Source organism: Pogona vitticeps, chromosome 1 (genome assembly GCF_051106095.1).
Source record: "Pogona vitticeps strain Pit_001003342236 chromosome 1, PviZW2.1, whole genome shotgun sequence".
Taxonomy (NCBI): Eukaryota; Metazoa; Chordata; class Lepidosauria; order Squamata; family Agamidae; genus Pogona; species Pogona vitticeps.
This window is the reverse complement of record NC_135783.1, coordinates 262426333-262560233: the sequence shown is the minus strand read 5'-3', so window position 1 is coordinate 262560233 and position 133901 is coordinate 262426333. Positions and strand designations below refer to the sequence as shown.

General features: G+C 41.3%; 1 protein-coding gene across 2 annotated transcripts; it reads left to right on the top strand.

The window, feature by feature from the left end:
- The first annotated feature begins 16786 nt into the window (after positions 1-16786).
- Positions 16787-130384, top strand: PDE3B (phosphodiesterase 3B). 2 transcript variants are annotated; one of them, XM_072985724.2, is made up of 16 exons: positions 16787-17964; positions 76462-76512; positions 76934-77182; positions 79058-79197; positions 87561-87667; positions 100238-100442; positions 102492-102568; positions 103651-103727; positions 105626-105760; positions 107719-107830; positions 116034-116147; positions 119314-119513; positions 120187-120390; positions 120541-120702; positions 127664-127910; positions 129259-130384. In XM_072985724.2, the coding sequence occupies exons 1-16, from the start codon at positions 16936-16938 to the stop codon at positions 129480-129482; spliced, it is 3333 nt and encodes a 1110-aa protein (XP_072841825.2). In that variant the 5' UTR covers positions 16787-16935; the 3' UTR covers positions 129483-130384. The 2 variants fall into 2 exon arrangements, with proteins under 2 accessions (XP_072841825.2, XP_020657079.3); XM_020801420.3 differs by having other exon boundaries at positions 103603-103727.
- Positions 130385-133901: the final 3517 nt, after the last annotated feature.

Genomic DNA, 133901 nt, shown 5'->3' with positions numbered 1-133901 from the left:
GGAGGATGAGAATGGTGACCAGCATCCGGTGTCCTACCTGAGTAGGAAACTTCAAAAAGGTGAGAGACATTTGGCAACCGTGGAGAAGGAGTGTTTGGCCATAGTCTTCGCGATCCAGAAGGCCAAGCCTTACATCTGGGGAAGACATTTTATTCTGTGTACTGACCATTCACCATTGCAATGGTTAAAGACAATGAAAACCCACAATAGCAAACTTATGAGGTGGGCTTTAAACCTACAGGACTATGACTTTGAAGTGAAGGTGGTCAGAGGGTCAGTGAACTGTGTTGCTGACGCCTTATCAAGAAGACCTGAAGAATGAAGACGGCGAGAGAACATGGACTATGTGTATATGATGATGACAAAAAGTAAAATGTACCTGTTTTTTGAATTTGGTTTGTATGAATAAAGGTAAATTGATGTAATGTATATGGTAAATGTTTAAATGCCTAAATGGTAAATGTTTAACTTAGAATGTAAGTATGAGTAAGTATAATATGGTATGTATAACTGTTGTTGTATGTTTTATCCAGGTTGTTTTTTGGTGAAAAGCACGTTAGCTTTCCCCCTACAAAACAACTTATAAAGAGGGGAGGTGTTACATACAGCACTGATGTTACCTGTCTGTCATGGGTTTGGAGGGAAAGTTCCATCCTATGGGGAGTGGAAGGCGGGACATCAGGAGGAGGGGCTGTACTGTATAAATATGTGATGCCTGTGTGGTGAGAGAGATGCTAAGAGACACTAGGAGACACTGGGATGTGACGAAGCAGCAGCTGGGAAGAAGAAGCTGTTGTGGGAGTCTGTGTGTCAGACAGGGTACTTCTGTGTGTCAGAGTACCAACCTGATAGGTTCAGGTGTCTGTTGGTTAGCCAGAACTGATAGGTTCAGGGTCTGTGCTTCAAGTTAAGGGTTCTGGGTGAACCAAACTGTATGCTTGTATGAGTGAAACTAAGCCACGTTACTTTATCTTATTCACCTGATTGTTTATTTTTCCCCTGTGTGTATTTAAATAAACCTTATTCTTTTTATTGTTTAAAAATCCATCCCTGGTCTGTGTGACTTCTTAAAGGGAATGGTTGGTGGCAGCTTAGTAACTGTGTGACATATCCCAGTAGGTCTGGGTTTGTCACAGCCGTGATGCAGTGCCTGCCTCCAGGCTGAACGCTCAGATGTCAAGGTTTCCCATCTGTTGAGGTCTATTCCTAAGGCCTTCAGATCTCGCTTGCAGATGTCCTTGTATCGCAGCTGTAGTCTCCCTCTGGGGCGATTTCCCTGCACTAATTCTCCATACAGGAGATCCTTTGGAATCCGACCATCAGCCATTCTGAAGACAAATAGCAGTACAGTAATTATTGAATATTTCTGTTTGTTTGTTGGGGAAAACATGCATAATCAAAACTGTTCTGCTCAGATTTGCAATTCAAGGGAAAGAAGTATCCTACTCACAGGAACATAGAGGTTGGGCAATGCTTTTATTGGATCATTAACAAAGGTCTTATTCTGCATAATCTGCCACCTAGGAGACATTTTGTTGCCATAAGCGGCTTTTCTGAGGGTACACCTTAATGGAGAATCTATTTCCCTCAACCCTTAGGTGTGAGTGCAATAGATGTATTGGGTATTCAGATTTACTCTCTTATTTTGCTGATGTAGACTATGGCTTTTGCTAATCTAGTTTAGACAGATTCCTTTGTAAATCATTTCTAAAATGTAATTTGTATAGTAGGAATTAATTTATCAAAATACATCACCACAGTCCCAGCATCCTTTGAAGAAATAAACTTACGAGCTGTACAATAGTATGTAAATGCAGAAAATGCTTAGGTTGTGTGGAGTCCGTTGGTTCACTGAAGGAACAGAGATCCAAGTCAGCCTGCTGCTAGAAGAGGGGAAATAGGAGAGGTTATTTTTCAGTATTTCTCTTTCTCCTGCAGCCCCTTGCACTAGACTTGTCTTGGAGGGTTTACCAACCCCTGGAGTAGTTTTTCCAGGGCCCAATGGAGGAAAGAAGCAAAGGAGCAAATCACTTTCTCCAACAGGAGTGGAGTTCTCCTGACAACCTCTGGATTCAGTCTTTTATCTAATTCTTGTCAGCTTATCTTTGAGTCAACAATATGTTAGCATATTTATTTGCAAACCTGTAACTGTCTGAAAATTTAGAGGTGTGTATTGTGACCCTCTGTACTCAGAACTAAATGTTGGTGACTTCTCAAGGAACTGCATATATAGAGCACATTTTGACATGAGAAAGGGCTTGAACTGCAGGCAACGCTGTCTCCTCTTTAAAAAAGTATTTGTGGTCCACATATATTTTAGTTCTTTCCCTGAGCAGTGGACAGTACAGTATATGGATCATTTTTGTAGTAGTATAGTACTGGGAAGCATAAATGCATCCTGAATACATTGCAATTATACCTAGAAGTGTTTGTGGAAGTATTGCAAGTGGAAAAATAACTTGGATTATGGAAAAATAATACAGTATTAGTAAGAGCATTATGTGATGTGTTAATATATTCATGCTTCACAAAACGGCCTAGCAGGCTGTAGTATCATAAATAGTTTAACAAACATGAGATACAATGGCAAATATGCAAATAATATATAACTAAAATGATTGAAAGTGAGCAGTTTATGCAATGGAAGTTGTTTCTCAGTGCTTTTCAAATATAGAATATAAGTACCTATTTTAGCTACGTGATTGCTAATCATGTACTTTAGAAGTAAATGTACATAGCCAACTTTGCAAACACAGAACTCATTTGTATGAAACATAGAGATCACAAGCAAGAAGTGTGTGACTTTTCAAGTTCTCTAGAAGAGCTTTTTATCAAACTGGATGGCACCAAAAACAAGGAATGGGAAGTAACAGGAGTTAAAGAACAAGGCCAGGTTTCATTGTTCTGAGGTGTTAAGTTCAGACCCAGTCTCAAAATAGAGATTTGTAGATTGACCATATTGGTCACTATAGGTTAGCTGAGGCAAAAATGTGTTGAATTAATGTTGCCTTGCAACAGCTAAAAATCAACAATACTCTTTTTATATTGTAATGCATAGTTTTGATTGCTCCTTATTTTGATTGGTGGTTCCTAGGACTGATTAGAAATCTTAGTATAAGCATATTAGGATAAGGTGGCAGCCTTATTACAGTGATAAACTACTTGTTTATATGGAGCACTAAAAGACCACATGTGAGTTTTGTTTCACCTCCTGACTGCCCTTTACTGCCTTCTTACTTTTGCTTCCTCTGCATCACCTCCTGAGTTGACTGATCTGATCTAGTCGTATGTACCAGTAAGCCAGTTATCAGAACAAAAATATGCAGATATCAGGATGATCTCTGATTTTCATTGGGTAAACTGCTTGTTTTGGGCTGGACAACTGACTTGAGTGGGGGTTTTCCCTTCTGTTGTTCTGAATCTGTCCCTCCCTCTAGGTGCTTTTTGCTTTATACAAATTCCTTATGATTTTATAGCACAGGTTTGTGGCTAATTATTCAACCATCTCTTTTAATTATCCAGCAGTTGTATTCCTTGTCTTTTCAAAACCACCACAGCTTTGCAATATGCATAGGTGTCATGTTATCACTATTGACCACATTACTTTCTGAGATTTCCAGTGGGTTGGCTGTATCAATCTGTTGCAGCAAAGCCAACAATATATTACTTAAAGACTAAGAAATGTTATTTGGTGCTTTGTAGACTGCATTGCATGTCATTAGATGCCTTTGAGAATTCTTAGCAATATTGATCTCAATAATCTATGCTTCCATTACATTCCATCTCAAAGACTGACCTGGCTTTGTTGTCTTTTTGTTGTATGAATTATATTTCAAGATACAAAGTCAGTGGAAGTAGTTCCTCAACCACACAACCAGGAAGCAAAAATCAAATGACAGCACTAATGCAGTACCAGAGGTTGAATATGGGCTGTTGCACAGCCAGCTAGACTGAATACCTTGTATTTGACACCAGAAGTGTCAGATGAATACTGACAATACAGTTACTAAGTTTGATGAATAATGTTGGGAATTAATTTTTCTTTAAGTTGGAGGATTTAATTTCTGTTTCAGATAAATCTAAAATAATTGCCATAGTTTGTACTCACTTTAGTCACAAACTGAACTGTACTTACGGTATATTTGTCAGGAAATAGTGGCCCAAAATGTGTCCTTTTCAGAATACTTTTTAAAAATGTGGGGTGTTCTCTCTCTTATTACTAATTGTTAAAAAAAAGTTCTAGAAAGTTAAATTACAAACGTAGTTTTAAATTTCAGCATATTTCAAGAACAAGGTTTATAACAGTGGGGAAGGCATCTGGAAGACTAGCTGGTGGTTAAACTCTTATACATTCTATTTGAGAACAAAGGAGCTGCTTGTATGATAGCTGGAGATGTAATGTTACTCAATTGTTATTTTACAGCTGCAGGAAATGTCTTTGGTGTGGGAATCACAGTCAAGTTATTGCACTTCACTTTTTCAGAATTAAGTTTAATTTGGGGAACTCTGCCATAATCATTCACATTTCCTTATGGTTTGCCAAGCCGCTGGATGATGAAGATGTTAAGAACTTTGTATTAGTTCAGTTCAGCATGTATATAGCACACATTTTATTTGGCAGGACCATGTTAGTCACCTCTGCTCCAAACTGCTTTGGAAGCAGAAATATGATCCTGCTGTCTAAATAGTGAGACAGCTTCAGGGAATGTAACATCTTCCCTCTGCAATTGTTTTGGCAGATTCCTAAGTTCAGACAGTACATCATACATGATGTCTACATCAATAAAAATTGCATAAGTACATTTCTAAAGCCGGTGCACTAGATTTTTCTGTCTATGGAACATTTGATAACATGTCTGCAAGAGGCGTGTAGAACTTGTGGCACAACAACTGTTGAACAATTCCCTTTTTTTTGCAGACTAAATATGTAGCTAAATCCAAAAAATTATTAAATGCTGTGGGAAGGATGCTATATTATTAGGATGGACTATGTTATTCCATCATTTGGGTTGATGGATTATTCTCATGTGTAAGGTATTTTGATGTGGTACATGTTGTAAGTAGCATTCCATAAAAGCTGAGGGTACGGACCAAATAAGGTCCTAACATTTTCACTCATACAAGAATTATATATTTATATATACAAAAACCTTTATTGGCATTACATACAAGAATTATATAGGAGGTGGATGATGCTTCCTTTTTTTCTGAATGACACTTTCTGACCTGTGAGATTAAGGGTAGATATAGTTATGCAAGTCAACGATAGCCTTTGGCAATAAATTGCCTAAGAACAAAATGTTCTGCACCTTCTTTACAAATGGAACAGGATTATAGTGCTGTCTCTCTGGAATAGGCATTTGTAGGAGAGGGTCCAAAAAGAGGGTTTTGTATAATAGAGCTTCTCCTTCTATCGGTTATATTCTGTGTTTCATTGGGATCACATTGACTGCCTGGGAACTAGGTGTTCCAGACAGTTTGCATAAAGTGTTTGGAACAGTGCCCTTCCTGGAAAAGAAACTTGTTGGATGTCAGCTCTGGGGACATTTTCAGCTGAATATCATGAGTGCTAGACAGATGTGTATCTTGGGTGACTGGTACCGAGAGATCAGGTTTGTTTTCATAAATAGGATAATGGCACTATGCCCAAACTCAAATTGGCAAGAGCAGACAAGTTCAGGAGAGGATTTCTGTACTATATTGTGGACACTAGATAGAAGGGTTGTGTGTATGCATTGGCAGACCTTGACTACTAAAAAGGCAGGAATTCTGGGTTGCTTGTCTAAATGAGGTGTGTGTGTCAACATGCTGTGGACAAAATCAACATTTAAGAATGAATTCTTTGGGGGAAGCTTTTTATTTCAGCATATTTCAATTAGCAGCTGGTAGCATGCTGTGGATTATTTCTGACTGCTGAGTTGTTTTAATAATCCTATGTTCATAGACCATTTTCGACAAAATGATGGACTGGTAATGTGACGATTGCCCACGTCACTCATGCCATTCATATTCATATTCATGAACTGATTTGCATGATCCTATGAGAGGACTGGAGAGTCAGTTGGAGTCAGCAGCTACATGAGGCTTGACGGGAGAAGGAGGAGTCAGATAGGGCTAGTTAGTCAGAGAAGGAACAGATACTGAGATATTGAGCTGGTTAGGAAAATAGGCAGAAAAGGTGGTAATGATATAGTAAGAGAAAAGAAGTATTTACTGAGAGAACTGTTGATTATTTGTTTGTGTATAATGTTTATCTCAGAAGCTTTTGTTATTATTCAATCTGCTTCACTTCAATAAATAAGTTGTTTCTGTTCACAAGTCAGGTCTTCAGACAAACATCATTTATTTTGTGGATTGAGGTAGTCCACTGGTGGCAGCGAGAGGAAAACGCGAGGTAGGCCTTTGTGAGGGAAAAGACAAGCAGGGGCCACAAGGGCGTACACCACAGGTATCATGATGGATTTGCAACAAAAAAGGTTTGGTGTGAAGATATCCTGCCAGTCATAATAGCTTCTAGTTGGATGGACAGTGCAATGTGCTTCTGTGTACACACACACACACACACACACACACATGTGAAACTGCTGTTCTATGGCACTGGAGCAAGTTTGTCAATAGGCCTAGTGTTTGAAAGGGCAAGGGGACAAGTTTTCAGCAATACATTTTGAAATGTGTGTAGTTTTAATCAGCTAGATTAGACCTATGGCTTTTAAGACAGAATCTCCTAGACAATGTTCCCTTACATCTTCCTTTCCCCAACAAATAACATTTTTCTTTCCTGTGCCAGCTATGTGCATCTCCATGTCAACTCAGCAGTATACCTGGAGGGTATTGCCGAAAAGTGGAGTGCTAGGATCTGGAGCTAGAGACCTGCCTCTTTAAGTCCTGCTGATCAAGAATAGATGGAGTCTAGAAGGATTGCTCTAGCAATGAGGCATAAAAGCCTTGAGACCACTTTTAGAAATTGGTTAAACTAAGCTGTTTTTAACAAGTTGCACAGCTCTAGAGTACTCCTAGAAGAGAATGGTAAACCACTTCTGGGTACTCTGTAGAAAACTAGGAAAGGTCACATAATTGTTATTATGGTGCTGACTTAGAGGTTGTCTTATTCCTTGCGGTGAGCTTGTAGTGGGCATGGCCCAGCTAGGCATAGGGTTATATCGAGATGATGTTAAAGATAGGTCAAAAAATTCTTGAGACTACAGGTATACAAGTTATACATACAAGCAGTAGGAGCAACAGCATAGATACTAGGGAGCTGTTACACAAATGGTGTATGACCACCCGTTCCCCCAATCCTCTTGTGGACATAAAAGCTCTGCTAGGTCAAAACAAAGGTTTCCCTTATTCCAGTTTTTTCTGTCAAACATTGGCCAGCCATTTGTGCCAAGGAAACTTGCAAGCTGGGTACCTACATTAGATAATCAGAATCATGCCAACTCTGCCAAGTTCCAGGTACTGTAGTAGTTTTACCCAATGGCTAATGATATACAGTGGTGCCTCGCTTAACGATGTTAATTGGTTCCCAAAAAAACATCGCTATGGGAAAACATTGCTAAGTGAAACACCATTTCCCATAGGAATGCATTGAAAACCGTTCCAATGGGAATGGATTACCGTCCTTAAGTGAAAATCGCCATAGGAAACATCACTAAGCGAAACGCGCTTCCCCCATTGGAATGCATTGAATAGGTTTCAATGCATTTCAGTGGTTTTGACAAGTCCGTTTTCACTATTTTTAAAGTGTCTTAAAATGTTCAAAAACTGTTTAAAATGCTTGGAATCATTAGTGCACCTTGTAAAACCTTTGCAAACGTAATTTGGCTTTGTTCTGAGTCTTCGTTAATTTTTGGTGAATTTTCCCCCCCATTGGAATGCATTGAACTGTAGGTTTGACAGTTCAATGCATTCCAATGGGAGGGAAAAATTCACCAATTAAGGAAGACTCAGAACAAAGCCAAATTAAGTTTGCAAAGGTTTTACAAGGTGCACTAACGATTCCAAGCATTTTAAACAGTTTTTGAACATTTTAAGACACACTTAAAATAGCGAAAACGGACATCGCTAAGCGAAACAGGGGGACCTAAATTGTCATCGCTAAGCGAAGCAAGGTCCCGAACATCGCTATGCGAAATTTCCCCATAGGAAACATTGCTAAACGGAGTGCAAGATCGCTCCAAAAACCTCGTCGCTATGCGAATACATAGTTAAATGAGGCAATCGCTAAGTGAGGCACCACTGTATCTATTTTATACAGTGGGGTCTTGACTTGAGAACTTAATCCATATTGGAAGGCGGTTCTCAAGTCAAAAAGTTCTCAAGTCAAATCTGCATTTCCCATAGGAATGCATTGAAAACCATTTGATCCGTATCTGCTCTTTTCCGTCCATAGAAACTAATGGCAAGCTGCTATTCCGCCTTCGACCACTAGAGGGGGATATTTTGTTTCTTTTTTTCTTAGGTCAAGAAAGGTTCAGGGAAGGCAGGGAAAATACAGCCCAGGCAGTACCAGGCAGTCTGAAGACTCCCAATCCACTATCTAAACGCTGGGAGGAGTGAGGAAGCAGACAGGCAACCTTTTCACTGGCCAACAGTTAACCGAAAGTTCAAATTTTGCACTTTCCCTGCCTCCCACGTGGGTTTTTTTCAGTTCTTAACTCAAATCTAAGTACTTAAGTCAAGTCAATATTTTCCTATGAGAGCGGTTCTTAAGTCAAAATGTTCTTAACTCAAGTCGTTCTTAAGTCAAGACCCCACTGTAGTTGTTAGCTGCTTTGAAGTTACTTCTGATTTGTGGCAACTCAATAAATTTATGACTTCCCAAAGAGCCTATCACTAACAACCCTCTTCTCGTCTTGCATGCTAAAAGACATGGTTTCCTTTATTAAGCCAATCCATCTCATGTTATGTCGTCCTCTTTTTCTACTGCCTTCAATTCTTCCTGGTATTATTCTTTTTCAGTAAATCTTGTCATTTCTTGATACACCCAAAATGTGACAGCTTAGATTTGCTTTGACGTAGAATTCACTTATTTGTCTTTCTGACAGTCCATGGTATCCATAAAGCTCTCCTCCAACACTATTTTCAATGAATGGATTCTGGTCTTCTCAACTTTCTTCATTGTACAGTGTTCACATCCATAAATACACAACAATATGTAGATTACTTCAGTCTAGGTTTTCAGTGACACATTCTTACAGTTGACAATCTTTACAGATTTATAGTTCCTTTACTGATGTCCTTCCATGTCTCAGTCTTCTGAAGTCTCTGGCTGAAGTCTCTGTCTGGATTAATGACGGAAATGGTGTGAATTTCAGTTTCTTCACTGTCAACATTAAACATCTCTAATTCTCCTGTGGTCCTGATTTTTGTCTTCTCAATATTGAACTGTAATCCTGCGTTTGCATTTTCATCTTTCATTTTCATCAGTAATTCTTTCAAGGCATTGCTGTTTTCTGTCAGTAATATTGCATATCTTAAATTATTAATGCTACTTTCATCAATTTTAATTCCACCTTCATCTAAATCTTATCCAGATTTACATATGATATATTCTCCACATAGACTAAATAGGGTGATACAATGCAAGATAATTCTTTTAGCGTGTTCTATAGTTAAGATCCACACAGTCAAATGCTTTGCTGTCTTAAAAAACATAAACTGATTTTCTTCTGCAATATTTTGGTATGTCCCAGTTATAAAATGTCTTTGCAATGTGATCTCCAGTGCCTCTGCCCTTTCTGAATCTGTCTTAAAGAACTGGCATTTCCCATTCTATATATGACCAAAGTCTTTGTTATAAAGTTTTGAGCACCAATTTGCATGATGTCCTATGCAAAGTGATGCTCAATACTTTTGAAATTTTGGCATTATAGTAATGGGACCAAATGGTCCTATAGTTACTATACTTGCTAGCATTGTTGGGACTGGAATGTGTATTCTCCGTTTCCAGTCTGTAGATGTCTTGTTTCTGTATTTGCTGGAATATGCATGTTAGAATTTTGATAGATTCAGTTTCTGCAGTTGGAAATAGTTCTACTACTATCTCATCTAATCTTAGTGATTTATTTTATTCCAGCTGTGTAGACAACAGCTTTCACTTTGCTTAACAGCTAGTTCTTTTTCAAGGGGTTATTCTTTCAAGGAATTTATTTTCCTTGTGTTTCTTCTTCTTGGGTATATTGTTCCCATGTTTTCTTTATTTCATCTTGATGAGGTATTATACTGTTGATCTTTCAGTATTCTAAATAATTTAAATTTTATTTCCTGGAATTTATGGAAGGGATTGTTAGTTTTTCCTCTTAAGATGTTCATTTCTGTTTCTTTGCAATGGTTTTTATAATAAATCTGCTCCTGCATGAAACTGTTGAAGTTGTTGAAAAGCTGTGTGACCTTATTTCTGTCACTGTTTACTTTTGTTTCTCACCTGTTATCAATCATTTTAAGAGCTTCATAAGTTACCCATCTATATTGTTCTTTTCTATTCACTACAGCAATAGTATTTTTTTGCATTCTTCTCTCTTAATGTTTGAAATTCTGATGCTTTGCATAATAAGTCACACTCAGACTAGGCTAAGTGAATCAATAAAACTTGTAGAAGAGTTGATTCACCAAATTACCACTGATTCATCGGGCTTACTCTAGTTGCAACTTACTGATCAGTATTCATATAAAAGCTTCACTTTCTCTACTATGGGAAGGGAAGGCAGTTTCTTCAGCTCCTCCAGAACAGCTATGGTGGTGTTGTTCTTTGAAAACATCTTGCTCTTGCCTTCATCCTCACTCATAAACTTGCCCACAGGTACTTTAGTCACAAAGCTCTTCATATGAGGGGGACCACCTTCCCGGGTCACCTGAAAATTCATAGGCAGGTTCCTTTTAAGTGCAATCTCAAACATTTGACTTATTTCAGATTTATTGAGATTTTCATCATTTGGTTCTCTCCCATTAACTTCTGGTTTCTCAGGCAGGGGTTTGTTCTGCAGGATTTTCAGTGCTTTTGCAGCTGCATGTGAGCATTCTTAATACTAGTCCCTTCAGCTTTTCAATGCTGTCATAACAAATCTACAGGTCCTGACCATGCTAACTGCAATGTATTTTTCTTTATGGGCCTCAGCATCAGTACCTCATCCTAGGAACAGAATGTTCTTTCCTGGGCCTTTTTATTATACCAGCTTTTCTTCTTTTCTTGCGCACCTTTTATGTTTTGCTCTATTTCTAAGGACTTTTGCAGACCCACATGTTGGAAAGGGGTTGAGATCACTGGCAATGGGCATAGCTTAGCCCTTGTCTTGTCATTTCCAGTACCTCATTTTGGCAAGTCTCACAGCTTTGACAACATTGTTTAATTTGCTTTCCCATCCCTTGCCAATAAAAGTTCTGTGCCACTCTTTACTTGGTGCGAGATGCCGATGTATGCCCCAAATACATCTATATGCACCTTTTCTATAGTCTTCTCTCTGTATTTAACAGGGACAATTAGCTGTTTGTGGGGTCTTCCCCCCTCATGAGTCATTAAAACCTCTATACAGTCATGCCCTGCTTAACGATTACCCCACTTCACGACGAATCCGCTTCACGACAATGTTTTAAATGTTTTTTTTCGTTTTGCGAAGATCGGTTCCCTGCTTCGGGAACCGATTCTTCGCATTACGACGATCAAAACAACTGATTGTCAGATTTTCTAAATGGCCGCCGGGTGCTCAAAATAGCTCCCCGCTGTGCTTAGGGATGTATTCCTCGGTATATAGGCACTGAAAATGGCCGCTGTATGGAGGATGTTTGCTGGACGGTGAGTTTTTAGTCCACTGGAACCGGGTTTTAATGCATTTCAGTGGGTTTTTTATTTTCACTTTAAAACATTTTCGCTCTACAGCGATTTCGCTGGAATGAATTAACATTGTTAAGCGAGGCACCACTGTATATAATAAATCTTTTTCCACACAATACCTCTCTGGGTGTTCAGGGGTCAGTGGAATGGGATTCTCATTAACTTTTCCAAAGCAATGATTTCATGTATTATCTTCTTTCTGCTCCTTAATAAAGGAGGCACTACTAGGATTTTTCATTAGCACTAAATCAGCTGTCTCTCTCTCTCACTTCAGGCTGTTCACCTCAAGTGGGTCTTTCAATAAGAGTTTCAGTGCTTCCCTCAGAGGCTTCTATTTGCATCCCCTGAGACCAGGTTACTATTAAAACACTATGCACATGCTTGGCTAGATCTAAAACAATCAGACAGGGAGCTGGGATTTGGTCTGACACTACTACTTTCCATATACCAGACCACCCATTATAGTTCACAGATATTTTGGCCCTAGGTAGTGTAAGCGATCAGCTCTCCTAAGAGAATGCTTGACCGTTCGGACAGAGAGTAATTAGAAGCCTGTGCTCCCTCATTAGGCTGAGTCGAGTCCTGGTAACTTCAGCCAAGGGCCGCCCCAACACTTCTGCTTACAAGTCTGCCCTAAAAAGATACTTCAGCAACCTTAGAAAATTCCAAAAAAAAAAGAAAGAAAAAAGACACATGAGCTATGTAGTCAGTAGACTCACTTTGCTCAATATGGATAGGACTCAGTAGCAAAATGTGTCCCAATATTTCCCCCTCAGGGTGATACTAAGACAGCTCCACTGTTCAAGAGACCAATTGATTTTTATAATTATTATTTTATTAAGAAAAATATAGAAATTCACAAAATAAATGCATAAGCAAGCATGTTATCATTTTCAAGGAATGATACAAAATATAAATAAAGCAACAATTGTCTTTAAATACAAAAACACTAAAAATCCTAGAAAAATCTATAAAAACTCTATTAGGGTGGGCAAAAGGCTTAAAGCCCCCCTTTCCACCTAATCACCTACATGTCCATCAGTCTATTACCTGCACTGCACAGCTGGCAACAAGACCTAGCAAACTGTAGAAAAAGAAAGGAAAGGAAAGAATATTGTCCATGGCAAGAGTTCCTTTTTCAAGCTTAACTGGAACCCCCCCCTTCTTCTCCGTCTCTCACGCTGTCATCCAATCATAGCATGAAGTCAGGTAAACAGTCCCTCTTTATCTTCTTTCTTCTCTTCTCATGGGAAACAGGTGTTGTTTTCCTAGATCCGTCTGCACTCTGCCATAACAAATGACTAGTCTTCTTATCTAGGATTGTCCTCCTCAGGCCAACAAGAGAACATTCCCACATCCCTCTGCAAAAATACACTGTCAGATGCAGAAATCATTTATATAGAGAACCAATATGGAATCCATTTTACATTGTTCACTATTACATATCCCATTTAGAAATTACATTCTAGCTTCAATAACCTAAACCATGACAGGTAGGACCACCAAATCAGAACTGATCCCTTTAATGGAGACATTCTTATGTACTATCATGTCTTCCTCAGGGATTGTATCAGGATAGTAAATAGTTATCTGAGAGCACTAAACTTTAAGGCTAAGATATTTCTGGCCATTTATAAAAATAAATTCTCCTGAGCTGTCTAGTAAATTTTGACACGATAAAATAACATTGTACCACTCTGGCTTCAGGAATTTCTGGGCTCTCTGCCAAGTCTGTTTTCTTAGCAATAGTTCAGCTGCCAAAGACTGAAGAATACTTTTTTAGGCTGAATGTAATATCCACCTTTGTTGTTGTTGTTGTTAAGCCATATCCCACTCTTCATAACCCCATGGACCAGAGCACACTAGGCCCTCCTGTCTTCCACTGCCTCCTGGGGTTTGGTCAAATTCATGTTGGTAGCTTCGATGACACTGTCCAACCATCCTGTCCTCTGACATCCCCTTCTCCTGCCTTCACACTTTCCCAACATCAACATCTTTTCCAGTGAGTCTTCTCTTCTCATGAGATGGCCAAAGTATTGAAGCCTCAGCTTCAAGACCTGTACTTCCAGTGAGCACTCAGGGTTGATTTCCTTCAAAATGGATAGGTTTGTTCTCTTTGCAGTCCAGGGGACTCTCAAAGGGTATTTGAGCAAAGAGAAATGCAATTCCAAATTGAGATGAAGAAACTGGAATTACATTTACCTGCTCATCATCATCATCATCATGCATTCCCATTAGTCTATGCAGATAGCATATTAATATTCAGGACCTGGGCAAATGCCACTCTGCTTTCTGCACTGTACTAACAAAAGTTACTTTGAATATTAATAGCATTAATTCTGAAATATCCTCTGCCAGTGTAACCTTTTACTACTGCTGGCCAGTACCAGGTGCTTGAAAACTTCCATGCCTCCATTGGAATGGTCAATTTTCTTCTGCTGATGTCACTTGTAGCTGAGGGCAGTAGATGCATTGCAGTTTGGTCTCAGCTTTGACCATTCTATCTTGGGTGACTCAGCTAGCTGTCTAGGCTTGTAATGGTGTTTAGCCTCCTAAAGACTGTGACACACTGAAATACTCTCACCTTATTAAGGTATGCAACCAAGAGGGGATTGATAAATTATCTTCCATGAATTCTTCTCTATTTATGACTATCTAAACCAGTGGTCCTGCTGTTGAGCATTCTATTAACAACTTATAACGTTCTGCGAAGTATTCTCTCCATCTTGAATCTACAGCCAATGAGTTTCACGGAAAGAGCCAGTGTTAGGAGGAGGAACAGTCTTTGCTCATTCCTTACACAATTAAGGCATCTACAAACCTATACAATACCCCATCCCCCAAATCTAGTTGTCTCTTTCTTTTAAATCCAGAGGCCAGAAATACTAGCTTTTCTGCATGAGGTTGAGTCCTGTTCTGCCAATGACTGGGCACCTTGATCTCTCTCTCTCTCTCTCTCTCTCTCTCTGCTTATTCACTTTTGCAGATGGAAAGTTTATTTGATTTCTTCTTATTACCTGCTTCTCCTGCATATCCTTAGACCAGACACAAAGGATCAAGAATCTTAAACTGAAGTGTAAAGGTATGTCAGGACTTCCTTGTAGTACTGTACGTAGCAGAAGCTACGTACTACAGTAGAATTCCTCCAGGAGGTGCTGCTAACAGAGACTTGAAGTGGTCTTCTACCTCTTCTACCTTCAAACTGTTTTCAGGTCAGCAAAGCTGAATCTTTAGAGTCTAGTAGACTGGCCCCAACAGATACCTTCTCTTGACAAGAATGGCAAGGGCTGTACAACAGGACTGGCCTAGAGCCTATTGTCTGTATAACACTTAAAATAAACTACTGTATGTACTTCACAGCAGATAAAAGACCGATCCATGCTGAAAGGCTTGCTACTTAAGTATAAATGAGACACAAGGCAGAGAAAACTGTGACAGTGGAAGTAACAGCATGACAATGAATACAATTTTCAAGGTGCAACATGATTTTCCACAAAAATGACAGCTCATTATAACTCAGTGGTCTTGGTTTCATGCTCAGAGATCTTATATATGTGTATTTATACTATATTGTTGATTTGCTGTATCAACCTCCTTGGCAAAACAAACAAACAAAAACACAACAGGAATAGGTTTGGGGCATGTCTGGGGGCCAATTTTCTGCCTACAAACCATCCAAATAGATTCCACACCACAAAAGAACAATCCAGTTGTATAGCCAAAATCTGTAAAAGAAATGCTAGAAGTTTCATTTTTTTTAAAAAAATGGCGATAAATTATTTAGAAAGGTCTTCTTGGTTTATTTAAATGGGGAATCACAGCTCATGAAAGCTTCTAGAATTAGCCACATTATTTTTTTCTTTTTTTGTGGATGATTATTTTATTCCTGCGGAGTCTCTGGGAGTCAGAAGGGTGCACTTTGTCCACCACTGCAGCACACACATTCTAGACTGTAGGTCACTTACAGGCCTTAAAATTAGGTTTGAGGACAGACTAGCCTGATGAAATCAAGCTTTTGTCAGTCATGCTGCAATCATTGTTCTAAACGGGTCAGATGCCACCCTTTGTGGATACAGTTTCAGCTGATCTCACACAAAAGAAAAATAAAGGAAAAATAAAATAAAGGAAAACTTTTTTTAAAAAAGAGCGGTAATAGGCAATTCAACAAAACAGAAAAAGCTAGAACACCCAGCTCCAAAATCTGTGAAGGGACTTCTACACACAGAGACGAGGCAGACGAACGAACGAACGGAAACCCAGAACGGTCTCCATCAGTTCTCTCTCCGTGGCAGAGCTCGGGAAGGGAGCAAAGGCGAGCGCGTCTCCGCCAAACCCGTGCTGCGCTCCCCACTTCCCGCCTCTTCCAACCCGCGCGTGGACCGTGAGAGTGACCGGTGGACGGGAAAGCAACTCTAACTCCGTTTCAACTTGGGTGCAAAGCTGCAACTTCATTTCCAGCAGCCGCGCATTGGAGGATCGCGCGACCTCTACCCCTGCCTCCTCCCCCCCATCCCCACCCCCCGCGCGCGGCCGGCGACCGTTAGAATCCAACCGCCTGCTCTCCGCCCTTCTTCGACGGCCTTTCCGTACCAATTACGTCACGTACGGAGCCTGAGGGCAAGGCGGCACGAGTAGGTGGGTGGGTTGGCTACGGAAGAGTGAAATACTACTGCATTGTCTGTCTCTCTCTCTCCCCCCCCCACACCCCCGGTTACCGTTTCTCAACGGACACGGGCGCATGCGTGTCTGTGGGGACTTGGAAAGACGCGCGCATGGACGTTACTGCCGCTGAGCTCTGGGAGGCGACCGCGAGTTCGGCGAAGGAGCGCCGCTTGAAGCGAACAAGGGAGAGAGAAAGAGATACTTTTACCTTTCCCTCTTGCTCCCTCCCTCCCGTCCCTCCCTCCCCTATTTACCCACCATGCTCCGAGTCTGGACTCTCCGCCACCTCCGCTGTTTGTTCTCCCACGACGCAGCCCGTTGCTGCTCCTGCTGCCGGTACCCTCCCGCGTGCGTTTCTTTTGAAAAGATGAAGAAGACACCGTCGGGAGGGCGGAGAAGAAGCTGACGCCTCAGCCCGCCCGGTTTGTTCCCGCGCGACCACCATGAGGAAAGAGACGGGAGCTGCTGGTGCCGTCGCCGCCTCCTTATCTTCTTCTTCTTCTTCTTCTCTCGCTTCTGTCCACAAACTTGCCAGCCAACCTCCGGACAGCGCCGCTTATCCCGAGGCCAGCCTAAGGAACGGTTACGTGAAGGGATGTGCGACCTCTTTGCCCCAGAGCCCCCCGTTGGGCTTCCTTTCGCTACTCCCAGTCGCTTATCGGGGGACTCTCTTCTTCAGTTTGTGCTCGGCGGTGGCCGCCACAGCGTTTCTCTCGTGGTGGCTCTGCTGGGGGGACAGCGAGAGAAAGGAGGCGGCGGCAGCGGTTGCCGCCGCGAGTCCCCGCGAGGCGGCCGGGTGGTTGCTGATGCTCGGGCTGTGCCAGTGCCTGAGCCCTCTCTTCAGCCTCGCTTGCGCCTTTTTCTTCCTCACCTGCTACCTGTCCCGAGACGAGTCCGGCAGCCTATGGTGGTTCCTGGCACTGCCCGTATGTTGCTACTCAGGGGACTTGGTGGCGCTGCAGTGGTTCCTTCTGCCCCACCAGGGCGAAGCGGAGCAGGGCGCCCCCCAACCTCCGCCGGCTGAACTGCAGATGGTGACAGGGCGGCTGCTGGCCACGCTGAGCACCGTGGCCGGGCTGACCCTCTTGCACCGCAGTCTCAGACTCCGCAGGAGCCTTTTGATTTTGGTTTTCTCCAGCCTCGTGTGGCTGGTCTCGCTCACCAGCCTGGGCTCTCTGCCCCCGACCCTTAGGCCTCTGTTATCCGGCTTGGTCGGGGTGGCGGGCTGCCTGTTGGCCCTGCTGAGTGGGGGTCGCTGCATCTTCTCTTCTTGCCATTCTTCAAGCCGAGGAACGCAGCACCATCTCCAGCCTTCTCATCCGAAGCTGACGGGTAGAGCCGAGGAGAAAGTGCCTGTGATCCGAGCCAGGAGGCGATCCAGCTGCGTGTCCTTGGGGGAGACTTCCACCAGTTACTATGGCAGCTGCAAAATGTCCAGGAGACCCTCGTTGCCTTGCATTTCCAAGGAACAGGTAAGCTTTCTTCTTCGATGGAAATGACAAATTCTCCAAGCAGAAAACTTGTCAGCGAGCGTCTTTTAGTATCCCACGAGTCGGAGAAAGGGGAACGCTCCTGGCTGGTTATGCGCTCAGACCACATTGGCTTGCTCTCTGTCCCTGTCCTGCAAACAGTTGTGCCTGTCTAAAACCGAACACGTATATGCATGTAACCTGGTGTGAATTATCGGATCGCAAAAGTGAGTCAGTTTGCCAGCGACTAAAAGTTCCTCCATTTACATTTCCAGAGAATAAGTCCTAGCTGTAATACTCTGTGTTAGCAAAAATGCAGAGAGTTATTTATTGGATTTCCTAATATTGCCTGTTTATAATATAAATGGATTGTCTGTTAATTTCCTGATGTTACTTTAAATAATTCTTTAAATCGTCACACAAGAATACAATGTGTAAGCCTTTTTTGGACTTTGTTAGGATTCTACCACCTTCACGAGATAAAAAACCAAACAAATACCCAAATGGGCAGTTTCTGTCACAACAGATAGACTTCAGAGTTGTAAAGTTGGCAGACTACAAACTGAATTTCCACAAGATGCAAAGTAGATTTACATTAAATGATATAGATTATGGCACTAGCAAAGTAGTTAAAAAAATCAGTTGGTCATTGGCCTTCATAATGTAGGAGAAACATAGTAGGAACTAGTAGTTTGAGAGGGGTGTGTGTGTGTGTGTGTGTTTGTGTGTTTGGACCACAGAAGGCAGTTTGGTTTTTGTTTCAGAATTGCTTTTCATTTGAGTTTTTCAATAAAACACAGCAATCTGGTCAAGCTTCACAGATAGAAAAACACAAAGGAGCATGCTAACAGAGAGTCTGAGAGGTAACCTGTTGTGCTTTGATAACACAAGGATCTAATAAAGGTTTAATATCTGGTGGGATGCCAAGAAGTGCAAACGCCTGAAGAAGGGTTATTGCGAGCACTGTACCAACATTTGAGCAGAGAGTTTAAAGTTGTTAAGCAGGTGGTGTTTGTGCTCTATAAATCTAGATTTTATCTATGAGGGAAAACAGTTAAGGGCTTTATAGCTATAAGAAACTCCATTTTAAATGTGGTAAATATGTGAAGCAATTTTTGACAGTAGCTCTTGCAGTTAGACAAATTAGTAAAGGGCAAAGATTTTCTATTGATTGAGCCACAGTTTAGGTGTAATACATAATATTGTATCAGGGCAAAGTGGATGCCCAAAATTAGCTTGTGCAAATGCTTCATAGTTCATTGGAAGCCAGTACAGTAGTCTTGGAGAAAATTAACCATTGTAAAATAATTGTCCTGTGGCACGCATCTAGGGAACTTATGTTGACATGGCTTCTCATGTCTTTCAAGACAATGTTCTGTTAATCAGAGTCTTAATTCTAAGTAGATATAAATAGAATGCAATGAATGTATATAAATGTGTGAAGTTTGAAACACTTCTGATTGAGGAAAATGCATATTGCATTTCTTAGTAGTTTCTTAAGATTTTGTTTTGTGGTTATAAGTATGATACGTAAGTACATAAGAAGAGCCCTGGTGGATCAGGCCAAGGGCCCATCTAGTCCAGCTTCTTGTATGTCACAATTGCCCCACCGGATGCCTCTGGGAGCGCACAAGACAACTAGATACCTGTCTCCTGATACCACTCCCCTGCATCTAGCATTTTTCTTCAAGGAGCTGATGGGTACTAAATATATCAGTTCACGTCTTCTAATTTGGTCTGTAACCTTGTTGTTCATGGCTATTCCCTGGCTGACTGGCCACCTGAGTGGGTTTTTTAAACGGTTTGTTGCACCTTACTGCACTGAATGTGTTTTGGTATTGCGTATGTTTTTTTAGTACTGTATTCACTTGATCCTTTTAGTATTGTATATTCACTGTTGTTAGCTTAAATATTGTCTTTTAATTGTTGTAAGTTGCCTTGGGTCCTTTTTAAAGAGAAAGGTCGGACAAAAATTATTTTAAATAAATAAAGAAATTTATGCTAAGAACTGATGCCAAACTAATTTTATATAGTTTTTTTTAGTTGTCCTCCATTTCTTTTACAATGGAAATAAGAAACAGCCTGCAAATTCCATGTAATAATATATTAATAGTACCTTCATAAAGGAAGTATTATCTTTTTTATATACTTTTTAAATGAATGCATTGTTTTGCAGAAAATTCATGTAAGTTAATTAAATTATTGGAGCATTTAAACATTTTTTGGCTTAAGACACAAACTTTAGTGTTCCATTTAGGAGAGGAGAAACCGAATGAAATTTTCCCTGTGAAGTAACATGAGGAAAATATTAAAATTTCAGACAATTACTTAACACAACTTTAGTCTGTTGTGAAAATTGGATGACTGGTGCATAACTATAGTGTCTTATAATTCTGCAATGCCAATGTTGCAAATCATGTGAACTAGTTTGGAAGAACATTTGCATGTACTGTACTATACACCAGCATGAGCTACTTGAACACTGTATGCTACTTGAACACTGAGAGAGCACATTAAAGAGTATTTATTTTCCTTATGGAGACCATAAGTGTGATGCACTAAATAAATTAAGGATAGCTATCATTTGAGCCCTGATGTCTGAAAAAAATAAATATTTCAGTTCTCCTTTTCACACAGTCACTGAAACCTTTGGAAAAAAACACACATAGGAGAGATAGAAGTTTCATATGAGGAAATAGCTTATGTGTTATCCCAATACAAATTTATTTTCTAATGTCACACTGGTTTTGCTAAAACAGGAACTAATCATTCACTCATGAATTGTACTTCTTTTATCTTTGCATCCAAAGAACACGTAAAATATATAAATTGCTGTATTTAGGACTTAATGCTTTTTTTCTGTGCATAGAGTGAGATGTTTGCATAGGCATTTGGGGACAAAACAGCAGTGTTGTAGCTGGATACCCTTCCAGATAACCTGAAGTTTCCAAGATGCCTGCTTATTTTTCAGATAGATATGTGCCTTTTGTGGAGTTTAGCTGGGTTGATTTTAAGTTGATGTATATCATGATATGCAGCAAGATCTTTTAATGCATGTGCTAGGGGTTCTGTCATTTGAAAGTTGTCTAATGATCTCATATTTATTTGCTTTTAGTGGAGAAGTCAGCAATTGTATTTCTTATTGCACACTGATCACATGACTTGGCATGTAACAAGAAACCCAAGCATTGGCTTCTTAACTAGTGGTAATTCACTGCTGAAATTTATTTCATTGAACTGAAGCTTGTATAAATATTATGTTCTAGAGCTATTGTAGTATAGTGTATAGTACTGTATTGAACTGGGACTTAGGATATCTGAATTCAAATACTCTCTCTCAGACATGGAAACTCATTGAGGAGTGGCACTGGTAAAACTACTCCTTAAATATTTCACATACCTTGGAAACCCTGCTAGGGTCATGTAAGTCAGACTCTACTTGACAAGATATGTGGTAATATTTAAGTACAATTTTAAAATATTAAGAGGTCTGATTTGAGTAAACAGGTCCATGAAGGGTGAGTTTCTTGTTAATCATTGCTGAATGAAGCCTCCAGATTTAAAGGCAATATGCACCCTTCCATCCCAGAATATCAGTTGCTGGTGGCCAACTAAGAATGGGTTGTTGCTTTCCAGTCTTTGTTGTTATCATGTATGTTTGGTTATATTTTTGTGTGCACTTGCATGTATATACATAAGGAAAAGCAGGCCTTGAAGCCGTATTTCCCAAAGATGTAGTATGAACAGAGTAGATGATGAACTATGCTTCAGTAAAGTTTGATGATAGCTGCTTGACACATAATGTGGAGCACATTAACCCAAGAAAGGGATATGGAAAAATAACTTTCTTGGCTGGTCTTTTGACAGTAATAAAGTTTTATCTATCTTTCTTGGCTTATGTTCTGGAATTCTTCAGCTAGTGTGAACACTGATCATGCTGCCTGGAGAATTCTGGAACCTACAGTCTAAAAAAGGAACTTTTCCAAGTGCTGCCCATGACAAATGTTCCTCTGTTTGTAATACAGTTTGTAATAATTTCTCTAAATTATTACAAACTATATTTTATCACAAATATATTAATAGCAGAAGAAAAATGTAATTACTATCCTAATATTCTAGCACATCATCTAGTAAATACTTCTACGAGTCCTTATACAAAGGTAGAGAAAGGTAAAGGCAGAACATTAATTTGCATCTTAGACAGGGAAAGGAAGCTCGAACTCCTTACCACACTGGGCAGCTGGTGATGGAGGACAATCTGGGTAGCCCGAGGAGACTTGTGAGTGGCGCAACCATCCAGGAGGTGGGTGGAGGGAACATATGGCAGCTATGGTACCGGGTGGAGATCTTCATGCTAATAAAAATGGTGCTGCATTCCTTTCTGGGAGTTATAGTTTTGATGCCCTTTAGGCTCTGTAGAAGGCACTTCCCAAAGAACTATAGTGTAATGAAGCATTGCAACAGTTTCCTTTTTTTGTATATTAATGACAGGATGTAGGTTGGATCTAAGCCATGTAACTTCCGAGGTAAGACCCTCATCCAGATGATGAAATTGAAATGTCTGGTGGTGTAGATTAATGTGGATAAGTCAGCAGTTGGGGTGCAGATCAACATTTGTTACCCTCTTGTCTTCAATGGCACATAATAATGGGAGTTGTGATTTAAAATATCAGGAAAAGAAAGAGTTACAACAGCTAGCAAGAAGGATTGACCGGTTGGGTTCAAAATGTGTCCCTATTTTCTCCTTGTGGGAGGTAGGTGGCTACAGCCTTCTTGAAATATGTAACTGTGAGGCCACAATCTAGTCCAGCTGTAACAGTTGCTAAGACAGTTGTGAATATCCCCTTCTTGAGCAAGATGCTTAGGAAGGTGGTTATAGCATCAAATTCATTGAAAGTGAAACAGATTATTTGGATGTATTTCATTACATTTTCTGGCCTAGTTTTAGTACAGAAACTGCCTTTGTAGATCTGATATATTATCTGTGTGGAAAAAAGCTTGGAAAAATACGTTCCAGTTATTCACCAAGCTCTTGTAATGATTTTTTGATACTGTTGGCAGGGCTGGTATTGCTGATCACATTTTTTGCAAACTACTAGTGGACTTTGTTTTGGCATTTTGGATTTGAGATTGGCAACTGTGCTGGTGATTGAGTTCAATGCCCAAATTGTCACTTGGTAAGTGAAATTGTCATCTGACAAATACAGTATGTTGACGAAAGAAATAAAAATGCTTAGGTAAGCCCATATTGATATGATATCTAGTTCCTTGTTGTAACTTAAAGTATGTGTGATTCAATACATTGTTTCCATTTCCCCTATGCTGCCACTTACCGTACCTCCCTATTTACCTCTCCATTCTTTTTCTCCAAGTAGCTCTCTAAACAAGACTTTCTATATAAAATGTCCAGAAAATAGATGGCAAGGGTGATGGCTGTATCACTAAGCTGAAGTACCATTCCTTCTTCCTATGTTGCTTCTTTTTACATTTTTGTAAAGGGCAGGAACCAGTTATTGTTCTTTGAAAAATCATAATGTATGTGGATAAGATTTCAGAAGAGGAGGAGGAAATCCTGGTGCTGGTGATGAAAAACTAAAACAAATAAATAGACTGAAGTTTTGCAGTAGCATAAGTTAGGGGTGCATTTAGTGCTGAACACTTATCTGGCTTATTTGCACAAATTACAGCATTCAAACACACCTAAATGTTGTAAAATGAAGATGAACAAGGAAAAAAGCATTTCTAGACTCACTATTAACAGATAGATTCCGTAGTGTGTAATATTTGGCCTACAAGGCTCAAGCAATAGCACTACCTCAAGATATCATAATGATTGTTAATGACTACAGTACATGGCTCTCTTTTATTTCAGTAGCATATTTGGTTTATAGTGTAACAGCTTTGATGGCATTGGCTTATGCAGTATTGTTTGATCGTATCTGTTTAGCAGCTAATTGGAGAGCTTCTTCTGGCTTAATTCCTCTGTTTAGTTTCTTTATTTGAGAAAGTTGTACAATTTTAAATTATGGATGTACAGTATATGAAATATAGGTAGAATTAAAACAAATTAAAATGTTAAGATAATTAGACTGTTTCTGACCAGAAACAGGCTACTTCAATAGTGTTATCCCAGTCATTTGCTAGATTTTCTTTTGTAAATGTGATGAGACATAAATTGCATGCATATAAGTGCTGTACTGTTTGAATTTCCCCACAGTCACAGAAAATTTGTCCTGTATACAAGTAGCCCCATTTTACCTGGTTATATCTGACTTCCTACTTTGTTATAAAGTCTATTAAGTGACTTCCTGATGGTCCAGCTAGAGTCTTGTCCTGGTGGGAAACACTCTTCGACATTCATCCGTTTGGCATGTTTTTATTCTGAATAGGTTTAGTCTTGCCTGTTCTGGGTTAACGGGGAAGACAGAGGACGAGATGGATGGACAGTGTCGTTGAAGCTACCAACATGAAATTGACCAAACTCTGGGAGGAAGTGGAAGATAGGAGGGCCTGGTGTGCTCTGGTCCACAAGGTCACGAAGAGTCGGACATGACTTAACAAATAAACAACAACCAATTCTGGGTTAATATTTGGAGCTTGAGATGTGTTAAGATTTTAGTCATCATCTAGGCCAGTGGTTCTCAGCTTTCATTCCCCAGATGTTCTTGGACTGCAACTTCCAGAAGTCTTCACCATTAGCTGTGCTGGGAGTTGTAATCCAAGAACATTTGGGGACACAACTTTAGGGACTACTGATTTAGGTATTTGGTGCCCATGAAGTGGATGGGTTTGGTGTTGTACAACCTTATTTCATTAATTATTTGCTAGCACCTCCTGACATACTTCTAGAGGGGCAGTGCCAGCTCAATAATAGACTTTTAAAAATAGGAATAGGTTTCAGGCAGCCAGTGCATGATTCATTAAGAACTGCATCTACTTGTTTGGCATGTCCTGATTTTTATCATATGACATTTGCATATTCTGCTGTGGAGTAGCACAGGGACAGAGCTGTTCTTACTTATGGTTGTGCACCCTAGTCTAACCCACCAGTTTCCTAAGTATATTATATTCTTTTGGCAACTTTCTGTTTGATGTTTAACAAAACAAAAGGAACTGGTACATCCACAGAAGTCCAGATTATACATGAGAGACAATTTAAACTGTATACTGCACCCTAGTCTAACCCACCAGTTACCTAAATATGTTATATTCTTTTGGCAACTTTCTGTTTGATGTTTAACAAAACAAAAGGAACTGGTACATCCACAGAAGTCCAGATTATACATGAGAGACAATTTAAACTGTATACTGACGTATGACCATGTAACAAATCAACGGCCAAATTCATAAAAAGACACTGGCACGTTCTAGAAGATCTAGAGGGGTTTGAAGAGGGAATACAGATATTCTTTAAAAGAACTAAGAATCTAAGAGATACATTGGTTAGAAGTGAGTTCAAAAATACTACATCATCACTAATTCCCAGTATTTTACCTGGTCTCCCTCCCCCCCCCCCCCCCCGAGGACATTATCCATGTGGTCATTGTGTTTACTGTAGTAATAAAAAGTGCATGTCACTATTTATAGATCCACAAAACAAAAAGATTTACACCCTGAAGCATCTCACTAACTAATACCGAGGGAGTGGTCTATGCTATAAGGTGCCCATGTAAGAAGCTGTACATAGGAAAAACCTCTGGACTTCTTAAAGTAATTTAAGAAATAAATGACTAGGCAGTCTTCCAATTGGCCATTTTACAGATATGAACGGTACAATAAAATATCTGGTGTTCTGGGTCGTGGACAGAGTTCCTTGGAACTGTGAAAGGTCTTTACTAAAAAGGGAAATTGACTGGATCCTGAAATTGAACACCTTAGTACCTCATGGATTAAACAAAGAAATAGACTTTCTCGCTTTATTATGATAACACTGCTGGGCTGATTATCGAGCCACCCTCATCTCTACGTACAGCTGTATATAAATGTCTCCTTTCTCAGTGCCTGCACTTTCAAATACTTGCAATTAGTTTTGGATCTGGTATAGACCAAAGAAAGGTGCGGAGAGTATAAAGAAGCTCGGTATGTGTTTGATATTTTGTCTAATATATTTTCTTTTGTTATGTCTAATATGCTCAGTATAAATGCATGTGCTTATGTAAAGTTGAGAGTCCCAAGCCAGATGTATATGTATATATTCAAAAGAAAATGATTCGATATCTAACGTGTGGTTTTGTGTTATGCGTAGCTCCTGAAGAAGGCTTTGCCGAAATGCGTTGAGCAAGAGCTTTTTAACAACCCATATAAAGAACTTGATTCTGTTTTCTACATCCTAAGACTTTGTCTCTCATTTATAATCTGGACTGTTTGATGTTTAGACAATGTTTTTGCAGGTCAGGATTTGATCCAAAGTGATGCCCAAATACTTTGGGATAGGGAAATGTTTCAAAATCCTGCCTTCCCAGCTCACTTGGAGCTTCCTCTTTGTTTCTCTGTTCCTTAAGTAGAAGGCACAGACCTGTGTTTTTAAAGGGTTTGATTTCAGCTGGTTGCTTTTATAATACAGTGGTGCCCGCATATGGGAAAACATTAAGTGGAACGGGGAAACGCATTGGAACGCATTAAACTTCGTTTAATGCGTTCCAAATGGGCCCAAAACTCACAGTTCTCCAATGTTTTCCCATGTTCCGGTGGCCATTTTAGGTGTCCCGGCGGCCATTTTGGGTGTTCCAGTGGCCATTTTGGGTGTCCCGGCGGCCATTTTGGGTGTCCCGGCGGCCATTTTTGGTGTTCCGGTGGCCGTTTTGGGTGTCCGGCAGCCATTTTGGAACCGCTGAACACCTGTTCCCCCATCGTAATGCGAGCATGCCCTCGCATTAGCGATGGGGAAATCCGCATCGCAATGCGGATTCATCATTCAACGGTGCACTCGTTATGCGAGGCACCACTGTATAAGGAAATACCTTGTAATGCATAGGTTATCGGGGGCTCAATTGCTTCAAAAATTTCCACCTGGACTGTCAAGGCAAAATCATCATCAGTGATGAAACTCCCGAACATGGGAACATTGTTTGATCATTTTTGTAAATGTCAAAAAGTAATGGTGCTAGGGTGCTACCTATGGGAAACCATTCCTTTGATTTCTCTACTGATTGTGAGATTCATCAAATAATCTTGAAGTAAAACAGCAACCAATTCTGTTAGTCATTTGCAAGGAGGTAGAACATCATGGGACGTGGTGGCATTGTGGGCTAAACCGCAGAAGCCTGTGCTGCAGGGTCAGAAGATCAGCAGTCGTAAGATCGAATCCACGCAACGGAGTGAGCTCCCATCGCTTTGTCCCAGCTCCTCGCCAACCTAGCAGTTCGAAAGCATGTAAATGCGAGTAGATAAATAGGTAAAATGGTGTTCCCTAGTCACGCTGGCCACGTGACGACGGAAACTGTCTTTGGACAGGCGCTGGCTCTGTGGCTTGAAAAGTGGGATGAGCGCCGCCCTCTAGAGTCGGACACGACTGGACTAAAAATGTCAAGGGGAACCTTTACCTTTACCTTTAGAACTTTCTGAGCAGCAGTTAATGGTGGACAGTATCAATTTTAGGGGTTGGATGGTTAACTTCAGTCATTCAAACATTTTGTATAAGTGGCATAGTAGGGTGATTGGCCTGTAGCTTTTGTAGTCTGATGATTCTTTGCCCGATTTCAATATAGCAATCAATTCTGTCTTCCACCATATTTCAGAATTTGTTTCTTCATTAAAGAGTTGAAGATGCAGTTCCTTTGTATTTTGTCCGAAGTGTTTACAGTATTGTGTTTGATTCACATATCATTGAGTCATGCCACTGTGACTTTCCTGCTTCTTTGTATGGATTCCTTTATTTCCACAAAAATGAAGGTGGTAGACAGTTCATTGGATTTGCTCTGAATAGCCTTGTGATTTTTTGATTTTTTTATTACGTCTTGGTTCATCTTCCCTGTCTGGAGCAGTTGGTGTGTTTTTTGGTTGGTTATATTTGTGTAGTGTCCTTTTGTTTGGATCATTATTCAGTCTTTCATAAGTCATCAAACTTTCTGGCTGCTTCTTGCCATGCTATTTGTCAGAGTGGATTTAATTTAAATCAATCATGATTTAAATTTTGAAAATGGATTTTTAATTATTTAAATTTTAAAAATCATTTTTAAAATATTTAAATCGTGATTTCAATCACATTAAAAAAATAAATTATTGATGTTTATCCACCATTTTATTTGCTGAGAGAGGTAGTTCAGATTAGACTGATTTGTTTTACCTGGTCCTTCGTTGAAGCAGAGGGTCCTGCAGCAGGTGTAGACTCAGTTAACCCATATGGTTTAGGTTGTTGTATATCCTTTAGCTGCCAACTTTTCTCCCTCTCTGAGAATTAAAAGTTGAAATTAGTGTAAGGTATTTTTCTGGTCGTCAAGGGCTGTAAGGCTGACCACATAGCCTCGCTTCTACAGCAACCCTAAACCATTACCTCCCTGGCTGTGTGCCCAGTGTTGAAGAGGCACAGGCCATTCACAGAGGCTGTGATGCCTTGAAATACAGTCAACTGAGAATGCCATGCCATCTTTCCATTGCCCAGCAGTGGGGCAGGTCCAAGGGACCTGCTGGGATTGTGTGGGTAGAGTGCAGGAAATTTAAGCTGTTGTCAGTTTTGTGATCAGTTAAAAGCAATGCAGAGCTGCAGGCACCTCTGGAGTTAAGTTTTGATCATTTCTCAGGCAAGAGGGAGCCTTGGGCAGCCTACATTGCTGCCAAAAGTAACTGGTAAACAATTTCTGAATATGTATTCACGAAGGCTTTCACGGCCGGGATCTAATGGTTGTTGTGGGTTTTTCGGGCTTCTTGGCCGTGTTCTGAAAATGGTTTTTCCTAACGTTTCGCCAGTCTCTGTGGCTGGCATCTTCAGAGGACAGCAAACTGTGCTGAAGATGCCAGCCACAGAGACTGGCGAAACGTTAGGAAGAACCACTTTCAGAACACGGCCAAGAAGCCCGAAAAACCCACAACAACCAATTTCTGAATACTTTATACCTAGGAAACCCTGGAAAGGGCTGCAGTTAGTCTGAATTAACTTTCATTTTAAACTATTATGTCGATGTTAAGTAATTATATTGGTGATATTTTAGTTCATGGTTTATACTGTTTTGTCATGCATCTTGAAATTTTTGTTTTACCGCAGTATAAGAAGATATCAATTATCTGTGTTCATGAAATATCTTTCCTGACTATGTGTTGCTTGAACATAGTTATTGATTATACTGTATTATGTTTGTATTTTTTAAAAAGAAACTACAGTTTATAGGAAGAAAATATATCATATTGAACAAAATTCTGTTGCATAGCTACAGAATTGCATAGCTACAAGTTGTGCAAGTGGCTGTGAAATTTGCCTGAAGGCAAAAGTTTATATCTAGCAAACATTTCTGCAGGAATAGTGAAATCAATTGAACAGTCAGGCAAACAATGCAAACTACCTGGGCATAACTCTCTGTGAACTTCCACATACATAGTGTTATGCTATGCCAGGTACAATAGGATTTTAGCGACTGCCTATCATATCATACAGAGACCTTTGGGTAGAGTGGGCGGCATATAAATAAAATAAAAGTAATTAATTAATTAATTAATTAATTAATTAATTAATTAATTAATTAACTGGAACAGTACAGTATTAAGGTTGTTTATGACGTGCATATAAAAACAATCATGTTTAGCTGCAAAATTAGTTTCACATTAGAACTGAACCATTTTACTTGTCTGCAACGCTCTCTGAAAATTCCCAATATTTTGTTTTGAAATACACTACAAGTCTTTTAGAATAGAAGTATAGACAGTATGTGTTGACTTTCAGAGGCATTTGAATAAAATAATTCTGTTTTCTTTTTCTTCTTATAAATATTTGTTTTTCCCACACATATTCACTCTTCTAGTCTTGTTACCCAAGACTAGCCCCTTCAAACGTGTTCATAGTGAATAGGAAAATCAAATGTTGGCATTAATGAATCTTTAAGAACTTTTAAAATGTTAGTCAAGAGTTAATTTCACAGTCTGTACATTTCAGTGTCTTTTGAGTAAAACAGGATGTAGTGACTATACTGTCAGACTGCTGGTGTGAGTGCGAACAGATGAGGAAATGCTAGGGCAGGCACTTCAGTACTCAGGCTGTTGTCTTGGAAACTATTTGCGTCATTCTAACCAGCAATTAGCTTATGGTGCTTTTATTTTTTCATAGTGTAGAAAGCTGAACTTCACTAACAAAAAGCTGACTTCAAATGGTACTGTTGTAATTTGATTTTGAAGACATGGCTTTTGTTGGAAATGTTCACAAATAGTGTAGTCTTATCCCTGTTTATAATAAAATTGTTGGTTAGTGAGAAGATACTCATGTATTAAAAGTTTTTGTCTACATGGTTGTTATATCAGTTGCTGATATGTTTGCTATTCAAATGTTGGAAAAATTAAACAAAGGCAGTCTTAAAAGCAGTTATATTGAGGCTGGTATGATATAATCTGTATGTAGTTATAAAATCCTGAAAGTCTATTTGTTTTTGTTTTTTAAATAATAAAATATTTTCATATGTAACTTCCTTTGTGTTCAGTAGAGCTTACACCTTAGTAATGGTTGTAAGATGCTTGTTTTAAATTGAGTTGCCTGCTTGAAATTAGGAAGATTGTAGTAATTTTGAAAATCTATAAACCACCATTCTTCAAAGTGGGCCAATTTAAGAACTGAGAAAGTGTGATTCAGTGTTAAGAAGGAATCACAGCAAGCATTAGTGATGTGTGTTTTCCTTTCCTTTTGCTTTTCTGGGGCTACAGGGGGTCCAGAAGTTTTATTTCAGGTTTAAATTAATCAGTTTCTCTTATACAAACTATAAATTGAGGTGAATTTTAACTCTGATGTGTTTAAACAAGCCAATTTAAATAATCTATGCAATATTTGAAACAAAGCATAGATACGAGTATGTCTCAGGATGGTTATGTTTTGGTTGATGTAATGTAGCGGTTCATCTTCATTGCAGTAAAAACTTCTGAATTTCTACTTAAGGCTATGCCAGAGCAGAAGGGGTAAATATATTAATCCAGCTATCACTTCAGCTTGTTCTTATCATGCTAAATAATAATTTGGTTAATATTGTGGCTGCTGTTTCTGAACCCTCCATTCACCTTTCTCTACAGTCTGGCTAGTCAGATGTCTTTAGACAGTGTTAGCGGCCTTCAGTTCCTGGACTCAATTCAAGATCCCTGTTGGGTCTGCAGCAGCATTTGCTGTGTGAATTTTGAACTCACTCACATTATCAGTGGAAATTCTGCTTTGGGGATATTGAAGATTGATAGACCATTTATACAGGAACAGTCTATGTACCAGCATTGTAAAGTGTAAATTTAAATTTACATTGTAAATTGTAAAATTTGCTCAGTTCAGAACAAGAACATCTTTTTATTCTGTAAAACAGTTAGAAGTAGGTTGATTAAGTGGTATTGGTAGGTTTTATATAGTACTTGATGATGCTACTCTTTCCTGTGGTTTTATTTTTTATGTTTTCATGCGGAGTTGATATTTTTATTTGCAATGTAAACATACTGAGCAGAGGGAGGAAAACAGTATAGAAATTTAAAAACAAATTAAATGTATTTTTAAAAGGGTGGGATTGAGAGAATCAAATTCTTCTCAGGAGTCTGAAATATCTTTTAGTTATTAAAAAACCTCAGATGCTACACTGGTTAAGAAGGATGATTTGTTGAAAAGCCAAGAAGCAATTTCTTTTTGTCAGGTGCTAAGCTTAAGGAACTTTGCTACTGTAGTAATTCTTTGTAGTGGTCACTTAGACTAGAGAAATAAAATGGAATAATGCCAAACTGAAATGCATGCTATGCCTTGTTCTTAAATTTAGCATAGTGTGGGCTGGGAGATTCATTGTTAAACGTGTACCATTTTCACTGTGTGAAATTATCTGATTTTGTTGTTTCTTTAATTGAAACTCAAAATGGAAACCAGAAACAATTTTCTGAAATCAGTTTTTTCAACGAACTCTAACATGGATTCCCCTGTTTTCCCCTTCTGGAGTTGTTTGTAGCTTTTTTTCTATGTGTATAGCTAGATAACTCAGTGGCTTAATTGCTGGCTTTGGAGCCAGAGGTTGGGAGTTGAATTCTGCACTGTGCCTCCTTGAGAGGAGCTGGACTCAATGATCCATAGGGTCTCTTCCAATTCTGCAGTTCAGACATTATTATGTTATTACAGTTTAGTGCCCCTGAGTGTTCTTTTATTATATTTCAGAGAATGGAAAACTTTATATATTTCCTAAGTATGCAACATGTGTTTTGAGTAATATGCAAAATTTCACCATTTAATTCACTTGTCATGGCTTCATTTGTTTTCAGTTATTCTGCAACCTCTTGTACATGATTTATGAAGTCACTTCCTATGAATGAAATATTTGAAACTGCAAGTTACAACAAAATTCTTTGTATTTATTTGTAAATTTAGAAATGTATTTGTAAAACCTGTGGACTACACATGGGTTACTTTTTCCAATCAACATGTTTGATGTCCAGAATGATGGAAGAAAATGAAGGAACTGGAACCAAGTTTGTGACTGTTCATAAAAAGAATTTTATCATGAGGATTTTTTTTTGCTTTTCTTATCTACAGTCTTTTATGTATTCTTTTGATGTGCATCTCCCCAACTGAACATCAAGGATTTAGGACCGTGCATAAAATAGCTGAGTATTTATAAATATATAATAATTAATAAATATAAAATAGTGATAGGGTTTGGATAAAACCTGAAATTGTTAAATGCAGTTTGTACCAGCATATAAGTAATTGTAAGGATCAGAGCTATAGAGTCAATGCAGCTGAGTAAGAATTTACCAGAATATACCAGGATTGATATATAACTGGGAGACCTAGAATACAACAGTGTGGGTTGCTGTTGGGTTGTTGCTATGTGCTATTGTCGTGAAGTGCTGTAGCCGTGGAGCCAAGCCTGAGAGTTCAGAGGAAGCTGTACCTACGTGCTTGGAGAGTGGAACTCTGGCTGAACGGACTGATATATGGTATATGACTATTTACTGGACTGTGACACTGATTTAAGGCTCTGTGACTGTGAAACTGCCGTGTATAGAATAAGGACTGAAGCTGTATATATCTGTAAATATTCTGCATATAAACCAAGTATTTCTGCTACAAGAGAGTTTGCTGCTTGTGTCTGCACTTCACTGAGAACTCTGCCGGTTATCACCACCTGGGAAAAATCGTGGTAAAATTCTGCTAACTCTGTCAATGGTTATGGGCCCAGAAATACGCCAAGGGACACGCCCAGGAAGATACCAGTGAGTTTGCTGACCAGAAATATCCAGAAGGAAGTGCCCAGAGGTGTCCAAGTAGTAGAAAGTGAGTAGAACAGCTTTGTCCTGCACTGTGTGAAAAATGGCAAGTGAGCTGCTAATGTCAGGACTGTCTGTCAGTAAGTTGAATGGAGATAACTACTCCACCTGGCAGCAGAGAGTCCAGTTATTGCTCCAGAAGGAAGCATTATGGGATATTGTAGTGAAGCCACCAGCTGTGCTGAATCATAGAACACAGAGAAAGAATGACAAGGCACTTGCAACCATTGGTCTGACTCTAGAAGATCGTCTCCTAGTCCACATAAGAGGCCAGACTTCAGCAAGAAAGGCATGGGAGGACCTGAGGGGACTCTTCGTACGAGTCAGTGTGGGTAGCCAGATACAAATTGCAAGAAGGCTATTCCGTACCAGATTGCAACCAGGTGGGAGCATGCTGCAACATTTAGAGCACATGAAGACTATGCTTATGGACTTGAGAGAGAAAAATATCACATTTACTGAAATTCAGGAAGCATTTATAATTCTCTCTTCACTTGATGAGTCATATGACCAGCTTGTAGCGAACATGGAGGTACTACCACAAGCTGAACTAACAGTACTAAATGTGACCAGTAGACTTCTGGAGGAGGAGCAGAAAAGGAAAGACAACCAGGAACTGCGTGACTCCAAAACCTCTGTGAGAAACAAGCCAAGTGTGGTTGGGGAGGAGGAGGTCACAGCTGCAAATATCCAACCTGGGAGATGTTTTTCCTGTGGGTCCAGACAGCATCTTATCAAAGAATGCAAATTTTAAAAGAAGATAAGAAAACAACCACGGCGTGAGAAAGTAGCAACAAACCTAACAGAGACTATTTACAACAACCACGAAGAAGCAGAATGGGTAGTAGACTCAGGGGCAACAGCTAACATGTGCAGAGATAAAAGGCAGATATCCAATTTTAAGGCTGTGTTTGATCAGCAAGTAATGTTGGCTGATGGAGTGAGTGCAAAAATCATGGGTAAAGGTAAAGTAAAATTACCATGTTTAAAAATGCCAATAGAGGTGTTATACGTGCCAAAGTTAAAACACAATTTATTGTCAGTTAGCCAATTAGCAAAAGGGGTTTGTTAGTACATTCTATAGAAACAAGTGTGTTATTAATGGTGAAAAGAATGAAAAGCTAACATGTCATGTAAGAAACAACCTATATAGGCTAAGTAGTGCTAAGGCAAACAATGTGTTTGAGAATGTAAAACCTCATAATGAATACATACATTTGTGGCATTTGAGGTTGGGACATGCAAATTATAAGGCAGTACATAAAACAATTGAGAATGCAAATGGAGTGAATTTAAGGCAATGTGAGAAATACATTAATTGCCAAGCCTGTCAAGAAGCAAAAAGTAAATGTGCTCCTGTAAAGAAGCATAGTAACATAGAAGTTGGCAACATTCTAGATTTAGTGTCAATAGATGTTATAGGCCCCAAAAGAGCATCTTTGGGAGGAGCAAAATACATTCTCTCAATTCAGGACCCAAAGTCAAGGTTTGGATTCTGTTATTTAATGAAGGACAAAGGGCAAACATATATAGAATTTGAGAGATGGTTAAAATTTGTGGAGAGAAAAACAGGCAAAAAGGTGAAGCAGATTCAAACTGATAATGGTACAGAATTCACCAATGCTAAGTTTCAGGGAATATTGAAAAAGCATGGTATAAGTCACAGAAAATCTGCACCTTACACTCCAACACGGAATGCCTTCATAGAGAGGAGAGGCCAAACACTCCAAAATATGGCAGAGGCCATGCTGAGAGAGAGTAAGTTACCAAACCATTACTGGGGTGAAGCGATTCTATGCGCAAATTTTATTTAAATATACTTTGGCATAGTGGCATTAAAGACATACCTTACACTATCTGGACGGGAAGGAAGCCAAATTTAAAATTCTTGCATGAGTTTGGGTCACCTGCATGGGTGCACATACCCAAAGAGACCAGGAGGAAGGGTGAAAGGAAGGCAAAACTAATGTACTTTCTAGGGTACCAGCAGAACAGGAAAGCATTTAGGTTTGCTGTACCCAACACTAATAAAGTTGTAATCAGCAGTAGTGCAACGTTTAATGAGCATGCCTACTGGGATAAAGTAAGTTTGCCACCTGAAACAATCATCCACATACATGACATGCAAGAGAGTGAAGACAGTGAGAAGGAAAGCTCACACCCAGAACAGGGAATAAAAGGTGAAGTTAAACCTGTTGCATTGCAGTCAGATAGTAAAGCCCCATCTACACCAGTGCAAAAGGAAACTCCTGAGGAGAGAGAGCTAACGAGGAGATCTGCAAAGGAACGCAGACAACCTGAGAGGTATAAACCTGAAATATTTAACTGTGTGAATATAGAAGAGCCTGTAAAAAATAAAAATAAATGTAGTTGCCTAAGTCTGGGCAGGATATGTGTAACAAAGCATTGGAGGAGGAAAAAGTCTCTGAAAAGGCTCAAAGTGTATGAAAAGGCATGTACAATGCTGAGAATGAAATGACAATGTTGGGAATGCAAGGAAATGTAACTGCAATAATGTAAAACAATTTAAAGTGCATATATTAGCATTTAACAATTTGGAGGAGATTGACAGGGTTTGGATAAAACCTGAAATTGTTAAATGCAGTTTGTACCAGCATATAAGTAGTTGTAAGGATCAGAGCTATAGAGTCAATGCAGCTGAGTAAGAATTTACCAGAACATACCAGGATTGGTATATAACTGGGAGACCTAGAATACAACAGTGTGGGTTGCTGTTGGGTTGTTGCTGTGTGCTATTGTCGTGAAGTGCTGTAGCCGTGGAGCCAAGCCTGAGAGTTCAGAGGAAGCCGTACCTACGTGCTTGGAGAGTGGAACTCTGGCTGAACGGACTGATATATGGTATATGACTATTTACTGGACTGTGACACTGATTTAAGGCTCTGTGACTGTGAAACTGCCGTGTATAGAATAAGGACTGAAGCTGTATATATCTGTAAATATTCTGCATATAAACCAAGTATTTCTGCTACAAGAGAGTTTGCTGCTTGTGTCTGCACTTCACTGAGAACTCTGCCGGTTATCACCACCTGGGAAAAATCCTGGTAAAATTCTGCTAACTCTGTCAAATAGTTGAGTATTTATAGCTGTGGGATCAGCTTTTGTCCTTCTCAGGAGATTGGGTGATTATGGTGTCCAGCATGTTTTTGTTGTGGGTGTATTGTTGTGATGAGGAGAGATGATCTGTCACTGTGATTGATGGGTGTCAGCTGGTCTTTTGTGTGCAGTGATCACTGGGCCTTGTGGCTGGGTAGAGTTCGTTGACCTTTTGCACGGTGTATTTTTCAGTGCTGGGAGCCAAGCTTTGTTGAGTTTTAAACTTCCTTCTTTTTTGTTGAAGCTCTGCTGGTGTTTGTGGATTTCAATGGCTTCTGTGTGCAGTCTAACATAATGATTGCTGGTGTTGTCCAGTGCTTCAGTATTTTGAAATAGAATTTCATGTCCAGCTTGTTTTAGGGCATGTTCATCTACTGCCAATTTTTCTGGTTGTTTTAGTTTGCAGTGTCTCTCATGTTCTTTGATTCTTGTGTGGATGCTGCATTTTGTGGTTGCAATATATATCTGGCCACAACTGCAAGGTATATGGTATGCTCCTGCAGTGATGAGGGGGGTCCCTTTTGTACTTTGCTTACCGTAACATTTGTTGTATTTTTGGGTGGGCCTGAATACTGTTTGTAGATTGTTTTTTTTCAAAAGTTTCCCCATGCAGTCTGTGACCCCTTTGTGTATGGCAGAAATACTTTATTTGTGGGTGGCTGTTTTTCCTCTTCAGTTTGGTGTTGCTTCCTTGGTATGATGGCTCTTGTGATTTCATTCTTGGAATAGCCATTTTCCTGTAGGGTTGGTGCTGAGAAATTGAGCTTCACAGTTCCGATTTGCACGATCTACCAGTGATTTGATTATGCCTCTCTTTTTTCTTGTGGGTGGTGGTTGGAGTTTTTGTGTAGGTATCGGTCTGTGTGAGTGGGTTTTCTGTAGACCTTGTGTCCCAATAGGAGGTCAGGTTTGCGTATGACCATGACATCTAAGAAAGGGAGTTGGCCCTCTGTTTCTTTTTCCATGGTGAATTGTATACATTTGGGTGGATAAATACTCAACTATCAGACAAACTGCAACAGAGCACAGAGTTCTGACTCCTGTCCTCTGAAGATGCCAGCCACAGAGACTGGCGAAACATTAGGAAGAAAAACCTTAAAAAGATGGCCTAACAGCCCGGAAAAACCACAACAACCATCGGATCCCAGCCATGAAAGCCTTCAAGAATACAATATATGTGTGTTTAGTCGTTTAGTCGTGTCCGACTCTTCGTGACCCCATGGACCAGAGCACGCCAGGCCCTCCTGTCTTCTACTGCCTCCCGGAGTTGTGTCAGGTTCATGTTGGTTGCTTCGCAGACACTGTCCAGCCATCTCATCCTTGGTCGTCCCCTTCTCCTCTTGCCATCACACCTTCCTAACATCAAGGTTTTTTCCAAGGACTCTTTTCTTCTCATGAGATGGCCAAAGTACTGGAGCCTCAGCTTCAGGATCTGTCCTTCAAGTGAGCATTCAGGGTTGATTTCCTTTAGAACTGATAGGTTTGTTCTCCTTGCAGTCCAGGGGATTCTCAAGAGCCTCCTCCAGCACCACAATTCAAAGGCATCAATTCTTCGGCGGTCTGCTTTCTTTATGGTCCAGCTCTCACTTCCATACATCATGACAGGAAAAACCATAGCTTTGACTATTCGGACTTTTGTTGGCAAGGTGATGTCTCTGCTTTTCAAGATGCTGTCAAGATTTGTCATCGCTTTCCTCCCAAGAAGAAGGCGCCTTTTAATTTCAGGGCTGCTGTCTCCATCTGAAGTAATCATGGAGCCCAGGAAGATAAAATTTGACACTGCCTCCATATCTTCCCCTTCTATTTCCCAGGAGGTGATGGGACCAGTGGCCATGATCTTAGTTTTTTTGATGTTGAGTTTCAGACCGTTTTTTGCACTCTCCTCTTTCACTCTCATTACAAGGTTCTTTAATTCCTCCTCACTTTCTGCCATCAGAGTGGTATCATCTGCATATCGGAGGTTGTTGATATTTCTTCCGGCAATCTTAATTCCGGCTTGGGTTTCTTCCAGTCCAGCCTTCCGCATGATGTATTCTGCATATAAGTTAAATAAGCTGGGGGACAATATACAGCCTTGCCGTACTCCTTTCCCAATTTTGAACCACTCAGTTGTTCCATGACCAGTTCTAACTGTTGCTTCCTGTCCCACATATAGGTTTCTCAGGAGACAGATAAAGTGGTCAGGCACTCCCATTTAAGAACTTGCCATAGTTTGCTGTGGTCCACACAGTCAAAGGCTTTCGCATAGTCAATGAAGCAGAAGTAGATATTTTTCTGGAACTCTCTGGCTTTCTCCATAATCCAGCGCAAGTTAGCAATTTGGTCTCGAGTTCCTCTGCCCCTTCGGAATCCAGCTTGTACTTCTGGGAGTTCTCGGTCCACATACTGCTGAAGCCTACCTTGGAGGATTTTGAGCATAACCTTGCTAGCGTGCGAAGTGAGTGCAATTGTACGGTAGTTGGAGCATTCTTTGGCACTGGCTTTCTTTGGGATTGGGATGTAGACTGATCTTTTCCAATCCTCTGGCCACTGTTGAGTTTTCCAAACTTGCTGGCATATTGAATGTAGCACCTTAACAGCATCATCTTTCAAGATTTTAAATAGTTCAACTGGAATGCCATCACCTCCACTGGCCTTGTTGTTAGCCAGGCTTTCTAAGGCCCACTTGACTTCGCTGTCCAGGATGTCTGGCTCAAGGTCAGCAACTACATTGTCTGGGTTGTCCAGGATATCCAAATCTTTCTGATATAATTCCTCTGTGTATTCTGGCCACCTCTTCTTGACGTCTTCTGCTTCTGTTAGGTCCCTCCCATTTTTGTCTTTTATCATGTTCATCTTTGTGCAAAATGTTCCTCTAATATCTCCAATTTTCCTGAACAGATCTCTGGTCTTTCCTTTTCTGTTATCTTCCTCTATTTCTTTGCATTGTTCATTTAAGAAGGCCCTCTTGTCTCTCCTTGCTATTCTTTGGAAGTCTGCATTCAAGTTTCTGTAACTTTCCCTATCTCCCTTGCATTTTGCTTCCCTTCTCCTCTCTGCTATTTCTAAGGCCTCGTTGGACAGCCACTTTGCTTTCTTGCATTTCCTTTTCTTTGGGATGGTTTTCGTTGCTGCCTCCTGGACAATGTTACGAGCCTCTATCCAAAGTTCTTCAGGCACTCTGTCCACCAAATCTAGTTCCTTAAATCTGTTCTTTACTTCCACTGTGTATTCATAAGGGATTTGGTTTAGCTTATACCTGAGTGGCCCAGTGGTTTTTCCTAATCTCTTCAGTCTAAGCTTGAATTTTGCTATGAGAAGCTGATGATCAGAACCGCAGTCAGCTCCAGGTCTTGTTTTTGCTGACTATATAGAGCTTCTCCATCTTTGGCTGCAGAGAATATAATCAATCTGATTTTGATATTGTCCATCTGGTGATTTCCATGTATAGAGTCGCCTCTTGTGTTGTTGGAAAAGAGTGTTTGTGATGACCAGCTTATTCTCTTGACAAAACTCTATTAGCCTTTGTCCTGCTTGGTTCTGAACTCCAAGGCCAAACTTCCCTGTTGTTCCTTTTATCTCTTGGCTCCCTACTTTAGCATTCCAGTCCCCTAGAATGAGAAGAACATCTTTCTTTGGTGTCAGTTCTAGAAGGTGTTGTAAATCTTCATAGAATTGTTCAATTTCAGTCTCCTCAGCAATGCTGGTTGGTGCATAAACTTGGATTATTGTGATGTTGAATGGTCTGCCTTGGATTCGTATTGACATCATTCTATCATTTTTGAGATTGTATCCCATTACAGCTTTTCCCACTCTTTTGTTTACTATGAGGGCTACTCCATTCCTTCTACGGGATTCTTGCCCACAGTAGTAGATATGATAATCATCTGAGCTGAATTCGCCCATTCCTGTCCATTTTAGTTCACTGATGCCCAGGATGTCGATGTTTATTCTTGCCATCTCCTGTTTGACCACCTCCAGCTTCCCAAGGTTCATAGATCTTACATTCCAGGTTCCTATGCAGTATTTTTCTTTGCAGCATTGGATTTTCCTTTCACTTCCAGGCACGTCCACAGCTGAGCGTCCTTTCGGCTTTGGCCCAACCACTTCATTAGCTCTGGAGCTACTTGTACTTGTCCTCCGCTCTTCCTCAGTAGCATGTTGGACGCCTTCCGACCTGAGGGGCCCATCTTCCAGCGTCATATCTTTTAGCCTTTTGTTTCTGATCATGGGGCATTCTTGGCAAAGATACTGGATTGGCTTGCCATTTCCTACTCCAGGTGGATTGCGTTTAGTCGGAACTCTCCACTATGTCCTGTCCGTCTTGGGTGTCCCTGCACGGCATAGCCCATAGTTTCTCTGAGTTACTCAAGCCCCTTCGCCACGACAAGGCAGCAATCCATGAAGGAGAATACAATATATAGTGTTTTTTTTTTCAATGTTTAACTTATATTTTAAATTCTATTCTTTTAATATTATGAGCTGTCTTGGGCTCCCTTATTGGGAGTAAGGTGGCCTATAAATAAAACAAATAAATTAAAATAAATAAATTTATGTGAATACCATATTTGCCGGCGTATAAGACGACTGGGCATATAAGACGACCCCTCAACATTTCCACTCAAAATATAGAGTCTTTATATACTCGCCGTATAAGACTACCCCCTCTTCCGCACATCTTCCACACACCAAATAAAATGTGCTATTCATTGTCACCATTGTACAGCTGCAATGCGACTGCAGCGCCTCCGGCCCACCCCTGCATCTCACTGTGACTGGCACTAGTGCGCAAGTGCGCATGTGTGAGCTCTGCGTAGACAAGGGGTGGGCTGGAGCGCCGCTGCTTCCCGCCGAGCAGAATGGGCTGGTCACGTCGAAAAGGCTGGCACCCCTGTCTCGCTGCTGATGCTTGCCGCGGCCGCACTGGATACCACGCAATACTGGATGGTATGTAGAATGAGGTGGGCAGGCATCGGGAGGCTACCATGGGCACCGGGCGAGATCATAAGGCCACTATGGGCAGCTATGTCTATCCCAACTGAAGCGTACCCGGCATATAAGATGACCCCCCCCACTTGGAAGCATGTTTTTTAGGGCAAAAAAGTAGTCTTATATGCCAGTAAATACAGTAGATTTTGCTCATTCACTTTTCTAAGAACCTGTTGACATTAGTTGGAGATGTACCAGAAAGCTTTTGCAATCAGTTGTGGGGGGCTGACTGGATTTTATTCCTTGAGTACCTGCATATAGAGCTTGCCATGGTCTTTGGTAACAGCATCTACTGTAGTTTTGTTTTATCTCTTTAGGGATAACATTTGAGTTTGTTACTTCTCTTTGAGAACCAGTATGGGGTAGTATATAGAGTTTCAGATTAGGACTTGGGAGCCCTTGTTCGAAATCCCCACTTGGCCATAGAAACTTACTAAACGAGGCATTGGTAAACCATCCATTGAACATCTCCCATACAGTAACAAATTTATCTTTAAGTGAAAAAATACAATCAATTAAAATAACAAGAAAATGGTCTGTTTCTTTGCTGACATTATGGAGAATTGTGACTTAAAATTGGCAGGAAAATTACCACAGCAAAGAATTTATTAAGATATTTATGCCGCCCAGAGACCTTTGGGTAGAGTGGGCGGCATATAAATTAAATAAATAAATAAATAAATAAATAAATAAATTAAGAGGACAGGAAGAAGAACCACAAGTATACTGTAAAGAATTGAGAAGGGAGAATTAGGGATTTGTGAAAATTATATTTTGAAAATACTAGCAGGCCTGAATCATAAAAACTGAACTGGTTAAACTAAATAGCACTGAAGTTGCGTAACAACATTGATTTAAAGGTACTGTTTGTTTTGCCAGTATCATTGAGCACCTCCTACTAGTCCATGTTTGAAAGTGTAGCTGCTAAGGTGATAGCCTATTGCAGAGTAAAGCACCATACATAAAACTGAAAATATTTTATCAAAACATGTAAGTCTGCTTATTCTGACATGCTTAGTTTATTCAGTTTATTAATAACAGATTGACTGCTGCATGTAGCCATAGTGCCATTTTTATTCATTTCACTTGTTTCTGCAACCAACACTGAGTCAAGAAAGTTCAAGAAAGATATGGCTTATGTCTTGTTTAATTTCCTAAGCCATTGTAGAGAGAAGCATCTGTTATGAAGACTATTTGAAGTTCTAGATTCCAATTATTAGTGTGTGGGGTGTGTCGATTTTTTGTTTTGTTTGTTTTTTGTTTTGTTTTGTTCATTATTAATTAATGCTGTTACAAATGTGAGACTTTGTCATGGACATTATTGCACTGTAGAACTTGTGTAATGGGAAACAGGTTGTCCAAGTTTTCCGTCACCGATATATAGGATTCATATTTGTGTTTTAGTAAAAGACACGTCACAGACAGATTAGTTTTCCACAAGACTCTCAAAAGACCAAAATTAATCCTTCTGGAACTGGAAATGCATGTTTAAATCTGGTAATAGTTAAATTTACTGCAGTAAGTTGTAATGCTACCAAACATCACATCAGGAATGTTCATATTTTCAAGAGTTCTCCTGAATCCTGAATATGTCAGGAACCATCATTTTGACAATAAGCATGGACTATTAAGCATGGAAACTTATAATGGCTATTTTAATGCAGACTATCATGTAGGACAGGGGTGGGCAATTAATTTCTATAGGGGGCCAAGTGAAAGATCTGAACTGTGTTCGGGGGCTGAACTAACTTTACTTAAAAATAAAATGAAACAGTGATGTTATGACTTGTTAATCTTCACAAATACTAAAGACGTTTTTTGTGGTATGTTAAAGATAAGCAACTGATCAACTTTAGACAAAAAGCTATACAGTGGTGCCTCGCTTAGCGACATTAATCCATTCTGGAGAAAACGTCGCTAAGCAATTTTAAAAAGCCCATAGAAATGCATTAAAACTTGTTTAATGCATTCCTATGGGCTTTAAAACTAACCTTATGCGAAGATCCTCCATTGCGGCGGCCATTTTCGGTGCCTCTAAAGCGAGGCAACACAGTGGTCAGCCATTTTGTTTTCCGACGGCCATTTTGAAACTGCCGATCAGCTGGCCGAAAACGGGGGCTTTGCGGTGATCGCTTCCCTGCGATAATCACTAAACGATTTTTCCCTATAGGGGCCATCGCTAAGTGATGGCTCTGGTGATGGCCAAAACCCCATCGCTAAGCTATTTCATCGCTCAATGGAGCGATCGCTAAGTGAGGCACCGCTGTAAATGGTTTTGATGTCCGGCAGGAGTGGCTCGCGGGCTGTATGTGGCCCTCAGGCCGCACTTTGCCCAGGTCTGATGTAGGAGAAATACCGTATTTTTTTCTCCATAAGACGCATCTCTCCATAAGACGCACCAAATTTTTAGAAGAAGAAAACAGGAAATTAATAATCTGTTTTCTTCTCCTAAAAATTTGGTGAGCCTTATGGAGAGGTCCGTCTTATGGAACACATCCCAGGACCCTTTGGAGGCTCACGCTGCCCTCCTGGGGGCCAGAGGGGGCGAAATCGCCACCTTCTGGGACTCTTCTGAAGCTTCCCAAGCCTCAAAAGAGTCCCAGAAGGTGGCGATTTCGCCCCCTCTGGCCCGGTGGAGGGGCAGGGTAAGCCTCCCAAGGGTCCTAGGGTGTGTTCCAGGACCCTTTAGAGACTCACCCTGCCCCCTTGGGGGCCAGAAGGGGTGAAATCGCCACCTTCAGGGACTCTTCTGAAGCTTCCCAAGCCTCAAAAGAGTCCCAGAAGGTGGCAATTTCGCCCCCCTGGCCCAGCAGGGGGGGCAGGGTGAGCCTCCAAAGGGTCCTAGGGTCTGTTCCAGGACCCTTGCGAGGCTCCCCCCAACCCCTATGGGGCCAGCGGGGGTGAAATCGCCAGCTTCTAGGACCTTTTCTGAGACTTTCAAGCCTCAGAAAAGTTCCTAGAAGCTGGCGATTTCACCCCCGCTGGCCCCATAGGGGTTGGGGGGAGCCTCGCAAGGGTCCTGGAAGGCTCCCTCGGACCCTTGCAAGGCTCCCCCCATGGGGCCATTGGGGGCGAAATCTCCAGCTTCTCTCCATAAGACAGACCCCCCACACACACTTTTTTTGGGGGAAAAGTGTGTCTTATGGAGCAAAAAATACGGTATGTAAAAGTTTAGGAGGAATTAACAGTTTGTTCTGAGCATATATCTGACACAATGAAAACTGTGTGAATGGTAGCATATTGGGACTAGCCAAACTTTTGATGTGTGAGGGGATATTGTTTTGTGCTCAGAATCATGTGAGAAACATGAAACACTCCCTTTTTATATACAGTGGTGCCCCGCATAGCGACATTAATCCATTCCGGATTAATTGTCGCTATACGGAAACATCGCAATGCGGGAGGGAAAACCCAATAGAAACACATTAAACTTTGTTTAATGCGTTTCTATGGGGTGAAACCTCACCACTATGCGAGGTTTCCTCCATAGGTCCGCCATTTTCTCCGCCTCGGTAAGCGAGGGCAGCGCCGGCGGCCATTTTGGAACCACCGATCAGCTGTGTGAAAATGAGGCCTTTGGGAGGAAAATACCCCATTTTCACACAGTTGGCCGGCTGGAGCGTTTTGGAACGATGGCGGGTGAACCCTTCCCCTACAGCCGCTCCAAAGGGCCTGCCGGCCAGCAGCTCCAAGTGGTGGTGGCGGCGGCAGGGTGTGTGTGGGGGTCCGGATGCCTTCCAGTGCTTCGCCTGGAAGGCATCCGGACCCCCCCTCACCCTGCCTCGGCCACTGGGAGCCACCCCACGCCCGCCTATCCCAGCCATGCTTGGACTCCCGGGAGCCATCTGGATCCACCCTACCCTGCCCCCGCCGCTGCTGAGAGCCTTCCAAACTCTCAAAGGGCTTTCGCCAATGTCCGAGGGGGCCCTTTGAGAGCTCCGAAGGCAAATGTCGGCTGTCGGCAGTGGCTTCGGGGTCCTGCCGAGGCTGCCGCCCACTGCCGACATTTTCCCCCAGCTGAGCGGCGAAGCTCCCGCTGAGCTGGGGGAAAATGCCCCTTCCGAAGGGGAATGCAGGCGGTGGCTTCGGAAGGACCCTTCGGAAGGCTCCTTCCGAGGCCACCACCGGCATTTTCCCCCAGCTGAGCGGCGGGGCTTCAAATCTCCCGCCGCTCAGCTGGGGGAAAATTGGGCTATGGGGAAAAAATCGCAAAGTGATTTTTTCCCCATAGTGAACATCGCAATGCGATCGCAAAATCCACATCAGTATGCGGATTCGTCGTTAAATGGGGCGCTCGTTAAGCGAGGCACCACTGTATTATATTTACTATATTTAAAATATATGTACCCAACCATTCTCTTTTAGAGGACCCAAGGCAGCTTGCAATATTAAAACAAACAATATAAAAAATGAAAAACCAATATACTTTTACAGTACATTGGTGCCCCACATAGCGAGGTTAATCCGTTCCGGATTAACCATTGCTGTGGGGAAACATCGCTAAACGGGACGCAAAATGCCATTGGAACGCATTAAACTTAGTTTAATGCGTTCCCATGGCTTCTGTACTCACCATTTAGCTAAGTTTCCCCCATCTGGCAGCCATTTTCGCGCCCTCTGTAAGTGAGGGCAGGGCGCGAAAACGCTGCGCGCGGCCATTTGGGGTCACGTGGCGGCCATTTTTGAGCCACCAATCAGCTGATTTCCCAACATCGCAATGCGAAGATCGGTAAGCGAAACGCTTACCGATCTTCGCAGTGTGAGTTTTGCCCATTGGGGCTGCCGGTATGCCTTCGCATTAGCGATCCCAAAAAAGGGATCGCTATGCGAATTCGTCGTTGTACAGTGTGCTCGTTATGCGAGGCACCACTGTATTTAAAAAAGGATTTGAAAGAAATTAAAATAAAAACAATTTGTCAAAAACTATTTTAAACCATTCTAAAGCACATTAACAACAACAACAACAACAATAATAAACAACCCACAAAAGTTGAATTACCGTATTTTTTGCTCCATAAGACGCACCTTTTCATAAGACGCACCAATTTTTTAGGAGAAGAAAACAGGAAAATATAATCTTTTTTTTCTTCGCGCCATAAGACGCACAGACTTTCCACCCCCCTGTTTTGTGGGGGGGAAGTGCGTCTTATGGTGCGAAAAATACGGTAATGCAAATACAGCAGATAGTAGAGGAGGAAATAAGAAAACTAAGTGGTTCTATAACTACAAATAGAGAAAAATTACTTAAGGTGGTGAAAATTGAGAATATTTTGAAAACAACAGGAGCAAAGGCTCAATATAAGAATGGATTTAGGGGTCTGCTTTGAAATTATTCTGCTCTAGTTTCACTAAGCAATTCCGTAAAGTGAGGTTGGATGATTTGAATATTACTGCGTGGGAACTTTCTTATCGGGTGCCATCAACCTTTTGATGACAGGTTGTCTGAAAGTTCCATTGAACTTTTATTTTGTGCATTATATAAAATAACAGGATTTGCCAGAGGATGCATTGAGTAGGAAACTTCAACCAATCCTGTCTCTTTCTGTTGCACATAACTATCAACTAATTATTTATTTATTAACTTTGTCTAGATTCTATCCTATAATATGTATTCTTTGTGGTCTTTGAGACTGACACACAGATCTTGTATTACGACAGATCCACCTCTTGAAAATTATAGGGCTGAATAGCTTTTGTGAGAACCTTATTTCATACATGCTGAAGGTTGCCTCAGTGAAAGACCCTCAATTGCTTTCCATCCAATTACCTGTAGCACACTTCAGATTTTTTTCCCCTCCATTCTAGTTTCCTCACAACAGCTAAACAGACTCCCTTCTGCCCATCTTCGTATGTAATTACTCAGTTTGTAATGTTATTATACTATTCATCATCAGAGTGAAATCATTTCAAATTTCTATGTGTATATGGGCTATGCCTGGGACTTCATCGTTACAATTTTGTCTTGTTTAAAAAAATGTACTTACTGCTGTGGAAGAATTTACCTCTTTGAACGAATGGGTGAGATCAACTGAAACTTTTCCTTTGGGAATAATGTTTGAAAGCTGAGGACCGAATCAGTTTCAACAAGCATTTATTTCTGGAATTATCTGGGATCTGTAAAATTATTTTATTTTCAAAAGTGCTTCAGTTAATTCCAGCACTCTTATGACTCTTAAAGATAATCTGTCATAAACCTCTCAAAATCCTCAAGTTAGGTTCAAAGTCTGAACCTTTTTTAGTATATGTATGTAGTATATGTACTGACTAGAGATGGGCATGAAACAAACTGTAAACAAAAATAGCTCATCATTAGTGGCATATAAAAAGTGAACTGAAATACTGTATAGATTTTGATAGTGTCATCATTTACAAGCAGCAGATTTGCAGTACAGTCTTATCTGCAGTTATATAAGCATTATCAGTTCAAGTCAGTGGATCTGTATTTGGGGGAAAGCAGTCCTGTAGGACTAATGGGTTTAATAAATAGACACCATTTTTCTTTAAAGAATCAGAGAATAGAGGTCACCTCTTGTGTTGAACTGGGATGAAAGTCAGGGTACATGTAGGCAAAAATAAAGGGGAGGAAGGGGGAAATGACAAAATATTGTGGCACTTTTAACAGATTTGTTTCAGGGTGAATTTTTGGTGACTAAAATCCAATAATTTAGAATAATCCACAAAAGTTCATCCTAAAATAAATTTATTAATGTGCAACAATATTTTGTCTTTGTTTTTCTTTCTTTCCCCACCCCACCCCCTTAATTTTGCCAACATGTTGAAAAAGACAAACACAGGCACTTCTTTGATAATGTACATGTACATCATTGTGCCAGTGTTTTGAATGGAAAATCCTTAATTTGAGGATACAACTTCAACCATAATCTTTTGATTTAAGCAGAAGTACTTTTTCTTCCTACAATAATATCTTTATCTTCATCAATGTTTGTTACAGTTATGGCTTTAAAAGAAATCTTAGTTGAACGATTAAGAACATGTTATGTAATGTTGCTCTGAGCTTTCTAAAGGAAAATCAAGGTAATAATATAACTTAATTTTTGAGAGGGCTGTCTCTTAAAATATGTCATCTGCTCTTGCTTTCAATACTATTTTTTGTAGGCACAGTGATCTCGATCTCTCTCTTTCTCTCTTCAAAAAATAATAATAGCCTCAGATTTCTGCAGTCTGTAACCATTATAAAACCAATCATAAAATGAATGGCTGTCTACTACAGATCAGATTTTAGTCCTTCACTTGTTCTAGACAGCCCTTTGATACTTCAAGCTTTATTCTCCTGATGGTCTCCTGATTCAGCTAAAGCTGATTAGAGTCACCTGATGAAGCACATGAATCTTATACAGTATTGCAGAGCTAAATCCGCTCAAAATGTCAGCTCATAAAATATTTTGTGTGATGAAGACATTAATAATATATGAAGAAATTCAGAAACTAAATCAATCTGAAAACAGGCATAAACATTGAAGTCTCAAATTTATTGTGTGAAAAGATTACAATTTTAAAAAATTAATTACAAAAGTATTGTGTCATGATCTTTCACAAGACAAAAAGACTATTTGATGAGCTACATGTCTGTGAAAACTTAAAAGTGTGCACTCTGCCACCACTTCTGGCGGGAAGGGTACCTTCAGATGGGCTCCATGGACACAACTGAACTAGGATAGTGACTAATAGGGCTTTCAACTTAAGTGAGATATTTAAAGAGTGTTGTCACGATCACCACGTTGCCCCTGCTTGTTTCACCAAACTAGGTGATCATGCTACATATCTTTCAGCTGCCACCAGTTGATTACATCAACATTATCTATTATTAATGATAGATGTCCAGGCCATGTGCCATTTTAAAAGAATCAAACAGAAATTGTTTATTGTTACAGGTGTTGAAAGAACAAGCAATCTTGTTAACTCTTAAACACAGTCTCCTTTATCCACTCCCAAGCACCACTCTCCCACCCAAATTCCAAAACCATACCAAACTCTTCAACTCTCTCTCAAACTCCCTATCTAAACTCCTCCTGCTGTTGCTGAGTCTCTTATATCTCATGACTCTGCCCCTCCAGCACTCCCAATGGTCTGTGCAAATAGCATATGAATATTCATGAACTGGGCAGATGCCACATTCCTCCCCCCTTAATAAGTTTGTTTTAGGAGGAGAAACCTAATGTTTTGCCCTCATAAACAAACAAAGGTTTATGGAAGAATACAAACACTAACCTCTTATATTATTTACATCACTAAGGATACATTACATTACTCTTACATCAATAAAGATACATTAACCTCTTACCTTACTTACATTAATAAGGATACATTACTTATATTAATAAGGATACTCACCATTATTTTTTCCATCAATATACACACCTCTCAGTTTATCAACATCCAAGCAAACTCTGCACTTTAAGCATATTCCATAGCTATTACACAAAAAGAACAGTTAGTACAATATTAAAAACTTTTATCCACCTGTTAGTCATTTGGCCTTTGAGACAATGCATCAGCAACCACATTCTGGGTCCCTTTTACACTGAGGATGTCAAAGTCTTGTAGAATCAGCATCCATTTTGCAAGTTTGCTGCTATTGGATTTCATAGTTTGTAGCCACACTAAAGGGGAATGGTCGGTGCAGAGGATGAATTTCCCTCCTCAAATGTAGGGCTTCAGCTTTTGCAGCATCCATACGATAACTAGGCACGGCTTCTCAATGGTGGACAAATGTCTCTCACCAGGTTGGAGTTTCCTGCTGATAAAAGTCACTGGGTGTAGACTCCTGCTGTCGTCCGCTTGGCACAGCACAGCTCCCAGTCCCATGTTCTACACATCCATGCAGATTATGAACTCACGGTTGAAGTTCATTGCAGCAAGGAGAGGTCCTGAAGTCCATGCCCTCTTCAGATGATCAGAGGCTACCTGGCACTCTGATGTCCACTGGATGTCCTCAGCTTTGCCTCTTTCAGGTGAAGCCTGTTTTCTTTAAAATTAGTGGCTTCATTTTCTCAACTGTAGGAAGGGAAGGCAGTTTCTTCATCTCCTCCAGAACAGCTATGGCTGAGTTCTTCTTTTACATTTTATTTCCTCATAGTGGCCTCTGTGAATGCACACAAATGGGTTTATCCTGTCCCTGCACGGGACATTTGGAAGATTCTAGAAGTTTAGGGAAAAAAAGAAACCAAATAGCCCCCCCCCCCTGCAGGGTGTGAGCTCTGCCTCCCCAACCTTCCTTCAGTTTCCTTTTTTCTGCCGTTCGTGTTGGATGTTTGGAAATGCTAGAGCAATTAAGGGAAGTTTATTAGCTTGCTAATTGTTCTTTTCTTTACAAATTGTTTTTTCCCTAATAGATTATCACCCTTTACGATAGAAACCTTGGTCTTTTTCTTTTACTTGGTTCTATCATCCCTTTTATCCCCTTTCCCGCCTTTCCTCCCCTTTCTCCCCTTAAACATTTTTCTTTTTTTCTCTTTGTTATTCCCCCTTATTTTATGGCCCCCAGGGGCTTCAGAAAGTGTTTCGTTTGTTCTCGTCAAATCCCTCTTACAGACGGACACGATCTTTGTTTATTTTGCCTGGGGGAATACCATCACATCCAGTCGTGTGCTGCTTGCAGGAGTTGTTCAAGACAAGCAATTAAGCTTTGGCTGCAACGACTGAGATCTTTCCTTTACGAAAAGACTCTGAATCCCTCCATGGAGCCTGCAGCCGTTTCTGCTCCAAGCGCTCCTCATCAAGAGGCTGCAAAATCTGCTACCAGCCCTACTGACCAGTCCTTACTCAGCATGACTTCTCTACCGGTTAAATCTAAGAACTCTCATAAACCTTCTAAGTCTGCTGCCACTAAAGTGTAATCACGGCTGACTAAGCCTGCTAAAAAGAATAAGGACAATCCTAAAACGAAAAAAGAGATGGCTAAACCAGCTGCTACATCTCTTTCTATGGCTGATATGTCAGCACAAGAGTCTGCGATGGATGCTGTTGGGCTATCGGACAGGGAGGATTGTACTCTACCTCGAGCCCAAGAGGCTCTTGAGATTTTGAGCTTGTCTCCACCTTTGGGCCGTTCTGAGGCCGTCGCACCGTCCGGCCTGGCCATTGCCCAATTTAGCCCTTGTTCACCAGGGCGGGCTGATACCAAGACTGAATCGGAACAGGAGTCTGCCCCGTGCACTCCTGGAAACAAAAAGGAGAAACGCAAGCATGCCTCTCCATACCAGCCGTCAGGGCTTGAACAGCAATGCTACCATCCAGAGGGTCCACCCGAATGTGGTTACCCGTATCAAGAACGATACTGGCCTTTTCCATGCCAAGGCTATGCATACCATGATCAATACATAGGGCCGGGATACCAGCCATGGTACCCTCCTGCACCTCCGATGCAAGCATTTCTCCAGCCTCAGGGGGATCTATCCACCCTCCAAGCTCCTCCATCCTGAAAGAGAATTATGGCAACGATGCCACCTGTACCCGCCAAAGACCTAAGCATCACAGGAGCCACCTTTCGGTACAGCTTTACTCTGCTACACTTTACTCTGGTCCCCATGACTGTGATACAGAGCTCTTTTCGGCCTCTACTCAATCAGATCCTGAACCCTTGCTACCAGCACCGGTACCGCGACCACCATCGACTCCTCACTCATCTGATCAAGGTGCTAACTCGTCCTCATCTGATGAGTCCGAGGCTCCTGATACCAGTAAAATCGGCAATCTTCCACAACTGCCTTTGGAGGATTTTTCATCATATGCGCAACTTATTTTGCACATGGCCAAGACATTAAAGCTCGATGCGCAGGTCCCTCAACAAGAAATGGACCTAGTCTTTCATGATATGGAGCAGGACAAAATGCCTCCTCCCAGCCTGAGCCTCATACCAGCACTCATGACCCTGGTTAAAAATTCTTGGAGCACATCACCCTCAACTCTTCAAGTTCCGCGAAGGATTGAGCACCATTATAAGACTTATGGAGTGGATTCGGACTTTCTGACACCCAGTGCCTAATTCCCAGTGCACCAACTGTCGTTGAGTGACCATTCGTGCATCCTGGTGGGGAGCCTGCTTAGGCGATCTGCCAGGAAGTTATGTTCTGATGAGATACGGTCTCCCACAATGACAGAGCCATCCTACATCCCGATGTTCGGTCCCTGCACCTGACGGCGTGGTAGATAACCCAGAATTCACTGCAGTCCTAAATCAGGCTTGAAAACCATCCACCTCTCACCTATATGGCAACAAATGGAAATCCTTTCTGAAATTTACTGCTTCGTCAGCGTGGCGTCTGAATGCACACATATGGGTTAAATCAGCGCCTGCGCTGGAACTTTGAAATCTTCTAGAGCTTTTCTGAAAAGATACATAGTTTAGAATGCCCCTTGCATGCATGCTCCATTCCCCCCAACCTCCAGTTCCAATTTTTCTGCCACAGTGCTAGGAACGTTTTGGATAGAGCTCTTGATATTTAGTATTTTGGCCTGAATTTCAGACTGTTTTTCGTCTAAGAATATTTTCTATTGCCCCTTGACTTCGGACTGTTTCGACCATTCTCTTTCTTTACAGACTTTGACAGTAATTTTGGCTTTTTCCCACGCTATTGTGGATTGCCTGATTGCCCACCTAATTGGCACCATGGGGAGCGCCATTATCCACTTAACTCGTTTGCCTCAGGATATTTCCAATCATTGCCGTGAGTACCAATGTTCTCACAGCCTGCTTGTTTTATGTCCCTGTCAGGCCCTTTTAGCAAGTGCTGGGTTTGTTCAAGTAAGCTACCTTTTTATGACAAGCACGACTTTTGTTTATTCTGTCTGGGAGACAGTCATATTCCCTCTTCCTGTCACCACTGTAAGAAATTTAAAAAGGCTGCACTTAAGGCAAGGCAGCAAAGACTTAAATAGTATCTGTGGGACAGGACTTTATCTGCTACCTGACCCTTGGAAATGGAAACTTCTTCCAATCCTTCCATGACTCCTTGGTCTGAGGCAACTACTCCTACTCCATTCACAAGTACTTCAAAGTCTGGCGCGAAACCGCCTAAGAAGCCTGCCTCAGGCTCCTCTAAGAAGCCCACGTCCACAGTTTCGAAGGTGTCCACTCCAAAAGACACCTCAAAAGCTAAAAAGCCCACTGGCCATAATAAGAAGGACAAGAGTAGAGAGCAGACTACCATTCCTCCTGTCACTCCGTCCTTGCCTTCTCCAATATTAGAGGATTCTTTGAAGGATCAAGAATCCCTATCTGAGGCTGCTCCATCTATACCTCCTAGCCAGCAAGTAGATGCCAATTTGGAGGTTGGGCACTCTCCTAGCCCAGAGAAATTAGAAGAGGCTGTTCAATCCAGCCCTCAATCTGCCCTTCATAGCCCTGCTGATGCTGGGCAGGCGACTGAGCCTCCACACTTGCCTTCGTCTTCACCAAGGCAAAGTCTCCCTCCGTGAAAGAAAACATCCAAAAGGAGGCATTCTTCAGCAGATCGACGTCGATCTTCTGACAGGGAAGCTCAGCATCGAAAGAAACACAAGCGGGACCACTCTTCTGGTCGACACACTGATAGAAGATGGTCGAGGCACCGGTGTTGATACTACGACACAGACTCTACTTCTTATTCCTCAACGTCGCAAGATCGTCGCAGACATAGAAAGAGACGTTACACTTCTACTTCGTCTTCTGACAGGTCACCTTCTTCCCCGTATCGACATCAACGGGACCATGATGCCGAGGTGCCTGTACCACCTAAGAAGTCTCTTACCAAGGCACCTACCAAGGCTACATCTACATCGATGTTGATGTCCAAAAGTACTAACCAAGCCATTCCCTTTTCTCAAAGACAGATGCCCTCTGATGAGGAAGATGCTCTTTGTGCAGAGTATTCTGATCAAGAGCAGGAACTGCTTTCTCCTCAACAAGATCAGTCCCTTGTTGAAGCGGACACATGTGAATCTGACATAGGGGATCCGAACCCATCTTCACCTTCTGAAGATTTTTCATTGTATGTTCAGATGGTGGCCAGAATGGCTAAGGCTTTGAAAATGCAAACACAACAACCTCCTCCCCCATCAGAGGACCTGATCTTCGATGATATAGACCAGGAGAGGTCACAGCCTCTAAGCCTGACTTTTATATCTCAATTGATCAATCTTATACATGAAGCCTGGCCTCAACCTTCCACGCCCTTACCTGTGCCCAGATGAACTGAGAACCTATATAGAGTACATGGAGAAGATACCGCATTTATTTCAAAACATCCTGCACTTATTTCTGTTATCGTCCACGCCAGCTCTTCAAAGGCATCTGGCAGACAGCATGTTACTCCTATGAATCGAGAGGGTAGGAAGTTGGATGTCTTGGGCAGAAAGATTTACAATTTCAGACTTTCCTTCTGTGTGTCTGCAATTATCAGGCTGCGATGGGTGCCTATCAGAAACATCTTTGGACCAAGAACCTACGAGCCCTTCAGGGTGCACCTGATGATATTAGACAGACTTTCGCAACGCTTATGCTGAGGCAATGACTCTCTCTAAACATCAGCGCCTGGCAGCCAGACATGCTACGGTTGCAGCAGCCAAGACACTCACCTCTGCCATTACCCTACGCCGACATGCCTGGCTTAGAGCATCTGGTATTGTAGAGGACGTTAAGAAGCAGATAGAGGAACAAGCTTTTGACGCCAAAGGTTTATTTAATGAGAAAACTGATGAATCCCTTAAGAGTCTTCATGAAAGTAAAAAGACAGCCAAATCATATACACTTCATCAACAATCGAAGTTTCAAAAGTCCCAATGGCAGAGGCAATTTCCACAGCAGCAGTATCAACAGCAGACCTCTCAAGGTTACAAACAGTTCAGAGGTTCACAAGGCAGGTCACCTCGCGACTCTTCTACTGCTCCACCCTACAAACAACAAACACAGAAACGTCATTCCTACCATCCTCCTACAAAAAAGATCAAGCAATATCTTTGACTCCCAGATCAGTCAGACCCACCTGTTTGGCCCCACTTCTACACAATTGGCAAAAGATCACAAAGGGTTCTGGACATCATCCAATTCGGCTACAGGCTAGAGTTTGTAGAGCTTCCCCCTCTGGGCTATGTAAAGGTGACAACATCCAACCCTACCCTGGAGGAGGAAGTTCTCACTCTGCTCCAAAAAGAGGCTATTCAGCAGGTCCCTCATCGAGACATTGCCAGAAGGTTTTACTCGCGGTACTTCACAGTACCCAAGAAGGACAGAGGATTCAGACCAATTCTAGATCTGAGGGACCTGAACACTTACCTTCATCCACGTCAGTTCTGGATGGTCACACTTGAGTCCATCATCCACCTGCTGAAAAAAGGGGATTGGTTTACAGTCATAGACCTCAAAGATGCGTACTTCCACATCACAATTCACCACCATCACAGGAAGTATCTGCGCTTTGTGATCAACAACAAAATATTCCAATATGCGGCCTTACCATTCAGCTTAGCAACGGCTCCACGCACATTTGCAAATGTGGCAGCCTTGCTACGTCTACAAGGAGTGAAAGTATTCCCCTATATAGACAACTGGCTGATTGTGTCTCCATCCAGGAAAAAGGCCATCCACAACTCAAGATATACTCTAACCGTTCTTCAAAACCTAGGCCTCACAGTGAACTATGAGAAATCCACTCTGACACCGTCTCGCATCACCAGTTACATAGGAGCCACATTAGACTCCACACAGGCAAGACTCTTTCTTCCTGCAGAATGCATTCAGAAATTGGGGGCAGCTGTTCAGAAGTTCCACCCATATTCGCTGGTGTCGGCTCATCATGCACAACACCTGCTAGGCCTCATGGCCTCGACAACAGCATCTCTCCCATATGCGAGGTTGAAGATGTGCTCCCTGCAGGCATGGCTCCTCCATCACTTCGACACACTTTGCGATGACCCTCGAAAAAAGATTCTGGTCACTCCAGAGTTGGCAAAGCAGCTCAAATGGTGGAGTTTCCTACCACATCTCCTGATGGAGCGTCCTTTTCATCCACTACAACTATCTGTGCAAGTAACAACAGATGCAAGTTCCATAGGTTGGGGCGCGCATTGCAACGGGCACAAGATACATGCCGTCTGGTCTCAAAGGCACAAAGGACTCCACACCAACCATTTGGAGATGCTAGTGGTGATTCAGGCCTTCAGAGTGTTCCTCCCACTGATACAGGGTCATGGTGTTCAGGTTGTGACAGACAACACCACAACCATGTACTACATCAACAAACAGGGAGGAACGAGGTCAATGTTGCTTCTCTACCTGTCTGTGCACCTGTGGGAGTGGTTTTACCACCGTCACATCTATACAGTGGCAATCCACATATCAACATCGGACAATCAGTTGACAGACAAGCTGAGTTGCCTGAAGGGACAATCCCATGAGTGGGAGCTGGACGACAGCATATTCCAGATGCTATGCAGAAGTTGGGGCCAACCATCCATAGATGTGTTCGCTTCTCACACAAACAGAAAGTGCAACAGATATGCATCTCGAGCAGGCAAGGGCCTCAGTTCACTGGGAGATGCCTTCATGATTCCATGGCGAGAACGACTTTACCTGTTTCCACCGATTCCTTTGATCCAGCAGACTCTGGTCAAGCTCAGGCAGGAACGAGTGCAGGCCATCATCATAGCTCCCTACTGGCCACGTCAACCGTGGTTCTCTACTCTGAGAGATTTGGCAGTGGACATGCTGAAGCTTCCTCTATTGCCACATCTTCTGACACAGGACTCAGGGAGCATCCTGCATCCATACCTGAACTCCCTCCACCTTGCAGCGTGGAAGATCTGCCAGAAATCAAAGAGATTTTAGAAAAATCTAGGAAACCTTCTATGACTCTATTGTACAGGTACAAATGGAACAATTTCCTAAAGTTTACTGCTTCAAGGAACTTCGAAGCTTCACCAGTGTCTTTAAAGACATTACTGCTATACCTTCAACATCTCTTTGATTTAGGCCTTACCTTATCTACCCTTAAGGTATACATATCAGCAATAGTTTCCTTTCAGTCCAGGGATTCAGAATCCTCTCGTCTCTTCTCAAATCCAACTTTGAAGGTGTTTTTAAAAGGAGTGGTCAATATTCGCCCGCCTACTAAACCTCCAGTACCTCAATGGTCCTTAACGTTGGTACTGCAGTCTCTCATGAAGCATCCCTTTGAACCCATGGCTTCATCTGATATAAAACTTTTGTCATTTAAGACTTTTTCTGGTTGCAGTTATGTCCGCTAGAAAAGCAAGTGAGTTAGCAACTCTGAGATCTGATGCTCCTTACCTGCAGTTCTATAAGGACAAAGTTATGTTGTTTCCAGATGTTTCGTTTTTGCCTAAAGTTGTCACAGAGTTTCATCTTAATCAACCTCTTTCGTTGCCTACCTTGTTTCCTGATCCTTTGTCTGACGTCGAAAAGATGCTCCATTCCCTCAATGTCAGGAGAGCACTGGCATATTATACTTCTAGGACGAAAGACTTTCGTAAATCTGAAAGGAACTTCCTGTGCTTTCACGGACCACACAAGGGTTCCCCAGTGTCATCTTCTACCTTATCAAGGTGGCTTGTCTCCACTATTACTCTTGCCTATGAACTTGCCAGTAAGACGGTACCTGAAGATCTTAAAGGACATTCCACAAGGTCCATGGCAACATCTACTGCCTTACTACATGGTGTGGACATTCCAGACATCTGCAAGGCAGTGACATGGTCCAGAGTGTCCACATTTGTCACCCACTATAGACTGGATCTTCGGGCAAAGAAGGAGACAAGTTTTGGAAGGGCTGTCTTGACATCTGTCCTGCAGTGATGGCCCTCCTTCCGGTAAGTGAGCTTGCCAGTCAATATGTGTGCATTCACAGAGGCCACGCTGAAGAAAGAGAGGTTACTTGCCTGTAACCATGGTTCTTCAAGTGGACCTCTGTGAATTCACACATCCCCACCGGCCTCCCCCATCTGTCACTGTTTATAGTGTATCTGAGCTCATGCTCTTATGGTGGCGGATAAGGTTGGGGGGGAATGGAGCATGCGTGCAAGGGGCATTCTAAACTATGTATCTTTTCAGAAAATCTCTAGAAGATTCTGAAGTTCCAGCGCAGGCACTGATTTAACCCATATGTGTGAATTCACAGAGGTCTACTTGAAGAACCATGGTTACAGGTAAGTAACCTCTCTATCTAAGAGACGTATCCCAATCCCATCATCTCTCTCCACTATGCTTACCTTCATCCTACACCTCTTCAACCTTGGTCTGGCTCATTCTACCATTAAAGTTTACATTGCATCAGTAGTAGCTCACCAACCTCCTGGATCCAGCTCTGCCAAACTCTTCTCTCACCCTACACTTAAAAGATTTCTTAGAGGCCCCAAAAACATTCGCCCACCATCTCAGAGAATTGTACCTCATTGGTCCCTTCAGCTCGTTCTTGAAGTACTCACGAAGCCTCCCTTTCAACTCTCTCTCAAACTCCCTATCTAAACTCCTCCTCCTGCTGAGTCTCCTATATCTCGTGACTGCCCCTCCAGCACTCCCATTGGTCTATGCAGATAGCATATAAGTATTCATGACCTGGGCAGACACCACAAGTGTTTTTATCAGCTCCACACCCTTAGTGAGTGTCTGTGATTAGTTGTGATTGTATACTAGTGTTAGTGTTGTAAACTGCTTTGGATCCTTTCTTAGGAAGAAAGGTGAGGTCATACATAAATATATCCTTCCTTCCTTCTTCTGAGACATTCAAAGGCTGATAAACCTCCAGAAAATAAAAGCAGCCAGATGCGAACAAGGCTTATTTCCCTTGATGTGCAGGGTGAGCACAGACTTTCCTTTTGCCCCAATATCTTGCTTCTATCCCCTGTTCTCCTATTGCTGGGGAAGGGTGTGAACTACTTAGGTCTGTTGACTCCCTCTCATGTAGGTATTACACTATTATTTAACTAGACCCATAAAAACAGCACTACTCTGAGCTATATTCCAGAGAGAATGTAGTAACCAAAGATGCACTAAATCACATTGAGTGCCTGCCTGTCTTGGAAGAGTTGGACAGTGAACCAACTTTAGCAGAAATAAAAGTGACTTTGGATTCCCTCACTTCTGGCAAGAGGTGAGGGAACCCCTTCATGGATTGCTACCTTGTCGTGCTGAGGGGGCTTGAGTAACTCAGAGAAGCTATGGGCTATGCCGTGCAGGGCCACCCAAGACGGACAGGTCATAGTGGAGAGTTCTGACTAAACGCAATGCACCTGGGGTAGGAACCGTCAATTTCCACTCCAGTATCTTTGCCAAGAATGCCCCATGATCAGAAACAAAAGGCTAAAAGATATGACGCTGGAAGATGGGACCCTCAGGTCAAAAGGCGTCCAACATGCTACTGAGGAAGAGCGGAGGACAAGTACAAGTAGCTCCAGAGCTGATGAAGTGGATGGGCCAAAGCCAAAAGGACGCTCAGCTGTGGACGTGCCTGGAAGTGAAAGGAAAGTCCGATGCTGGAAAGAAAAATACTGCATAGGAACCTGGAATGTAAGATCTATGAACCTTGGGAAGCTGGAGGTGGTCAAACAGGAGATGGCAAGAATAAACATCGACATTCTGGGCATCAGTGAACTAAAATGGATGGGAATGGGTGATTTCAACTCAGATGATTATCATGTCTACTATTGTGGGCAAGAATCCCGTAGAAGGAATGGAGTAGCCCTCATAGTAAACAAAAGAGTGGGAAAAGCCGTAATGGGATATAATCTCAAAAATGATAGAATGATGTCAATACGTATCCAAGGCAGACGTTTCAACATCCAAGTTTATGCACCAACCTCTATTGCTGAGGAGACTGAAATTGAACAATTTTATGAAGATTTACAACACCTTCTAGAACTGACACCGAAAAAGGATGTTCTTCTCATTCTGGGGGACTGGAATGCTAAGGTAGGGAGTCAAGAGATAAAAGGAACAACAGGGAAGTTTGGCCTTGGAGTTCAGAATGAAGCAGGGCAAAGGCTAATAGAGTTTTGTCAAGAGAACAAGCTGGTCATCACAAACACCCTTTTCCAACAACACAAGAGGCGACTCTACACATGGAAATCACCAGATGGGCAACATCGAAATCAGATTGACTATATTCTCTGCAGCCAAAGATGGAGAAGCTCTGTACAGTCAGCAAAAACAAGACCTGGAGCTGATTGTGGCTCTGATCATCAGCTTCTCAAAGCAAAATTCAAGCTTAAACTGAAGAGAGTAGGAAAAACCACTGGGCCACTCAGGTATAATCTAAACCAAATCCCTTACGAATACACAGTAGAAGTGAAGAACAGATTTAAGGAACTAGATTTGGTGGACAGAGTGCCTGAAGAACTTTGGATAGAGGCTCGTAACATTGTACAAGAGGCAGCAACAAAAACCATGCCAAAGAAAAGGAAATGCAAGAAAGCAACGTGGCTGTCCAACGAGGCCTTACAGATAGCAGAAAAGAGAAGGGAAACAAAATGCAGGGGAGATAGGGAAAGTTACAGAAAATTGAATGCAGACTTCCAAAGAATAGCAAGGAGAGACAAGAGGGCCTTCTTAAATGAACAATGCAAAGAAATAGAGGAAAATAACAGAAAAGGAAAGACCAGAGATCTGTTCAGGAAAATTGGAGATATTAGAGGAAAATTTTGTGCAAAGATGGACATGATAAAAGACAAAAATGGAAGGGACCTCACAGAAGCAGAAGACATCAAGAAGAGGTGGCCAGAATACACAGAGGAATTATATCAGAAAGTTTTGGATATCCCGGACAACCCAGACAATATAGTTGCTGACCTAGAGCCAGACATCCTGGAGAGTGAGGTCAAGTGGGCCTTAGAAAGCCTGGCTAACAACAAGGCCAGTAGAGGTGATGGCATTCCAGTTGAACTATTTAAAATCTTAAAGGATGATGCTGTTAAGGTGCTACATTCAATATGCCAACAAGTTTGGAAAACTCAACAGTGGCCAGAGGACTGGGAAAGATCAGTCTACATCCCAATCCCAAAGAAGGGCAGTGCCAAAGAATGCTCCAGCTACCGGACAATTGCACTCATCTCACATGCCAGCAAGGTTATGCTCAAAATCATACAAGGTAGGCTTCAGCAGTATGTGGACTGAGAACTCCCAGAAGTACAAGCGGGATTCCGAAGGGGCAGAGGAACTCGAGACCAAATTGCCAACTTGCGCTGGATTATGGAGAAAGCCAGAGAGTTCCAGAAAAACATCTACTTCTGCTTCATTGACTATGCAAAAGCCTTTGACTGTGTGGACCACAGCAAACTATGGCAAGTCCTTAAAGAAATGGGCGTGCCTGACCACCTTATCCATCTCCTGAGAAACCTATATGTGGGACAGGAAGCAACAGTTAGAACTGGATATGGAACAACGGATTGGTTCAAAATTGGGAAAGGAGTACAACAAGGCTGTATATTGTCACCCTGCTTATTTAACTTATATGCAGAATACATCATGCGGAAGGCTGGACTGGAGGAATCCCAAGCTGGAATTAAGATTGCAGGAAGAAATATCAACAACCTCCGATATGCAGATGATACCACTCTGATGGCGGAAAGTGAGGAGGAACTAAAGAACCTTGTAATGAGGGTGAAAGACAAGAGTGCAAAAAACGGTCTGAAACTCAACATCAAAAAAACTAAGATCATGGCCACTGGTCCCATCACCCCTTGGGAAATAGAAGGGGAAGATATGGAGGCAGTGGCAGATTTTACTTTCTTGGGCTCCATGATCACTGCAGATGGAGACAGCAGCCCCAAAATTAAAAGACGCCTGCTTCTTGGGAGGAAAGTGATGACAAACCTTGACAGCATCTTAAAAAGCAGAGACATCACCTTGCCAACAAAAGTCCGAATAGTCAAAGCTATGGTTTTTCCTGTAGTGTTGTATGGAAGTGAGAGCTGGACCATAAAGAAAGCTGACCGCCGAAGAATTGATGCCTTTGAATTGTGGTGCTGGAGTAGACTCTTGAGAGTTCCCTGGACTGCAAAGAGAACAAACCTATCAATTCTAAAGGAATCAACCCCGAGTGCTCATTGGAAGGACAGATCCTGAAGCTGAGGCTCCAGTACTTTGGCCATCTCATGAGAAGAGAAGACTCCTTGGAAAAGACTTTAATGTTGGGAAAGTGTGAAGGCAAGAGGAGAAGGGGACGACCGAGGATGAGATGGTTGGACAGTGTCATTGAAGCAACCAACATGAATTTGCCATAACTCCAGGAGGCGGTGGAAGATAGGAGGGCCTGGCGTGCTCTGGTCCATGGGGTCACGAGGAGTCGGACATGACTAAACGACTGAACAAACCTCTGGCAAGGCACCTGGGAAGGATAACATCCCTGCTGAAGTGCTGTAAAGTGATCATCACCACCGAGCTGTGTAAAATCTTTTGTCTTTGCTGGAGGGAAGGTGGAGTACCACAGGACATGAAGGATGCAAACATTGTCACATTGTATAAGAGCAAAGGAGACAGGGGCAACTGCAATAACTACCGTAGCTTCTCAGTGTTGTAGGGAAGCTGCTTGTCTGTGTTGTGCTGAAGAAACTCCAGGTGCTTGCAGACAGTCTATCCAGAAACACAGTGGACTTCAAACTAATAGATCCACCACTGGCAACTAAGACAGTTGCAGGAGAAATGTGGGGAACAACAGCCACTCTTTGTGGCCTTCATAAATCTTACAAAGGCCTTTGATCTGGTTAGCAGGGACAACCTTTTAAAAATAATTTCCAAGATTGGATGTCCACGTTGACTCCTTAAGATCATCAGGTCCTTTCATAAGGAAATGAAGGGCACTGTCGTTTTTGATGGCTCAATATCAGATCCCTTTGACAGGGCTGTGTCCCTGCACCAACCCTGTTTCGGATCATTTTTGCTGTCATGCTGAAGCACGCCTTTGGAACTGCAACAGAAGGTGTCTATCTCTGGACTAAATCAGATGAAAAGCTCTAATCTCTCTAGATTGAGAGTGAAACCAAAAGTCCAACTGAAATGCATGTGGGACTTCCTCTTTGCTGATGATGCAGCTGTTGTTGCCCATTCTGCTGAAGACATCCGACAAGTCATGAATCGTTTTAGCAAGGCCTGCCAATACTTTGGATTAACAATCAGCCTGAAGAAGACACAGGTCATGGGCCAGGGCATGGACTCACTTCCCTCTATTACCATCTCCACACAAAAATTGGAGGTTGTTCATGACTTTGTGTACCTTGGCTCAACAATCTCTGACACTCTCTCCCTAGATGTCAAGCTGGATAAACGCATTGGCAAAGCAGCTACCATGTTCTCTAGACTCACAAAGAGAGTATGGCTTAATAAAAAGCTGATGGGCTATACTAAGATCCAGGCCTATAGAACCTGTGTCCTGAGTATACTCCTGTACTGCAGTATGTCCTTTGTGCACAGCAGGAGAGGAAACTGAACATGTTCCATATGCATTATCTCTGATGCATTTTTTGTATCACCTGGCAAGACAAAGTTCCAAATAGAGTAGTCCTAGAATGAGCTGGAATTTTAACATGTATGCATTACTGAAACAGCAACGTCTATGTTGGCTTGGGCATGTCGTGAGAATGGCTGATGGTCGGATTCCATAAGATCTCCTGTATTGAGAATTAGTGCAGGGAAAGTGCCCCAGAGGGAAACTACAGCTGTGATACAAGGATATCTGGAAGCAGGATCTGAAGGCCTTAGAAATGGACTTCAACAGATGGGAAACATTGATATCTGAGCATTCAGCCTGGAGGCATCATGTCCTGTCCCATTTATCCAGCAGGCCAAGGCAAAGAGGCAGTCCCAAAACCAGCAAAATCAGGGGGCTGGACAGGGGACAGATTGTATTTGTCTTCAGTGTAGAAGGGATTGTCACTCTCAAATTGGCCTTCTCAGCCACACTAGATGTTGTTCAAAGTCCTCTATTCGGAGCACGTTACCATAGTCTCGATACTGAAGGATGCCTAATCAGGCTGTGCTATGAGACTGAATATTGGTAGCTCTGCAAGATGACCTCTTGAGTGAGTCTGACAGGGGAAGTGTAACCCTGTTGGTCCTCCTTGATCTCTCAGCTGCTTTCGATACCATCGACCATGATATCATAGGACTAGATGTTGGGGTTAGGGACTTGATGTCATCAGTGGTTTTGCTCCTTTCTTGGGTTGGAGGTGGAGTGACGGCAGTGAGCGCAGAGGGAATTCCCAGGGCTTTGGGAACCCCTGTGTAAACTCTGAGTCAGCAGACCCACAAGAAGTGGAGGGGGGGGGCAAGTTCTACAGGACAGTGGGCTTGCAGCAAAGGAGAGCTGGAAAAACTCAGAATTCAGACAGCAATCTGTCTTTGAGAGAGTTTCCTTTCTCAAAGCATCTGGTCCAAGATACACCATTTCTGGTGAATTAGCTGCCTAACTTTGCCAAGGTGTGAAGTGTGAAGAAGATTCTTGCTTGACTACATGAATTGTGAGTAATTGGCCTTTTCCCCCTCATGAGCAAGTACAGCTGAAACTGAAGCGGCTAACGTAATAGCAGAGAAGAAATAAACGAAGTGCCAAAGCAATAAAGAGAACAAAAAAAACCCCAACAAGAACAAAAGCCAGTTAAATTGTGGCAATTAAGAGACAAATTAGCTGTTACTCAATCCCTCTTTGAAATCAAACAGAGAACTTTATTTTCTAAATGATTTTGTTATTGTACCGTCTTTCCCCGAAAATAAGACAGGGTTTTATATTAATTTTTGCTCCAAAAAAACCGCATTGGGACTTATTTTCAGGGGATTTTTTTCATGTACAGCAATCCACGTTTATTCATATACAGTCATGTTGTCTTCTGATTGCTGCACAATGGTGAAGGGCAGGGTTTCACTTAACTGGGGCTTATTTTTGGGGTAGTGCTTATATTACAAGCATCCTGAAAAATCATACTAGAGCTTATTTTCAGGATAGTTCAATGTATTCCAAAGGGGGGGGGAATTCACCAAAAATTCACGAAGAGTCAGAACAAAGCCAAATTAAGTTTGCAAAGGTTTTACAAGGTGCACTAACGATCCCAAGCATTTAAAACAGTTTTTGAACATTTTAAGACACTTTAAAAATAGCGAAAACGGACATTGCAAAACCATTGGAATGCATTGAATAGGCTTCAATGCATTCCAATGGGGGAAACATTGTTTCGCTTAGCGATGTTTCCTATGGCGATTTTCGCTTAAGGACGGTAATCCGTTCCCATTGGAACGGATTAACCGGTTTTCAATGCATTCTTATGGGAAATGGTGTTTCGCTTAGCGATGTTTTCCCATAGCGATGTTTTTTTGGAACCAATTAACATTGTTAAGCGAGGCACCACTCTATATCCAAAATATTCTGTCCTTAACTGCCCTGCTCAGCTGTTGTATACTCAAGTCTGTGGCTTAATATTAGTCAGTTTTAACCCGTGATTACTGGAATTGCTACCTCATTCTTTTTGTATCCTTTGGTCTTATCTGGCAATATATCCTGAATACTGATAGTATTTAAAAAGTGAAACATATAGAATAGTTGAGACTTTGATTTTTTTTCAGTAAAGTAAATGCCACTTTGTGCGGTGGTGCCTGCCTTCGTGTAAGTGTGTATAGATTTTTGACCTAGAACATTATGACAGAACCCCAACATCTGCACCAGTTACTAGGGAATACTTACTGAAGTATTCTGGCAATTGGCAAGCCACTATTGCTTGTTATATCCTTCTGCTGTGATCTTTATTTTTCTCTGTGATCATAGCTCTGTGCTAGCTGTTTGTTAAGGAGTGGCTTTGATTTTATAGATGAGCCATCTGATTATTTACATATTTATATAACGCCATCAATACACATGGAATTTAATTCTGAAACTAAGGTATTCTAAGATACCTTAGAAGATGAAGGTATATAAGATGAAATCAGAAAGCCTCACAACATCAGATTGTGACTTGCTGATCAAATTAGAACCTGTGCAGTATACACCCTTATTTAATCATTTTTACTACAAAAAAACTAAGATCACTTTTAATGCGGAACTTCAAATTGCCTTAAGCCAGCCTTTAAAAACGTTCTAGTTGAACAGTGCCTTTTTACTTTTCCTGTTACTTTCTCAATTGCAAGTTATACCTATGAAGTCATTTAAATAGTTGTGTTGCTACAATTTCAGATTTGGGTGCCACCTTGTGGAATGTTACAAAATTTAGAAGAATATTTGCGGTGAGGACATATAACATCAGAGTTATAAGGAACATCAAATATCTTCTAGTCAATACCTTGCCTTAATAATGTCATATATTGCATCAGTTTCATACACGTGTTTTTTCCCCAAGTGTGATTAAAGAACATTCCCAAAGCTAAAGGCTACTTCACATTCTTCTTTTAAAAGTAAGATTTTTTTTTGGTGATGCACAGTTTTACTTGCTTTAGTGATACCATTTTATTTTATTTATTTAAAAAAATCCCTGCCTTCCTCCTTAGAAGAAGGACCCAAGGCAGCTGACAACATTAAAATAGAATATTCAAGAACAAAACGATGAGTGTAGAAATGTGGTGTACATCATCAAAAGGCAATATTCAAAGCCAAAAATGCCAAGCATAGAAATATTTAAAAGGAACAAATACCACTCTGACAAATGGGAAACACAAGCAACACCAAAAACACAGTCAAAGTAGTGGTGCATAAAAAGATCATGCTCAGGTATCCAGTCACTGAGGAAAAGCTTGCCTGAAGAGAAAGGTCTTTAACTGCTTGCAGAAGAACAACAAAGATGAGGCTAGGCTAGCCTCTTGAGGGAATGAGTATCAAAGTCTTGGAGCAGTGACGGAGAAGGCCCTCTCTTGTGTCCCATCAAATGCACCTGTAAAGGTGGTAGGACTGAGAAAGGCCTCCCCTAATAATCTTCATACCCAAGCAGGTTCATAATGGGAAACATGGTCTTTGAGGTAGCTTGGGCCCAAGCTGTTTAGGGCTTCATAGGTTAAACCAGCATTTTGAATTGATGACGGAAACGGATCACTAGCGAGTTGAGCTGTTGTAGCAGGGCAGTTACGTGATCCCTGTAGCCCAGTCTGGCTGTTGCGGTTTGGACCCACTGAAGTATCCTGACACTTTCGACAGGTAGCCCCCTATAAAGTGCAATACAGTAATTTGGCTGGGATGTAATTCAGACCTCTCGAGAAATTGTTGCAGCTGGAGCACTATTTTTAATTGTGCAAACACATTCCTAGCCACCACCTAACTTGGGCATCCAGGCTCAGAGATGAATCCAGGAGCACCCCCAAGCTGCTCACCTGTGTTTTCAGAGGGAGTGTAACCCCATTCAGCACAGACTGCATCCCTATTTCTTGATCCTTCTTTTGACTGACCAGGAGGCACATCTGTCTTGTCTGGGTTAGGCTTCAGTTTATTCATCCTCATCCAGTCCATTACTGATGACAGACACTGATCCATAGCTGAAACAGCTTCTAGATGGCAAGAGATGTAGAGTTGGGTGTCATCAGCATACTGGTGACATTGAACCCCAAAACACCAGACAATCTCTCCCAGTAGTTTCATGTAGATTTTGAATAACCTAGGAGACCGAGCCCTGAGTGACTCCACAGGTCAGCAGCCAGGGTGTCAAACAGGAATCCCCCAGCACCACCTTCTGAGTTCTCTCCTCTTGGAAGGACTGGAGCCAACATAAAATAGTATCCTGAGGTCCCATCCCAGAGAGATGGGTCAGGAGCATACTATGGTTGATAGAATCAAAAGACACTGAGAGGTCCAGCAGAACCATTAGGGACACACACCCCTTATCCAGTTCCTGGCGTAGGTCATCCACCAGGGCAACCAAAGCAGTCTCCATTCCATAACCAGGCCTGAAGCCTGATTGAAATGGATCAACCAGGAATCTTGAGCTGAGAGGCCACAACCCCTTCCCCAAGAGTGGTATATTAGATAGTGGTTGGTAATTATTCAGTACTGTGGGATCCAAGGAGGGCTTTTTTATCAGTGGTCTCACTGTTGCCTCCTTTAAGCATGATGGGATCCTACCCTGTTGCAAGGAGGCATTCACTACTCCTCTACCCACCTTTCTCTAGCTTTTATGAGCCAGGAATGAGAAGGATCCAGCAGACATGTTGTAGCTTTCAGCTCTCCAAGGGTCTTGACCACATCACATCACAGACTGAAGAAACTCAAACCCATCCGTTAACATAGGACAAACGGGCCAAGGTTACATTCACAGACCGGAATCAACTACACAGCACCCATGTCAGAATAGACATGGGCAATTTTGCCTGCAAAGTGATGTCCAAATTCTTCCCAGCGAGCTACAGTGTGATCTGCATTATTTTTCTGGGGACCAGAATGTAATAGGCTCTTGACCATTTGAAAAAGCTCTGCTGGGCAACTCTATGCAGATGCAGTGATGACAGAGAAGAATGCCTTCTTCTCCACTTCCATGGCCAAGGAATAAGCCTTCCAATGGGCCCTAGCGTGTGTTTGGTCATATTCACTCCCGAGTTTTCCACCATCATTGCTCAGATCTGTGTCATGTTTGTTTTTTCACCACCAGCTCCCCAGTAAACCAGGTGGCCATTTGGGCTCTACTTTGTGGAAGGGGATGTTTAGGAGCATGTTAATAGCTTTTGTCATGTCCCCATTCCAGAGATCAACCAGGAATTTAACAGAATCATCTGCTAAGGTGCCAGGAAACTCCCCAAGAGTCACCAATAAATCATTTGCATCCATCAGCATTATGGGACAGACTGTTTTAATCTGACGCTGCCCTCTCCCAAGGTTCTGAGTTCCAGTAAGACCAAATCCCACCACATAATGGTCTGTCCAAGGCAATGGAACTACAGAGAGTTCCTCCATACCAAGGTCTCCAATGTCTATCCTGGTGCAGAAGACTAGCTCTAGAGTGTGCTCTGTGGCATGGGTGGGGGCAGATACAATTTGGGACAGGCCCATGGTTGTAATGGAGGTCGTGAAGTCTTGAGTCACAGACAGAGCTGCTTCAGCATGGATGTTGAAGTCCCCCAGCACAACAAGCTATGTATCAGAATGCTAATTAGCATTATTTGTGGGTATTGTACCTTCTGACTACTAGCTATCAAATAATGAGTAGGGTTTATATACATGAAGAATTTATTTAGCCAGGGACTCGATAAACAAACAGGGATGGGATTTTCCTTTTTTAAAATTTTAACTGCAGCATTCAAAAAATGATAGAATTGCCCCAGCCTTAATTTAGAGGGCTTAAGCCAAAATAAACATCCCTCCCGTGTGTTTGATATAACTTACAGCTAAAGCATAAATTTATTTATTTTATAAATGAGGTGTGTGTGTGTGAATCCTTCCATTTCTGAGTTCTGATGAAGGAGGAATTGGTTGGGCAGGGCTAATATCCGTTGCACTGCAAAACATTAGAGGTATTGTGGTTGCTTCTTCATTGTCTCTGTCTCAACCAGTGGGATTGTCTGCACCTGCATAGCATTGCCTCAGAGCATTCCAAAGCAGATTTGGTAAGTTTCAGTGGTAGCTCTGGGAAAGAGGCAGTCTCCCATGCCCAAGACAAACTCAAGAAGAAGGAAAAAGACAAAGACAAGGCTTCCAAGTAGAGATGGCGATATTCATATTCATATTTGAATACAAATGTCCTTGATGCAGCTGGACCTAATGAGGATCTGGCCCCTGGACCAGGTTGCTGACTCATTCATATTGCTGTGGCACCAGTTCCGCTTGTCCTTCCAATGGCGTCTGGAGCTCAGCTCTCTTCCTGTTCAGCTGGCCACTCCAGGCAGGGGGTGGGAGAACAAGCCTCCCCGCATGGCTGCTGAATGGCCAGTTGAGTTGGCAGAGAGTGGAACTTCGGGTGCCATTGGAAGGATGAGCGAAATTGGCACCACAGCAAGACACGTGAGTGGATGATCCAGTCCCAGGGGTTGGACTCTAATTAGGTCCAGCTGTGTTGGGGATATTCATATTCGTATACAAATACAAATATCCCAGCCTCTACTTCCAAGCATGCAGAGCCACTGTATCTCTCCCCTCCAGTGTCTCAATCAGCAGCTCAGATTCTGCAACAGGTATCCCTGGAGGTAGTCATTTTGATTAGCTTATCACCAAATAAACCCACTATTGCTCAAGGATGCAGGCCCGCTGCATCCACTTCAGGTTCACACACTGCCATCTGAAGAAGTCATATTAGAAGTCTTTATGGCTCCCAGAGTCAACCACTATAGTACCTTGCACTTGACATGTCTGTTCTCTCCCTACACAGGGAGGCAGAGAATCAGTCTTGGTTCCAATAAAGGTACTACTTCTCTGTATCCATTAGATTCTATCAGAACAGAAATTGCCAGCTCAGTACAATCATTTGGAGCACCAGTTGTTGTCCCGTTCCCATTGTCAGTCCCCCTTGTACTCCTGGGAGTAAAATGAAGAAGTTGTTATCTGCCATCATCATTCTGTATTTATTGTCAGAATTTGGAGAATGACCCCTGATACTATATTTGTTTGGGAGTGGTATGACTATTGTCAGCACTCCCTGACACCTAGGTATCACTCATGGCCATCCATCATAATTTCTAGACAACCAAAACTCCATTCCAGATATCCATCTACATTGATATGGCATCCTCCTCAGATGATGGTGACCACAATATGGCCCACCAGTAACTACAAGCTGTACATGACATCTCCAGCAACCTGGGGACCACCAAAGGACACATGTGACACCCTTTCAGGAATGCTCAAGAAACCAGCCACCTTGACATTCTAGGCAGTACCAGTGCCATTGTTGGTTCCAGTGATGCTTCAAACCAAAACATTTGACTTGCTGCCAATTTTGACCTACACTATTGTCAGGAACCCAGTTCCCCTGTTTGTTTCTCCCCACAACCCAGGTTTACTTTCGGGTGTAACATTTATTTTTCAACCCTTTCCGCTGCCACCAGAGGAGTATCTCCTCGATACATTAAATATGACTCTTAAATCAGAGTTAGTCAATCAAACAAAGTTTATTAAAGTGTTCATAATTAAATCATATAAAGTAAATCATGGATGGTCTCATTTTATTCATTCAATAAATTGTGCTTTGGTAACATTTATATTTGTTTATTTATAATCATTTCAATCAAGATATTTATTCATTTCTTATCATGTTCTCTCTCTCTCTCTATTTTTCTGTGCTGGTCCTAACTGCCTAAATTGCTTCTCTCTAACTGACATCTCTAACACAGACTCTCACTAACTCCAAACTCTGTCATCCATTCTCTTATATATCCCTAGTCCTGCCTTTTCTGTACAGCCATTGGCTCCTGAATCAGGGTTCCATTGTGATGGACAGAAGTAGTTCCTGACCTGTTCGTCAAAACCATACTGCTGGCTTCATTTCTGGCACCATCCTTTATTTGTGACCACAATTATTTTCCCATCTCACATGCTCATCCCATGAACTTTCATAGCCACACCATCCTCCATGACAGCCACTCTCAAGACTACTGTGTCCATCCAGCTCTCACAGGCACCACAACCATCACTATGGTCTGATGCTCCTCAACTTCCCTCCAGCAAATCAAAACCAACAGTCAATACTGGCATATTCTGCTGGGGTGTAGCACAGGGACAAAGCTGTTGTCCCTGAATTGCTGCCAGTTCAATATTTGTATTCCAGTTGGTTCACCAAGTCATGCAAATAGCACTCAATGAGAAATTCAATGTAAGTACAGTGGTGCCTTGCTTAACGGGCGCCCCGTTTAACGACGAATCCGCATAGCGATGGTTTTTTGCGATCGCATAGCGATGTTGCCTATGGGGAAAAATCGCTTTGCGACTTTTCCCCATAGCCCAATTTTCCCCCCAGCTGACCGGCGGGAGCCTCCGAAGGACCACAGGGGAGCCCTCCCCCACGGTCCTTCCGAAGCTACCGCCAATCAGCTGGGAGGAAATGCCGGCGGTGGCCTCGGAAGTACCCTTCCGAAGGGTCCTTCCTTCCGAAGCCACCGCCGGCATTCCCCTTCGGAAGGGGCATTTTCGCCCAGCTCAGCGGGAGCCCTGCCGCTCAGCTGGGGGAAAATGCCGGCGGTGGCCTCGGAAGGACCCTTCGGAAGGGTCCTTCCTTCCGAAGCCACCGCCGGCATTCCCCTTCGGAGGGGGCATTTTCGACCAGTTGAGCGGGAGTCCCGCCGCTCAGCTGGGGGAAAATGTCGGCGCCGGCCTCGGAAGGACCCCGAAGCCACCGCCCACCACCGACATTTGCCTTCCGAGCTCTCAAAGGGCCCCCCCGATATTGGAGAAAGCCCCTTGAGAGCTCGGAAGGCTCTCAGCAGCAGCGGCAGCAGGGTAGGGGGTGTCCGGATGCCCTCCAGGCGAAGCACTGAAAGGCATCCGGGCACCCCCACCCTGCCGCTGCCGCCGCTTGGAGCCACGCCGCGCCCGGTCTCCCAGCCATGCTCGGACTCCTGGGTCGAAAATGCCCCCTCCGAAGGGGAATGCCGCCGGTGGCCTCGGAAGGACCCTTCGGAAGGGTCCTACCAAAACCACCACCGGCATTTTCCCCCAGGTGAGCGGCGGGGCTCCCGCTGAGCTGGTCGAAAATGCCCCTTCCGAAGGGGAATGCCAGCGGTGGTCTCCGAAGGACCTTTCCGAAGGGTCCTTCCGAGCCACCGCCGGTACCCTCCCCCAGCTGAGCGGCGGGGGCTTCGAAGCTCCCGCCACTCAGCTGGGGGAAAATGAAGCCCCATTTTCAGCCAGCTGATCGGCGGTTCCAAAATGGCTGCCCACTGTGTTGCCTCGCTTTAGAGGCACCGAAAATGGCCGCCCCTATGGAGGATTTTTGCTTAGCAGTGAGTTTCCCCCCCATAGGAACGCATTAAACAGGGTTTAATGCGTTCCTATGGGGTTTTTTGCCCCGTATAGCAACGAATCCAGATAGCGACGATTTATCCAGAACGGATTATCGTCGCTATGCGGGGCACCACTGTAGTAGTGACTGGCTCCTGTAAATTTTAACACCAGCACTCTGTTTTCTTGCATTTCCTTTTGTTCCTTTTATTTCTTGACTCCCTACTTTAACATTCCAATCCCCTATAATGAGAAGAGCATCTTTCTTTGGTGTCAGTTCTAGAAGGTGTTGTAAGTCTTCATAAAATTGGTCCGTATCAGTCTCCTCAGCTTTGTTGGTTGGTGCATAAACATGGATTATTGTGATGTTGAAAGGTCTGCCTTGGATTTGTATTGAAATCATTCTATCATTTTTGAGATTATATCCCATTACAGCTTTTCCCACTCTTTTGTTGACTCTGAGGGCTACTCCATTCCTTCTACAGGATTCTTGCCCACAATAGTAGATATGATAATTGCCTGAATTGAATTCGCCCATTCATGTCCATTTTAGTTCACTGACGCCTAGGATGTCAATGTTTATTCTTGCCATCTCCTGTTTGACCATATCCAGTTTATCTATGTTCATAGATCTTATATTTCAGGTTCCTATGCAGTATTTTTCTTTGCAGCATCGGACTTCGCTTAAACTTCCAGGCACATCCACAGCTGAATGTCCTTTCGGCTTTGGCCCAACCACTTCATTAGCTCTGGAGTTATTTGTACTTGTCCTCCACTCTTCCTCAATAACATGTTGGACGCCTTCTGATCTGAGGGTCCCATCTTCCAGTGTCATATCTTTTAGCCTTTTGTTTCTGTCCATGGGGTATTCTTGGCAAAGATACTGGAGTGGCTTGCCAATTCCTACTCCAGGTGGTTTGCGTTTAGTCGGAACTCTCCACTATGACCTGTCCATCTTGCGTGTCCCTGCACAGCATAGCCCGTAGCTTCTCTGAGCATTAGTTGCCTCCAGCACACTCCCAAATCGTTGTTCCTTTAGGTGTTTTTTGAGTTTGGGAAACATAATAGTCAGGAGGATCCAGGTCAGGAGAATAGGATAGATGGGGCACCACTTGAAAGCCTAAGGAGGTCAGTTTTACTATTGTTTCACCTGCAGTGTGTGACAAGGTGTGGCGATCCCCCTTGTTGCCCCTTTATTTCCTTCACAAAGGTAAACATGCCTTTTTTCTTCTTTTCGCTGCCACCAGGTATTTCTCCTAATACCACTACAATTCCCACACACAGGAGCTGATCATATAACTTAGGAATCAGGGGATTGATCAAATATTCTTTTATTCATGAACAAAATCATAAGGAGAATCAAATATATAACTGTTTCAGGTGTGCATATATTAGATCATGTATTCAGTTACTGGTGTTTCTCATGTTAGGCTTATGTGTTCATTCCTGCTTGTCCACTATGTTTTACAGTACTCTTTCAGTTTCCTTAACCCCTTTTTTAGCTATTCCTAAACCCTAGCACCCTCTCCACATCTTCTTGTCCCTACTTCTATCCCTATCTCATTCCAACTGTCTCTTCTCACTCTCTTCCAACTGTCATTCTGACTCCGCCCCTCCTGCTCTATCCTCTGATTGACATGCAGGAATGACATCATCTTTTCCGCTACACAAGGCATTGCCATGCAACAGGATGACACCTTTGGAGAGCTTTCCTCGACGTTTTCCCTTGATGTTTTGCCCCAACTCTGTCAATAAAGCACAGTAATATTTTGCGTTGATAGTTGAACCCTGTTGGAGGTAGTCCACCAGCAGAACTCCCTTCTTATCCCAAAAAACTGTTGCTATTTGCTTCTTCACCGACCTTTGCACTCGGAACTTCTTTGGTCTGGGTGAACCACTGTGCCTCCATTCCTTAGACTGTTCCTTTGTCTCTGGATCATAACAGTAGATCCATGTCTCATCACCAGTTACCAATTTGCCCAGGAAATCTGATTCATTTCTTGCAAAATGTTCCAAAACAGCCACCGATGACTCCACACGTTTCCTCTTTTCTTCAGTTGTCAAAAGTTTGGGGATCGACTTTGCTGCCAGCTTTCTCATTTTCAAGTCTTTGTGGAGAATGGCACCAACTCTCTCACATGATATACTCAGATATATAGTGTGGTGATCCCCCTTTGCGCCCCTTATTTCTTTGGGCTCCACAAAGGTAAACTCGCCCTTTTCCGCTGCCACCAGGTATTATCTTAGTACCAATTCAAGTCCCACACACAGGAGCTGCTCATATAACTTAGGAATCAGGGTTTTGATCAAATATTCTTTTATTAATGAACAAATAAAAGGAAAATCAACATATAACTGTTTCAGGTGTGCATATATATATTAGATCATGTATTCAATCACTGGCATTTCTCATGCTTGTTCAATATGATGTAAACTGTCCAATTCTCTTTCCTAACCCCTCTAATCTATTCCTAAACATTAACACATTCTCAATAGCTTCTGGTCCCTAACTCTATCCCTATCGTCTTCCAACTGTCTCTAACTGTCTCTTCCAACTGTCTAACTGTCCTTTTAGCTCTGCCCCCCTGCCCTATCCTCTGATTGACAGGCAGGAATGACGTCATCTTTTGGATTCAGCTACATATAGCAATACCTTTGGCTGATATTCAGCGGTCCTGCGTGATCATGTCATGGATGGCTTTCACATTTGCAGGCACAGAGACAGAAACAGGCCTTCCACTGGGTTTCTCACTTTCAACACCGAAATGGCTAGTTTAAAAATTGATAACCCAATGTTTAACTGTTGCATATGAAGGGCCACTGTCACCCATAATTTGTGACATTTCATCATGGATCTGCTTTGCACCTTTCCCTTGGAGAAAGAGGAACTTGATTATGGTCCTATGCTCTTCCACACTGACCTTTTCTGGAGGTGCTGCCATGTTCACTTTGGACCTGAACATGAAAGATAAGTTAAAATCATAGGTACCTGATTTTTCACCATTGAATACAGACAAATTGGCCAATACACCATGCAATTTATGGCTTCCTGGCTCAATTTTTTCTGGGAAAGGCTCAATCCTTATCAATACCCCCTCATAGATGGCAAAGAAGCAGACTTCTTTATAAACATTAGCATTATTTGCTTACAACTTTGTGTTTTGTTTTCTTACAGATGATTCTTTGGGACTGGGATCTAAAGCAGTGGTATAAACCCCATTATCAGGTTAGTATGTTCTTTATATAAGGAGTGATATTTTTAATAAAGAAGATATTAATCCAAATATTATACTTCAGTCACGTGTTTAGAACAGATCTATGTGTAAGAAATCCACCATTAATTTCATTCTGTGTTTAGAGAAGGCAAAAATAACTGTTTGACATTAGTCATTAAGATATATTGTTTATTATGTATTTGTTACATGTTTATGAAAATACATTGACCACAGTCCTATTGATGTTTTATTCTGGAGCAAGTGAAATGATAGAAGTTGGAGTGGTGAATTATAGGACTCCGGCCAATATGGTATTAAAACTATTCACACACCTCATCAACACACCCAGTATCCAAATTCCTTATTGTAAGAATATTTTGATTCATCAGCTTTAAACCTGTTGTTAATAATTGACATTTATTTCTGTTTTAGATTGCTTGCAGTGGAACTGGAGTTGATCCTTCTGTACTAAATGAAGCTCGTAACATGGTTTCTGACCTCCTGGGTGATCCAGTCCTCCCCCCACATATGATTTCTTCCCTTCGAAGTATCAGTAGCTTGATAAGTACCTTCTCAGGCACATGCAGACCAAAAGTTAACCTGTTTACACCGTTTCCTGGATTTTATCCCTGTCCAGAAGTGGAAGACTCATCTGAAAGAGGAGACCGTAAGCTGCACAAGGTCAAAATATTACAATTGTAATTAGTACATGATATATTTAAATGGGTTCAACTACAGTACCGTGTTTCCCCGAAAAGAAGACGGGGTCTTATATTAATTTTTACTCTGGGAAAAAAAAGCATTAGGGCTTATTTTCAGGGGATTTTTTAAAAAAGATCTACAACAATCTACATTTATTCAAATAAAGTCTTGTCATCTTCTTCTGATTGCTGCACTGTGGTGGAGGGCGGGGTTTCACTTAACTGGGGCTTATTTTGGGGATAGGGCTTATATTACAAGCATCCTGAAAAATCATACTAGGGCTTATTTTCAGGTTAGGTCTTATTTTTGGGGCAAGCAGGGTATTTTTTTAAAAACTTTTGACAAGAGATACTGATCCTGCCAGCGTCATACAATGGGATCATGACACTTGCAAAAGGGTTGCTGTTGCACAATCAGAGGGTGGATTTTCTTCATGGAGACTATTGCTTGTATAACAGTAATGTTTGCATAAGTAGACAGATTCCATGTTAATATGCTTGTGGGGCTCTCCACTCAGTGGAGGTGCAATAAGATATTGGCCAAACATCCTGAAAAACAGCTAGGAGTTTTTAATATGTATGTATTGCATGACTCCTATAGCTCTGTTTGATGGGCTGATCAAATGCAATCTGTGTGGAGTTTGGTCCATCTAAAGGAGGATGGGCTAAACTTGGGGGGGAAACATTTTAGCCTTCACTTTTGATTACTTTGAAAAGTTTTTGGGACCCAAACATTCAGCATAGCAACCCTTTATCTCCTTGTCTCTCTAGCGTTCAATTTCCAGCTCTCTAAATCTTCCTTTGCCTGCCAACCTCTTGTGATGCTTGAAGGCTGTTACAGTGGTGCCTCGCACAGCGAGGTTAATCCGTTCCGGATTAACCCTCGCTGTGTGAAAACATCGCTGAACGGGGCAGAAAAGCCCATTAAACGAAGTTTAATGCGTTCCAATCGGCTGATTTACTCACCGTTCAGCGATGTTTTGCAATGGCCGGCAGCCATTTTCACGCCCTCCCCTCGCTTAATGAGGGTGCGAAAACGCTGCGCGCGGCCATTTTGGGGCTTCCGGCGGCCATTTTGTAGCCGCCGAACAGCTGATCAGTGGGTCGCAAAGTGAAGGTCGGTAAGCGAACCGCTTACCGACCTTTGCTCTGCGATTTTCGCCCTATGCAGGCATCGGTGTGCGATCGCATTTGCGATCGCAAAACCGACCTCGTAGAGCGAATTCATCACTCTACGGTGCACTCGTTGTGCGAGACACCACTGTACTTTTTTCTTCCTTCTCTGACACCTTCCAGCTCTTCCTTCTGTGTAACCACTTCTCTGCCTTTGGTGCCATTTTCTTCCAGAATTTTCTGCCCTGTCTTTCAAGTTCCTCTTTCCATCTACTGTTCTTTAGCCTCTTGTTTCTAGATCTCTGTCCACTACTATACGTGCATTTGTACTCTTCCATCTCCATAAATGTTGAATTCCAGCAAAACCCACATTTTCTTATCCCTTATAGAAGCTGGATTACAAACTGCTTAATTCTTAATGCTTCACGTCACCATGTCAGCTCAGTTAGTCACTGTTCAGAGTTCACAACCATAAGTGCATCACAAAGCAGTTATTATTGCATTTATATCAAGCCAATCCTCTAGGAAACCTCAGGAAGCAATACAAATAGATTAAAAGAAGCAGATGTTTTTCTCGATAGATACATAAAGTTGCATTAGTTCAGCCAGTTATACTGGTGTTCAGTAACCTTATTTAAACTAAATAGTACATACACTTAATAAAGTTCTGTGCTGTTACAGAAAGAAAATTTGTGCTGTTTTTTCTGTAGGAAGAAATTACATTTATTAGTTTGTTCAACAGGTACTGAACAGCCGAAATAGCTTACCAACACCACAGTTGAGGAGGAGTTCTGGAACCTCAGGCTTGGTGCCTATTGAACCATCCTCTCGATGGGAACGCAACAATGGAAAGAGATCTCATCATGATTACAACAGTTCAAGGTAAGCATCTTACCAGTACCAAATTGTTTGATAGGCAAGGAGGTTCAGAGAGTTAGAAGTTCTGGCTAACTTTCTACATATACCTTTCCATATTGATAGCCAAAATCCTATTGGTCATTTATGCTGACATACATGCAACAGTATAAGTTACAGCAGCAATGTCTGCTAATTAAGAAGTTGCTACTTTGATCCATCATCATGCACCAGTCATGTGAGTTGGTGCATGGGAGGGGACATGAGTAGCAACTTCATAACTAGGAGCCAGTTATCACTGCAGTTTACACCATTGTACTTATGCTAGCATAACAAACCAGTCAGATTCTGTCCATTAAATACGCATTAGTTTAATTTTAAATTAGAGTCAGAATTAGGTGTTTGAAAACAGAAAATGCTTCAGATGAAGTATTTTGAATTTAAGTAATTTTTACAGTGTACATGTAAAATGTATTAAATAACTATCTTTATATTACTTTCTTCATCTATGATATCTGAAATGTGGCACTTTGATATGTTCTAATATTTGATGGCAAGCACTTATTCAGAACCTCATATTTTAAAGGCAGAGAAAGATAAATTTTATAATTTGTTTTCTGAATCGTCAGGAGATTATGAGATAAAATTTTGGAGTCAAGTATCAGTCAGAACATGTGATCAATCTGTCTTTCTATATTTTAGCATGTACAGAAGCATAACAGTGGTGGTATAGTGGGAATTGGATATAACCTAAAATGTCTCAGAGCACTTTAGTGACTGATGAGTTTAATAATCTGTTAGATTTTAAGGTACCACAAGATTTGTTTATTTAGTTTTGGTGGTCCTTTTTTTCTTTGATGGAATTTTTTATGTCTTTTGAGCATAAGATGATTTACAGTCCAAAGTCTATTTATATATTTTAGAGTATATTTCCCAGATGCTACTAATATTAACTGTGCATTCTGCATGTCATTTAGTAGTACCAGCAAACTATTTGGAAGACATTTTAATACAGTACTCCAGTTACCTAAAATAGCTAGGTTTGAGCAATGATCATGGTGCTATGAATATTTGAAGTGATAACCACTCTCCCCCAGTAGATCAACAAGAATCTACTTATGCAGAAGAAAAACTGGAAAACACACACACACACAGAGAGAGAGAGAGAGAGAGAGAGAGAGAGAGAGAGAGAGAGAGAGAGAGGTCACCTCCAGATGGCTTGGGGTCTCTAGTCATGAGTTTGCAATGTACATCCCCAAAGTCAACTGAAGCAGTATTTTTCCTTTCCTTCTGTGGCAGTATTTTTAAAGATACTCAGTTCTAGCTCTAATGCTGTCTTGCTGTCATGTCTAGTGATCATAATGATATCATTTTACTTACGCTGATCCAAATAATTGTATAAGGATCTGAATGAATATTGATATATTTAACAAAACTCAGCTTCTCAGTGGGATCATCTGTTTAAACCATGTGGTTAATTAGAAGGCCTTTCAGAATCTATGGGGCATATTGATTGTTATCGTTACTTCCCCCAGATGCCACTAAAGTAATTGGAAGCTATTTTGATTTCATTTGCCGCTGAAAAATCTTGGTATGATGATACGATCCTGTAGTTGTCAGCATTTCAGAAATACAGCTGCAAAGTAAATGATTTCATCTCTGACAATAGAATATAATAGAGCAATAGAGTATAATTAAAGCCTCCTGTATGTTTCATAAGTGTTTGTGCTGTCCTTGCATGGAAGACAAGTTTGCCAGTGCTTATATAAAAATTATAGTAAATTTAACGCCTACAAGCACATCAGTCCATTTCTAATCTTTGGTATATGTGGCTTCCACCCAGTTTTGTTTCAGTCTTCAATTTTCTAATGTTTTAATCACATTTGCATTCTTTATATGTTGTATGCTAAAATACATAAATTATATACATCTGTGAAGATTCTCAGTCATCCATGTGAAGTTATCTGGAAGTTGAGTCATGGCAACTGGACTTCTTCCTTGTTAGATTGAAACGTTTCGCTACTCATCCAAGTAACTTCTTCAGTCTGAGGAGAGTTGGTAGGAGATCTCTGATATATCCTCCATGTAGGTTTCACTGGTCTGAAATCAGATAAATTATATACATTTTAAAATATAACCAGCAACTTTGTATTGGTGTACAGTGCAATACTATGCATGTCTCAAAAGTAAGTGCTCCTGGGAGTGGTTCTTGCTTACATGTGCAATTGCAGAATATTTTAGTCATAGTATGCTTTTTGAGTTGAGAACAGCACTTCAAGCTCTGTTCCAAAAACTGGAAGATTACAAAGACTAAAGGATAACAAACTTCAGATCTGCATAAGAGTCGAGGACATATTAATCAGTTTGGTTCTCTTGAACTGCAAATCAAACTAAATTCATTACCTGTAGTCATATTATAATATTATAATTCCATAATGTATACTGACTCCAAACCTATGTATTATCTAAATTCAATTGCAGAGAGGGGCATGCTTCCATATAAATATGTATACAATTGGTTTTGAGCTTTAGGTTTTGAGCTTATTCTGAAAGATGACTTTCTCTTTTTAAATACATTTCATAATATTTCTAGAAAAAATTAATTAGGTTGAATCCAGATTGTTCTTAAACCAAATGGAGGAGCTCCTTTTCTTCATGGAAGGGATTCATATATAATATAGACTCCCTTCCTCCTGCAACCTACAGTTATTCCAGATCATATTCCAGTCCTGCAGAATAGCTTGCGGGAGGAAGGAGAATCTCCTCTGTGCCTAATTTTTCCACTTGGTGCTCATAATTATTCCCTAATTGTGTAACATTTTGGATGCCTTGCATCTTCTACTGTCACATTCTTCCTCAGTAAAAGCCTTGGGTGTGAAGAGGAGATATTCCTGCTCATATGCAGACTTTGACTATGGTAAAAAAAAAACTTGGAAAATCTGCTCACGTGTGGGGCCTACACATTAGTGGGACTATTATGCTCTTCAGACCTTTGATTGTAACTATGAAAATTACAGTGTTGGAGTGGGTAGGCTAAGTACTTAACTCTGAGGTGGGCTGAGTGCTTAACTCTGAGAATATTTACAGCATTGGATTGAACAGTGCTTGATTATGGTTAATGTGTTAAGCATATCTCACATATCAAGATTATGTGCCTTGCTTTGTAGCAGTTACAAAAGAAGTAGCTCTGTTTCAACATGTTGACAAAAGTAAAGGGGAAAAGAAGATGGGGAAAAAAGACAAAATACTTGTAGGACTTCAAAAACAAATTTGTTTCAGTATTAGCTTTTGTGGATCAAAATCAATTTGTCTGGAGAAGTGAATTTCTCCCATAAATCTCAGCCTTTTAATTACTACAGTATTTTGCATTTTTATACGTTTTAACTTGTTACCGTTTGTCAGAGACCAACACTTATATTTGCGAAGGCTTTCACGGCCGGGATCTAATGGTTGCTGTGGGTTTTTCGGGCTCTTTGGCCGTGTTCTGAAGGTTCTTCTTCCTAACGTTTCACCAGTCTCTGTGGCCAGCATCTTCAGAGGGTAGCACTCTGTGCTCTGCTGTAGTTGGCTTTGGGAATGCAATATTTATGGCTGTGTGTGTGTGTTTAGTCGTTTAGTCGTGTCCGACTCTTCGTGACCCCATGGACCAGAGCACGCCAGTCCCTCCTGTCTTCTACTGCCTCCCGGAGTTGTGTCAGGTTCATGTTGGTTGCTTCGCAGACACTGTCCAGCCATCTCATCCTCGGTCGTCCCCTTCTCCTCTTGCCGTCACACTTTCCCAACATCAGGGTCTTTTCCAGGGAGTCTTTTCTTCTCATTAGATGGCCAAAGTACTGGAGCCTCAGCTTCAGGATCTGTCCTTCCAGTGAGCACTCAGGGTTGATTTCCTTTAGAACTGATAGGTTTGTTCTCCTTGCAGTCCAGGGGATTCTCAAGAGCCTCCTCCAGCACCACAATTCAAAGGCATCAATTCTTCGGCGGTCTGCTTTCTTTATGGTCCAGCTCTCACTTCCATACATCACGACAGGAAAAACCATAGCTTTGACTATTCGGACTTTTGTTGGCAAGGTGATGTCTCTGCTTTTCAAGATGCTGTCCAGATTTGTCATCGCTTTCCTCCCAAGAAGAAGGCGCCTTTTAATTTCAGGGCTGCTGTCTCCATCTGCAGTGATCATGGAGCCCAAGAAAGTAAAATCTGCCACTGCCTCCATATCTTCCCCTTCTATTTCCCAGGAGGTGATGGGACCAGTGGCCATGATCTTAGTTTTTTTGATGTTGAGTTTCAGACCGTTTTTTGCACTCTCCTCTTTCACTCTCATTACAAGGTTCTTTAATTCCTCCTCACTTTCTGCCATCAGAGTGGTATCATCTGCATATCAGAGGTTGTTGATATTTCTTCCGGCAATCTTAATTCCGGCTTGGGTTTCTTCCAGTCCAGCCTTCCGCATGATGTATTCTGCATATAAGTTAAATAAGCTGGGGGACAATATACAGCCTTGCCGTACTCCTTTCCCAATTTTGAACCACTCAGTTGTTCCATGACCAGTTCTAACTGTTGCTTCCTGTCCCACATATAGGTTTCTCAGGAGACAGATAAAGTGGTCAGGCACTCCCATTTCTTTAAGAACTTGCCATAGTTTGCTGTGGTCCACACAGTCAAAGGCTTTCGCATAGTCAATGAAGCAGAAGTAGATATTTTTCTGGAACTCTCTGGCTTTCTCCATAATCCAGCGCAAGTTAGCAATTTGGTCTCGAGTTCCTCTGCCTCTTCGGAATCCAGCTTGTACTTCTGGGAGTTCTCGGTCCACATACTGCTGAAGCCTACCTTGGAGGATTTTGAGCATAACCTTGCTAGCGTGTGAAATGAGTGCAATTGTACGGTAGTTGGAGCATTCTTTGGCACTGCCTTTCTTTGGGATTGGGATGTAGACTGATCTTTTCCAATCCTCTGGCCACTGTTGAGTTTTCCAAACTTGCTGGCATATTGAATGTAGCACCTTAACAGCATCATCTTTCAAGATTTTAAATAGTTCAACTGGAATGCCATCACCTCCACTGGCCTTGTTGTTAGCCAGGCTTTCTAAGGCCCACTTGACTTCGCTCTTCAGGATGTCTGGCTCAAGGTCAGCAACTACATTGTCTGGGTTGTCCGGGATATCCACATCTTTCTGATATAATTCCTCCGTGTATTCTTGCCACCTCTTCTTGACGTCTTCTGCTTCTGTTAGGTCCCTCCCATTTTTGTCTTTTATCATGTTCATCTTTGCGCAAAATGTTCCTCTAATATGTCCAATTTTCCTGAACAGATCTCTGGTCTTTCCTTTTCTGTTATCTTCCTCTATTTCTTTGCATTGTTCATTTAAGAAGGCCCTCTTGTCTCTCCTTGCTATTCTTTGGAAGTCTGCATTCAAGTTTCTGTAACTTTCCCTATCTCCCTTGCATTTTGCTTCCCTTCTCCTCTCTGCTATTTCTAAGGCCTCGTTGGACAGCCACTTTGCTTTCTTGCATTTCCTTTTCTTTGGGATGGTTTTCGTTGCTGCCTCCTGGACAATGTTACGAGCCTCTATCCAAAGTTCTTCAGGCACTCTGTCCACCAAATCTAGTTCCTTAAATCTGTTCTTTACTTCCACTGTGTATTCATAAGGGATTTGGTTTAGATTATACCTGAGTGGCCCAGTGGTTTTTCCTAATCTCTTCAGTCTAAGCTTGAATTTTGCTATGAGAAGCTGATGATCAGAACCGCAGTCAGCTCCAGGTCTTGTTTTTGCTGACTGTATAGAGCTTCTCCATCTTTGGCTGCAGAGAATATAATCAATCTGATTTCGATATTGCCCATCTGGTGATTTCCATGTATAGAGTCGCCTCTTGTGTTGTTGGAAAAGAGTGTTTGTGATGACCAGCTTATTCTCTTGACAAAACTCTATTAGCCTTTGTCCTGCTTCGTTCTGAACTCCAAGGCCAAACTTGGCTGTGAGATAGGCTTTTGTCTTTTTCTGTAGATGGGTGATTAGTGTGTATTGTTGTGGGTACATTGTTGAGCTGGGTAGAGTTCGTTGACCTTTTGCACGCTGTATTTTTGAGAGCTGGGAGCCAATTTTTGTTGAGCATCACACTTTCCTCTTTTTGTTGAAGTTTTGCTGGTGCTTGTGGATTTCAATGGCTTCCCTGTGCAGTCTGACGTAATGATTGCTGGTGTTGTCCAGTCTTTCAGTATTTTGGAATAGAATTTCATGTCCAGTTTGTTTCAGGGCATGTTCAGCTACTGCAGATTTTTCTGGTTGTTTTGGTCTGCAGTGTCTCTCATGTTCTTTGATTCTGGTGTGGATGCTTCGTTTTGTGGTTCTAATATATACAGTGGGGTCTTGACTTGAGAACTTAATCCGTATTGGAAGGCGGTTCTCAAGTCAAAAAGTTCTCAGGTCAAATCTGCATTTGCCATAGGAATGCATTGAAAACCATTTGATCCGTATCTGCTCTTTTCCGTCCATAGAAACTAATGGGAAGCTGCTATTCCGCCTTCGACCACTAGAGGGGGATATTTTGTTTCTTTTTTTCTTAGGTCAAGAAAGGTTCAGGGAAGGCAGGGAAAATACAGTCCAGGCAGTACAGTACCAGGCAGTCTGAAGACTGTCTCCCAATCCACACTCTAAACGCTGGGAGGAGTGAGGAAGCAGACAGGCACCCTTTTCACTGGCCAACAGTTAACTGAAAGTTCAAATTTTGCACTTTCCCTGTCTCCCACGTGTTTTTTTTTTCAGTTCTTAACTCAAATCTAAGTATGTAAGTCAAGTCAATATTTTCCTATGAGAGTGGTTCTTAAGTCAAAATGTTCTTAACTCGAGCCGTTCTTAAGTCAAGACCCCACTGTACCTGGCCACAACTGCAAGGTATCCGGTATACTCCTACAGTGGTGAGGGGTCCCTTCTGTCCTTTGCTGACTGTAATATTTGTTGTATTTTTGTGGTGGGCTTGAATACTGTTTGTAGGTTGTGTTTTTTCAAAAGTTTCCCCATGCGGTCTATGACCCCTTTGATGTATGGCAGAAATACTTTATTTGTGGGTGGCTGTTTTTCTTCTTCAGTTTGGTGTTGTTTTCTTGGGTTGATGGCTCTTGTGATTTCATTTTTGGAGTAGCTACAGTATTTGCCTGTAGGCCCCAATTCAGATGGTTGAGTTTAGTGCTGAGAAACTGAGCTTCACAGTTCCAATTTGCATGGTCTACCAGTGTTTTGATTATGCCTCTTTTTGCTGTGGGTGGTAGTTGGTACCGGTCTCTGTGTGTGGGTTTTCTGTAGACCTTGTGTCCTAGTCGGAGGTCAGTTTTACATAGGACCATGACATCTAAGAACGGGAGTTGGCCCTCTATCTCTTTTTCCATGGTGAATTGTATACATTTGGGTGGATGCTGTTGAGATGGTTGAGAAATTCTTCCAATTTTTCTTCACTGTGACTCCAAATTGCAAAGGTGTCATCCACATATCGGAACCAGACTGTGGGTGTGAGGGGTGCCGAAGCCAGGGCCAGTTTTTCAAAATGTTCCATGTAGAAGTTTTCTATAACCAGGCTGAGGGGGCTGCCCATGGCCACTCCATCTGTCTGTTCATAGAATTCATTATCCCACTGGAAATAGCTGATCGTTAGGGAGTGTTGGAAGAGGGCCTTGATGTCTTCTGGAAATATCTGCTGGATAAGTGTCAAGGTGTCCTTTATCGGTATCTTACTGAACAGGGATACTATGTCAAAGCTGATCAGTCTGTCCCCAGGTCTGTCCCCTGTCAACAAAACTTGGCTCCCAGCTCTCAAAAATACAGTGTGCAAAGGTCAACAAACTCTACCCAGCCACAAGGACAGGGGATCACTACACACAAAAGACCAGCTAATGACACCCATCAACCACAGGAACAGATAATCTCTTCTCCTTAGCACAACAATGTACCCACAACAATACACACTAATCACCCATCTACAGAAAAAGACAAAAGCCTATCTCACAGCCATAAATACTGCACTCCCAAAGCCAACTACAGCAGAGCACAGAGTGCTGTCCTCTGAAGAAGCCGGCCACAGATACTGGTGAGACGTTAGGAAGAACAACCTTCAGAACACGGCCAAAGAGCCCAAAAAAACCACAACAACCACCAACACTTATATCCAGTATCAGAGGCAATATGCCTCTCTATCAGTTTCTGGGAAATACAAATGGAAGTATGGTACTGAACTCCTGTCTTATTTTGGGGCTTCCCCTAGGCAAGAGAATTAAATGCTGGATTAGGCAGCCTTATGGATTTCACCTGTTTATTTACATTTCAGTGACAACATTACAATATGCTTTCCATATATTTTAGTTGAATAAAATAACAAAGAAGATCCTTTTTTCTGTTTTGAATTAGCCAAGGATCTTATCCAAATGGACCACTCAACACAAACCTATTGACAATACCAAAACAAAGATCATCTTCAGTGACCTTAGCTCATAATATAGGATCAAGACGAGCTGGTAAGATAAGAGAATATTGTTATTTTTTTAAAATGCAGTTTTTTATTCTAATAGTGGTATGACTTGGAATAACAGTACTGTGTGTACCATTTAAATAATCTTGCTTTGTTAAGATTTTCAAATGTGTGTTTTCACTAAAGTATGTATGTTGTTGTTTGCTGTAAAAGACCCTATCTATTTATTTATCTATCTAATCTAGCTGCCACCTTTTTCCCCAATGGGGACTTAATAGGGAATTTTAAATGCATATTTTTATATATTCAACTGGCACTAGCCATAAACTAGAGAGTAATAGCATTTTTGGTACAATTTTGTAAATATTGGACCATTGTGTTAATTTTCCATACAAAACATACTGACTTGTTTCATTGGCTGTACATGGTCTGTAAATCAAGGGGAATTATGGGCTCTTCTGCACTTGAGTGGCCATTTGGGAGTGATTGTATTGATAGCCCTTTCCATCTTATAATTCTATAGTGAAACCAAGGCCTTAACTGAATCAAAAACATTATCAGCTAGAAACTTTCCCAGCGCATTCAGGAATTTTTTCTTATTTTGTAAATCTCTGGGGCTGGACCATAATGATTCCCCCTTCCTAACCCTGCAGGAACAGGGTTTCCACTTTCTGTAAAGACAGGGAAGTGGAAATTGGTCAGGGAAAGTCAGGGGGTTTGGTCTGAAGTCAGGTAAAATCAGGGAAATTGTGATTAAAATATATTCAAGCAGTGGATTTTTGACCTGCTGCTGCAAGAGCACGATCTGTTCTTGTGGCAACGGGAATAGAGAAATAGCAGAATACAAGTAAAACTTAAATGATGCTTTTCCCCAACTCTGCCTTTTTCTCAGTTCCACCACCAGCAACCAGCCTAAGGTGTTTGTTGAGCTCTGTCCCTGCATTATATCCAAGGTCTGTCTGTAGTATTTGCAAAGAAAGGTTAGTTTATATGTGTCGTTCGTTCGTTTAGTCATGTCCGACTCTTCGTGACCCCATGGACCAGAGCACACCAGGCCCTCCTATCTTCCACTGCCTCCCGGAGTTTGGTCAGATTCATGTTGGTTGCTTCGGTGACACTGTCCAACCATCTCATCCTCTGTCGTCCCCTTCTCCTCTTGCCTTCACACTTTCCCAACATTAAGGTCTTTTCCAGGGAGTCTTCTCATGAGATGGCCAAAGTATTGGAGCCTCAGCTTCAGGATCTGTCCTTCCAGTGAGCACTCAGGGTTGATTTCCTTTAGAATTGATAGGTTTGTTTTCCTTGCAGTCCAGGGGACTCTCAAGAGCCTCCTCCAGCACCACAATTCAAAGGCATCAATTCTTCAGCGGTCTGCTTTCTTTATGGTCCAGCTCTCACTTCCATACATCACTACAGGAAAAACCATAGCTTTGACTATTCGGACTTTTGTTGGCAATGTGATGTCTCTGCTTTTTAAGATGCTGTCAAGGTTTGTCATCGCTTTCCTCCCAAGAAGCAGGCGTCTTTTAATTTCGTGGCTGCTGTCTCCATCTGCAGTGATTATGGAGCCCAAGAAAGTAAAATCTGTCACTGCCTCCATATCTTCCCCTTCTATTTGCCAGGACGTGATGGGGCCAGTGGCCATGATCTTAGTTTTTTTGATGTTGAGTTTCAGACCGCTTTTTGCACTCTCCTCTTTCATCCTCATTACAATCTTCTTTAGTTCCTCCTCACTTTCTGCCATCAGAGTGGTATCATCTGCATATCAGAGGTTGTTGATATTTGTTCCGGCAATCTCAATTCCGTTTTGGGATTCCTCCAGTCCAGCCTTCTGCATGATGTATTCTGCATATAAATTAAATAAGCCGGGGGACAATATACAGCCTTGTCGTACTCCTTTCCCAATTTTGAACCAATCCGTTGTTCCATATCCAGTTCTAATTGTTGCTTCCTGTCCCACATATAGGTTTCTCAGGAGATGGATAAGGTGGTCAGGCATGCCCATTTCTTTAAGGACTTGCCATAGTTTGCTGTGGTCCCACACAGTCAAAGGCTTTTGCATAATCAATGAAGCAGAAGTAGATGTTTTTCTGGAACTCTCTGGCTTTCTCCATAATCCAGCACATGTTAGCAATTTGGTCTCGAGTTCCTCTGCCCCTTCGGAATCCCGCTTGTACTTCTGGGAGTTCTCGGTCCACATATTGCTGAAGCCTACCTTGTATGATTTTGAGTATAACCTTGCTAGCGTGTGAAATGAGTGCAATTGTGCGGTAGTTGGAGCATTCTTTGGCACCTCCCTTCTTTGGGATTGGGATGTAGACTGATCTTTTCCAGTCCTCTGGCCACTGTTGAGTTTTCCAAACTTGCTGGCATATTGAATGTAGCACCTTAACAGCATCATCTTTTAAGATTTTAAATAGTTCCACTGGAATGCCATCACCTCCACTGGCCTTGTTGTTAGCCAGGCTTTCTAAGGCCCACTTGACTTCACTCTCCAGGATGTCTGGCTCTAGGTCAGCAACTACATTGTCTGGGTTGTCCGGGATATCCAAATCTTTCTGATATAATTCCTCTGTGTATTCTGGCCACCTCTTCTTGATGTCTTCTGCTTCTGTGAGGTCCCTTCCATTTTTGTCCTTTATCATGTCCATCCTTGCACAAAAGGTTCCACTGATATCTCCAATTTTCCTGAACAGATCTCTGGTTTTTCCTTTTCTGTTATTTTCCTCTATTTCTTTGCATTGTTCATTTAAGAAGGCTCTCTTGTCTCGCCTTGCTATTCTTTGGAAGTCTGCATTCAATTTTCTGTAACTTTCCCTATCTCCCCTGCATTTTGTTTCCCTTCTCCTCTCTGCTATTTGTAAGGCTTCCTTGGACAGCCACTTTGCTTTCTTGCGTTTCCTTTTCTTTCGGATGGTTTTTGTTGCTGCCTCCTGGACAATGTTACGAGCCTCTATCCAGAGTTCTTCAGGCACTCTGTCCACCCAATCAGGTCCCTTAAATTTGTTCTTCACTTCCACTGTTTATTCATAAGGGATTTGATTTAGATTATACCTGAGTAGCCCAGTGGTTTTTCCTACTCTCTTCAGTTTAAGCTTGAATTTTGCTTTGAGAAGCTGATGATCAGAGCCACAATCAGCTCCAGGTCTTGTTTTTGCTGACTGTACAGAGCTTCTCCATCTTTGTCTGCAGAGAATATAATCAATCTGATTTCGATATTGCCCATCTGGTAATTTCCATGTGTAGAGTCGCCTCTTGTGTTGTTGGAAAAGAATGTTTGTGGTGACCAGCTTGTTCTCTTGGCAAACTCTATTAGTCTTTGCCCTGCTTCGTTTTGAACTCCAAGGCCAAACTTCCCTGTTGTTCCTTTTATCTCTTGACTCCCTACTTTGGCATTCCAGTTCTAGAAGGTGTTGTAAATCTTCATAAAATTGTTCAATTTCAGTCTCCTCAGCAATGGAGGTTGGTGCATAAACTTGGATTATTTTGATGTTGAAAGGTCTGCCTTGGATTCGTATTGACATCATTCTATCATTTTTGAGATTGTATCCTATTACAGCTTTATCCACTCTTTTGTTGACTATGAGGGCTACTCCATTCTTTCTACGGGATTCTTGCCCACAATAGTAGACATAATAATAATCTGAGTTGAATTCACCCATTCCTGTCCATATTAGTTCACTGACGCCCAGGATGTCAATGTTTATTCTTGCCATCTCCTGTTTGACCACCTCCAGCTTCCCAAGGTTCATAGATCTTACATTCCAGGTTCCTATGCAATATTTTTCTTTGCAGCATCGGACTTTCCTTTCACTTCCAGGCGCGTCCACAGCTGAGTGTCCTTTTGGCTTTGGCCCAACCACTTCATTAGCTCTGTAGCTACTTGTACTTGTCCTCCACTCTTCCTCAGTAGCATGTTGGACGCCTTCCGACCTGAGGGGCCCATCTTCCAGCGTCATATCTTTTAGCCTTTTGTTTCTGATCATGGGGTTTTCTTGGCAAAGATACTGGAGTGGAATTGCCGGTTCCTACTCCAGGTGGACTGCGGTTTAGTCGGAACTCTCCACTATGACCTGTCCGTCTTGGGTGGCCCTGCACAGCATAGCCCATAGCTTCTCTGAGTTGCTCAAGCCGCTTCGCCACAACAAGGCAGCAATCCATGAAGGGGAGTTTATATGTTTAGCAAGATATAAACTTCAAACATCTGTTTTCATACCTACCTGTTAGTACTGCATTTAACTTACATATAAAGATAAGCATGTTTTGGGGTTATGCTTGTGTATGGAATGGACGTTTTGTCTCCTGCTAAACCCAGCACAAAGTTGCAAATGAGTTTTGCTACGGTTAGATTTCACAGTCGATTAGCACTTTCTACTCTGTACCAGTAAATTTTTCAAATGTGATTGCTTGTTCCTGCTGGAGTTTACAGAGTACCAGCTCTCTCATCCTCTTCCCTGACTTCTCCCATTCTTAAAGGTTGCAAATGAGAGTTGTCTGCTTCTCTAGATTGCAGAAATGATCTGCAAGCATTTAAATTCCACCTTCTTTCTTGCTGCTGATCTGCTTATTACACTTTCTGGGAAAAAAAATCTTCTTTCACATGCTTCTTGATGTTGTGAAAGTGAAACTTTCCTAGCCTTGGAAAGTTCCTACTTGCCAGAAAACAAATCTGCTAAAATCTTGGTGTCAGGCAGGTAGTTCTGTTTACAGCTGTATCTGAAACTACGTTTTGAAGATGGTTTCTAAGAGGACAGTTTTTAATATGCAGTGGCTGGGTTTCGAACTTCATCCTGACTTCGTTCCATGGCTATCACCAGTTGCTGGAGACAAATGCAAAGGTTATTGTAAAGTGTGCTACAAAATCTTTTAATTTAAGTAATACAGGAATTAGAGCTATGGAGTCTCATGCACAAGGACCATTATATCAGAAGAACTTGAAAATTAAATCAAGTCAGCAGTCCATCGCAGTATGTTTAGGTTCAAAGCCAAGTACAAGTTCAGATAGTAACACCAGAGAGGGTGAAGAGATATCCCCTGCAAAAACTGGAAAACATGATCGGAGTGATGATGGTAAATAATTACCCACCACACAAACTAGTATGGCTGCCTATGTATTCAGCAACTGTGTTAGAACAGCAGAGTGCAACAAGTGATGAAGAAGATGTCATTTACCTTTTGTAACAACATCAGTGAGTCATTCAGGCCAATGTTCTCAGATAGTTAGATAGCTCAACAGTTTCATATTGGAAAAACAAAAGCAATATATGTTGCTGTTTTTGGCTTGGCACCATATTTCTCTGATATTTTGCTGCAACAGCTGAAACAATGCCAAATATTTATTATCTGTTTTGATGAAGCATTGAATAAGGTGGCTCAAAAGGGACAGATGGATTTAGTGGTTCATCATAAAGTTTCCACATAGTACGGTGGTGCCTCGCAAGACGAGTGCTCCATTTTACGATGAAATCGCATAACGACGAAGTTTTTATGATTGCAAAAGCGATCGCAAAACGATGTTTCCTATGAGGGAATTTCGCTTTGCGATGATTGGTTCCGTGCTTCGGGAACCGATTCTCACAAAACAACGATTTTCCTACAGCTGATCGGCGGTTTCAAAATGGCCGCCAGGTTAAAAAAATGGCCACCCGCTGTTTTCTGGGATGGATTCCTCGCTGGACGAGCAGCGAAAATGGCCGTGCTATGGAGGATCTTCGCTGGACGGTGAGTTTCAAGCCCATAGGAACGCATTAATCGGGTTTTAACGGCGTTCCGTGTCTAAGTCGCACTGGCCATGTGACCACGGAAGATTGTCTTCGGACGAAACACTGGCTCTATGGCTTGGAAACGGGGATGAGCACCGCCCCCTAGAGTCGAACACAATTGGACAAAAATTGTCAAGGGGAGCCTTTACCTTTAATGTGTTTCTATGGGCTTTTAAATTTTGCTTTACGATGTTTTCATTCTACAGTGATTTCGCTGGAACGAATTAACATCGTAATGCGAGGCACCACTGTATCTAACCAGTGTTTTTCTTCTTATTGCTACTGCCGAAGACCTTCTTCAGAAGTTTCAAGAAGGCATGTCTTCTTTATTGGTTGTAAAATTATTACAAGTATTTATGGATGGGCCAAATATAAATCACCTTTTTCTGAGAAAAATAAAAGAAGAAATTAAAACCAACCTTGACTGAAAAGGAGAAGGAAAATAATTGATTGACTTTGGAACTTGTACCCTTCATGTTGTACATGGGTCTTTTAAAACAGGATTGCAAGCCGTAAAATAGGACCTGAATTCAGTCTTGCGCAACATGTATTATCTGTTCAAAGATTCCCCAGTTAGGACGGCATCATACACTGTTATGACTGGAAGCACACTATTTCCCCTGAGGTTTTGCTCCACTAGATGGTTAGAGAATGATAAATGCCTTGATAGAGCTATGACTGTTTTTTGACAATATCAAGAAGCATTTGAAAGAAGCAGAACTCCTCCACAGTAAACCTGCTTATTTGTATAAAAGCTGCAATGCCAGATCCACTCATGAAGTACAAAATGGCTTTCATGAAAATGATTGCTGGAGATGGTAAGCCATTTCTACAAAGGCTTTAAAACTAAAAACCATTGTCACCTTTTTTGTATGAAGAACTTTGTAAGCTAATCAAGAAGCTAATGAGTTATTGCATAAAATCAGAAAAGCAGCAAAACATGTCTTCTGGTTCCCAGTTGTTAGCAATTGACATGGAATTGTCTGAGAACTTATTTGACAGAAGCAAGATTGATATTGGCTTTGCAACAAAGAAGCTGTTTAAAGAAACTAAACTGAGTGAACGTAAATTGGCTGAGTTTTGCCTAGAGTGTCGAAAAATGGTAGCAGGTGTTGTTGAAAAGCTGATTGAGAGAAGTCTTTTGAAGTTAAAGATGGTGTGTGACCTTTCCACATTAGATCCTACTATCATTTTATACAAGCCAAATCTTGGAATCACCAGAATGTATCACTTGAAGGTCTGCATCAGTGGTTCTTAACCTTTGTTACTTGGATGTTTTTGAACTGCAACTCCCAGAATCCCCAGCCAGCACAGTTGATGGTGAAGGCTTCTGGGAGTTGCAGTCCAAAATTCCTGAGTAACCCAAGGTTAAGAACCAGTGGTCTACATTCAGCAAACCAGATCAATGACACAATAGGGGAAAAATCAAAGCAACGATACACTACTTTAACACAACTGCCCACAGAGTTCAAGCCTCAGTTTTAAGCATATGTTGCAAAACAAAATGATGAAGTTGGACTGGATACATTTTACAGTGGTAAAATCTTAAATCTTACTTATATTCTAATTTCTAACTTGATTATTACTGGAATTTCAAAACTATCAGTTTTGTAATTTGACTTCAGAGAAACCATTTTCGATAGAATGTTTAGTGTACCTTTAAAACAATAACAAAAATTTTATGTCACTTGTTAGCATTCAAAGTGTATTTGAATTGAAGTTTATATCTTGGTGTAATTTTTGGTGGAATTGCAAAATAGATGTTGCTGCACTTAATGTTGAAAGAAGCTGATATTAAATCTCTTACTGTGACAAATATTTTTGCAGTTGAGAGTTGTGTAGTTGTAAAGTGTAATATTTCATTGACTTGAATTAATGCAACATGACCTGTTCATTTTTTAATTTGTCATTATATGACAAATGTTGGTCAGGGAAAGTCAAGGAAATGAAAAATAAAATTTCAGTGGCAAACCTGAGGGAGGATCTCCTACTATCAGACCAAACCTCACAAAGAAATAATCTGGCCATGCTACTAGAGTTACTAACAATCCCCTCAGAAACAGATAATCCTTTGTCTGCCCAAATAGCAAAGAGGTCCAGTGTATGTGGTAGGCCAGTTTCATGACTGGGACAGTTTCATGGCTATTGTGGTAGCTATGAAATCCCAAGCAGTGCATGTCAGAGTGACATCAGTGTGGAGGCTACCATGGAGCCTGACTAGATGCACATAGATTACTGTCCTAATGATATCAGTAGTCCTTTGATGGATGATGTCATTCTAGTTCTACATATATGTAACAAGATTTCAGCCAGTATGGAGAAACAAAATGGTTTTTTACTGGGAAAGGTGTCAGATAAGGATGCATTTTATTAACTTGTCTGTTCAATCAATATGCCAAGTGTATCATACAAAAATGGATTATATTCTATTGGAGGAAGAATAAAAATTATAGAAAAATATAAGGATTTCCCCTAGTACTTCAACTTGTCATAGCATTATTGGTTTTTTTCCAGTAAGTCTTGTTTTCTCCCAATTTGTCCAAAGTACATAGTGATTTTAGCTTCTAGTGAGTTTTCACCTGATTTGATCTAGAACTCACTTAAATTGCCTTTCTGACACTTTACAGTATCTTTAAAGCTCTTCTCCATAATCTTTGGAGGGACGTGGTGGCACTGTGGCCACCTATCTATCTAAAATGGTTTCTCTGAAGTCAAATTACAAAACTGATAGTTTCGAAATTCCAGTGATAATCAAGTTAGAAATTAGAATATAAGTAAGATTTAAGATATAAAACTATCACTTCTACAGTTTTCTCTTTTTATTTTGTAACTCTTAGTTTGAGTTTCTCATCAATTGTTTCGTCTTCCATTTTGGCTTCTTCTCTCAATTTTTTTATTTTTTATTTTAGCATTTTCAATATGTTAATTTGTCCCACAAATTTCTTCTTTTCTTCTTTCTTCTGAATTTCTTCTTGTTGCTTATGGTGTTTAGCCTCCAAGTGCTCTGTGTAGTGTGCATGAGCATGCCTGACTGGCTGCAACAGATTAATATAAATTACAACAGATGCAAGTCCTCCACAGTTCAAGACAACATTGTAACATTGTAAATCTGATGTTGACAGGCAACTGTTTCTTCAGTTTTCTTTATCATCCAGCTTTCACATCTGCATACAGTGGTGCCCCGCATGGTTATGATAATCAATCCCATTGAAATCTCTGTTTAGCAAAATTGTCGTCATGGGAAATCCGTTTCCCCATTGGAATGCATTGAAACCCAGTTTAATGCGTTCCAATGGGGAAAATACCTCGTTGTCCAGCGAAGATCGCCCATAGGGAAGCCATTTTGTGAGCACCGATCAGCTGTAAAAATGACTGCCCTGCGAAGATTGGGTCCGGAAAACACAGGACAGCCATTTTGCAAAGTCGACTATAGCTATAAAAATCATTGTCTTGCGAACAAACAGTTTGCAAAGCAGGGACCTAATCAACGAAAATCCCCTATTGGAATGACTGTTTTGCAAATCGCTATAGCGATCGCAAAAAGTCATCATGCGGATTCGTTGTTTAGCGGGGTCGTCATCTTGCGAGGTACCACTGTATAGTTTTTGAGAATAGCTCTGATTATCATGGTCTCAATCTCTAGTGATGCATTCTTATACTGGAAGATTTTTTTCCTCATTCCTTTGTAGCTGCCCTTCCAAGTCTCAGTCTTCTGATTTATTTTCTGTAGTTTCCACTTGAATTGATAACTGAACCAAAACAAAGTAGTCTTTAATGATTTCAGTGTCTTCATTTTTAGGGTTGAAGTTATGAAATAGGCAGTGCTACAACCTGTTCCATGATCCACAGAATTCTGTGTGGAAGTATTTCTGGCAAATTCTGGGAATTGTGGTCCAAAAGAAATGAGAGTATCATGCCTTTTAGTCATAACTTGCAACAACTACTAAGGAAATTTTAAAAATAAAGTCCAAACAAAATATATTGTTGAATGGTTAGGAAGACAAGCATAATGGCTGCAGATGAATTGCATAACTTCAATCTTGATAATATATATTGCGCTTCCCTGGCCTTGTTTCCCTCATATGAGCCTGCAGTCCAACAACTCACTTGCTCATTGTATAGTGAAATGACAGTGTCTAGGTCTCTTCCCCTTCTCTGAACTTTTTTCACCACAAGAGTGCAGTGTAACTCAGATTTTGCTAAACACATTGGGAGAATTAGTCATTTTCTACCCTCTCTTTTCAACAAGTTAAAAGATTCCTTCTGTTGGCACGAACCTCCAACTGAAATATTGTTCTTCACACAATAGCACAGTCATTTGTGAGAATAAGATTCACATTTCCCAGGATAAATAATATTAAGTACATAGGTAAGTGTAAAATTGATTGTGCCCTTTATCCCTGTATCATTTAATGCTGTGTGTGAGTTTTTAAAATTTCCCTATTGGTGCTTTCTGGTCTTTTCAACTTTCCATTTGACCTTGCTGCAAGAAGTGGAGTGGGTGGACTCAGGAACTAGAAGTATGGGGCAGAGGAGAATGGAAGCATGGTTTGGCCATTGTAGTCCCCGAATTTCTACAGTGAGCATGGAAGCATCTGGTTTTAGTGCCACTTTATTATTAGCTTCCCCTCAGTTAAAAAAGACAGAAGTGAAACTGTAGCCAACATTAACATCCCTTCCCTTCCATCTCCATCTACAAGAAGATACACATCCCCATCTGTATTTTTCTTTGCAAATACATCAGTGTATTTGTACAATTGTTTTTAAAAGGAAGATTCATCCATTGGTGCCAAGAAAACATAAAAGTCTGATTGGTAGAGAATGTCAGGGGGGGGAGAGAAGTTGGGCAAAACCAGTCTCCATATCCCCCTCATGCTTTTTGGAGCAGGCTGCTATATTGTAATATAAAATATATTTTTCCTGCTCCACTCCAGCCATGATTACATCTGTAGCCATTGTGCATTATTGAATGAAACGTTGGGAGGAAAGAGTCCACTAATGTAGCTGTTCATATTGGAATAGACATGTGCTTAGATAGATATCCTAGGGCTTGCATATTATTATTATTATTATTATTATTATTATTATTATTATTATTATTATTATTATTATTATTATTATTATTATTATTATTATTATTATTATTATTATTATTATTATTATTATTATTATATTTATATTTATATTTATATTTATATTTATATTTATATTTATATTTATATTTATATTTATATTTATATTTATATACCCCCATGTGGCAGCCAAGGCCACTCTGAACGGTTTACAGCAACTAAACAGAAGAACAGTAGAATAACAAAATATGACAACATCAATAAATTAAAAAGTGCAAAACAAAATACCATAAAATACAGTGGGAGACATATTGGAATACAATACAATATATTACATTTAATAGCATAAAAACATGGTGGTATGTTAAACATTACATTATCGGAAGCACTGTTCCATCAGGATGTTATTTGTTCTTGAAAGGCTTGTCTAAATAGCCAGGTTTTTAATACCGTTTCCCCCAAAATAAGACCTAACCTGAAAATAAGCCCTAGTATGATTTTTCAGGATGCTAGTAATATAAGCCCTACCACCAAAATAAGCCCTAGTTAAGGGAAACCCCGCCCTCCTCCATTGTGCAGCAACCAGAAGAAGATGACATGACTGTATTTGAATAAATGTAGAGGGTTGTACATGGAAAAAAAACATCCCCTGTAAATAAGCCCTAATGCATTTTTGGAGCAAAAATTAATATAAGACCCTGTCTTATTTTCGAGGAAACACGGTAGCTTTTTAAAAGTGCTTAGTGAGCCCTAGATGGTTTGGGACCTCAATATTTGGCAGAACGTCTTCTCCCACCCAGATCTACCCGAATCACCCGCCATAGCCAGCGGGGACGGGTGAGGGACCTGACGCCGAGAGAGGCTCGGAAGGAAAAAACTAGAAACCGGGCCTTCTCGGCGGTGGCCCCTCGGGTGTGGAACGCCCTCCCAACAGAAATTCGGCTGGCACCCTCACTGGGTGTTTTTAAAAGACAATTAAAAACTTGGCTATTTAGGCAGGCCTTCCCTCCAGTCAGCTAAGTCTTTGTATTTCTTCTTTCTTATCCTACCCCATCTTGGTAATCCTTTTCTTAAATTAAGTGTCTTAATTAATATAGTAATTGTATTTTTAATGATTATATATATATTATATTGATTTATTTTATGTTGTAAGCCACCCAGAGTAGACATGGTCTAGAGGGGCGGGGTATAAATTTAATAAATAAATAAATAGTGAGGGGGCCAGGCATATGCACAAATTATACAGTGGTGCCTCGCTTAACGACGATAATCCGTTCCAGGAAAATCGCTGTTAAGTGAAAACAGCATAAAGCGAAATTAAAAAGCCCATTGAAATGCATTGAAAACCGTTCAATGCATTCCAGTGGGCTAAAAACTCACAGTCCAGCGAAGATCCTCCATTTGGCGGCCATTTTCGGTGCCTGTATAGTGTGGAATCCGTCCCTAAGCACAGCGGGGAGCCATTTTAATCACCCGGTGGCCATTTTGAAAACCCAACGATCAGCTGTTTTTGATCGTCGTAAAGCGAAAATCAGTTCCCGAAGCAGAGAACCGATCATCGCTAAGCGAAATTCCCCCATTTAGACCATCATTTTGCAATCGCAATTGCGATCCCAAAAATATTGTTGTAAAGCAGATTCGTCGTAATACGGGACAATTGTTAAGCAGGGCATGACTGTATTTTGAGATATGTTCATGTATTTCTGATGTCAGATTGCATAGTTTTAATTCTGTTTCTAATACAGTATTTCTCTGACTCCTCATGCTTTTCCCTTATCTTAGGAACTTCTCAGAATCTAATTCCTCTGGCTTCACCTAGTAATGGATTTGTCTACAGTGGATATCACCGATCACCAGTAGAATTTCCTGATACAGCCGATTTCCTTACTAAGCCAAGTATTAATATGCATAAATCTCTGGGATCTGCATTTATTTCTTCAGATTTCCAGCCACAATTTAGAACATCTTCCCCTTATATATGTAGTAGGTAATGTTCTTTCTGTTTATGCATGCACCAACACTTAATAATCTGTTTTCTTCTTCTAAAAATTGGTGAGCCTTATGGAGAGGTCCATCTTATGGAACACACTTTAGGACCCTTTGGAGGCTCACCCTGCCCCCCCAGGGTCAGAGGGGGCGAAATCGCCACCTTCTGGGACTCTTCTGAAGCTTCCCAAGCCCCAAAAGAGTCCCAGAAGGTGGCGATTTCGCCCCCTCTGGTCCAGCAGGGGGGCAGGGTGAGTCTCTAAAGGGTCCTGGAACACACCCTAGGACCCTTTAGAGACTCACCCTGCCCCCCCAGGTGTCAGAGGGGGTGAAATCGCCACCTTCAGGGACTCTTGACGCTTGGGAAGCTTCAGAAGAGTCACAGAAGCTGGCGATTTCCCCCCCTGGCCCAGCAGGGGGGGGGGCAGGGTGAGTCTCTAAAATGTCCTGGAACACATCCTAGGAGCCTTTGGAGGCTTACCCTGCCCCCCCGGGTCAGAGGGGGCAAAATCGCCACCTTCTGGGACTCTTCTGAAGCTTCCCAAGCTTCAAAAGAGTCCCAGAAGGTGGAGATTTCGCCTGTGTTGGCCCCGTGCGGGGGTGGGGGGAGTGTAGCAAGGGTCCTGGAAGGCTCACTCAGACCCTTGCGATGCTCCCCCCACCCCACCCCAACGGGGCCAGGGGGGTGAAATCGCCACCTTCAGGGACTCTTCTGAAGCTTCCCAAACCTCAAAAGAGTCCCAGAAGCTGGCAATTTTGCCCGCGCTGGCCCCGTGCGGGGGTGGGGGAATGTAGCAAGGGTCCTAGAAGGCTCACTTGGACCCTTGTGACACTCCCCCACCCACCCCCACGGGGCCAGGGGGGCGAAATTGCCAGCTTCTTGAAGTCTTTTGAGGCTTGGGAAGCTTCAGAAGACTCCCAGAAGCTGGCGATTTCACCAGCACTGGCCCCGTGCGGGGGTGGGGGGAGTGTCACAAGGGTCCTGGAAGGCTCACTCGGACCCTTGCAACACTCCCCCCACCCCGCCATGGGGCCAGGGGGGTTGAAATCACCAGCTTCTGGAAGTGTTCTGAAGCTTCCCAAGCCTCAAAAGACTCCCAGAACCTGGCAATTTCACCAGCACTGGCCCCGTGCGGGGGTGGGGGGAGCATCGCAAGGGTCTGAGTGAGCCTTTCCGGACCCTTGCGATGCTCCCCCCACCTGGAAGCTGGCGATTTTGTCCGTGCTGGCCCCGTGAGTGGTGGGGTGAGCGTCGCAAGGGTCCTGGAAGGCTCACCTGGACCCTTGCGACGCTCTCCCCTATGGGGCCAGCGGGGACGAAATTGCTGCCTTCGCTCCTTAAGACGCATAGACTTCCATCCCACATTTTGGCGGAGAAAAAGTGTGTTTTATGGAGCAAAAAATACTGTATTTTTTTTTCCTATAGATCCCCCTCCCTCCTTTAAACATCCTGGCATGTTGGGACAAGCTATCCCCACCATACCTCTAAATCTCTAATCAAAAAGAAAATCACAATTCTGAGTATGAATGTGCATAGGACACTTCTAAGTTCATGTTGATTCTTATTTCTATGATATTTCTAGGAAGCACTATTGTTTTAATCATAAACCATCCTATTCCCAATACAGACTAGAGTTTTAGTTAACTCTGCTAAGTTGTCGTTTCAAATTAGCACCATATCAAATTAGCACCATATCAATTTTTTTAAAAAAGGGAAGAAATTCCAGTAATAAATGGAAGACAGAAAAGGAGAAAAGATGAAGAAAAGGGGTGGGGAAGAGGGTGATGTTAATAGGATGGTAGACTGTGCTGCAGGTGGGAATTAAATGATTTTTGGTGAAGTGTGGACTCTTGCAACACACCTCCTTGGGAGAATTAAACATTTCCATATGAATGATGACAACAATTTCAGTATAAGAAACTGCCAAGGATGTGATACTGTATAGAAAACTCTGAACCAAGCCTGTTTCTGTACTGCACAAGTTGGTATTAGGAAACTGAGTGGAAAAAAAATGAGAAATGACTTTTTTTCTCTTTTATTTTCTGTAAGTTGTGGACAACAGATATTGAAGTCAGTTTCAGCCTCTCTATCTGAATCTATAGCAGAATATCAGACCTGCAAATCAGGTGGGATTATGTTTCACAGGTATTCATTGTTTCACTTACTACTAAGCCTTTGAGGTAGTAAATTATGCAGCCAAGCAAAAATAATGTAGTTCTACTGTAATTACTAAATGTTCTTTTCAACTGAAGTGAGTCAGATCTAGAGTTGTTCAGAACAGGTAATTAAATAATCTGACGGTCATACAGTTGGAAGAGGGAGGTGATTTTTCTCTACTTCTCCTGCCCTAGCGTGCTTTAATTTTTCAAAAAGCTGCTCTGGAATTTTATAGGATCCTTGAGAACCACATAGGAAGGGGTGCTGTGGGCTGCCAAAAGTAGAATGTAATGGTGAAAATAGCTGGCTTATCCCATAACTTCAATGGGGAGACTTCCTTAGGTTCTACTTATTTTTGCTAATGGGAAGAAAGAGCCTTCCCAAATCACAGATGTACTGTATATGTTAAAAAAATGTAATCTGTTTCCCCACAGCTTTTAGAATAAAAGACAAAATGCCAAACTCTTTCTAATTTGTCATTCTCTTTCTTGACCTATGAAGATAGAACAGCTATTGGAAAGGTTACCTTAAAAATAACTTTTAATGATAAAAGAACATTTTCTTTTTTGATAGTAATTCATTTGAGGGTTGTAACCTCCTTAGAAAAAGGTTCACTAAAATGAATATGTAGGAAAGGCTGCTTCCTAGACCAATTCCTCTAGAGTTACTTCTCTAGAGGGGAAGCAATTGATGAAAGTGAATCAGTCCAAGCAGGAAAGTAGAAAGTCACTTTTTCTTTTTGGTATGGAAGAATAGTATATTGTATGAGTTTACTCAGGATTACTCTTTTGCTGTTTCTCTGAATTGAAGCTAATCTGATAGATATTCAGAGTTCTTTAAATATGGCAAGCTATTAATCTAAATAAATAACTGCACTTAAGCCTTGCAATATTCTAATGTGTATTGTAATGCCATATAACAGAATGCAGGTTGCCAGTCTTCTCTTCTTTTTGGTTAGGATCATATTTGAATAAAGTGCTAGCATTGTTTACATTTATTTAAGGTGAAGATGGAAACAATGATGTTTCAAAAAATTCCACCTACTTTACAGAGAAACAGCGTGATGAAACAGGCAAAAGAGATAATCTCAGTAATCAGATGGATCAGACTGAGAATGATCAACCAAATGTAAGCATTTTATTGCAGTACATAATGAGTGTAGTTCTGTGTTTTTGTAAGTGGTTTAATATTGTATTGTAAAGAATACCTAGTAGCTGTATTTATTTGGCTTTGCTACAATAGAGTGTTGTTTGATGATTCACCATGGCATTCTTAAACAGCTCTAGAAGTAAGTTTTCAGAATACAAAAATCAGTAAAAGATGGAGGATTCAAAACAGAATGCAACCGTTGTTGTGATAGAAAATTAACAGGAACCTCTTTGCCTGTACTGTACTTTAGTTGTAAAACACTGACCAATCTGAACATCCTTGGGGATTTTTTTTTCATTTTCCTTTGAAATTGTTCTTACCAATCCAAATTGAAAGTCACAGTAATGGGTAGTGCTGCAGTACCATTACAATAGAACTTCCTTTTTGTCCTTTCCTGTGGAGCTGCTCAGATAAACAACTCCTGGGGGGGCGGGGTTTCCCAACTCTGTTGAGCAGTTCTGGGGGATATATTAGTAGAGGTCCAGTGTTAGATCCTATCTCTGACCCATCTTGACACATTCAACTGACATATATCTTATTTCTCATATTCAGCTGTTGAACTTGACATGTAGAATAAATACTGTCCTTCAAGAGTTTTGATACTTCTGCAGTTTGATGTTATGAGATTGCCATCCTCATATAGATTTCTTTTTACATCCTGTATACATAAGATAAATTACAGGCATGACTTTTTAAGATCAATAGTACAGTATATGATTCATGTTGTGCTTAGCTGCATGCAGTTGTTAGTATGGGTTCAGAAAGACATGTACTGGACATATTGGATATAATTAATGCACGTTACTTTGTTGCATTTGCATGCTATTGTGCATGCTTGCTGGTTGGGATATAATAAAGATCTTCAAATAAAATACAGAATGATGTGTTACAAAAGCTGAATCATGTGCTGAGACGTCCGTATCTATTGCTATTCATAATACCCAATTTACTTGTGTAGGCAAAGATTACTGTGGATGCTCATGTCTCATTTGGCACTGATTTCTGGAGTTTTCTACATAGAGTGAGGGTAAAGAAAAAGAATAGATGTTACCTGCCAAATAGTGATCAAGAGTTATTACACTAATGCTCTTCCCCAAGGATTCTGGAGGTTCATTTGGCAGCTAGAACCTCATTTTGAGTTTCTGAGACAGGCTAAGGACTATCTTAGGGCTCCTGCAGGGAGAGAAAGACATAACAGTTTGTGCATCTAGATGATAAATCAGTGCCAAATATGCACAAAGCTAATCCAAGTTCACTTTCATGATGTGAGAAAATGTGGGTTTTGTAAAAAGCCTGGGCAGTTGTCACGTGCTTTTTACAATGATTATATGTGTACAATAAGAATTACAGTGGGGTCTCGACTTATGAACTTAATCTGTATTGGAAGGCAGTTCTCAGGTCGAAAAGTTCGTAAGTCGAATCTTCATTTCCCATAGGAATGCATTGAAAATCATTTAATCCGTATCTGCTCTTTTCGTCCATAGAAACCAATGGGAAGCTGCTATTCCGCCTTCTGCCACTAGAGGAGGATATTTTTTCTTTTTTCCTTTTAACCTAAGATGACTTAGCTTTAAAAAAAAGGGAAAAAAAGAGTTCGTAACTCGAATCTAAGTTCGCAAGTCGAGTCCATATATTCCTATGAGAGCGGTTCGTAAGTCGAAACGTTCGTATGTCGAGCCGTTCGCAAGTCGAGACCCCACTGTACTGCCCTATTATTCTGTGTAGCTGAGAGATCCTTCTGTTTAGCCATATCTGACTCTACACAAAAACTATTACATTATCAAACCACTTGCACTCTATTTTAATATAAATCCCTTTGCTAAATGCACAGAACAAATTTACCTCATTATCATTTTCCAATACTTATTCTTGTTTAGATAGAAGATCCTTCATTAGAATTGATGCTAATAGAAGACCATGATTCATTAATGGAGAAAATGAACAACTGGAATTTCCAAATATTTGACCTTGTTCAAAAAATGGGAGATAAATCTAGAAGAATTCTTAGTCAGGTTTGTTGCTCCTGTGGATATGTCATATTCTGCATCTTATTGCACTTTATAGTATATAATCATATACAAGAAATATGCTTAAAATAAATATGTACATAGATAATAGACAGCATCCTGTGGAAGAAATGCAGAGCAGGCTGTTTGTTGCACAACCAGTTACGTACTGACTAAAGTATAGGGTGCACAATCACTTACATTTAAAACAGCCTAACAGAAGGGAAAATGCAATTGCCATTCTATGTATGTTGTTTCTTCCAGCAGGATTTTGACCAGTATATATAACAGTGCTTGCTGGAATTAAGATCCATTTGAGGCAATAAACATAGCTATCAGCCTCTTGTGCTTTTCATTTCCTTTTAGTTTGTTTTTGTTGTAAATGAATGAGACAAGAAAATGTCTCATTCCAAAAAGCTGTGAACATGTATATCAGGTTTTCCTTAGCTTGGAGGTAGCAAGTTAAAACAGTATCCCATATCATTTTTTTTAAAAAAAATCTTAGTGCCTTTCATTAAATATGAAATCTCCTGAGCCATGCCATACACATAAGAACTGATAAGCAGCACAGATATGCTATTCCAAATTCAATGTGCGTAAATATTGAAGTTTATATTGTGGGAAATCTTAAGTAAAAAGAAGGTTTGGAATCCTGTAAGAAAGATGAGCACAAATTTTCCTCCAATAATGAAATTTCTGCCATTTTTTCTAACTCCAGTTACTAGTAGAATTACTAGTAGAAATTAGTAGAAACCACTCTTTAGTAACACTGCATCACATTTCTATATAACAGCTTAAAGCTGCGTGGAAAGCCAAATACAGCTAGTCTTACAAGCTGTACAATATTGTACATATGACTATGTGCAAATAAAATGGAATAGATATTACTCCAGCTGATCATAAGAATTTATAGGGTAGTTTTTCCCCATTATTGTATGAACATAGTCATTTTAATGATTTTTTTAAAGGAACCAGTAGGGATTTGAAAACAAGGGTTTAAACTTTAAACCTTGGTTAAGTAAGAATCTCAGCAACCAATGTAATACATACCATGCTGGAATAGAAATTGAGAAATTGCACTAGAGAGGTGAGGAAGGAATATATGTTCCTAAGGATAGCTCTCAGTTTGCAAATCATTATTTGTAAGATAACCAGCAATTAATATGGATTACTCTGTTTAAAGAACTAATGAACATTTTGGCTGAACTCCTTTGTGCAACTACATCCACTCAGGGCTAATGATGTCTTAAGTAGGAGCAGTTTTTCAGAAATTTACCATTTCCTACTTCTTCCTTGAGGCATTTGTGTATTCCCTTTCCTCATCAGAAGCTGTGGGATAGAAGGAAGTCCTTAATTATTAAAAAAATGGCTGCCAATGTTGAACCCTGCAGCAGCAATTTTTGGTAATTAAAGACTTTCACCTCCCATCTTGGGGCTCCCACAGCTTCCGAATAAGAAAGGGATTAGATGAAAGGCATTGGAGCCATGGGACAGAAATAGAAAATATTTAATTTCTGAAAAAAGTTATCCTGCTGATGACACCATTGGTCTTATGAAGGCATAGTTGTGTGAACAGACGTCCAGCTATCATTTCATCTCCTGTCCACTGCTGGAGACAGGTGCCATTGAGAGTATATTTGAATCTTGCAGTTTATGTAAATTGACCTTTGGTGTGCCTGTTTTCAACATACAGATTGAATAAGGAAGGTTTAGCTGCACAGTCCCTTTCCCCACATCAGCCTTCTGCACTATATCACATATTACTCCAGATTCTCAGGAACAGGTTTCAAAGGACAGGAGGGATTGCTGTGAGAAGGGGGTTGATAAGAAAACTGGAGCTAACAGACTTCCAGACATGCTTCCAGCCTATATATTTCAGAATGTACAAGTTGAAAAAAAAAACAAATGTAAGTTATTGTGCTTTAATATTCTGGAAAATGAGAATAGTTATATTATATGTGCAGGTTGCATTCACATTGTTTCAAGACACTGGTTTATTTGAAATTTTCCAAATTCCAACTCAGCAATTCATGAATTACTTTCGAGCACTAGAAAATGGTTACAGAGACATTCCTTGTAAGTAATACCTAACAACATAAGGCTTGTTTGTTTTTCTGACTCATGCTATGTGATTTTTTTCTTTGCGCTATATTATATCTGCAGAGAACTACTGCTACATTTTAGTGTATTGATACTGATATTTCCTAAGCTAATATTTTTTCATATGCTAATGGAATATGAGCAATAAGTAAATGTTAAATAAACACTTCTATTAACATGGATTTTGGATAAAATGATGTTTGTAGAAACCATTGATTGCTGGCAAATTAATTACAAATAGGTATTGAGAAGCTCAGTACAACTACAGTGGTGCCTCGCATAGCGAGGTTAATCCGTTCCGGATTAACCTTCGCCATGCTGAAGCATCGTTGAACGGGGCAGGGAATTCCATTGGAACGCATTAAACATGGTTTAATGCGTTCCAAATGGGCCGAATACTCACCGTTCAGCGATGCTTCTTAATGGCCGGCAGCCATTTTCGCGCCCTCCCCTCACTTAACGAGGGCACGAAAACGCTGCGCGTGGCCATTTTGGGCCATTTCCAGGCTTCCGGCAGCCATTTTGTCCGCCTAACAGCTGATCGTCGGGGCTTCGTTTTGCGAAGATCGGTAAGCGAAACGCTTACCGATCTTCGCAAAGCGAATTTTGCCCTATCTAAAAAACGTTGAGCGATCGCATTAGTGATCCCAAAAAAGGGATCGCTATGCGACTTCGTCGTTGTACGGTGCGCTTGTTAAGCGAGGCACCACTGTATAAAGTTTTAAAGTTAAAGGTTCTAAGAATATGCTTCTGCAGAGAGCATTTAAATCCTTCTTGCCTTTGAGAATGTTGTATATAGCAGACTGAAACAGTTTAATCAAGAGCCCTTTGTCTAATCAGCAAACTGTACTTGTGCTGACGAGGGAATGCAGCAGCAGGGAATTTCAAAGAAACCTAGCATCCTCACCCATCTATAATTTCAAGGGTTCTTACATTTCTTAACTCTTGCTTTAGATTAATTTTAATCATGCAACATGACCTATATCTCCTTCCCCCTATTTATTATTTCACTTAAGTCTTATTTGATTATGTCTGCCTTGCAACACTACTGTAGCATTTTTGAAACATTTGTGTGATACAGAATTCATGAAATCACATTTTACAGCAAGTAGTATTGCTCATTCTCAACATATTCTGGAACACTTTGCCTTGTGGACTAGTCAGTTGGATTGTATGACATTTGGAATGGAAAAGGCATTTAATTCAAAAGCTGACTTGTTCTTCTTCTCTTTCAGGATTAGATTGAGCCAATATTAGTTCTTTTACTTTAGTTGATGGCACATAGTATGAGGGAAGCAGAAAACAGAACTTAATGAAGAGTTTGGGGTAGAGAACAGATTACTTTTTAAGGTTCATTGCAGAATGTGCTGGGTTCCATTTCTGAATTGGTGTTCTGTTCTCTTTGATGAAAAATGAGACAGTAATGGTGTGGGAAAACCATTGTATCATAGCATTTGTGAAGACATGCTTTCTTTACGAGTTAAAAGTACACCCCTGTCTTTGCCCATTTTTTCCAATTATAGCCTCTCCTTTCAGTTCTTAATAGCTGACCCCACCTTGACCCACCACATTTTGTACTTGATTCTTCACTCCTGTCTTCCAGTCTTTCAGATGCATGATATTTCCTTCCAGTCAGGTTTCTGGGTTAGTTCTTCCTACATTTTAGCTCTCTGCATAATTTTCTCTGCTGAAGTTATTGTTCACTTTCCTCACAGAAGGAATACTTTTGTCAACAGTCTACCCGCAAGCCTTCTGTCACGTCAATATCAATGTTCATAAACATCTTATAAAAACAACACAGCCAGTGGCTTAACAGTAGACAGCTTACAGTCAATAGATTACTGATTCTTCAACGTGGTCTCTATGAATCCACACTAGTGGGTTAAGACAGCGCTTGCGCTGGCCTCTCGGAATCTTCTAGAGCTATAGGGAAAAGTAACAAAGTTTCAGTTGCCCTGTATTGCGCAAAGACCACCACAAAGACCTTGATGTTGGGAAAGTGTGGCGGCAAGAGGAGAAGGGAACGACAGAGGATGAGATGGTTGGATAGTGTCATCGAAGCAACCAAGATGAATTTGACACAACTCCGGGAGGCAGTGGAAGATAGGAAGGCCTGGCGTGCTCTGGTCCATGGGGTCACAAAGAGTCGGACACAACTAAACGACTAGACGATGACGTATTGCGCATGCTCCGCCCGCCAAACCCCAGTTCCATTTTTTTCCGCTGGCGGAGTTGGAACCTTTCGGTTAGAGCAGCTTTAAAAATTGATTTCTTCCTCGTGTATTTGACCTGGACTTGGCTTTTCAACTTCCTTATCTCTGTTGCCCTGACTACGGATCGTTTTGACTTCTCTTCTGCCTCTGGCGATAGTGCAAGTACTCTCTTAATTGGATAATTGGAGCCTATTTACCACCTGCTGAGGCGCCACGTGCCTACCAGACTCTTTCTATTTTGTGGTTTCCTGCTTCTATTAGCTTATGCCACCAAAAAGAAAACCATCTCCTAAAACAGGCCCTTTTAGACTTTGCTCATCCTGTTCCGGAAAACTGCCTTTTCAGGACGGACATTCCCTCTGTGTCTTCTGTCTAGGAGAAACACATTTGACTTCTCATTGCAAGCACTGCAAAGAGTTTACCAAAGCCACCCTCAAAGCTCGTCAGCAGCGCCTTAAATATTCTTTGTGGAAGCAAACATTATCTGCTTCACAACCATCGGATATGGAGTCTGTCCCATCTACTTCTTCAGTCCGTTCAGAAGTCACTATAGTTTCCTCACCTCCTCCTGAATCTGCTAAAGAAAACACCAAAGAAAAAGCAAAAAAGAAATCTACAACTAAGAAAATACTTACCACTTCGTCGGCTCCCTCGACATCTTCTGCCCCACAGGCTGCACAGCAACTGAAACAGAAGAAATTGCCGGCTAAACCCAAATCGAAGTCTAAGGAGATCACCTTGGTTGTGCCTCCTATATCAACGTCTCTTCCTTCACCTATATTCGAAGACTCTTCCTGGGACCAGGATTCGGTGTCGGAAATGGGTGCCTCTTTACTGCCTCAACAGGAGGCTTCGAGTGACGTCGAGAGGTCACCAACGGCTAGCCAGCTGGTACAATCAATTGCTGGAATAGCCAATGCCCCTCATAGCCCTGTATTAACCGAGCGGGTGTCTGAATCCCAGTCTTCGGCACCGGGATCTCTCGGCTCCAAGTCTCCATCTCCACCTCAAGGGAGAACTGAGAAGCCTTTGGATGTCCCTTCTCCTCGACATCCATCGTCAGATCGGGATGGAGAGCCTCCATCTAAACGACCTCGACACCATCATAAGCATAGACATGGCTCCGGTGTTGACAGGCAGAAAAAAGCGTTGACATCGAGACTACACTTCCTCTTCTGACTCAGACGACAGTCTCGAGAGAAGGAGGTCCCGCCTTCGACGTCAAAAACAGGATTATTCTTCAGAGTCATCCTCGACATCGAGAGACTGCAGAAGAAGGAAGAAGGCACGATACACTTCTTCCTTGTCTTCACCATCTATCTCACCTCCGAGAAAGCGTTGACACCGAAAATCCCTCGGTGTCGATAGACAGGAACGCTCGACGTCGGAAAGGGAGCTTCCACGTCGACAGGGCATAAGCCTGATAGTCATGCCACAGGGTCTCGACCTGCTCAGCCTACTATTCCCCAGAAAACCACTACTGGAGCAGATAGGGGTCAATACCCTGACATATTTCCTGTCTCTGATGAGGAATATCAGGTTTCTGAGGACTCTTCTGAACAAGATGAAGAGGTGACATATGAAGCTTCCTTGGACACACCTCTCCCAGGGGAGCCTTTAGGATCGGATGCTGTTGACATCCACCCATCCTCCCCATCTGAGGACTTTTCCTCTTACTCTCAGATGGTTTCAAGAATGGCAACCACCTTGAGAATGGAAATTGAAAAATCTCCCACACGTGAAGATGACCTAATCTTCGGAGACATTAACAAAGAAAGGTCTCACCCTGTCAGCCTTTCTTATGTCCCTGAGTTACACTAGATCTTATTATGCAATATTGGGAACACCCTGCCAATTCCACCTCAATATCCAGAAGGACTGAAAACCTTTATCAGATTCATGGTCCTAAAACCTCCTTTCTGCTGAAGCACCCTGCTCCAAATTCCCTAGTAGTGGAATCCAGTTCTTCGAAGATTCCTACAAAGGGTCATGCCACAGCTTCCAACAAAGAGGGTAGGAAATTGGAAGTGTTGGGACGTCGACTATACACCATGACCACTTTTGTCTTAAGGTCAATCAATTATTTGGTAGCCATGGGTGCATACCAGAAGCAACTCTGGGCAAGAGTTCTACCAGCTTTGCAAGTTGCACCAGAGGATATCAGGCAGATATGCCTCAACGCCCATGCTGAAGCCTTAACTGTGTCCAAACATCAACGCTTGGCATCCCGACACATTGCTGATGCCACTGCCAGAAATCTTGCATCTATCATCACCTTACGACGCCATACTTGGCTCAGATCAGCAAATATCATGGAGGATATTAGAACCAGGGTTGAGAACTTACCTTTTGATGCTTCTGGCTTATTCAGTGAAAAAACTGATGAAAATCTGGAGAACCTACATAAGAGTAAAAAGACAGCAAAGTCTTACTCTATCCAGCAACAGCCTCGAACCTCCAAATTCCAATGGCATCCAAAATATTCACAACAATCATATTAGCAGTCTACACCTTACACCTACCGTCCTTTCCGGAATCAAGGTCAGCTAAGGTCTTCCTAGGCCTCTTCTTCTACCTCTACCTTTAAGCCCCAATCGAACAAGCAACAGTCTTACAAGACATCCGGGAGGAAGTCTAAACAATATCTTCACCAGAACCATCTCCAGTATAGACCACACAACCTGTCTATCTCCTCATCTTCACAACTGGCTCAAGATAACACAAGACTCCTGGGTCTTAAGCATTATAAACTCAGGCTACCGGCAGGAGTTTATAGAATTGCCTCCTCTAGGATGGGTCAAGCCTACATCGTTCAATCCCATCCTAGAAGAAGAGATTCTCACCCTTCTTGCAAAACAAGCCATCCAGAAGGTACCAAACAGGGACATACAAAACGGGTTTTACTCCCGGTACTTCACAATAGCCAAGAAGGATGGCGGCTTAAGACCAATTCTGGATCTGAGAGACTTAAATACCTACCTCAAACCATGCCGTTTCAGGATGGTCACCTTAGAAGCTATCATTCACCTGTTGAAGAGAGGAGACTGGTTTGTTGTTGTGGATCTAAAAGATGCGTATTTCCACATCACCATCCATCAAAAGTACAGGAAATACCTGCGTCTAATCTTCATGGACACCATCTACCAATATGTGGCTCTTCCATTCGGCCTCTCAACAGCTCCGAGGACCTTCACCAAATGCCCGGCCCCAGTAGCAGCTTACCTCCGTCTACAAGGGATACAGATTTACCCTTATATCGACGACTGGCTGATCGTGTCCAAATCCAAAGCATGAGCAGTCAAGGACACACAGTATGTTCTGCACACTCTACAGGCGCTAGGCCTGTCAATAAATTACAAAAAGTCCCACTTGGAACCATCTCAAGTGATGGACTACATCAGGGCAAGACTGGATTCAGTCCATGCTCGCATGTTTCTACCTCCAGAGCGCATACAAAAAATAAGAAGGGCAGTTCGGAAATTCAAGCCCCAGGTCAGAGTGACAGCAAAACACACACAACATCTTCTGGGTCTCGTGGCATCAACAACTTGTACCTTATCCCACGCTCGCCTCAAGATGCGCTCCCTTCAGTCGTGGTTGTTCGCTCTATTCAATCCTCTACAGGACAGTCAGCGCAAGCGTCTAACAGTCACACCAGAGCTAGCAGAGCAACTTCAGTGGTGGACAGTCCCACCACATCTTCTTATAGGCTGAACTTTTCGACCTCTGCAGTTGACACGACAGGTCGCAACAGACGCCAGTCCCCTGGGTTGGGGAGCCCACTGCGAGGGACACCAGATTCACGCTCTTTGGTCCCCTCAGGAAGCCTCGCTCCATATCAGTCACCTGGAGCTGATAGCAGTGATGAAGGCACTCAGAGCGTTCCTCCCATTGGTGAAGGGCAGAGCGGTACAGGTCATCACAGACAACACTATGACCATGTTCTATATAAACAAGCAGGGAGGAACACGGTAGAAGTCCCTTCTACTTCTGGCAGTTCACCTATGGGAGTGGTGCTACCATCAACACATCTTCCCTGTGGCCATCCATGTATCCACGACAAACAACCAGCTGGCAGACAAGTTGAGCCGCCACTCGTTTCAATCTCATGAGTGGGAACTCAATCAGGAGGTGTTTCTCAGTCTGTGCCACAAGTGGGGACATCCATCCACAGACATGTTTGCCACACAGACCAACAAGAAATGCGACAAATATGCTTTTCACGCGGGAAAGGGCAAAGGGTCACTAGGGCATGCCTTTATGATTCCATGGAACAGAGGGCTCCTCTATCTCTTTCCACCGATACCCATCGTTCAAAGAGCCCTGATCAGGGCACTCCAGATGGAAGCAGAAGCAATCTTCATTGCTCCTTGGTGGCCACGACAATCATGGTTCTCCATGCTCCTGCAATCAGCAGTGGACAAGATAAGGTTACCTCTTCTTCCACATCTGATCACTCAGGACGCGGGGAACATCCTTCATCTGGACCTGGAATCCCTCCACTTGACAGCGTGGAGGATTTCCCATCAATAATGGAGGTTATTGAGAAAGCAAGGAAGCCAGCTACCAAGCTACTTTATAAATACAAGTGGCAAAACTTTCTCAAATTTACTAAAGAGTATAAGTTACAATCTTCACCTGTGGCCTTGTCCATGCTCCTGCTCTATCTTAGGCATCTTTTTGACCTGGGACTTTCCAAGTCTATCCTAAAAGTTTACACCTCAGCCATTGTTGCCTTTCAGCCCCATGGCTCTGAATCATCCAGGTGGTTTTCACATCCCAAACTAAAAGCTTTCTTCAAGGGTCTGTCCAACATGAGACCTCCTCTAAAGAAGCCTGCACCGCAATGGTCACTGCAATTGGTACTTCATTGCCTCACTTGTCATCCTTTTGAACCCATGGCTTCCTGTGACCTTCGGTTACTCTCTCTCAAGACTTTATTCTTGGTGGCCGTCACTTTTGCTCATAGAGCTAGTGAATTGGCAGCACTTCGTGCGAACTCACCATACCTTCAGTTCTTCAAGGACAAAGTGGTTCTTACCCTGATGTTTCTTTTCTCCCTAAAGTGGTTTCCGAGTTCCACGTTAACCAGCCTTTAATAGTACCAACTTTGTTTCCTGATCCAGTTACCGATGTTGAGCACATGCTCCACTCCTTAGATGTTCGAAGAGCATTGGCTTATTATGTTACTAGAACTAAAGACTTTAGGAAAGTTCCAAAGTTGTTCCTCTATTTTTATGGTCAGCGTAAAGGTTCTGCTGGCTCTTCTTCTACTCTGTCCAGATGGTTGGTCTCCACCATTTCTCTGGCCTACAAATTGCAGAACAAGCCTCTCCCTGAAGGCCTTCAAGCTCATTCCACCAGAGCTGTTGCCACTTCCACAGCCCTGCTGCGAGGAGTTGACATCCAGGACATTTGCAGAGCAGCAACCTGGTCCAGTGTGTCTACCTTTGTTACACATTACAGACTGGACCTTCGGGCCAAGAATGAGACCAAGTTTGGGAGAGCAGTCCTTACTTCAATTCTGCAGTGACGGCCCTCCTTCCGGTAAGTGAGCTTGCTAGTCACCCACTAGTGTGGATTCATAGAGACCATGTTGAAGAAGGACAGGTTACTTACCTGTAAACATGGTTCTTCAATTGGATCTCTATGAATACACACATCCCGCCCAACCTCCCCACTGTCCGTCACTGTATGGTGGAGTACAACTCCGACTATGTGGCGGGCGGATGGAACTGGGTTTGGCAGGCGGAGCTTGCGCAATACAGGGCAACTCAAACTTTGTTACTTTTCCCTATAGCTCCAGAAGATTCCGAGAGGCCAGCGCAAGCGCTGTCTTAACCCACTAGTGTGTATTCATAGAGATCCACTTGAAGAACCATGTTTACAGGTAAGTAACCTGTCCTTTTGTTTAAAATGTATATTATGGTCATATTTAATCATTTAATTTAAAAAACTGATTTTAGATCACAATCGAATACATGCAACAGATGTTCTTCATGCTGTGTGGTATCTTACAACAAGACCAATTCCTGGATTTCAGCAAATACACAGTGATTCTGTGACAGAAATTGACATAGGTATGTGATTTTAGTTCTTTTTTTTTCCATAAAGAAGTTTTACCTAATCAGATAAGATGGATATATTTCAAGTAGTTTTAAAAATTTATCCTGGAGTTTCTTTTTTTTACTTGAAGCTTTCATGGTTGAAAGATAAAAGTAACAGCCGATGTCATGTACAAGCAGTTTGTGTCTGATTTTAGGATAATTGATTGAATAATTGCTGACATGCTTTGCTTCCTAGCCAACAAAACTGTTTCACTTAGATCTCTTCTCCTAAATGAGGTCTATATCTTCCTGCAGCAGTCAGCATGTTTCTAGCAACTAAATACATTACACTAATAATTCTTTATTTAATTAGGAAATGAAACATCTCAGACTAAAAATACCTAAAGTTAAACTATTTAACGTAATTAGAGTTTTTCTTAATTATTTCACTGCAGAAATAAAATAGTCCTGAGAATTAAATATCTTATTTTAATTAATATATGCTCAGCTGAAAATGTTCTGTTAACCTCAGCCTAGTTTGACTTGAATGAAATTTTTCACCAATTATACAAAAGATATTGAAACAGTTAATGATATTTTTCTTATAATATGTTCTTCATTTAATTTTTGTGGAAAAAAATGAGTAACGTAGATGTACTAGGAGGCTCCATAAGACGCACCTCTCCATAAGACGCACCAAATTTTAGGAGAAGAAAACAGGAAAAAAATAATCTGTTTTCTTCTAAAAATTTGGTGAACCTTATGGAGAGGTCCATCTTATGGAACACACCCTAGGACCCTTTGGAGGCCCGCCCCCTCTGGCCTGGCGGGGGGGCAGGGTGACCCTCCCAAAGGTCCTAGGGTGTGTTCCAAGACCCTTTAGTGACTCACCCTGCTCCCCTGGGGGTCAGAGGGGGCGAAATTGGCACCTTCTGGGAGTCTTCTGAAGCTTCCCAAGCCTCAAAAGAGTCCCAGAAGGTGCCGATTTTGCCCCCTCTGGCCCGGGGGGCAGGGTGATGCTCCAAAGGGTCCTAGGGAGTGTTCCAGGACCCTTTAGAGACTCACCCTGCCTCCCCCAGGGGTCAGAAGGGGCGAAATTGCCACCTTCAGGGACTCTTCTGAAGCTTCCCAAGCCTCAAGAGAGTCCCAGAAGGTGGCGATTTCACCCCCGCTGGCCCCGTGGGGGTGGGGGAAGCCTCCCAAGGGTCCTGGAAGGCAGACTCGGAACTTTGGAAGGCTCCCCCACCCCCCTGCGGGGCCAGAGGGAGCGAAATTGCCACCTTCAGGGACTCTTCTGAAGCTTGCCAAGCCTCAAAAGAGTCCCAGAAGGTGGCGATTTCGCCCGCGCTGGCCCCGTGGGGTGGGGGGTAGTGTCACAAGGGTCCGAGTGGGCCTTCCAGGACCCTTGCGACATTCCCCCACCCCCACCCCCACGGGGCCAACGCGGGCGAAATTGCCAGCTTCCAGGACCTTTTGTGAGGCTAGAAATCCTTACAAAAGGTCCTGGAAGGTGGCGATTTTGGCCCCGCTGGCCCTGTGAGGGTGGGGGAGCGTTGCAAGGGTCCTGGAAGGGTCACTCGGACCCTTGGGAGGCTTCCCCCCACAGGGCCAGTGGGGGCAAAATCTCCACCTTCGCTCCATAAGACGCATAGACTTCCCCCCCACACACACTTTTGGGGGCGGAAAAGTGTGTCTTATGGAGCAAAAAATGCGGTAAGTGTTTCAACTAAGGTTGTACAAGAATTACATAGATGCAAAATCTCAGTTGGTTCATACTACTGGTATGAATTTCACCAATATTGAACAGAAAAATATTGGTGGTATTGGTGGCGCTTTGGAAAATGGGCAATATATTTTTTTCTTTATACATATGCCGATTTTCTGTTACAAGAAATGCACAAAGAGACTTAGAAAAGAGTAATCTCTTTACCCACTCCAAACTACAACTGAGGGGCTGTGATGTTGGAATATTATCACCTTGAGGAGGTCTCCAGGTGCTGACCTTTTTACCTGCAGAGTGGAAGATTCAGCAGCTTAGAGGGAGGTTCACAACAATGTGGCCTTTGACTGTTGTTCGCAAAAATTGTCTGTAATTTTAGTTTCAGGATATCAGATTTTCCTCCAATAGATATGTGAAATCATCCCACTGTTCAGTTTTAGTAGGCAGTTACAAACTTTCATTACAGTTTATTATGTTTAGATTTTAATATATTTTTGTTTCATTTTGATTTGTTTTTACTGTTCAGTACTGTGCCTCAACTTTCAAGACTATAGAATATAGAAACACTAATAGGAAATTCCTTTTTCTCCTTTCCTTCTTTTATGAAAAAAAAAGATTAGTATTTTGTTTTGTTTTGTTTTTTTTGTCAAAAAGACTTCTTGTCCCAGATATATTGCTATGACAGGGTTTTCATGTAGCAGTTATAGAGGTTATGATTTACAGTATTGAATACTGCCATGTTGTGTCTGAACCCCTCCCTGAAAACAACCTGTGGGTTGTAAGCCAACCACAATCTACAGTTAAAAGCTTGAGTTTGCATATTGGCTTAAACATTTTAACTTCTTTAAATAATGGTTTCTGCTTCTTGGCTTCTTGTTTATTTTTATGACTGTCCATTATCTAAAAAAACTTGGTTAGTGGGCAGTATAGAAAATAAATAAATAAATAAATTGTGGCTTATTGTTATATCTGGACCTCAAAATGTTGTTTGTTTACACCCTTTCTTCCAAGTGAGTGACAAACGATGAAGGAAAGAAACAGACTAGGCAGCTTGTTTGGTCATCTATGGAAGAATTCATTATAAAGTAAGAAAAGATGACTGAAGTAAACCATGGCTTAACATGATGTATAAATGCATCTTGTTAAGTTTTATCCCAAGTTTAGTCTTTTTGACAATATCATCACCGGGATGACATCACCTGCCAGCAGAAAGGTGGGGAGTGTTACCTCCTTCACTTTTCTGGAGGATTTCTCAATCCACCAGAGCAGGTTTTTAAATGACAGAAAAAATAACTTCCCCCTTTTGAGCAGTAGAAGAGTTCAGCTGGGTTCTGCTGATGAATGGAATCCTCCCATCTATAGGGAGAATTTCACTGGTTTCAACCCAGAGAACAATGTAAGTTGATAGATGCATCTCGGAAATGTCTAGGAGACTGGCAGCCCTGAATGTTTTTAAAATGTAATTTACTTTTTTTCCAGATGAAGAAAATGATATTTCTGCTGGCCAAGTTGCCTATATTTCCTCCAAGAGCTGTACTGTTGTTGGTGAAAATTATGATTGCTTAGCTTCAAATATCCCAGCCTTAGAATTAATGGCTTTATATGTTGCAGCAGCTATGCATGATTATGATCATCCTGGTCGCACAAATGCATTTCTGGTAGCCACAACTGCTCCACAGGTACAGTGTGTGTGTGTGTGTGTGTGTGTGTGTGTGTGTGTGTGTGTGTGTGTGTGTGTGTGTGTGTGTGTGTGTTTCCATAAACACCTATTAATATCAAAACCCATGCATAAATATTTTCTCAATGTGTTTTTCAGAAGTGGTTCAGAGATACACATATTTGCCAAGATCTTTGGATGTTTAATTCATTTAATTCACAGACTTGGTATGCAGTTTAACTATGTTGCTACAGAAGATGTCTTCTAATAATTTTTCTTTTTCCCAATCAATATTTGTTCCTATCTTATTCAGGATGGCCACAATTTACCATAATTTATAAGTAATGTTATCCTGATCTGTTTCTTCAGACATTAGATATGGGACCACAGTTCTTGCTTAGGTACCATAATTAATACTCAGGCAAAAAGGATGTTTCCATAGCTATCTGAACACAGGTACTCCACTGACACCTAGTATATTATGACCAGTCAATATTTACTGAATTTGCCTAGGTTCTCTTTAGAGGTTGCATTTCTGACTTCTCAGAATCATGTTCCCCTGTAAAATTAATACATGTAGTCAACTATAAAAATAAAGCAATTTAGTATTCAAATTATTCAGTTAGAACATAAGCATGTCTTACATATTTGTGAAACTTCAGTCTCTAAAACATTGATATTTAATTATTTTTCAGGCTGTGCTATACAACGACAGGTCAGTTCTGGAAAATCATCATGCAGCCTCTGCATGGAGTCTCTTCTTATCTCTACCAGAATACAACTTTCTAACTAATCTTGATCATGTACAATTCAAACGATTTCGATTCTTAGTGATTGAAGCAATCCTTGCCACAGATCTCAAGAAACATTTTGATTTCCTTGCTGAATTTAATGCCAAGGTTTGTTGTGTACATTTAAGCATTTACACAGACTTTCCTTGCACAATGAAAGTGCTAAAACCCACCAAATGTAACTGAAAGGAATGATGGACTAAAGGAAAAACTTTAATCTAATAAATTACTAAAAATTATTTTTTGTCTTCTGAACAGGTTAATGATGTAAACGGTCATGGTATTGAATGGAGCAATGAGAGTGATCGCCTATTAGTATGTCAAATGTGCATCAAGTTGGCAGATATCAATGGTCCAGCAAAAGTTAGAGATCTACACTTGAAATGGACAGAAGGAATTGTTAATGAATTTTATGAGCAGGTAAGGCTGTGTAGTAAGAATTTTTTATATTGCACAAAATCTCTTTTTTTAAAATCTATCTTTTCTTGATAGATATACAGTATGTAATCCTGTGTATCTTCAGGCAGTCTGACAAGTTGAAATGGTACCCCCAGAATATATTAATAATATTATTATTGTGTACTGTTATGTCAATTCTGATTAATGGCAATCCTTTCTAAGGCTTTTCAGGTAGAGAATACGTACAAGTGGTTTATCACTCTCTTCTTCTGAGTTGCCCTGGAACTGTGCAGCTTTTTCAAGGCCATGCAGGCTAGCTGTGCTCGCAAGAGGCACAGTTGGGAATTGAATTCCCAACCTCTGACTTAACTAGATAGCTAAACCACCGAATTACCCAGCCAGTTATCCAAGAATGTACTGTAGCCAAAATAGCATCTGTTCAGAGCCATTGGTTAGATGAAATATAAGATATTTCTTCTTTTTCATTTGATTCTTCATGTGAGCTGAAAGTGTGTTTGCTATGCACACTAATCATAGATCACTAGGACTCTCCTAGCACTAGAGGTTAATAGTTGAATGAGTATTGGAGGGAAGAGGATTGGTTGGATACTAGTCATGTGTTCTCTTGTCATCTTAATACTTGCAAGTACTTCTGTACAGCATCTACAGAAAGAAGCACATAATTGACATTGCAACTCTGAAAGGATAAGTCCTTCCTACTCACCAGAGGATTACTCACCCATAACAAACAGAAATGATAGATTTCTAAGCAAAACATTTCCTGTAATGCAATTACTGTACTGTTTGTTATTTATATTTCCTTTTTTAAAGGAGCAATTTTGGATGCATTTTGCCTGATCTCAGATTTTTATGTGCAGGAACAGGCAAAATGTTGCAGATGAACATGAAGATGTATGCTTATAGTTGTCAAGCAGAGGGTTAATATTTTCAGATTAACAAACCAATCATATGTTAATAACAGATAAAATTCCTGTTCAAGGCCCATTGAATATAATTGATATTGCTAGAGATTACCATTTTTATCATTAACATCTCCATTGTCATAGAATGAGCCTATCAGATACGATCATGTTATTCCACCAGTGTTCTCGATAGTTACATGTTTATTCAATTCTTTTCCATCCACATGTATAGCACATCAACAAAGAGGAACATGGGGCATCCTAGATCTGTTATCATTCAGAACACAGAAGGGTTGGATCAAGCTGGGAGGTTCTGTGCATGATACTCCCCTGCTTTGTCCTTTGTCCCATTCTCTATTAAAAATTTTCCCTGGACAGTTTGAGAGATGTTTTGCAGGCCTATAGGGAAAGAGGGAACTGGTATCCCCTGATTTTCCTCAAGCATATAATTCCATGAAATCCGGGTTCTTTCTTGAAATGGAAGGAGCTGCTAGAAGGATGTCAAACTATCTGCCCCGATTCCCAGTTGCCTGAATTCCATAAATCTTAGAACATATAACTAAAACAGTGTGAGCTATGAAAAAAAAGATTGATTTTAATAGTAAAAAAACCAGTACCTCTCCAATATTCTAGAATTAAAAGTTTTGTTTTAAGATATGTTTTGAGCCAGTGTTTTCATACCTATAGCTGCAGTGCTTTTCATGATTCTTAAGGGAAAAAAAATCAGCCTATCTTTATATTACGAGGAAAAAAAGGGCAGAAAAGTGAAGTCCAAAGTAGTAAGAACATAACAGGAGTCAGCATGAGAAAAGCACACACACAAGCAAAACTTACAAGATGGCCGTTTGAAGCACTTGTTGTTTTGCCTAGGATGGAGAAGAGCTGAGAATCTTCTCATGGTTGACAGTTTAATTAAAACAATTTCTTGTGGATCTTGGAGAAGTGGAATTCTTGGGCCAGGGAAATGCTAAAAAGAATATGTCTTATTGTCATGAGTTCAGCCGAAGATCCAGAACCTGAGGGGTTAACTACAGCTGAGGAGAATGTTGAGCGATTAGAAGCACAGACAGCTGAATCGCCACCAGATTCTCCTCCCCCAGTAGCCAGGGTAAGGGCTAGACTTTGGCAAAGACTTATGACGCAAAGATCAGAGGATCGCCTGAATGCTGCCTGCAGAAACATCAGATCAGCTAGTCCTGAGTATTGACAGGATGAAAGGCTTCCCGGATATCAATGACTGTTTTGCTATATAATCAGCTCCCAGATGGCTGGGAAGCTCGTGGAAGCAACAAGTCAAATCTCTGGCTCGCATCCATGCTCCTGACTACCTCGAACCTTGTTCTCTGGAGCCTTGGCTTTGGACTCTGACCCTGGACTACATTGTGTGATTTGGCTATGGACCCTGACCTCGGATTATGGTTTGTGATTTGGCTTTGGCATTTTGGTATCGGCTCTGCATTCTCTGAACTTCTGATACTGGACTGGCTTATTGGACTTTGCTGTTGAAACCCCTGGGAATGTGACACTCATATGTATGGGACCATACAATGTAGACTAGGCTTTTGTTGAGTTGTATAAAAACAGGTACTGTTCATTCATCTGTGGAACAGCCATGTTTAACATTGTGGTACAGGTAATACAATCTAGTAGTAGCATGACTTGAATTTACAGTATTGTAGAACAGAGGTTGTCAGCCCCCAGTCTGCAGCCCGGTGCTGGTCCATGGGCTTGCTGGAACTGGGCCTCAGATATGGATCTCTCCCCCCCCAATGCATGCGTGGTGAGTGTGTCACACTTGCGGGGGCGTCGCACCTGCGGTGGGTGTGTCATGCTTGCGTGGGGGTGTTGTGCCTGCGGTGGGTGTACAGTGGAGTCCTGACATACGAATGGCTCCACTTACGAACTTACAAAGGGCTGCCCCGATGATGGTTTCAGCAGCGGAGCAGCTGCCCCGTGGGGGAGAAGTGCCAGATCGGCTCCTGCCTTCCTTCCCCACCGGGCAGCTGCTCCGCTGCTGAAAGCACCATCGGGCCAGCCCTTTGGGAGGAGCCGGGCTGCGGGGAAGGAAGGCTGAAGCCGATCTGGTCTTTCCCCCCCACCATCGGGAGCAGCGCTTTGGGAGAAGCCTCGCTATGGGGGAGAAAGACCGGATCAGCTCCTGCCTTCCTTCCCCGCCGCCCGGTTTCTCCCAAAGGGCTCGCCGGATGGTGCTTTCAGCAGTGAAGAAAGGGCTGGAACGGATTAATGGGTTTTCAGTGCATTCCTATGGGGAATGCATTTTCGACCTACGGACTTTTCGACCTACGGACACTGTTCCAATACGGATTAAGTCCGTAGGTCGAGACCCCATTGTATCATGCTTGTGGTTGGCGTGTCACCACAAGCATGAGATGCCCCCTGTGAGCATGACACACCCACCATGCTCACGTGGGGGTGCCCCTACTCCCACCGCGCATGGAGCTTGCTTTCCCCAGCCGGTCCACAGCCCCAAAAAGGTTGGGGACTGCTCTTGTAGAGTTTTGTCTAAGAGCAGCGTTATCCATCAGCAAACATGATGATCTTTATCTAAGCCTTAATAGTAGTATATTCCAATGGTATTTTGTTGATAGAAAGTAAATTAATTCATCATTGAATCACTGTTGTGATGGAAGGCAGTTAGCAATAGATTAACCTATATGTTTCTGTGTCAGGTATCTGGGTTCAAAATTATATCAGGAAGGACCACCCTTCACTCTACTATTCCTTCCTTCTAGTATAAAAATAGTGTTTTGTGGGCTCTAGCCTGCATAGAATTTTATTTTTCTTTTCCCAGTTATGATTTATTGTGCTTGAATGAGCCATGTACCTGTGTGTATCCTTCCTCTTCCCAATTCCTTGCACACCAAGCTTGGGTGACACTTTTCTATTTTTCGAACTGCAGTTTTTTTATGACATCAAACTCAGCATTGCAAAACACACACAACCTGTTTCCTTTGGTTGTATTCCTCTATTTTATGAGCAGCCCTGTGAGGGGTTTGAAGCAGGAAATAGATAGGGATGTAGGTTCCCTAGAAATAAAGTGTACTTGTGCCTGACTTCTCCTCTGGTGGCAACCAGAGTTCAGATGTTGCAGGCTACTGTAGTTCAAGAACTACTGTAGTTCAGATGCATAAGGCAGTGGGGAGAATGGGATGGTTGGAGTCTGTAGGCACCTGATTCATTCTCAGTCCAGTAAACCTAGGGTCATAAAAGAGAAATGAAATAAATTCAGCATACAGGGCCACGAAACCGCAGACAATTAAGAACCACATTTATTCAGGGTGATTATCTCTGTGTACTGCAACATGTTGGTCACACTTACCATTTATTAAATCACCCCAGCATATAATTACTTCACCGTTGTTATGTCTTCATTCATTTGGAAAGGGCATTAGCCTTTTGATCAAGTATTTGATCAAAAGTGGGTAAGGTTTCCGTACCAGCATTGTTGGTGGTGTCCATGTTCTCTGATGGTATTACAACCCCTAATTTTAACATTTCAGCAACATATATTTGATTTTTTAATGAACAATTTCTGGAATTATATTCAATAAAAACATTTCTGGTTTAAAAGCTATTTCTTGTTGTATAATTTCTTGTGAGATAACTTTTATCAGTCTCCAAAAGCGTTTTGCTTTATCACATGTCCACCACATAGGAAAAAAAGTTCCTGATTGCTGAGAACACTTCCAACATGAATTGTGAGCCCCAGGTACAATTTTGCCAGTTTTACAGGTGTATAATACCATCTATGGAACATCTTTAAAACATTTTCTCTCAAATTTACTGGTTTGAGCCATCTATAGTTCTCATTCCACATTTGAGTCCAATCGTCTATGTCTATATTGTAACCAAAATTTTGTGCCCATTTAATCATCACTATTTTTACCCTTTCATCCTCTACATTATATTCTAACAAAAAAGTATACATTTTTGTATAATTTTATCACTAGTATAAAGCGATAATTAATCCACCTGTACCTTCCCCTCATAAAAGCCCACTTTTATTTTTTTGAAACCTTGATTCTAATTTTAACATTGTCCACCAGTCTGTTTGTAAACCTATTTCCTTCAGCTCTTGTATATTTTTAAATTGATTTTTTTTGGTTAATAGATCTTTATATGTATATCTCCATTCTTCTACCATTAAGGCAGGTTTAGTAAATGCTTCCAACAGTGCTACCCAGATTTGGATTTTTTTTATGCATTTGCTCCTGGAACCTTTGCCAAATCTGGTATAATGCTTTCTTTATAGTATGATCAAGAAAAGTTCTTTGAGCTTTGCCCTTGCCATACCATGTATATGCATGCCATCCTAACCATGGGTCATGTCCTTCCAATTTTAAAAGTTTTTGATCTTACAACGCAATCCATTGCTTTATCCACTTCAATGCAGAAGCCTTATAGTATAGTAAACAGTTTACTAAGACCATTCCTCCTCTTTCAAGTCCTGTAGAACTTTACATTTTATTCTTGGCTTTTTAGCTTGCCATATAAACTTAGAAAGCACCACATCTACTTCCTTAAAATATTTATAATTCAACAATATTGATAAATTTTGGAATAGGAACAACAGCTTTGGCAAGATATTCATCTTTATAATAGCAATTATACCCAGCAATGGGAGTTGTAATTTGCCCCATGTTTCAAGTTTTTCCTGTATTTCTTTACATATTGGAAGATAATTATCTCTCATCAAGGTGCTTGTTTTGTTTTTTGTTTTTTTGTTTTTGTTTTTGTTTTTTGTAATATGTATTCCCAAATATTTGATCTTTGATTTATGTTCAAATCCTGTTTCCGCTTCTAATTTTTTTGCTTCTTCTTGTGTCATATTTTTTGTCAAGAATTTGGTTTTTTCATTGTTTGTCCTGAAACTGCTCCAAAATTCTCAATTATAGCTATTAATTCTCTGATTCCTCCGGTTTTTCTAATAATAGTACAAAATCATCAGCGTAAGCTTGTTGTTTATATTCTTTTCCTTTTATTCTGAACCCTCTAACTTTGGGAACTCTCCTTATTTTTCTGTTTAATATTTCTAAAGTCAAAATAAAGAGTAGAGGTGATAAGGGACATCCTTGTCTTGTACCTTGTTGAATTTGAATCTCTTCCAAAATTTGACCATTAATCTTAACTATTGATTTTTGTTGTAAATAAATTGATTTCACTGCTTGAAAGAAACTTCCTTGAAGTCCCATCGTTTTTAATTGGATCAACACGAAGTTCCAGCTAGGAGTCCAGGCTCATGATGGAGCCATCACATTGCTCTCAGTTTCACTGATGTACACTATTCAGCCCCCTTTGCTATGTTAAGATGTGTATCCAAGAAGAGGGTGGTACATCAAAAACCAAATATTACACCCAGAGTCAATTTTTCAAAATCATAGTACAGTAGTTTTTAAAGAGATGTCATAGTTTTCAGTTTACAGAATAATTACTTAGCAAATATGTGCAAGAAATGAGCAGAGCTGATATTTTGGAGGTCACTCATCCATTGGGTTGCAAACTTGAAGGAACATAAATAATATTTGATATTTCAGAGAGACTTCTTGCTAGAAGATATTGGAAATACTGGGCACAATATTGAGGCTGCTGTTGCTCATTTTTTACTAGTTTCCATTTTAATGTAACAATGACTCTAAAATACTTGTGCATGGTACTGCATTTTTCAATACAAGATTTTGGAAAAATTTGTAACTTAAGGTTGTGCTTCCACAACCATTCAGTACATGAGTATCAGCACACACTGGCTTTAGACTGTGACATATTGGTTATGTGATGATTGACAGCACATGCTGAACACAGTCAGCTTTTTATACTCCCATCACAAGTGCTTGGAAAGTGTATGGTTGCACTGGCATCTTAAAAGCAAACACTTGCAGGTTTGTGTTGTTTGGGAGGCTATGAAAGGATCTAATAGTAATTTCATGTTCCATATTACTTTCTCAAAATATTAGTTGATCAGTTTGCTTTGTATGCCACTTTTACCAATGTCATGCTGATATTCAATCAACTCTAAATATTCTGTATGTTTGAACTTTCAGGGAGATGAAGAAGCAAGTTTGGGATTACCTATAAGCCCTTTTATGGATCGGCGTTCTCCTCAACTTGCAAAGTTACAGGAATCTTTTATTACTCATATTGTTGGTCCCCTCTGCAATTCTTATGATGCAGCAGGCTTGCTTCCAGGAGAATGGGTAGACAAGAAAGAAGATGACATGGAAAGCTCTGAAGATTATGATGCAGAAGAGTTAGATAGCGAAGAGGACGAAATGGAAGACTTTGCTACAAGTAAGACTAAATAACTGAGTGCCATTTAGTTGTTACAGAATCAACATTATCAACATAGTCAGAGGGTGCACTTAGCCACACATCCCCTCCACTGCCACTTTTCCCATTTGAGCAATGGTGAGGTGTAGACTCTACTTGTGAGGAAGAACTAAAATCTCTCCTTTTCAATTTGTTGGTGCTCATTTGAATGATGGGTGGCAGACCCAGGTACTCCTCCCTAACTGTTCAAAATATTAGATTTTATAACAACTGAGGAGGGTTTTGGTTTGATTGATTTTGATTTTCCTTCTTATATAATTATTTAGATACTTTTAAAAACATTTTATATCAATTTCCAATTTAAAAATTCTCCAGCAGTTTACTACTTTGTTTCCCCCAAAATAAGACCTAACCTGAAAATAAGCCCTAGTATGATTTTTCAGGATGCTGGTAATATAAGCCCTACCCCCAAAATAAGTCCCAGTTAAGTGAATCCCCACCCTCCACCATTGTGCAGCAACCAGAAGAAGATGACATGACTGCATTTGAATAAATGTAGATGGTTGTACATGAAAAACAATAAAACATCCCCTGAAAATTAGCCATAATGCATTTTTTTAGCAAAAATTAATATAAAACCCTGTCTTATTTACAGGGAAATATGGTATAATACAATGTTAAGGTAGAATAAAAGATTTTAAAAATGCATCAAAGTCACTAGGGCTACCAGAAGGAATCTGGAAAAATGACTGGGCAGATAAATAGCTCTTGATTTCAGCAGAGAGATTATTCCACATACTCAGTATCATAGTTGAGAAAGTCCTCCTAGCCATGACTAAATGAGCTTCACCAGCCATGTTAAGGCCCTCATCATAAATGCATAAATGCCAGAGGAGCTTATCCAGATCAATGTAATTACTTAGTTAACGTCTAATTTGCAAGAGGTGTAGATAATCATAGATACAGTAGAATATCACAATTATCAGTATTTATGAAGCTTGCTTTTTACACCAAGTGCTTCTGAATGTTGTATTCTCCAGTTCCCCCAGCTATCTCAGGCTTCTTTTGCTTTTAAGGTCCTTCTTTTTGTTCTTACACTGCCTGTCATTGTTTTTGCAAGTGTAGTGCCTATTTTCCAATATTTAACCCTTCCATTAAGCAGCCAGAAAGATTGATGAAAGAGTGCTGCTCAACTTGGCCTAGTAGTAGCACATTAGATGTATTTGATTTAGAAGTAATAGTAAAAATTGCTGCCTATAATACATGATTAAGTGATCTTTTTGGTATAGTAATTCTTCGCTAAGCAGAGAGAACTTGCTTCACACTTATTTAGGGAAAGATACCGAAAACTATTTTTCCTGTTTTGCAGAACTACAGAGAAGAAAAGGACAACAAATATTTTGTCAGTTAATATACCATTTGAATGAAAATCATAAAATATGGAAGAAAGTAATTGAGGAAGAAGAGCAAAATAAATCAGAAGAGAATAAGCCATCAGAAAACACATATTTATGTCAAACAGATGACATTCAGGTTATTGAGGAAGCAGATGAAGAAGAGGAACGTCATCAAGGAGAAGAAAAAATATATTAAAATTTCAATGTAATGTACATAACTAATTCAAAAAGCTTTGATTTCTCATAAAGCTGAGTTTAGTTCAATGCAGTAGACAGAACTAGACAAGATTCTGAATACTGCGAAAGGATATTTATTTCTTTAGCAGTATCCCACTCACGTGCACTTTTACCATATGGAATTTGAGAACTCGTCAGAGTCTTAATACAAAGATTATACACCCAACTTGGTATTTAAATACCTTGTTTTGCTGCCTTGCTAATAATAGCTGCTTATTATCAAAATGTTATTTACAGGTTTTTTGGGGGGGGGAGTCAGCAGCCTTGGTTACCAAAGTCAGCAAATTATTTTGCTGATAGGGTTTTTTGACTGAGTACTTATAATGTTTTGGGATTTGTATTTTATTTTAATGTGAATCTAAAAATCACTGTGCCTAACTATCAGTATGAATGTTGCAGTTAACAACAATTTCATTTGCAGTAGTTTTCTTAATGAAGTTATCGTGAGTTGAATTAACCATGTAGGGACTGCAACCAGATTAGGAAAGTTTTGGGTTTTGTGGTTAAAACTTAATCCTATGCGCATCAGTCTGATGCTTTTTACTGTAGTGCATAACCTGCCATTTTATTTTTCTGAAAGTGTTCAGGTTTGCAGTGGGTATCCAGACTAATTTGCTAATTATTCACCAGTTGCCTTTTTTCATTATTCTGCAATGGAACATATTTTAATAATTAAGGGATTTTATTCTTTTAGTTTGTTCTATAAATATGTTCTACTCCTACTTAGGATTCCTGTCTGAAAACATGAAACAATAGCTTTTATATTTACTATTTTGTGCTAAGGCTTGATGTTCATTTTTTAAAATTGTATTGTTCTTTCTATGTAAACTTCAGAAAGATTAAAGGATTGTTTTCTATAAACAGGCACTTTTCAAGAATCCATTTTACTCAGATTACAAAACATCCAATACACATTGGCTGGAATCCGGTAGTAAGTTTAACTAGGATAGGCCAATTGAATCAATGGAACTTGCAGAGGTGTTGACTCACCAAATCCCTACTGATTCAACAGGCCTACTCAACTTGTGACTTACTACTGAATTTCAGCCAATAAATATTTTGATATTTTAGATTTAAAAATTATAAACTATGTTATAATTAATATCCAGTCACATGCCCCATAATGTATTGTGCCCATTTTAGTTTCATATGATACAAAACAGAAAGGGCTGGTAAGCAGGTGTTTTTGTCCCTGAATTTTGTCTTTGGTTGAAGTCCATTTCAGTTATTTCGTCTAAGGGCCAAAATAAACATGTTAGTATGCTTGAAATTAACAATTGCATATTTAGTTTTTAAAGAAATTGAGTTGTGTGCAAGGAATGTCTGTCTGCTTTGAAAACCTAGTGGGATAAAAGATCATTAATCATTTGTCTCCTGCTGTGCTCCCTGGGCAGACTTGAAGTTGTCATACCTGCTGTTTGCATGGAGGAAATCTTGTGTAAACAAATGGGGAAATTCCTTTCCAATGCAAAAATAGCAAGTTAGAACTATGTTATCTTTGGCCACAATCCTTATGGGTACAGCAGTTTTGGCTAAGTCCTCTTTACCATGAGTACTGGGCCTGAATTAGGTTCCAACAGTTTATTATTTAAAAATAATAATTCAATTGCTAACTGCACAAATGGTGTCGCATCTAGTCTGGCCTCCATTAAGTTACTTAGGATGAAATCTACTGACAGTAAGGTAAATCCAATCCACCACATATATAATTGTTATGCTTTTGTGATGGCCAAAACCTGCTCCTACCTTTGAACACTGGACAACTCATCCACTTTGGCACATCCCTTCAGAAGGCTAAAGTACAACTCATTTTCCAGCACACATAGAGAAGTGTACAGTGGATTTTTGCAATATGCAAAGTTTTCTTTATATCTGTCATCACAAGAATTTTGAAGTGATGTTATTTAGTTGCAGTCATTGCATTATCTGAGCAGCTCCATAACAAATTTTTAGAAACAATTTTCTGTCATTAAAATCAATACTATATTATTTATGCATGTTATGTTCAGGAAGGGGCTAGAAAGCCCGTGAGGCAGGGTAAGCAAGGAGATAAAGAAGGTGCAAGTCCCAGTACAGTTGTGCCTTGACTTACAAACGTCCCAGCCTACGAACATTTCGAGTTACAAACAACTCCGTTTGCAAAATTTTGCTTTGACTTGCTAATGGAGCTTCAACTTACAAACCAAAAAAAAAAAAAAAAAAAAGGGAAAGGCGGGGGAAGTGGGAAATTTGAACGTTCAGTTAACCGTTAGGCAGCGAAGAGGTTGTTTGTCTGCTCCCTCCTCACCCCAGTGGTTAGAGAGTATGGATACAGAAAGAGACTTCAGACTGCCTACTGCCTGGTACTGTACTGTACAGACTTTTTTTGGCTTTTTAATTTATTTTTTGACTTTTTTAAAACAGAGACTGCCTGTTCTGGGTGAGTACACTGCATTTACTGTACAGGGGTTTTGCAGCTTGGGGTTGGGCTAGGTGGTTAGGTGGGGGGTTATGTTTCTGTGCTGGCTGTTGGTTTTAAAATCAGAAAACTTTGCAAAGGTCTGTCTGGCTGTTGGGCTCTAAAGCTAAGTGACCTCTCTTGTTTTAAAATATGTTGGTGGGTGGGTTTAAAAGAAGTTTGATTTGGTTTAAAATGTGTTTTGTTTAAAAGTTGCTTGGTTCATTTTAAAATGTGTTTTGTTTAAAAGTTGTTTGGTTTAAAATGTGTTGTTGTAAAATGTGTGGATTTAAAATGTGTGGGTTTAGCATGTGTGGGTTTAAAATGTGTTTAGACTCCAAACTCTCCCCCCATTGTCTTCTCTCTGTATGTCTTCTCTCTTTTTGTGCTTAAAAGCACAAACCTTTGAGTGGTCTTTGTGCCCCAGTGATTACCTTCCTTCCTTCCTTCCTTCCTTCCTTCCTTCCTTCCTTCCTTCCTTCCTTCCTTCCTTCCTTCCTTCCTTCCTTCCTTTCTTTCTTTCTTTCTTTCTTTCTTTCTTTCTTTCTTTCTTTCTTTCTTTCTTTCTTTCTTTCTTTCTTTCTTCTTTTCCCCATTGTTCCCTCCCTCCTTCCCCTCCTGCCCTTTTTTAAACCTAAGTTCATCTTAGGTTAAAACAAGAAAAATTCTCCCCCTATTGGTAGAGGACAGATTTACCGGTTTTGCTTAAAAACCGCGCCTCAACATAAGAACAAAAAACAGCCGGAACGGATTGATCAGGTTTCAGTGCATTCCTATGGGAAATGCTGGTTTGACTTATGGATGTTTTGACTTACAAACATCTTCTAGGACGGATTTAAGTTCGTAAGTCAAGGCACCACTGTAAATGCCTTGCCATAATGATAGCTAGAGTGGCACTGAGGCTTTTTACGCAGCTGACTCCAGACCTCTTCTTCCAGGCTCCACCTCCTGTCCCTCCAAGCACAACATTATAAATGGACAGCTGCTTGTCTGCAACCTGAATGTCAGAAAATATTTGGAAAATGCCTGTTACAGTGTAAAAGGGGGATGAGCAATTAACTATACCTCCCCTGTGCTGAAACAGCACAATTGATTTTTCAAAACATTTGGTTTACAAATGCTGCAATAATGAATTTTATCCCTGGGGCTAACTTGTAAAGTGTAAATTGAGTCCTATGGATTGATACTTGACTTTCATACAGTCTCATGCCAATTCAAATACAGTGCTATCAGATCGGTGAGTTCATTTCTTCTTTGTAGCCTCTGTGAATACACACAAGTGGGTTGTTCTAGAGCTTAAAATTACAAAGTTAATGGGACATTCCCCCATGAAGCACATGCTCCGCCCAGCCAAGATTCCCCTCAGTTCCTTTTTTCCACCAAGGTGATCAGATTTACGGAAGAATAGAGCAAGTTTGAGCGATTATTAGTGATTATTCATTACTTCCTCTTCTAATCAAAACTAAATTGATAGCTTATTTTCTAACAGAGTAATCAATGTTCCCCAGTGAATTTCTACTTTTTGACCTTTTCCATTTTTGGCTCCCCCCCCCCCACAACCGTCGTTCCTTCTGATTTCCTGCTCTTTATTGCCTCAACATTCAAACGCTGTGTGGCTGTTCAAACAAGAAACCGTTATCTGACAGCCACAAGCTTTGTTTATTCTGCTTGGGTGAGCAGCTTACTCATACCTGTGCAGCTTATAAAAAGCTAACAAGACCAGCACTGAAACTCAGGCTCCACAGTTTCCGTTTTTAACTCTGGGAGAGGTCACTAAATCCTCCGTCAGCCCCTATGGAAGTGGCGAGATCGCCAGCCATATCAGTAGAGCGGCAGATTCAACCTCAGCCAGCTCCTGACCCAATGACTCCATCTCCACGAGCTGTGGAGACTGCCGATAAGGGAAAGGTGATGTTGAAACAAAAATCAACATTGACGTTG

Bases quoted from the DNA above. Each gene is read 5' to 3' on its own strand.
- PDE3B (XM_020801420.3), top strand. From the start codon at position 16,936: ATGAGGAAAGAGACGGGAGCTGCTGGTGCCGTCGCCGCCTCCTTATCT. The intron at 119,514-120,186 runs GTACAGTGTGTG...ATTATTTTTCAG, and splicing joins TAGCCACAACTGCTCCACAG to GCTGTGCTATACAACGACAG. The intron at 127,911-129,258 runs GTAAGACTAAAT...CCTGTTTTGCAG, and splicing joins AATGGAAGACTTTGCTACAA to AACTACAGAGAAGAAAAGGA.